Source organism: Lactuca virosa, chromosome 5, assembly GCF_052849685.1.
Source record: "Lactuca virosa cultivar CGN04683 chromosome 5, Lactuca_virosa_CGN04683_v6, whole genome shotgun sequence".
NCBI classification, from domain to species: domain Eukaryota; kingdom Viridiplantae; phylum Streptophyta; class Magnoliopsida; order Asterales; family Asteraceae; genus Lactuca; species Lactuca virosa.
This window is the reverse complement of record NC_136430.1, coordinates 264,925,593-265,069,771: the sequence shown is the minus strand read 5'-3', so window position 1 is coordinate 265,069,771 and position 144,179 is coordinate 264,925,593.

Sequence of the window (144,179 nt, the reverse complement as noted above, 5' to 3'; positions counted from 1 at the left end):
TGTTGTTTCCTGATTTCCGATTCATGATGACTGACTGATTGAACAAATCAAATCAGTCCTGGCTTGGCCAAGCACTCACATGTATCATCTTTAAATCATCGAGGGGCCCACAGATATCGCTTTTATCCCGAAGGTAAAAGGAATGGATAAACTTCGACTCATATGGCTTGTTCTACTACTTGTTGAATCATACACAAAGGCACGCTTTATAACATCGAGTTACCGAATGCGTTTTCCTGCAATCAATGTACAACCAACTCATAGTAACAACTCATATCTCTAGGTTTGAAGAATATAAGATATTATCGTCTCATGATCACTCGTGATAAAATCCATGAAGTGATTCAAATGAGCGCGGGTTGAATCCAATACTCAGAACTTTTGAGCACTCATGAGTGTTGTAGCACCACTTTGTCCACCAACTTGGACCTCTACAAACCAAGCCATGACAGTCTTGATTCATATCTACTTCCAACATATGACCGACTGTGGATGGTTTGAATAACTTAATCATTCAGGAAGAGCGACTTAGTTATTCTGGAAGTCAAAACATGCAAAGTGAAGCACAAGAATAAATGAATCAAATATGGTATCAAACCCTATGAATATAAATAAACACTTTTATTTATCACCATACTGATTACTCATTATTCATTGTTTCGGTTTTATTAACTTTATACTTGAATTAAAAACACTAGTTGTCCCATGCTCCAAGCATGTACACTATATTTTTCTTAAACAATAGCTTTGCCATACACCAAGTATGCACTCTATGTTTGTCTATGATCCTTACTTTGTGAAATAAACCAATTGAACATAATTTCAATGATTCTAATTTCACACTCCCAAATCCTTATAGAAAAATATGAGAATTTCAAATTCCTATCATTTATCGAAATCTGTTTAGATTTTAAACTTATATGCACTGACCCTCCTGTAATGAATATGTACAAATTCACAAAGACTTGTCAACAGTCATTATAAGGTATTCCAATGGAGATCAACTCCATGGAAACTAAGTCTCATATTCAAAGTACATTGCTTTGGACATGCTTCTTGCATTAAGTTTTCTAATCTTACACATATAACTTCCACCTATGGAGACAACTCCATATTCTCATTTTGACTATCACTTCTGAATAAGAGATGCCTCTTTTCAGAATATGTCAATATGGTCCTTCCAAAATTAGCACTATACTTCCAACTGTCCCTGAGCAACCAATCTTTGGTAAACCTCAGATTGTCCTCGACAATTGCTTAATCATTTTAGTCATATCCAATTCTAGACCTTTTCCCTTCTTAATGCCTCTGGGCATTTGGAAAAATTTAGAAATGACAAATATTATATCACATGCAATCGATCCTGTACCCAAAGCAAATGGTACACGATTCATGATGTCTCACATAAAGACATGATTCTAGACCAGTATTTTGCTACAATATTTTTATTTGCCATGTTTTCAAAATTTGACTATGAAGAGGGATGCCGTAATCATAATCGAATTTTGAGAACGCAATATATAGAATTTCCTTAAGTTGAACCAATCCAACATGAAATTCATATATATATTCTTGACTAAAGATGATTAAGGTCTCAATCTAAGCCTTTAGAACTGAAATGAAGTATATCCTCTCCCTTAATTATAGCAAAACAACTTTTTCAATCCCTGCAGCCTCACGAATTGAAACTTTTGTTTTCTATAATTAACATTGCTAACTTGCAACACTAACAATAATTATCATGCTCCCACTAACATGATGATTATTAGCATAACACTTATGCTCCCACTAGCTTTGACATGTACTCAGAAATCAGCTGGACTTCTAGAAATCAATACTTTATTGACTTTCTTACCAAAGTTCAGATTTCTGATACGAGATGCTTTGATAAAACTTTATCAAAATCATACACCTTTCCTTAGATAGCATGCATGTGTGTCTAAACAATTTCAGAACTATGAAAAGGGATGCCGTAATCATAGTCTCAATTGTTTAGACCTTTTGCCATCTGCTTCAAATCTACTTGGTGGAAGTGTTTCCTCACCATCATTTTCATGAATCAGAGAGAAACCTTATGACCCTTAGATTTTATGGTGTATGTGTTCTTATCCACGTGAATCGTCAAAACCATAGTCACAAGACAAGGATAATGACAAATCCAAACTCATATGGACTGAACTTATGCAATCTTAACTTCTTGCCACCTGGCAGTACAGGGCCTGCCATTGCTTCCAAGTTGTTATGCAACCAATTGAGAACTTTCAGAACTCCTATGCAAAGCCAACTTTAACTGGAATGGGCACAAAATATGTCAACACGATAGGTTATAAACCTCAAGTCGTGTGCTAGTGAAGAACCTCAGGTTTTATTCTTGATTAGTTCTTGAAGTTCTTTTTAGGATCTTTAAGACTCCCCTGTCCTCTTGACATATAAGACTGTCTTGCCAAATATTCAAGAGATAGTGCGGATTCTTTATCAAGACAAACACTTCACACAATTGGCCTTAGTTGGTCTTTGTTTAATCCAAAACATCACAACTTACCAACTTCAAATGTACAAGAGTAGGACACTTTTACTCTTACATTTGACAAGTGTTATAAACCTTTCTTTAAGATATGTCACTCAACTTATAGTCTTGGAGTATGACTCTAAGACTTGTTTTGAAACGAAGTATGACTCATCTTCTTGATTTAACCATTTCAACAATTCATGACTCCTCTTCTTTGTCATAAGAATGCACTAAGATGTCCTTAGAAGACCAATTATGATGTAGTTCTTTAATCATTAAGATGATCACAAAACATGATACTAAAGTACTTTCCCATCTTTTCAGATTTGAGAACCTTTTATCTGTCTGCCTAATTTGATTCTTCCCATTCGTTCTGCCATACATTGAGACTTTTCCAATGTTTCAGAATTATACTTAAACTTGTAAGTATAACCATATTTACTAAAATTTAGTAAATCATGACGAATAGTCTTAACGAGCTTTGTGGTGGACTTGACCAGTGCACAAGAATGTGTACTCGATCCCTTTAGTCCTTAACTTGACTCACACATCCATGTGAACAAGTCTTAATTTTCCAATGCTTGAAAGTTCTCTTTCATCATACTATTCAACTTGCATGATTCCAAGTTTCTATCCAACTGAAGCCTTGGGAATGAGAATCTTTCCTTATTTGGTAAATTATGACACTACCACAAACGAAAGAATCAAGTCCATTTTTTTTTCAAATATTGCTATCAATGGAATCATATAAACAACCATTTTTCACAAATGCCACTTGTAAGGATATTTAAAATAAATATAAAATTAAAAACTTTTATTTTATTTCAAAACTTTGCGGAAAAAACTTATCCTTATAGTGCAAATGCATACGGAAAAACTTGTTGTTATCTATTCCTAAGCAATATATCATAACTCCTAAGTAACAGCTTCAAAATTCTGATGCGATCGAAATCCACCTACGCGATCAGAATCAGCATATACTTCCTTTAAGCTTTCTCTCTCTATTCTTTGATTCTTAAAACATCAACATGTGACCCAGTCACATCATGTAATGAGGATCTTAGAATAGAAACTTAACAGAGATAGATAATGGGCTCTACCTGAAGTAGAGTCAGACTTATTGACTTTAACATCCTTAGGTAAACTTGGAAGCTTTGCAATCAACGCCCCTTCCTTTGGCAAAATAAACATATGGACCCTTTGGTAATGGGACTATCTCAGACTTAGCCTTTCTCCTTACCATCTGGTCAACCGGGTTGACTATGGCCAATCCCTTTCCATTGGGAAGAGAATGCTTTTTCTGGATTTCCAGTGTCACCATTGTCACTGTCCATAAAGTTTTTGGGAAGTTGATCTTCTAATCAAATTTGCTTTACTATCGTTCCAAATCATTGCTGATTCAGCAGCACCAAGCAAATAGATATGATCATTAAGGTTCATGTCATAGTCTGTTTCCTAGTAGTCCCAAAGGAACTCACTATGTGACTTAGAAAGTGATTGAACATCCAACTTTCTCAAGACTTTGACACCCAACTCTCCCAGCTTGTCAATATGTGACTTCATCTCTAAGATGTGATCACACATAGACCTTGCTTGCCATAAGGGCTTGAGTGACCTTGAACTTGTGGGTTAGGGAGAATAATTGGAGGAGGTGGAGGAAGTAAAGTTCCAAGAGATTTGGGAAGATCATAGATGTCTGAACTAGACATCTTTTGGGAGATATTCAAGATAGTTGATCTAACGTCCTTAATATAACACCCAATATGAAATATTAAGGCTAGGATCCAACAACCTATTTATAACTGGAAGAGGGATGCCGTAATCCGAGTTATAAAATAGTTGAAGGTAGGTAAATGACGATTTACCAATTTCCACCATGAAAAACGAAATAATGTAATTAGGTTTTTAATTGGATTTGAAACTCCTAGATCTTTTGAGATTCATTGAACTTTTCAGTGGCATGTTTCAATCTCGAGTGTGCCCTTCAGGTTTTGTGACTGGGATGCCGAGGATCACAAAACAAGGTGTGAAGTAACCATGCAAATATACTTGGTACCCTTAATATTTACCCCTCAATCGATGTGCCGGTTAACCACACGAGCTCCACCGATACTATGATAAATATTAAGTTACCCTTTGCCTACTTTGTTAAATCCAGGTTAGTGTGTCGGTTAACCACACACGCTCCACTAACGGTTTAAACAAAGTGCAAAGTGTAATTTCATGGATTAGCACCTTATTCACATTTTCCTAAGTAACTAAGATTGGGAATTTATAAAAAGTTTAGTTACTTAGTATTTATCATTAATACTTTTAATGAAGGGAGAATTATAGTCCTTGTCCTACCCGTTCGGCTAACGACCCTCCACCAGTCAAGGAAGCGGTGGGTGAGAGTGGACACCCATTAAACTGCCATTTTATAGGCAGTAACCTTATACCCCCCTTATAGACCGGCTTCGTGAATGAGGCCTACTAACGGTAAGACTGACTTGCTCTTATACATATATTTATTATTAACTTATAATACTATAAAGTATAAGGGTTGAATTTTAACTTTTAAAATTCTAAGGGCTAACTTGGAATTAAAGTATTCATGGGGAAAACTTTACAAATTCCAAAACTTGAGGGCAAGTTTTGAAAATATTCAAAACTAATTAATTCCATAACTTATGTGTTTAAAGTAGTTTTAATTAAAAAAAAACTCTTCAAGTTCCATAACTTGAGGACAAGTTATGGAAGACTTTAAACTAATAAAAGAATGTAACTTTTCTTTATTTTTGTAACTTATGGAACTAATTAAGGTTACACATTTTATCATTTAATGAAGTGACTCTTGAACCTCCATAACTTGAGGACAAGTTATGGAGTCATAAAACCATTTAATGAGGACAAGACTCTTCATTTTTGTAACCATTGCCAACTTTTTATGAGTTTTATGAAACTTAAATGTGACTTTTCATATAACTTGAGGACAAGTTACAAAAACACATTTTAGAATCAACTCTTAGATTAAAATGGATTGAAAACACATAATCAATTAACTTTTCTATTAATCTAATAAACTCATATGAACAAAGATAATTCACATCAAATTTTTTCAAGTAATTAGCATAACTTTTAAACTAATACAATTCGATTTTTCAGCTAATTTTGCAAGTATAACAAGAAAACAAGCCTTGGCTCTGATACCACTGATGGGTTTTGCGCATTCTAACACTCCTAAGTGTACATGCATCCCTAAATACCTTGGATCTATGTTTTCTCTATTATACATGCAATTATGAACTTTCCAAGGTATTACCCTATCTAGCATACAATACTTGATACTTGGGTAATCAAATGGATAGAATACATACCTTTTTTTGATGTAGCTTGTCTCCATGAAGCTTGAGTGCCTAGTGCCCCAAGTGTGACACCTCAAATGGTTCACACAACACCAAATGCACATGTAATGACTTGAGAGAAATGGAACACTCCTTGAAATCGTCTAGCCCTTATATTCACACATTAGTGCACGATTTCTTGAGCCATGAGATTCTTTTATATGGTGGCTATTAGGGTTACACCATGTAACTCATAACTTTACCCATTCCTTATGCTCCATGGATTTTAACCTCCATGGAGTATCCATGGGTCACCCCATGGACTTAGTCCAACATAAGGAATCTTGGATCACAAGCCCACAGATACAAGAATGAATGATTTACACAATCAACCCATATATTTAATTAGTCTCCTTTTGATCACTTAATTAATTCCAAATTAATTCTTGATCAATACTAATTAAATAACCTTATTAATATATTAGAACTTATAATATATTAACCAACCTTAAGTGTTATTTCTCTCATTATAGTCTATCCAAATGCATGATGCCATGCAACCGAAATGGACCATGCCGGGTCGGGTCAAGTCTTACCAATTATAGATATGGACTTAGACATTAATCCAACAGGGGCGTGCAAGGCAGGTAGTGCCGGTTGCTATAAGTGCGGCCGGACCGGGCATATGAGCAGAGATTGTACAGCTACTACCACCACCACAACAACTGATCTAATTTGCTTCTATTGCAATCAGAGGGGACATAAAAAGTCCCAGTGCCCGAGTTTAGCAGCAGCAGGGAAGGTGGCAGCACCTGCCCCTGCCACTTTGAGGATTACAGACGGCCGTCAGGGCCGGGGTGAGGCGCCTGTGGCAAAGAGTAGAGCTTTTCAGATGACAGCAGAGGAGACGCGAGCGACTCCTGATGTGGCGACGTGTATGTATTTTCCTCTTATCTCTTTATTGATATTGATTGTTTCTCATGGTTATATGTTTTCGTATAGGGTCGTTCATAGTGAACGACATTTCAGCTACAATATTGTTTGACTCGGGGGCTACCCGATCATTTGTTTCACTTGCGCTTAGCAAGAGGTTTAGTAGAGCTCCGGGGGAGCTGGATTGTCCACTCGAGGTTGAGATAGCTGATGACAGGACCGTCAGGGTCGCGAGAGTACATAGGGCGTGTTCGCTGCAGTTATTTGATGAGCAGTTTTCAGTGGACTTGGTACCTATTCCCCTGAGAGGGAATAAGGTTATACTGGGTATGGATTGGCTGAGCCCCAATGGGGCAGTGATTGATTATGAGCTGCAGTTAGTGAGGGTTCGCACTCCCAGTGGGGGAGAGTTAGTGATTCAGGGCGAGAGGCCACAACGCGGACCAGTCCTTTGTTCAACAACGAGAGCGAGACGCTATGTTCAGCAGGGTTGCGCAGGGTATGTCGCCTATGTTATAGATGCCCGGGAGAAGGGTAAGGCGACAGTTGATGATGTACCAGTAGTACGAGAGTACCCAGACGTATTCCCATAGGATTTGCCTGGAATACCTCCGGAGAGACAGGTTGAGTTTCGGATTGACCTGGTCCCGGGTGCGGCTCCGATAGCCAAAGCACCGTATCGGTTGGCTCCTCCAGAGATGCAGGAGTTGTCTACGCAGCTGCAGGAACTGCTAGACAAGGGTTTCATCAGGCCGAGTAGTTTACCATTGGGAGCCCCGATCCTTTTCGTGAGGAAGAAGGATGGGTCGCACCGTATGTGCATAGATTACCGGGAGCTGAACAAGGTAACGGTGAAGAACCGTTACCCACTCCCGAGGATAGACGATTTGTTTGACCAGCTTCAGGGAGCATCTTGGTTCTACAAGATTGATCTACGGTCAGGATATCACCAGATGTGGGTCAGGGATGAGGATGTGCAGAAGACCGCTTTTAGGACCCGCTATGGTCATTATGAGTTTGTGGTGATGCCGTTCGGGCTCACCAACGCTCCAGCCGCGTTCATGGATCTCATGAACTGCGTATGCAGACCGATGCTGGATCGGTCTGTGATAGTGTTCATTGATGACATCTTGGTTTATTCCAAGACTCAGGAGCATCATGAGGAGCACCTGAGAGAGGTGCTAGAGACGCTGAGGAGGGAGAGGCTTTACGCGAAGTTCTCCAAGTGCGAGTTCTGGTTGCGCGAGGTGCAGTTCCTTGGACACCTCGTCAACCAGAAGGGTATACTAGTGGATCCGGCCAAGATAGAGGCCGTGATGCAGTGGGAGGTCCCGAGGTCTCCATCTGAGATTCGGAGCTTCCTAGGACTGGCAGGGTACTACAGGAGATTCATCCAGGATTTCTCCAAGATAGCAGTCCCGCTCACCCGACTGACCAAGAAGTCGGTGGTGTTTCGCCGGGGGCCTGAGCAGCAGGCAGCATTTGAGACCCTCAGACAGAGATTGTGCGAGGCGCCGATTCTTACCCTGCCAGAGGGAGTAGAGGATTTTGTAGTCTACTGTGACGCTTCGATCACAGGTATGGGAGCGGTTTTGATGCAGCGAGGCCATGTGATAGCTTAAGCCTCTAGACAGTTGAAGCCTCACGAGGCTAACTATCCGACACATGACTTAGAGTTGGGGGCAGTAGTGTTTGCCCTCAAGATTTGGCGACATTACCTCTATGGGGTCCGCTGTACCATTTACACGGATCACAAGAGTTTGAGGTACCTCATGGATCAGCCGAATCTGAACATGAGGCAGCGCCGATGGTTAGATGTGGTAAAGGACTACGACTGTGAGATCCTTTATCATCCGGGCAAGGCCAACGTAGTGGCTGACGCCCTGAGCCGCAAGGCGGTAGCAGCCCCGATCAGGAATATATGTTAGAGGATGACGGTGATTAGTCCATTGTTGGAGCAGATTAGGGAGGCACATGTCGAGGGCCTGAAGGAGGAGAGGCAGAAGTGTGAGAGGATTGTGGGCCGAGTAGCTTCTTTCGATTTTGACAGTCGAGGATTGTTGACCCTTCATAGGAGGGTTTGGGTGCCGTACTGGGGAGGAGTACGGCAGGTGTTTATGGATGAGGCCCACAAGTCTCGGTTCTCGATCAATCCAGGGGCGACGAAGATGTATAGAGATCTTCGACCCGATTATTGGTGGCCCTGCATGAAGCGGGATGTAGCTTGGTACGTGGAGAGATGCCTGACCTGCAGGAAGGTCAAGGCGGAGCATCAGAGACCCCACGACAAGATGCAGCCGTTAGACATTCCCGTGTGGAAATGGGAGGATATCACCATGGATTTCATCACTAAGCTTCCCAGGACCGCACATGGAGTTGATTCGATTTGGGTCATAGTGGATCGGCTGACCAAGAGCGCGCATTTCATACCGAGTCAGGAGAGTATATCGGCCGAGAAGCTAGCTGATATTTATGTGCGTGAGGTAGTGGCACGACATGGAGTGCCTGTCTCGGTGGTGTCAGACCGAGATGTCCGGTTTACTTCCAGATTTTGGAAGCGGTTTCATGACGAGATGGGTACTCGTCTCCATTTCAGCACCGCTTTCCACCCTCAGACGGATGGACAGAGCGAGAGGACGATTCAGACTCTCGAGGACATGCTTCGGGCATGTGTACTAGATTTCGGTGGCAGTTGGGATACGTATCTTCCGTTAGAGGAATTTTAGTATAACAACAGCTATCACTCCAGTATAGACCGACCTCCCTTCGAGATGCTCTATGGGAGGAAGTGCAGGACCCCAATCCTTTGGGATGAGGTCGGTCAGCGAGTCATGGGGAGTACAGAGGTGGTACTCAAGACCACATAGTTGATCCAGCAGGTCCGTAGCAGACTGCAGACTGTGCAGAGTCGGCAAAAGAGTTATGCCGACAGGAGGCGTTCGAATTTGGAGTTTCAGGTGGGCGATATGGTCCTCCTGAAGGTATCACCCTGGAAGGGTGTTATCAGGTTCCGGAAGAGGGGCAAGTTGGGCCCCAGGTTCATTGGTCCGTTTAGGGTTTTGGCCCGGGTGGGTCGGGTTGCTTATCGGTTGGATCTTCCAGCAGAGCTTAGCCAGATCCACGACACTTTCCATGTTTCTCAGTTGAGGAAGTGTTTGGCGGACGAGTCACCAGTTGTACCCTTGGAGGATATTCAGGTTGATAGCAGCCTGAATTATATTGAGAGGCCCGTTACGATCTTGGATCGGAAAAAGAAGACCTTGAGGAACAAGGTAGTCTAGCTAGTGAAGGTGCAGTGGCAGCACCGGAAGGGTTCAGAATGGACGTGGGAGGCCGAGGAGGAAATGAGGGAGCATTACCCAGAGATATTTATAGATTCAGCAGCAGACTTCGAGGACGAAGTCTAAGATAAATGGGGGAGAGTTGTAACGCCCCATTTCTGGTATGTGATTTAAATAAAGTAATTTTCATTTCTTAAGGGGTACTCGACGAGTCAGTAGCCCGACTCGTCGAGTAGAGGCGGGTTTTGCGCGCGATTTAAGTTGGCGACTCGACGAGTCCATATTCCCGGACTCGGCGAGTCTGCCAGTCTGGATGAAACCCTAATTTCAAGGGTTTGCACCCTATTTAAACATCTTATGTGCCCCAAGACTAGCCTCCCTCACCCACAAAGAGTCCCATACGAAACCCTAGCCTTTCTTAAGCATTTTTGGAGCATTTTCTCACTTGTGAAGGTTTTAGTGCATCTTAGGGATTTGGGGAAGAAGAGAGAAGAGAAGAATTCAAGGGGAGCAAGTAGATCCGGACTTCTGGTTGCATTTCAGTCCCCTTTGAGGTATCAAGCTCGAATCTTTACTTATTATGAATTAGATCTCTTGAGAAATTTGCTTTTGTTGATTTTGAGCCCTTTCTAGACTTTAAGGTCGAATTAAGAGTTAATATGATGAATGGACTTCAGATCTAAGCTTTCTAGAGCCTCTTAATCTCAAGGTTGCCACCTTTATTGAGCCAAGTTTCCATTCCAAGCTTAGATATCTTCCTTTAGCTTATTTTGGGTATTTGAGCTTCATATTAGCATGCATGCACGTAAAGTTAGAAACTTTACGTGAAAAACCTGCCCTAGGAGCCCAGATCTATGAATGGAATGCACTGGATTCGAGCAGAATCGACTGTTTAGTAATGACATGCATGGGACTCAGCGAGTCGTTCTTCAGACTCGACGAGTCGAGTCGCGAGTCCCCGATTTTCCCCATTTGAGAGTTTAAGGTGGAATCAATGAGTAGGTAATGGACTCGGTGAGTTAAGGCTCAGATCTAGTAGTGGAGGGACTCGACGAGTTGTTCATACAACTTGGCGAGTCAAGGGCTGATCTCATTCATAGGATGAAGGAGGACTCGACGAGTTGTTCATACAACTCGGCGAGTCAGATGAAGATGAACTAGATGTTAGTATCGAAGAAGAACTCGTCGAGCCTTTGCCAAAATCGACGAGTAGAAGCGGGTAGAGGATTAGAAAGGATGATAGGGGCTCGGCGAGTTGGTGGCCCAAATCGGCGAGTCCGGTCAACTGAAAGTTGACTTTGACCAGGAAGTTGACTTTGACCAGGGGTAAAATAGTCATTTTACCCTGAGAGTAGTTATCAGTATCTGATTTAGTGTTTATGGGATTTGTAGCCGGGGAGTTCCGGAGCAGCAGTCAGACAGTTTCAGATTTAGCATCTTAGCAGCCAGCATTACGAGGTGAGTTTCCTTCCAGTAGGAACGGGTCTACGGCCACAATGCCGACCCGTTTAATTAGCAGTAGTTCCGGACTTCGGTTTGATGCAGTAGTTCAGTGTGCTTGATGTCTTTGTGATTCAAGCATGTCTTTGTGTTATGTGTTACGGGCTTCGGTCCGATGCAGTATGCAATATCTGTGTTTATGCTAGTAGTTATGATTATGCTATGCTATGTTCAGTCAGTTCCGGACATCGGTCCGATGCAGAGGGCAAGGCCCTGGTTAGTTCCGGACTTCGGTCCGATGCAGAGGGCAAGGCCCTGGTTAGTTCCGGACTTTGGTACGATGCAGTTTCCGGACTTCGGTCTGATGCAGAGGGCAAGGCCCTGATTAGTTCCGGACTTCGGTCCGATGCAGTTTCCGGACTTCGGTCCGATGCAGTGGGCAAGGCCCAGTAGTTGCTTTATATGTTATTGTATGGTATGTGGTAGTTTGGGGGAGCTCACTAAGCTTTGGGGGAGCTCGCTAGTAAGGGGAAGAGCTCGGGATGATGGCATGGCACACACCACAACTTCAGTTTTATCTTGGGAGTTTTATTCAGATATTTTGATATGATTGATACAGTATTTGTTTTGACACAGTTACTTGACTTTTGAGTTACTCATTCTATGGTTCTTCGTACATATGACATTCGATGATGTGATTTTTAGTAATATTAAAACAAAAATTTTTGGATCGTATTTTAGGATGTTATATTATTCTCGAAAAACTCTAAGTAAAGTTTAAGGATCCAAAGCGAAAATCATTTGGTTATCAGAATTCAAGTATACTAAAGATAATTCACTGGGAGAATTTTGTCTTAGGATTGTTTGTAGGAACTAGGTTTTCCGGGATCATGATTATTTAAGGATCGTAATGTCCTAACAGTTATGCAGAGAAATCAAGAGAGAGATATAAAAGGAAGACACAACAATGTCATTCAAAAAAGGGTTGCATATCAACCCAACCAAAAGGTTAATTGTCTTACATCACTGATAAAAACAAAAACTACTTGAACTAAATTTTTGCAGGCCTAGACCTTAGCCTCTTCATCATCGGCCGCGTCCTTCTTCTCCTCCCCCCGGTCAGCCATAGCACAGGATTCTGACTGGCGGTAGCAGGCTTGCCAGTCAATTTGGCCAGTGCCTCGCGCCAACCGTCCAAGTCCCAGGAACCTGCATTTTCAAGATCCTCCGCAAGATGGATCTTGTTCTCCCAAACAGCCACTGCAGCACTGACCTTCGCATCGGAAATCACCTCCTCCATCTCGTGTACGTGCTCCTCCTCTCTCTTGGCCTTCTCCTTTCTGAGCAGCTCCACCCTCCTCAGAAGATTCTCGTTGGTCGCCTTCTACATCTTCTCCTGTCCTTGAAGGGCTTGTTTAGCCCTCTCCGCTCGAATCCTTAGGTCAACGGGAACATGATTAGAGACCTATGACAAAGATGTAGTGAGCCATTAAAGAACAAAATGAAAAATGAAACGAGAGTGGAGTCAATACTTACAACTTGAGAGAAAGAGACCAACTTCTGGAGTGCTTCCTCAGCTCCAAGGCTCTCCAAAGATAAACCTGTGGACTCAGCAGCTTTTCTTTTCCAGGATCCTGGAGTCTTCACTGCCAAGTCAAAAGTTGATCTTTTAGGAGGAAGAGAGGACAAACTCTTCTCCTTCTTCACCACCAGCTGTTCCTTCGACATGGCCGTATCAAGATCAGCAAGAGTGAAGCGAGCACTGGAGCGAGTGACTTTGGATCCTATATACATCAGAGGATCATTAAGACTTCACCACAAACAGGAAAAAACCAAGGATCCTTACCTGTCAACATAAGGTCGGTGGCGGAGGAGCTTTCCTGCGGGATGGTTTGATCGAATCGGAAGGGTCTTTCGACTTTAGGCAAAGCCAATAACTTCTCAATCTTCTCTTCAGAATCGTCGACAACGGGAACGAGCTCCTCGAATTTGAAAGCTGCAAAGAAGCAAAAAAAAAAAAATAAGAAGATGTGAATTCTAGGATCCTTTTACTTATATCAAATAATCCTACCCTTTTTGACCCAGGTATCCGATAGAAAATCCCCATTGGGAACAGAGTCACGCCTAACAGAAAGGTATCTCTCTTTCCAAGTTCCATCGTTGTTCTTGGTTTTCAAGACCAGAGGAGATCTGTGGGGTTTGACCTCGAGGAGGAAACAGGAATTCCCAAAAGTTGTGAGATCATATACACAGGCCAATTCAGAAAGGCCTATGTCAAGGCCTTTTAACTGATTTACCTGGTCGACCCAATATAGGATCCTCCAAATAATTGGCATGGATTGGATATATGAAATCCTAGTCGTCTTGAAGAATTTAGAAACAATCCCGGGGAAAGGATATTTCAAACCCAAAGAGAAAGGGTACTCAGGAAAGCACACCCAAGTGGGAGAGATGAAGTCGGGCTGAATGAGAGGATCGAAGGGCCTGAAAGTAGCTTCTGAAGGAAAGGCTCCATTGAGTCTTAGAGACTCAATATCATCGTCCCCAAAGGAACATGTCTCCTCATAAGAAAGGATCCCTTGATCAATAAAATCATCGCCATGGAGGGCTAAAATACTTTTACGGAAGACAACCATTTTTCTAACCATCCTGAAAGAAATCGGATCGTAAAAATAATTACCTTCTAATGAATAGTCGATGCTCAAAAAGTATTACAGGTAAAGAAGGGACGAACGAATAAGAGATTGAGGAGCTAATCACTTCTATTTATACTGAACGATTGAAGGTGATTTGACTGTTAACGGATAGTAAACTATCCGTTGGATTTCAAATTACCTAGCCGTGAAGGGTTAAAACTGGAAATTACTCTCCTCTCTCCCTTTATCTATTTAATTTACGTTATTCCTTTAATATTTACGAAATTAAATCTTACATTTTCAGGAATAACTTGGGGGCAATTGTTAGGGCCAGAATCCTCAAATATCCAGGATCCTCAGATATTCAAGCTCCTCAGTTAATTCAGGATCCCGACTATTACCGTTATTATTTTTTTCTAACTTTTATAACGGTCATATTTTGTTCATAGCTAATGTATGTGCATAAATAGTCAAGGGAAGACCAATTCTCAACGAAGAATCATCCCAACTATGTTAGAGACTCGGAATACTTGGTTAAATAACGTTCGTGAAACTGGTCATAGAGGATCCTGGAAATATCAACCATCTTGTTGGCTAGTTTAGACTATAAATTGACACTTGTATCTTCCACACAACACATGGCTTTTACTCTAGGTTTACTCTACGAAATCATTCACTTTTTCTTACTAAAATATTCTCTGTAATCATCATTTTATATTAATAAAATCATCAAGGTAGGTGATCATTGTCACATTCCAAGGTTTTGTGCCGAAGATCCTAGCAAGAATCAAGGGTTTTCCTTGTAAACAAACATGTCATTCACTTTACCTTTCTCTATTGCATAATTCGAATATCACAACCTCTCATTCAATGTGGTTGATTAGTACTTGAGTAATTTTTGACCAAAACAGTTTTTTGCATTGCATTTTCATAAGAAAGAAATTCAAAAATTCAAAAAAATATATTTTTGTTTTTATTTTTCTGCATCATTATAAATAAAAAACCCAAAATTTTTATTTTCTACATTTTGAAAAAAACAAAAAACACATGAGATGAGGACATTCTTGCATTTGATATCTATGTATACGTGGAAAATGACAGTCTGTAACGATCAGATTGATAGTGGTAAGTTCAGTAATAGTTCCCATAAATAGGAGTCGCAAAACACCGTGATCTGAGTCGCCGACTGTAAAAAATAAAATAAATGGCGTATTGAAACACTGTGTTGGCGGTAATAACAGTTCAAAATGATTTGCTTATTATTATTTAAAAAGAACCTTGATCGATAAGTCTGAACCTACAGAACATGGTCCTATTTGTTGACATGCGTTACCCTCACGGTAACTGAGTACCTAATATCAGATCCACACAGTCAAAGGAAGGAATGGTATAACTATCATATCTGATACCCAAGTTAAGTTCAAGCACTTAATCGAAGAAATCTCAAGAAATTCAAAAAGTTGACTGAAGAACTCAAGCTAAAGACAAGATACACATTCAAGTTCAATCAAATTAAGAGTTACAACGAAGACAAATTTGGCTCAAGAAGAATTGTGTGATAAGATATTTGTCATTCTCTAACAAGTGAAAGCATGAGATGGGCTCCTATGGGGGTTGGCTGCTTCGACGAAAGCTGATTCGACTGTGCGGGTTCTTAAGGATGCGTCGATTCTTGTTCTTAGTTATCTAGTCTTAAGGACATGAAATTCTTAAATGTGTTATTTTCGCTTGGAAGACTAATTAAGGTATAAAGCTTAAATAAAAGTTGCAATTGGATTATTGGTTCACACCATCGAGCTTCTTCCTGACTTTGGGAATCTGTGAGAGATGGAAGGTATCGTAATGATCGTCTAGGTAGTGATTCCATTGAGCTTCCCTCGGTGTTAAGTCTGATTATGTTAAAAAAAAGTAAAGTATTTTTAGTTAAAGTTTTTAATTTCTTTTATTTAAAATTCTTTTTTGGTCATCTACATCTTTCCATTTTGGTAATAATGTTTAATCTTTTTATTACATGAGGGCAAGTAAGGTTCAAGCTTGGAGAGATTTGATAGATGCCATTTTATGCATCTTTTAGGTAGTTTTTTTTATCATTTAGCATCATAATTTGTATATTTGCATGTCATTAGTTTAAATAATGTTCATCTCATGTCATTCGTTAGAATTCCCGTACAACTCATGTTTTTATGTCATTTTCAGATAATTCGAGTGGAGCAGTACTTTGGGAGCAACTTTGGATGCGTTTGATGGAGCATTGGAGGTAATTTGAGCTTGGAACTTATGAAGGACGTTGAGGAATGCTTCGAAGATGTTTTGGTCAAGAAATATTAGATCGAATTGATCATACAATGATCGATTGCTACATTCTAAAGCCAAAAGGATGTTGTTGGCAGCTTTGATCCCATGTCAGTATTTTGACCATATCTCATGGCTCGTAACTCCAATTGATGATATTCAAAATGTTCAGAAAAGTAGACAAAATTCCAGACGACTTTCCTGTTTGTGAAAAAATCGGAAAAAAAATTCAATGGAAGTTTGCCAAATTCGATCGAATAAACACTTCGCTGAAAAAAATCCTGAAAAATCAGAAAAATGAAAATTTCGATCATAGCATGAAAAATTCGATCGTGTGCCCTAAAAATTCGATCGAATTTTATGTTTTCTTGCTTCCGAAGACTCTGGCTCATATATATATGATGCCTCTCTGATCAGATGAGGGTTGGACAATCCTTGAAGCTCCAGACTACGAAAAATACAATTTCTAAGGCAATTTCTCTTCGATTTCAGTGATTTTTGAAGATCTAAAAGTTGAAGATCATCACCTACATTTAGTTAGATAGTTTAATCAGTTAGTTTATCTTTTTATTAGTTTTAATTCGTTATTAGCCATGTCTGGCTAAACCCTAGTTTTCAGTTCTGTAAAAGACTAGTACTTTTCATGTGATCATTATCATATTTGGTTTTCATTGTGTGCTTTCTATCTAGTTGTTTCAGTTTTGAGCTTACTGAATGTTTGATTTTTAATTCTTATTAGTCTGATCACCTAGCTAAGGTTTAATCATTCCAGTTAATCAGTTAATAGAATCTGTAATTATTCTTGTCAATTGGTAATAAGTAACATGTATCAGATTGGTTCCATATTAGGGATTTAACTCTAATATTAACTGAAATTTCGTACTTTTACACTTCCGAGCTTGTGAGAAGTATTGGGTATTGCTGACAATTTTACACAAAAATTAATGCAACTTTTCTATTCTTAATCAAGACCTTGTTTAATTAGACAGTAAAAAGTTAGTGTTAACTGAATAGCTTGTTTTGGTTAATTTAACTACGTAAAAGAGATTATACTAGAGTTTGTTAGTTTTTCTCAGTACCAGCTTAGATAGCACGCATTTAGAATAATCAGATCTGAACTGATTGTATGATTAGGAAAGTTGCAGCAAAATTGAATTCTTTTTTATTATTGATTTTTGTTTAATTTAATTTCAATGCAATTTTTAATTTATAGTTTAAATCGAATCCCCTTTTTTATATTTCTGTTTTGAATAGAATGTGCCTTATGCAAAAAGACATTGACTGTTAGGCTGTGTCCTTAAGGATTCGACCATGCTTCCCTGTATTATCCATTAATGCAACCAACCGTGATATTTTATTTGCTTAATACACATGCGACAACGTGTTAGCACTCATCAATATTATGTTGAATTTTTCAAAAATACATGTATTCTCAGGGAGATGAGTGTGGAGGATAGTCATGTCAAGGAGGAGGATATCTTCAAGGAAGCTTGCTGGAGTTAGTTCCGTCTGTTTATCGTTTTTAGTCATGTTTAGGATGCGTTCTTGACTTTTAAAACAATGTAATCCTAGAACAATTTATAATAAATAAAAAAAAACGTTTGTGATATACCTTTGTGTTATGTTATATATATATATATATATATATATATATATATATATATATATATATATATATATATATATTTGCATCTGTCCAATTTCCCCACCTTCGCACCGCTGGCGTTTCCGCCGCCAGCCGGGGGTGTGGTATGCACTCACATACTTGGTGGGCAAGTTATAATCTAATAAGGACTCCTAGACCTCCCCTATAAATAAATGGTATGATTTCCAAAATGCAACACATCAGAACTTTTGATTTCTAGCTTCAAACCCTAGAGAAATCAGGCTCCTCTCTTTTTAGGGTTTGCGTGTGGTGAGTTCCAGAGTTGCCTTGGTTGGTCTACTACTTCTTGGGTAACATCACAGTTGATGAATCTTACAATGCGTTCTCATCCATCATATCAACTAGCAAGAAAGAAGAAATCAAAGACTACGAAAGTTTCTTTTTCATTCTCTTTAATTTTAACTGTTGCATTGATTGGTTTGAACATGGATTCGGCTTTTGCGTTAGGTGTTATAGTTTTGTTGTTTATTGCTTCCTCTATGTATGCGCCTTTGTGGCCAAAGATCATCCTAACCCAACAGGGCATACACAATTCCTATACCCATATTGAAAATTCCCTTACCAATGCTTGTAGTCGTTATGTAGACTTCTCTGGCTTATTATGTTGTTGGATATCACCCTGAACCGGGAAGGTACTTTACAACTTAAACACTATCTCAGATGCAACTTATTATGTAACTTTCATTATTGCGTGTGGTTTTTCACTTTTTGATGGTTCTTACGCCAACTACTCTTAGGGCATCCACAATGGGGGTTCAATCGGAGTTGAATAGATGGTGACTAGGATTGAATAGATGTTGAATGGAGTGTGAATGATGACATGGAGGAGGGTTGAATGGTAGAAGTGTATGATCATTGAGTGGTTGAATGAAATTAATCTTTTCTTTTTTAATTAAATTTCAAACAAAATATATATGTAATCATATTCTCTTATATATTTTATATTTGATTATTATATTTTTTTTAATTAAATCACAAATAAAATTAACCACATTTTTAGGTATTATATTATTTAATAAATCAATTTTTAGGTGTCTTATTTTTTTAAAATAAATAATACAAATGAAGTATTTAAAAATAAAAACTCACTTGAAAAGAAAATGTGGAATTTTATTAAATTTATAATTATGTTATTTGATTTTTATATATTTTATTTTTAAATTTATAATTATGTTTAAAAATATAATGATGAAAATGTGGAATTTCATTAAACTGTGTTGGGTTCAATGGAGCGTGGGTGTTAAAGAGTAATAAAGTTGAATAAAAGGTGAAATGCTGGCAGCGACGTGACAATCCATTCAACTTCTTAGAGTTCAATGGACTGTGGATACCCTTAATATTCTCAATGTAGTGTGGATACCCATTCAACTTCTTAGAGTTCAATGGACTATGGATACCCTTAATATTCTCAATGCAGTAGGTGTGAATATCCATGTTTGGATTCTTTGTATCATTCTTTTAAATTGTCGTTGCTTCTACAACCATAGGTAGTATAACATTATTCTTTATGTTATGATTTTGTGGCTTCATTATACCGCACAGTAAGATCCATGTACCTCATTCTATTTGATATATAGATCTGTTAGTCAAGACCTACTTATCAAACTAAGGAATGGGAATTGAACTTGTTGCAGCTTTAAAGCCAGCTTGGTTAAGGTCCATGTGTAATCTCTATCTTATTTTTGTATCTCTACATTGTAAACTAAAATTGGCTTTCTGGAGCTATTCAAAACATTTGACAAAATTTAGTTCATAGCAACAAATTTAGTTCATAGCAACAAACATTTGACAAAACATTTGGCTTTCTACCTACATGTATAGAAAACAAAATAAATCAACAAATTAAAACCAAGAACGACAAAGTTGAATTAGTCTCACAAATCTGTGTTGCTTCACCTATCTACCAATTGGGTGACACCAAAGTCTCAACATATTTCCCTTTTGGAGGGTTGTCGATTCTGTGAGATATCTTTTGGAAATCCCTGGCCGGATCGAGTTTGTACACATGACATTTAGAGCGACAAAGTGTAGCCCAATTCCCGTCCCTCATCAAGTGTAGTGGCTCGTAGCCATAAAAATTTCTCGGTATGGCATACGTTCCCACCTTCGTCCAGTCTCCATCTCCATCTCCATCTATCCTCCATAACTTGGCACTCAACTCTGCTTCTTTAGAATTTACTTTACAGAAGCTATACATCTCACATAAGTGAATTAGTTGGTCTTTGTGTAGAAGCACGGAATTCAAACAGATTGTCGTGTCATCTTGAGGAGAGGGAGTTGGCAACTCTTTGAACTTTTCGGTCTTTGTGTCGAACCTTATAATGGAATATGAAATTAGTTGATGATATTTGTTCACTCTCTTGGTTAAGAAATAGAGATTTTCATTCTGTAGAGTACTTGCCCCCCAAGTTTCTGAAGTAACGGTGCTTATTGAGTTCAAGACCTTCATCGAATCCAGCATTCTCCATGAGTCGGATTTCAACGAGTATATATAAACATTGAGACTTGTGGTCACACGTAGAAGCCTGTAATCATCGTCAGAAGAGCAGTAATACAACCCGGATGCTTTTACTGTAACCCGGTAGCAGTCTACGTGAGAATTGGGTTTAGACAATATTTTATAGTCATTTGTACAAGGATTCCATAATATCATATTGGAGTATACATTATTGCACCCTGGCTCGGTTATGCCTACGCAAACCAGTCCATTTAAAGAAGTTATAAATATCATCCTCGCAGAACTCACTTCAAATGGTAAAGAGCGGCTCACAGGTAAACCATCTTGATCAGGTGTTTCACAGTCGAGATTGTGGAACACCTTTGGGTTTATGGATGACGAGAAGAAGAGAAATTTGTGGTGGTTTTGATGGTCGTCGTTGGTTACGTGGTTGAGGTGAATTGTGGAAAAATAAGGCGTCCTTAAGAAGGAGTTCCATTGCTTGGAGACACACTTGAAACGTGATACATATTTGGCAGGCAGCCTTGGGAGTATATGAGAGAATAGTATTTCCGAGGGAAGCTCCGTATTCATGGTTTTACTGGTACGATGGGGCCCCTCGATGATGTACATATAATATGTTGCTTAGTTTGTGAACAGGTAAGGTAGGGTAATTGGGATATGTATGCGTATATATATAGCCATATATATAGGTATAGGGAGAAACGGTTTTTAATTAATATATGGAAGGTTAAGTTAAACATGGAATGCGTATCTTATATTTGAAAATTAAAAAATAGTAAATATCGACTATCAAAGTACATTATCGGTTACATGAAAATATTTTGCAAAATCTTCAGCAAGATCATAGCCTAGCAGAACAACGTTGTTTTTTTTTCCATGAATAAAGCCCGGCCCAATTCCATTGCTTAGTTTTCGGTTTGTGGGGTTGGCTAATTCCTTTCTTCCAGGTCATTTGCACGTGTTTGTATCTCAATATCAAATGTTTTAAAAACCGGTATTTTAGTTGAACCGGTATGGTGACCGGTTCACGGTTCAACCGGTTTAACCGGTTCGACCGCCGGGTGAACCGGTTTCTATAGTTTTCATGTTTTTTTCTATTTTCCTACATATACATACATATATAAAGTATGAATTTGATATTTATCAGTTCAAACATTAAAAATACACATAAAAATACGTTGTAGATGAATCCAAATACATTAATATAACACATAACCATAAGTTTTAGTGTTTTACATCAATCCATATACGTCAAAAAGAAAATAAAGTATAATACCGAAACGAAATATAGTTTTAGATGAATATAAACACATCAAAAAACTTTATAACATTTACCATATGTTTTTATTTAGAGAAAAGTAAATAGATTTGAAAAAAAATCACCAAAGTTTATTATGTAAATGATTCTTTTTCATGTGTTTTTATTCGGTTTAACCGGTTCAACCAGTTTATTTTGACCGGTTCAACCGGGTTTTTCTAAAAACCGGCCGCTTCAATCCGGTTCAGAAATCAATGTAAAACCGGTGATAGTTGAACCGCTCATTCTCCCGGTTCCCGGTCCAACCGGTTCGACCGGCCGGTTCAAAACGGTTTTTAAAACATTGCTCAATATCGTCTTTTCCCCAAGATTATGTATCTCTTCGTATTACTCTCTAATCTCGCCTATAGTTTTGCCCCATGTATTTAAATTTCGACTTCTAATGATCATGATGTCGAACTTCGAATGAAATTAACTAAAGTTAAAGTTATGCCTCTCTCTCTCTCTCTATATATATATATATATATATATATATATATATATATATATATATATATATATATATATATATATATATATATATATATATATATATATATATATACATACTAGACGAATGCCCGCGCGTTGCGCAGAAACACCTATATAGTTGAAGTCTTTACAAATATATGTTTTTTTTAAAATATAACAATAATGTTGTTAAATTTGATATAATAATTCGTATACTAAATTGATATAATATATTGATTATTTTGAATTATATGATAATATATACATCTATTATAAATGCATTATTTCAATCGTTTGAATAACTTCTACCCACGAGTTACACATGAATAAAATTAAATATAATATATGGTTTAATGTTATTTATAGTTATTGTTATTGTTAATAAAGTTTTTAAAATTTATTTGCTTAATGTTTTAATTTCTATCATTATAATTATTTAAAACAGCAAACATTGTTTTTTGATTTTAAAGGTAACAATATAATCATTTATATATAATTATTTTTAACTATTGTTATTGTAAGTTATTTTAAGCTACTTATTTGAAAACTTTTAAAGATTATAAAAATATCTTTAGGAATTTAAGTTGACACTGTAATGTTATATTTAAATTAACAATTTAAGTATTTTTTCTAAACTGTTCAAAAGTTGTAGCTTTAAAATGATAATGATTTACATACAACAACATTTTAAATCTAATAAATTAAATATAATATGTTAAAAGTTAACGACATAACTTTATAAGTAGGAGAAAAAATATTATTTTAAAATTGAAATTTAGTTTATTTATGATTATACTTTAGGTTTCACATTTATTTAACCTTATTAGCCAACTTATAATCATTAGTAGAAAGACACTACAATTTATCACTTTTAACTATTTACAAAATATTTTTTGGGTTGTTTAAGGTAAACTAAAATTTATATTTAAGTTGACCCTGTAATGTTATATTTAACTTAATAATTTAACTATTTTATACAAATTGTTCCAAAATTGTATCTTTAAAATGATAATCGTTTACATCCAACAATATATTAAAACTAATAAATTAAATATAATATGTTAAAAGTTAAAAACATAACTTTATAAGAAGAAGTAAATATATTATTTTAATATTGACATTTATTTTAATATTGACATTTAGTTTATATATGATTACACTGTAGGTTTGATATTTATTTAACCTTATTAACAAACTTATAATTATTATTAGAAAGAAATTGAAAAGTCATGAGAGTTTCAAATGAATGTGGTGAAAGGAAAAATGCATGGGAGTTTCAAATGCATGAGGTTCAAGGAAAAATGCTAGCTTTATAAGATATATATATATATATATATATATATATATATATATATATATATATATATATATATATATATATATATATATATATATATATAGGGAAGGGTTATTTGGAAAACAAAAAAACCCTAAAAAAACCCTAAAAATCATAAAAATGCATAAAAAAAATACCAAGACATCACAAAGCTTTTTTTTGAATTTTTTTATCAAAAAATCACAGCATTTTTTACAATTTCGCTGAAAAAAAATAAAAAATCAATTTTTTTTTTTGTAAATTTTTTTTTTCAAAATTTGTTTTCAGCGATTTTGACCTAAAAGTTGCGATTTTTTGATAAAAAAAATTCAAAAAAAAGTTTTGTGATCTTTAAGTATTTTTTTATGCATTTTAATGATTTTTAGGGTTTTTTGTTTTCCATAGAACCTAAACCTATATATATATATATATATATATATATATATATATATATATATATATATAGAGAGAGAGAGAGAGAGAGAGAGAGAGAGAGAGAAAGGGAGATGAAAGATCATTTGAGAACTCAAGGTTTCCCGAGAACCAAACGAGGGTCGTTAAATCAAAATAATAAAAGGTTAGGATGCTTTATGGCACTTTCGTAAATACTTGGAAAAAAAGGACAGGGGGCATCATAATTAAATAAAGCAGGGGCATTTTAGTGAACATGTAATTCATATCCTAATCAGCAGATTGAATCACGTCAATCCCACCTCCCCCCCCTCTCATCCCACCTCCTACCATCGCATCGCCTCCAATGAGGGCCTCCTCGCTCACGTTTTTCCGTGTCGACTGCTTCCCGCCTTCAGATCTAGATCCACAATCGATCCAAATTATTTCCCATCGTGCAATCACCACTAGCCGCCTCAGCTTCACGACGTCAACTTCCACTTCCCCTTCGCCGGAAGATACATAAATTTCAAAGAAGAATTTGAAATTGGATCATGCCTACTCATGTTTGAAACAGGAAAGATCACAAGGTTCGCAATGGTGCTGTTGTATTAGGCATCGACGATACTAAAGTACTCTCCACAATTTGCTCAACTAAATGCGATGGTGTCCGCGATTTTTTGCCTCTCACTATACGTATATCTCCTTCCTTTTCGTTTGTATTCATTTTCCAAATTGTATAACTTTTTGACAGAGGCTTTCATTTTAATTTCTGATTTAGGTTAATTATCAAGAGAAATAGTTTGCTCAAGGAGTGATTCTCGAAACATATATACTAAGAGAAGGTGCTCCAAAAGAGCGAGAACTTCTATGTGGTCGGTTAATTGATCTCCCTATTCGGCCACTCTTTCCATGTGGGTTTTACCATGAGGTCCAACTATGTCACATGTCCGTTTTTCAGTTTTTTCACCATTTGTAGCTGGTTGTCATACTTTCACATCTAGTTTTTGTTTATATGTGATGGATAGTGTGCTTTCTTAAGATGGGAAACAAGCTTCAAATGTCAATGGCTAGTGTGCAATTGACAAATCATGAGGTTAATCCGTCTTTGCGCTTCATATCATGGTGTTCTTGAGTTTTTTTCCTGGTTTTCATGATTTGTATGTTTTCTTTCTAAGTTAACAACCGATTTTCTGATCATACACCAACTGTTTGATTAAAGTCCTCAATGAACTTAACAACCAATTTTTTGTGCTAGATTATTGTTAAAATCATCATTAAAAATCTTTGATGATGTAGTTAAAACAAAAGTATTAAGAACTTGTTATAAGTAATAGTTGAGTGGATTGGATATCTGAATAATCTAATAAATTTGATGAGTTCTACATCATATACAAGAACTAAACAATTGTTATCCGAACTTAGCAAATAATGGTAGTTGTATATCATATCATCCACAAAGTTGTCCAGATATAAAATTTCTTATCTTGGTCAATGGGAATTTGATTAGATTACAATGGCAATTTGATGTTATTTACGTAGCTGATGAAGATACATTGCTTCAATCACATGATGTTTAAAACTTCAACCTCCTTTTCACCCATAAAACTTCCATCTCAAATGTATGATTAAATTTTCTTTTCTTTTCTTTTCTGTAGTTTGCTGTTTTCTAGATAATATTTTACTAACACATAAAGTTTAATCCTTGGGGAAATCCATCTTGATGAATTACATGTTATTCACATGTAATTCACATATGAATCACATGTGATTCACTTATAAATCACAAGTGAATCACGTATGAATAACGACTATATGAACACATGCATTTGTGTGAGTGTTCTTTACTAGTGACTCACATATGAATTACATGTGATTCACATGTAAATAACATATAATTCGCATATAAATTACACGTGATTCACATGTAAATCACATATGAATCACATGTAATTCACATATGAATCACATGTCATTAACATGTAAATCATAAGTGAGTGTTTTTGCATTAATCATTTTTTTTTAATTTTTGTGTAGATTTTGGAAGAGTTTGTGGAAAATATTGAAGAGGTGAAAAGTGATAAGTTGAATAAAATGTGGAAATCTTGACAGAAAGACATGAAAATGCTTTGAAATTTTTTAGCATTTTTTTGTTTTCTATATTTTATTTTGTATCGAATATTATGTTTATAATTTAGTAAATAAAAATAGTTTTTTTTTAGGATTCACATATGAATCACATGTGATTCACATATTAATCAGATTTGATTCACATGTAAATCACATGTGATTCACATATGAATCACATGTGATTCACATGTGATTCACATGTGATTAACATATTAATCATATTTAATTCACATGTCAATCAAATGTGATTCACATATTAATCATATTGATTCATATGAAAATCAAATGTAATTCACATATGATGTCATATGTAAATGTGATTAATATGTGAATCGCATTTGATTCATATGTGAATCACATGTGATTCATATATTAGTCACATGTAAATCACATATGTATGTTTGTGAGTGTTTTTGCATCAATCTTTTTTTTAAAGTTTTTTGTCGATTTGGAAGAAATTATGGTGAATATTGAAGAAGTGAAAAATGATAAATTCAAGAAAATATGGAAATACTTACACGGAGACATGAAAACGCTTTGAAATTTTGTAGCATTTTTTTGTTTTTTATATATTATTTTTTATCGAATAAAATACTTATTCTATTGTGTTTATAGATTAGTAAATAAAATGAGTTTCTTATGATTTCCTTACAAATATTATATAGTATATGAAATATGCATATATGCATTTGTAAAAACATGCATATATGTACCTAAAATGTTGATTTTCTTTTTTGTTAAAAAATTATAGTATTTTTTAAATATTCTACTTTTTTTTAAAATATATTGATTTTTAAATGCTTTTAAAAAAATTGCAGTTTTTTTTTTAAAACAAACATTTTTTCAATTTTTTATTTCCAAAAATTCATGTTTTCTAAAAAAATTAGAAAATCTGCACTTTTAAAAAAAATAAAAAAATACTATTTAAAAAAAATCCAAAAATTTGATTTATTATATAAATTTTTAGACATTTCTATTAATATTTCCAATAACATAAAAAATTAAACATTAAATGAGATTGGTAAGATAACGATAATGCCCTTTATAAATTAATTTTGATCTAACGCTCCACTTTTAGTTCTCGGGTTCTCGGGAAACTATGAGTTCTTAATCGATCTCACCCATATGTATAGTAGAGATCTTCAGATTCGACCTCAGCCACATATTTCAAATCTGTCGCTCTAACCCTCCGACATACCGGCGCGGCAAACATGTTATAATCATAAATGGTTATATAGCGTCACCCGTTGCTTTCTGCTCGGCCACCATCCCCACCACCATAACCGCCATCGCCACCACTACTACTACCACCTCTGATATCAGCCGACCCCACCACTGTCACCTTCGTCACTTATACCACTGCCACCTCTGTCACCGCTACCTCTTTTGTCACCAACTGTCATAATCATATATAATTATTCAATAACAGATATATATGTATAATCATTTATGATTAGACATATATATATATATATATATATATATATATATATATATATATATAAACATTTATAATCATATATGATTATACCTCTTTGCCATATAATCATTTAAGATTAGGCATGCCCCGTTGCTGCCGGTACGGCGGGTACGGTGGAGCGTTAGAGCGGAAAATGAGAAATATGTGTCATATAATCATATTAGTTTGATATTACTTAAATACCAGTAACAATTACGTTTAGTTGACACTTTTGCATTTAAAGGGTGTAAAACTTAAAAAAAAATAAAAAAATAAAAATATATAAAAAAAACTATAGTGTAGCAATGAAACATCTCTCGAGAATTGGCGTTCCTTAAAGCGACCAATGTATAACATTTTGAAAAAAATATTAGGATATCAATTGTTGGTATATTTTCCTTAGGCAAGAGATGTAGGAGTACATTTTAACTAAACATATAATTCGTTTCTACTGATATCTAATTGTGCATCTCCCTTAACTGAAATTTTAAGACTTACAATAAAACTTTAAGCTTATATCATGTAATGAAGGTATTTGTCACGATTAAACAACAAACCAAAAATATTATCATATTGTTGATATTGTTCAAAACTTGTAGCGAGAAAAGTAACTGTTTATTCAACAATATAAAATAAATATTTAACCCTAAAAGATTTTTGTATAGATTGTGGAACACTAAATGAGGTATTGTTTGAAATCTCATTAAAATGTATTTGTCTTCAAATTTCATGTCTTTTCGGAAATATTGGATCAATTTTTATTTCAAAAGCAGTTTTTGAACAGATTATAAAGCATTTAGTAAACCAATTTCTCTATATTCGTTACAAAAACCAGTCCCTTTATTTTTTCGATAACATTATCAATAAGCATATATTTTGATTGCAATTGGTTTCTAACTAAATTAACAATATATCAAGTTTCATACCAAATTAATAGTGCTATTACAAACTCAAAATCACATACTTTGTTTTTTTATCCACATACATTATTAATGTCAAGATCAAACCAATTCAATTCACTTTGTAAAACATGAAGGAGTCATTCGCCGTTTGTATTATTTACATTGAAAAACCCTAAGAATGATACTTCAATGCAAACAATATTTGATGAGACATCTACATATCTTAAAATCAAAATCATTTATTATTGATGACTTATATATTGAGTATAATTATGTATTATGATTTTTTTTGCTTTTTAGTATTTAGTGATGATAGATTTTATTTCATAATAAAACCAAAATATTAATTCATTTTGTATAATATGATAAACATACTGATTATGGATACATTTTTATTCGTAATACATTGAACATGCTTTTTAGCAACCAAGGAAAATTAGTCAGCATTGCGATTAAGCCTAAGAAATTACCATTTTTATTTTAATAAAATTTATAATTGAAATGTTAAGCTATGTTTAGCAAGAAATTTCAATAAAAAGATATTTTGTAACAATACTTTTCTCATATAATCTTTTTGTTTTTTCTATTCTTTTAGCCGCATTATTAGTAGTTTTTTTTAATAATCTTATACGCAAACGATACCAAATATTTATATTTTTAACATGTTACTACTAGTTTCATGTTCTTTAATTCTAGTGTTAAGATGAATCTCATCTCCAAAACGCTCATTTTCTAGTCAACTCTTTTCACACTTTAAATATCTTAGAACAAAAACAAAATATATTGCAAAAACTCTAGCATAATATATTGCAGAAAATATTGTTAAATATTTATCTTTAGGACATTTTTGAAAGGATAAATCTTTTTTAGGACCTTTTATGCTAAAGTATTTATCATGTTAAAGTCAAGGTCTTGTTTCTTGGATCAAATATATAAAATGTATGAAAGTAGTTAACAACGCATTAACATTATCACCATTAAAAGATAACATCGTCAACATTATCATAATCAACATTACCATCATCAACATTACTATTATTAACATTATTGCTCATAATTTGTACATGGATCACTATATATTAACAATTAACTTTCATTTCCAGATAGTTTGATGTTTGTTTTATTATAAATCAGTAGATACTTTTTAGATTTAGTTAATTCTTCAATTCTTAGAATAGTTTTTTTTTTCATATCTGGATTCATGTTTTTATTCCACACGGCATACTAAAGTGTAGAAAAGAGAGAACAAACTTGATTTGTAGATTTTATTTTCACTTATTTGCAGATGTCCTTGTCAATTTTGCAATAGAAAGACACAAAAATAGAAGCAAAACAAAATCAGAAGCATCAATTTGTGAAATAAAATAAAATTTGGAAGAGTTAAATGAAGCAATTACCAGATCTGCAATGTACAAAAAAACAAAAATTAAAGAAATGTAAGTTGCGATTATGCAAAGGCGAGTTTAAATTATGAACGCGAGTCTTAGGTGCTGTTTATTTTGGAAGTGGTGAAATGTCTTTTGTCTTTTTCCATGTTTGCGGAAGAAGACTGCACTTGAGAAACGTCTACCCGCCAGAAGGGAAAAGTGCTCAAAAAGTACTTTTGTAGAAAAACAAACGAGGTCTTATTGTCCACGTCAATCTCTATAGATTTCTCATTTTAAGGATCCAAAACTAAAGCAAGCACTTGCTTTTTTGGTTCCAGAAGTCTGGTTTTTGCGAGTAGATGATTCTGGTTTCTAAACATGAGTCGGATTTTAAAAAAAGATTTTTGATGGTAAGTATCAACTCCTGAGAGTCGAGAGGAGCCAATGACTTACTATATTTTATTGTCCGCGCCTGTCTAGTTGTCTCCAAGGTATCACCAAGCATGTGATCTAGCATTTGGCTCTGCGAGAAGTTGTTAAGTGTATCAGTAACTTGTGGAGTTTTGTAGAAGTTTCTTGAGAACGTCATCCCGTTTGTAATTTGTTCTTTGTTGTGTTGCGTGTGCTCTTACTCTGCCGCATGTAAATCTTTTGTACAATCATTTGAAGGAATAAAAATTAAAGTTATAATTGAGGAACCCATGGGCAATTATGTGCGTAAAAGACAAAAAAATTGTAACCCATTTGTTCTAGGCACACGAGTTTTTCAATTGTTTTGGATTATTATGGGTTGGTTTGGTTTTGTTTTTCGGTACACTCATTAGTTGTGAAATCTGTGTACTATAGAGGTGGATTAAAAAAAGTTAAATATAAATGTGCAAACATTAAAAATGTTTAAAGTGAAATTTCTAAATAAATAGGACATAAATAATAAAAAAACTAAGTAATTCAATCTATACAAATAAAACACTATTGACATATTTAAATTTTTTTTCCTGAATCATAAATTTTAAAGACTTTTTTTTAATATATAAGGAAAGCTAGGCAATTATTGAATTTTTGAAGAAATTAAGTCAATTACTGCAATTCTTGAAGTTGAAAGGCATTTATAACATTTATTATATAAACAATAAACAAATACAATAAGAAAAAAAAACTGATAAATGTCAAAAAAAAAATATAATTGAAAGCATTTAGGAGTATGTTAGATAATCCTATTCTAAATTCTTTGACACAATTCCAAGACCAAAAAGGGAAGATTCAAAAGAATGGAATGTAACTTCATTTTAATTTATACCAACCAAAAGCATAACCGAATATGATTCAATTGGATTTCATAATCCAACTTTTTTAACAGATTTCAAAATTTTCCAAAATTATTTGTGAACCAAACATGCAATTAGAGTATTCTTGGTGAGAATTAGCCATATACAACTACTATAATATCGTATCCAAATATTCATCATCAGGCATCTACTTGTTTAATTATATATGTCTAGGCATGCCATGTGTGTTGCATACCAAATATCTAGTAAGGTTCCTAGAGTGATGAACAGAAAACGAAATTAGCATCAATCAAAGAAATCTAAAAAATGAATGCAAAGTCACGATAACATCAAATAAGAAATTAAATGAAATCAACAAAAACCAAGAACACCAAAGTAGGGCTGTGTAACTGTGTTACTTCATCTTTCGATTGGGCGACACCAAAGTCTCGATGTATATCCCTTTTTTTCGGAAATCAATTTTATAATCCTTTTTTGTTGTTGCATACGAACTCTTTTCAAAATCCCTACCTGGATCGAGTTCGTTCACATGGCATCCAGATCGACAAACTGTGACCCAATTCCCATTCTTCATCAAATGCAGCGGTTTCAAGTAATAAAACTTTCCTGGTATCTGATACCTCACCACCTTCCTCCGAAATACATCTCCATCCATCCTCCATAACTTTCCACCCAACTGATCTGTAGAATTTCGTTTATAGGTCACACACAAGTGAAGTTTTCCTTCTTTTTCTAGAACCATGGAGTTCAAATAGTCAGTCGTTACATCTCCAAAACGAGGAGTTTCCATCACTGTGAACTTTTCCTTCTTTGTGTTGAACTTTATAACCGAAAACGATAATCGACTTCTAATTCTTCTCACGTCCTCATCTATGAAATAGATGTTTCCATTGTGTAGAATACTTGCACCCCAAACAAGTTTGGTTCGTCTACGTGTTAAATCCTCCGTGCAATACAGCTTTCTCCATGAATTAGCTTCCAACGAATATATGTAAGCATCTCCATCCTCAGTTACACGTAAAACCATGTAGTCATCCGTAGATCCTTTGTAGTACAACTCGGACGCACTTCCGGTGACTTTGTAACATTTCGCGTCTGAATAAGCTCCAGACATTCTCTTATATTCACCTGTTAAAGGATTCCATAACATCATAAAAGAGTAATACCCATCTTCTCTCCCCTCCTTGGTTACGCCTACGCAAACCAGTCCATTACAAGATCCTAAAATCGTTATGTTTTTAGAACTACTGGCTACAAATGGCAACGAGCGGCTTTTGGTGAAACCATCCTCAAGAGTGATTCACAGTGGACAGTGCGGAAGTGCGTGCATGGTTTTGTATCGGAGAATAAGAGAAGTTTGTGGTGGTTTTGATGGTGGTCGAGGTGCATGTTGGTAAAAAGACGGGTGTTTAGGAAGGAGTTCCATTGTTTTGAAACACATCTTAAACTTGTTGCATATTTTACCGGCAGCCGTGGTAATATGTTGTAGAAGATTACGTCGTGTGGCAGCTCCGTGATGATGTTATGAGGGGAAGGGTGGTGCTCAGCCATGTTTGTCTATCTTGTACCAAGAACAAGGGTTAGGGAGGATATTATTATTTATAATTTTCTTAAACAAAATTTCCTTTGTTTTAAACAGAATTGGATTTCGCTGCAGTTCTTTGACCTGGAATCAAGGAAACAGTTGAAGATTTTTCATAACTTTCTGTTTTGTGATTAAAACATGAAATAAATGTATCCACGTCTTTAAAAAACACATATTTATCTATTTTATTTTATACAACTTAACAATTATATTACTCGTTTTTGTTTGTTCAAAAGATTAATTAGTCGTATATACAAAAATACTAAAGATCGTTAATAAATAATTGTAAATGAGCATGCACTACAAGGAAAACGATCATTAGTGACAAAAGTCGCTGGTAATAAGTCAAGTTGTCGCTGGTAATAGAAATAGCGGCGACGCGTCGCCGGTAATAAGTCGCCGCTATTACTTCGTCGCTATTGATGAACTTGTCGCCGCTAATGATAGATGTCGCCGCTAATGACCATGTCGCCGGTAATAAGGTGTGTCGCTGCTAATGACTATGTCGCCGGTAATAGTGTCGCCGGTAATTACAATTTTCATTTTTTTTTAATTTTTTTTTGTAATTAGCGATTTTGGTTGCCGGTAATAATGTACTCGGTAATTACATAACAACATTCGATTAAATATAAAAAATAATAGTGTCGACGCTAATTACAAAACAAACATGCGATTATAATTAATTAAAAAAGTCATAATATCCGATTAAATATAAAAAGTAATAATGTCGCCCGGTATTAGTGTCGCCGGTAATTACAAAAAGCAACCAAAGTTTTACAATCTACCAAGTAGCAAAGCGTGACAACGTATGCAAATAAAACTCATCCTGGCCTACATACCATCATCTTCGTTTCCATCGTTTCCTCGATTATTTTGGGATTGAAAAAACGAATACAACTCATCCCTACATGCCAGGTCGTTCAGCATTGCAAAAAAGATTTTCCAACTAGATAATTAATTGTTGGATTAGTGTCTAAGCCCGTAACTATATTTGGTATGTACCTGACCCGGTTGTGCATGGTCCTTTTGGGTTGCATTCACCAAAGCAACTTGACAAGGTAATTTGATATGAGAGAGAGGATATTATGGTTTATTAATATATTATAAGAATAATATATTAAAGGAGAAATCATATTTATTTAATTAGTATTAGTCATAAATTAATTATGAATTAATTTGGTGACTAAAAGAGATTAATTAAATAAAGGGGTATAAACTGTCAAAAGTGTGATTGTTAGATTTTGGGTTAAGGAATCCTAATGGACTTAAGGGGGAACGAAATTATGATGGGGATCCATCATATTTTCGTCCAAGGGCCTTATTCCAGAGGGTTCCTTGGGCTGCTTGGTGGCTAAGCTGTCCATTAGGGTTTAGACTGAAACCCTAGTAGCCTGCAAGTATAAATAGAGACCCCTGCATGTGATTTTCGGCGACCACTTCTTGAAGAGAAACCCTAGAGCCGATTTCTAGCATCCTCCCTCCTCTCTCTTATTGCCTTCTTGCTACTTGGTGTTTGTGATCCATTAGAGGAATTACAATTGTGATTCTAAGCTCAAGCAAAGAAGATTCAAGCAATTTGAAGAGGTAAACATCTAGATCTGATGTTGTTTGTTATTTTGATAATATGTATGCTAGATTAGGGTTTGCAAGACTTAGATTCAAAGCATGTACAATAGAGAAACCTAGATCCAAGCATTAGGGTTTGTATGAGCACATATGATTGTTTCTTATGCATAAAAACCATCAGTGGTATCAGAGCCTTGATTGGTTTCAATTGTATGTGATGCTTAACTGTTTTGCTTGCTGAAAATCGAGTTTTTTGCCTCTGCCCGACTCAACTCGGCGAGTCAGTATCTGGACTCGGCGAGTTGGCCCCTACTCGGCGAGTTCAGAGCTGACTCGGCGAGTTCGAGCGTCAGACAGAGGATATTTCGGGATTTAGTTGCTGTTTTGACTTGGATACAATGCCTAAATCGTTTTTTGAAGTTAAAATCCGAATTTTATCTTAATTAAATGATTATCCTTGCCAAAACAATAGATAATTTCAAATCTTTTGAATATTGGTTGTTTATATGATAAATATGGATTATTTAAAATTATTTGGTAATTATCTAATGACTAAATAAAGTTAGATCAAATACAGATAATTATGAAATTAATTGTTTAATTTAAATTATGTGTTATTTGATCCCTTATACTTTGAAAAGTTCAAAACTTGCCCTCAAGTTTTGAAATTTGAATTTTGTGATTAAAAGTTTAATTTGAATAATTTAAATTTCAAACCCTTAGAATTTTACAAGTTTAAAATTCAACCTTATGCTATTATATTATTACAAGATTAATTAATATATATGTATAAGAATAAGCTAGTCTTATCGCTAGTAGGCCTCATTCACGAAGCCAGTCTATAAGGTGGGTATAAGGTTGCTGCCTATAAAATGACGCTTAATGGGTGTACACTCACACCTACCGCTTGCTTGACTGGTGGAGGGTCGTTAGCCGAACGGATAGGATAGGGCATTTAATTCATCATTATAAGTATAATGGAAATATTAAAGTAACTACATTGTTTTATAAATTCCCAATCTTAGTTACTTTAGGGTAAAATGTGAAAATGATGCTACTCCATGGAATTACACTTTGTACCCCTGTCAAACGTTAGTGGAGCGTGCGTGGTTAACCGACACACTAATTTGGGATTGACATTGGTGACAAAGGGTGGCTCGAGGTTTTATCATAGATCAATGGAGCGTGCGTGGATAACCAGCACATTGATTAGGTGATGAAGACATTGAGTGCACCATGTTGATTCGCATGGTTATTCACAAACTTATTTGCGATCCTCGGCATCCCAGTCGCAAATCTGAAGTGCATATCGAGATTTAAACATGCCATTGAAATGTTCAATGAATCTCAAAAGAAATCTAGGAATTTTCAAATACATTTAAAACTTAATTCTTTTCGTTTTGCATGGTGAAAATTAGTGAATCGTCATTCACTTACCTTCAATATTATTTACTTTTAGATTACGACATCCCTTTTCTAAGTTGTATATAATGTTGTTGGATCCTAGCCCTAATTTCTCATTTGGGTGTTTAATTGGGGATTCATTTCTAATCAAACTTTGTTCCTTTCTATTTCAGATGTCTAACGCAAACGCAAACAACAACACTTCTGGGTCATTCTCGTTGATGAACCTATGTCAAAAGGTGACATTTGATGGCTCGAACTTCAATGAGTGGATGAGATACATTCGCATGATAACTCGCTACGAGGACAAAGAATATGTCCTCGACGAGAAGCTAGAGAAGATTAACCCAGAAGAAGCTACTCCTGAAGAGCTGGCTGCCTTTGAGGCCCACGAGCGTGATGCAACGAAAGTTCATTGCATCATGTTGGCCACCATGAACCTCGAACTCCAAAAGTCCTATGAGGACATGTATCCATATGAAATGCATCAAGATTTGCTGGACAAGTACCACCAGAGCGCGAGGCAAGAGCGCTATGAGATCATCACCAACATGATCACCGCTAGGATGGGAAGTGGAGAATCCCTAACATCTCATTTGCAAAGAATGCAAAGGTATGTTGATCGTGTTCACAAACTTAATGTTAAGTTTGATGAGGATTTGGCTATCGACATCATCCTCCACTCCTTGCCTTCCTGCTACAACCAAGTCAGGATGACCTACCACATGAACAAGGAAGAGGTCACCCTGAGTAAACTCCAAGGGCTCCTGAGGACAGATGAGAGCAACCTCAAGGACAAATCTGTTGCATCATCCTCTATTGTAGCTGCTCCTGTGTTGGCAATTAGCCAAGGAAAGGGTAAGAAGAGGAAGGCTCCTTCCAAGAGCCACCATAAGGGTAAGACCCAAGATGGCTCCTCTTCTAGTAGGACCAAAGCAGGTTCTATTAAACCCTCTTCTGACCCCAAGGAAGCAGAGTGCTTCTACTGCCACCAGAAGGGCCACTGGAAACGAAGTTGCCCCAAGTATCTGCAGGATATCAAGGATGGGAAGATAAAGCCCACCTTCGCAGGTATGTATTTAATTAAATCTAATAACTCATCACTTGCTACTTCATGGGTCCTTGATACAGGATGTGGTTACCACATTTGTTCTGATTTGCAGGGGCTAAGAAAAAGTAGGGAAGTGGAGCATGGAAGGATAAGCTTGATCATGGGAAACAAGAAGTCTTCACCAGTAACCAAGATCAGAGTTTATTCCTTAGTGTTGAGTAATGGGTTAGGACTAGATTTAAATAATTGTTGCTATTCGCCAGATATGGCAAGGAACATCATTTCTTTTCATGGATTGTTTAGACAAGGTTTCAGATATTCGTTTGATAATAGTAATGGTTCTATTAATGCTTATTTGAATGGTGTCTTTTATTTCAATGCATTACCTTGTAATGGGATTTATGAATCTGTGTTAGTTATTGGTAATTTAGGAAATGATGTTTTAAATATTGATTCGTCCACAAGTTTGGACAAAGCATGCTTGTGGCATTGTCGCCTTGGCCATGTTAACAAGAAACGCATAGCCCAACTCCAAAAGGATGGAGTCTTGGAGTCATTCGACCTGAGGGACGATGACGTGTGTGAGTCTTGTTTACTTGGGAAGATGACCAAGTCACCCTTTACTGGCATATGTGAAAGGGGTGAGGGTGTATTGGATCTCATACATACAGATGTATGTGGACCCTTTAGATCCACCACAAGGGACGCTTGTCGCTTCTACGTGACTTTTACAAACGATTATAGCAGATATGGATATATCTACTTGATTAAGCAAAAGTCAGAAACCTTTGAGAAATTCAAAGAGTTTAAGAATGAAGTGGAAAATAAGCTGGGCAGGAAAATCAAGATGCTTCGATCTGATCGAGGGGGAGAGTACCTAAGTCTTGAGTTTCACGACTATCTAAAAGAGTGTGGAATAGTTTCACAATTGACGCCTCCTAGAACGCCACAATTGAATGGTGTGGCTGAGAGACGTAATCGAACCTTGTTGGACATGGTTCGCTCTATGATGAGTCGTGCTTCGTTACCAATCTCATTCTGGGGGTATGCCTTAGAGACTGCCGCCCATATCCTTAACTTAGTTCCCACCAAGAAGGTTACCAAGACACCTCACGAGATGTGGACAGGTAAAGCTCCCTCGTTAGCACATATCAAGGTTTGGGGTTGTGAAGCTTTCGTGAGACGAGAGACTCACGACAAGCTAGAACCTCGTAGTGAGAAGTGTTATTTCATCGGCTACCCACAGAAGTCTTTTGGCTATCTCTTCTATAGACCAAGTGACAATGTTGTCTTTGTTGCTAGGAGAGGGGTTTTCAGAGAGAGAGAACTCATAAGTCAAAGAGACAGTGGGAGTCAGATTGACCTTGAAGAGCTTCAAGAGTCAGGAGATGAAGGAACCTCTGACACTGGCATGCAACCTGAGGAGGAAACTCCGGTTGAACCAATTGACCAGTCCTTACCTCTTAGACGTTCAAGTAGAGTTATTGTTCCACCCCAGTTTTATGGTTTCCATATTACTACTGACGGGGACACATTTATTAGTGATAGTACACTAGTAAATCTGGACGAACCTAACAGCTACAAGGAAGCCATGGCAGGCCCAGAGTCTGATAAATGGAAAGAGGCAATGGACAGCGAGATTCAGTCCATGTATGACAACCAAGTTTGGAATTTGGTTGATAATGTACCAGGTCGTAAGACGGTCGGGTGCAAGTGGATCTTCAAGAAGAAGACAGACATGGATGGGAAAGTGCACACTTACAAAGCGCGATTGGTCGCAAAGGGCTTTACTCAAACTCTTGGAGTTGACTATGATGAGACCTTTTCGCCAGTTGCCAAAATAAAGTCTATTAGGGTGATGCTCGCAATAGCTGTGTTTCATGATTATGAAATCTGGCAGATGGACGTAAAAACCGCTTTCCTAAATGGGAAGTTGGCTGAGGATGTTTACATGAATCAGCCAGAGGGTTTCGTCGATGCGAAGCATCCAAATAGAGTATGCAAGCTTGAGAAATCCATTTATGGATTAAAGCAAGCATCTCGCAGATGGAATCTTTGTTTTGACGAGAAAGTCAAAGAGTTTGGTTTTCTGCGAAACGAGGATGAGTCATGTGTGTATGTCAAGACCAGTGGGAGTATAGTGAGCTTCCTCGTATTATATATCGATGACATACTACTCATACGAAACGACATCCCAACCTTGCAGGAGGTAAAGTCCTGGCTTGGGAAGTGTTTTGCTATGAAGGACCTCGGAGAAGCTGCATATATTCTGGGAATAAGGATAGTGAGAGACAGAAGTAAGAGACTGATAGGACTCAGTCAGGATACATACTTGGAAAAGGTGCTAAAACGTTTTAGTATGGAAAATTCCAAGAGAGGGGAGTTACCAATCCAATGCAATACCAAACTGAGTAAGACTCAGAGCCCAAGTACAGAGGCAGAGATAGCAGATATGAGCCGAGTACCTTACGCTTCCGCAGTTGGCTTGATTATGTACGCTATGACCTGTACTCGCCCTGATGTGGCCTTCGCTTTGAGCATGGTCAGCAGATATCAAGGGAACCCTGGTAGAGCACATTGGATTGCTGTCAAGAATATTCTTAAGTACCTACGAAGGACCAAGGAATGGTCTCTAGTCCTCGGTGGGAGTGATGACTTAAGGGTGCGAGGGTACAGTGACGCTAGTTTCCAGACAGATCGGGATAATTACCGATCACAGTCGGGCTGGGTCTTTACCCTGAATGGAGGAGCAGTGACTTGGAAGAGTTCCAAGCAAGAGACCGTAGCTGATTCAACGTGCGAATCGGAGTACATTGCGGCAAGCGAAGCGTCAAAGGAGGCTATATGGTTGAAGAACTTCATAGGAGACCTTGGAGTTGTGCCAACCATAAAGGAGCCCATGGAAATTTTCTGTGATAATGAAGGAGCGGTTGCCTTGACCAAGGAACCAAGGGATCATGGCAGATCTCGACATATCGACAGGAAATATCATTTTATTAGACATCGGGTAGAAGAGGGACTCCTCGTTGTGAAGAGGGTATCGTCAGAAGATAACTCAGCAGATCCCCTTACGAAGGGACTGAGTAGGGTCAAGCATTTGAAGCACGCTAGGAGCATTGGGCTAAAGGACGATATTAGTTTAGATTAGATAGGTAGGAAACTTGTAATAGATAATTTTATATTCAACATTTGATGATTAAATAAAGGTGTTTTATTTATAAGAAAGTTACTATCCTATGTTGATTATTTATCTATTGTTTCAATTTTGCATGTTTTGACTTCCTGAATAATAAGATTATTCGAACAGTCCACAATCGATCATATGTTGGAAGTAGATATGAAAGAAGATTGTCATAAATTAGTTTGTAGATTGTCTAAAAGGTTTTAGACATAGCAAAGGTTTGCTGCAAAGTTTATGAGTGCTTATGAAATATGTTTTGAGCATTGGAATAAACCCGCACTTGCTAGTATCACTTCTTGAATGTTATCATAAGTGATCGCAAGATGATAATATCATATAATCTTAAAACCTAGAGATATGGTTGTTGTTTGCTAGTTGATTATATATTGATAATACGAAAACGCATCAGTAACTTGATGTTATAAAACGTATTATTGTGTGTAACTTATCTAGTAGATAATAAGAGCATATAAGTCGAAGTTTATCTGTTCCTTTTATTATAAGAGGATAAAAGCGATATCTTGGCCACTCGATGATTTGGTTTGACTTATGTGCCGGGCCCGGTCAGGATAATGTTGATGTGTTCAACTGAATTCTATGTCGGACGAATCAGAGATCGAGAAACAAAATGCTAGACAATAAGTACTGTCTGCATGATATCTAGAACAGAGGATTATACGATCCCTTATCTGAAGGGCAGGATTTTGATCAGAGTGACAGAAGCGTATAAGAGCTACGATTGCTAATCGGATTCTGAAGACGTATGTGAGATATAGTTACTAGACTTATCCAAGTGGGAGACTGTTGGATTAGTGTCTAAGCCCGTAACTATATTTGGTATGTACTTGACCCGGTTGTGCATGGTCCTTTTGGGTTGCCTTCACCAAAGCAACTTGACAAGGTAATTTGATATGAGAGAGAGGATATTATGGTTTATTAATATATTATAAGAATAATATATTAAAGGAGAAATCATATTTATTTAATTAGTATTAGTCATAAATTAATTATGAATTAATTTGGTGACTAAAAGAGATTAATTAAATAAAGGGGTATAAACTGTCAAAAGTGTGATTGTTAGATTTTGGGTTAAGGAATCCTAATGGACTTAAGGGGGAACGAAATTATGATGGGGATCCATCATATTTTCGTCCAAGGGCCTTATTCCAGAAGGTTCCTTGGGCTGCTTGGTGGCTAAGCTGTCCATTAGGGTTTAGACTGAAACCCTAGTAGCCTGCAAGTATAAATAGAGACCCCTCATGTGATTTTCGGCGACCACTTCTTGAAGAGAAACCCTAGAGCCGATTTCTAGCATCCTCCCTCCTCTCTCTTATTGCCTTCTTGCTACTTGGTGTTTGTGATCCATTAGAGGAATTACAATTGTGATTCTAAGCTCAAGCAAAGAAGATTCAAGCTATTTGAAGAGGTAAACATCTAGATCTGATGTTGTTTGTTATTTTGATAATATGTATGCTAGATTAGGGTTTGCAAGACTTGGATTCAAAGCATGTACAATAGAGAAACCTAGATCCAAGCATTAGGGTTTGTATGAGCACATAAGATTGTTTCTTATGCATAAAAACCATCATTAATAACAACATATATAAACTTATAAGTTAAATTATCAAACATAAACAAAAACTATCAAAATACATTGTTATTTTTAAAGTAAGACAAAAAACCAAAGTACGTTGTTATTTTTGCACTTGGGACAAAAACCTAATTACCAAACTTTTTAGCAAATAATCACCACAAAACCAAAATTACCAAATCAACATGCATTTTACGATGCTAAAGTAGATTGCTATTTTTAAACTAAGACAAAAAACCAAAGTACGTTGTTATTTTTTGCACTTGGGAAAAAAACCTAATTACCAAACGTTTTAGCAAATAATCACCACAAAACCAAAATTACCAAATCAACATGCATTTTATGATGCTACAGTAGATTGCTATTTTTAAACTAAGACAAAAAACCAAAGTACGTTGTTATTTTTTGCACTTGGGACAAAAACCTAATTACCAAACTTTTTAGCAAATAATCACCACAAAAGAAAAATTACCAAATCAACATACATTTTATGATGCTAAAGTAGATTGCTATTTTTAAACTAAGACAAAAACCCAAAGTACCTGTGATGGTTGTGATGGTTGTGGTGATGGTTGCGAAGGCTGTGGAATCGGCGGGAGAGCAGAAGGTTTACGGCCAATGCCTCTAATATGGCCACATCGCTTTCCTAATACTTTCTCAAACACAGCTCTTTCTTGAGCGAGTGTTAACTCACTTTCACCTTGAGTTTGTTCTAACAGCTCTTCAACTAACCGATTCTGTAACTCCCAAAAGTAAGTAACAATTAAGTATAAATAAACATTTAATTATATGATAAAATTATAATTAAATACTTACATATTGTTGTTCCGCCTCAGCAGTAACAAATACACCATTCTTATCGGTATGAGCTTTGCGAAACATTTCCACTCTCTTCAGGTTCTGTTTAACTTTAAAAATTAGATTATAGTTAACCATATAAAATATATTTAAATAAATAATTACCGCTAAATGTTGTAATACAGTGTCCTGTATTGCAGGGGAAACTTTTTTCCAAGTCCATTTATCAAAAGGGACCATGTGCCACATTGTTTTTCCAACTTCTCGGGAAAACATGTCTTTCGGCTCTCTTACTGGATCAAATGTGATATCCCTATCATATTCCATGCTAATCGGTTTGCCCTGGTTCCGTAAGATCGCTTTTTCAAGCTTTATATTTTTCGCTTTGCCTCGAACTTTCCTTCGTGCAGGTTGCTCAACTACAAATGTAATTAAAAATTATTAGAAACGATATTTAATTTATAATAACTGAACAAAAATAGTAAATAAAAATTCATAATAGGACTTACCGTCCTGCTCGTGATGACCAGCACCTCTACCACCTGGGAGAGGTGGGTCATCAGCTCCATCACCCCCGTGTCCACGACCCATAACAGCAGCCATGGTATACATAAACAAAAGCCATATTGTCATCATTTCCTGAAAAATTATAAGATATACAAATACAATTTTTATTACAAATACACATTACATAGAAATAAACATTTACATAGGAATAAACATTTTTATTTAAACAAGAAATCCAAATAAAGTTCATATTACAAACACGTATTACATAAGAACTATTCTAATCAGAATCTTCCTCATATCCTTCAGTGTCTTCTTCTGTATCATAATCAGAATCGGTCTCATCGTAATCAGTCTCGCAATCAGAAACATCATTGACTTGGACTTGGACTTCTCGATAAAAGCTTTGAGTCCTGCTTGGAACTCGGGATGGTTTCGATATGGATTAGTAGTCCAGCTTTTATCAATAGACATGATGTTGCTGAAACATAATTTTGGGTTTAGAGTTTAGTATATAGAATTAGCATTGTTTTTTTTCCAATCCACATTTTTTTTACAATTAAAAGAATAAAAAAATAAAAAATAAAAAAATAAAAAAAATTAAAGTTAAGTTGTTGTGTTGTTCATAAAAAAACATTCTTACTATTGTATCTTTTTATATATTTTTTATTTATAACATTTTTTTTCCAATTATAGAATTGTACTTTAAACAATTATATTATGTTGTTGTGTTGTTCATTTTTACCGTCGAGATTAAATTTTTTTTTTTTTATTTATAACATTGTATAAATATGTTGCAAGATTATAAGTTAAGTTGAAGATTATTAGTTAACTATAGAACTTATTGGTTAACTTGGGGTTAGTTTGTGAACAAACTAAAAACTTTGAAGTATTCGTATATAAGTTTTTAAACAATTTTATAATATTTTTTTGTGTTTTTTTTTTCCAATTATAACAATAATTTTTTTTTTCAATTATAGCATCCTACTTATACCAAAACCACATACTTTTTCACATAATACACAAGAGCATGACATTCACATTCTTTCACATACATATACCACATATACACCAAATACAAATACATTCACATACACACAAAATAACATCATACTTAAACGAAATACACATACTTTCACATATATAGATAATAACATCCTATTTATACCAAATACAAAAATTTCACAATCATATACCACATTTACAACAAACATACATACATTCACATACACACAATAACATCCTACTTATAACAAATACATATAATTTCACATATATATAGATAATAACATCATATATATACTTCTACCAAATAATCATATACCACATATACATCAAACACACCTACATTGGCATATATACACCAAATTCACATATATTCATACAAATACTAAATATACAATCTAATTTTCACATATGGCAATTTTCGCATACAAATACCAAATTCACAAAAAAATGAAATAATAGAACCTGTAGTGGCGGAAATCAACGGATATGTAGCCAGAAAAATTGGTCTTCACCCGAAAATACCCTCACCGGTAAACCCAAAGACAACACCACCAAAAACACTGAAATTAAACAATTTATTGCAATTTAATCATCAACTTCAGCTCTTAATAATCACCAAATGTCCCTAAAGGCTAAACTACAAGCGGAAGTAATACAACAATCAAATTCATTTTTTTCTAATCCAAAGACATCACCACCAAAAACAAGAAATTGAACAATTTATTGTCATTTAATCATCAAATGCAGCTACAAATCGAAATTAACATACAAATTAAAAAGGAAACAACAAAATCAACTAACCTTTCTTCAAGAAATGAAGTTAGAAATCGGTCCCAAAAGCCCTAACCACCCCCTTGATCCTTAATCTCACACAATGTGGGGAGATATGTAGTTGGAACAACCTAATTGAAGACAAACTCGGTAGAAGTTGAAAGAGGCGATTGTGGGATGCAACAAACAGAAAGCAAAATGGGAGAAATGAAGAAACTGCGTGCGTTTTTTTTTTATCTGCGAGAGCCTTTAGCGGCAACACTTTTAGCGGCAACAATTAGGGCTTTACCGGCGACAAAGATCAATAGCGGCGACAAACTGGAGGGAAGGGTACCGCATCATTTTTTAGCTAACTATTAGCGGCGACATTTTTACCTTTTAGCGGCGACACATATGTCGCCGGTATTAGGTTAGTGCGGATAAGGGTACCCCAACCGTTGGATTGGATATTTGATCGAACAACTTAGATGTAACGGAGGGGGAAAACGCGGATTCGGGTGATAACCCTTTAGCGGCGACGCTATTACCGGCGACGTGGACTTTTAGCGGCGACTCTAGCATTTGTCGCCGCTAAAAGTCCACGTCGCCGGTAATAGTGTCGCCGCTAAAGGGTGATATTCTTGTAGTGATGTTCAAAATACGACCTTTCTTTAATTAATAATTGTAAATGAGCATGTTCAATACGACCTTTTCCATATATAGAGAGGGGCTTTTGGTCGAGAGTGTTATTTTGATGTCACTACTCGCTAATAGAAAATTGGGTAGGTATCTATAAAAAAAATACATTGGGAATTTTTTTATTAGAAAAATACCTACGGAATAGCGACAAATCACAGACTAAAAATCATTGCACTAATTTAATAATGGATTTCCGACAGTATAGCCAATAAAACTTTTCTGTGGGTATCCCTTAAGTAATTTGCTACCGAAAACACAAGTTTGAAAAACCTCACATATTTAGTGTTCTATAGTTATTTCGTAGGTAATTTGCTATAAAATCCCTAAAGAAACAGGAAAAAAACAAGTTTTTTTTTTTAAATTATTATAGTTATTCTATAGGTAATTTGCTACATAATACGAAAATGAGGAAATATTAGATTTTTTAAAATTTTGTAGGGAATCCTTAGTAAATGTTTTCATTTTCCCCATTTATTTTCTAGATTATTTATAATATTTTTAATTGTATTATTATTATTATTATTATTATTATATTTATAATTATTCGTTTATTTATAATTGTATATTTATTTCTATGCTTTTATATATATATATATATATATATATATATATATATATATATATATATATATATATATATAAAAGATTTTAATTAATTAATTAATTATTATTATATGATATTGGAAATGGCATGAGTGCCCTATAATGTTTCTATAGGGTTGGTCGATTCAAACCTTAAAGTTATTTTGTATCTTTATAGGGACATAAGGTCGGATGCAACCTGTCTTTTTAGTCATCGGAACCTATTTTAACAGGTTTCAGTGCTACATCATGAATATGTAGTGTGCTATGTGTCATTTTGGTTCAAAATCTTTGAGGATTCATTTGTTCTTTTGTTCTAAATGATAATAAGAAGAAGGTTAGACCATCACTACCTTTATCGTTCAAACGTTCACCACTCATCACCTTTCCCATAACATCATCATCGTCCACCACCCATCACCTTCCCCTACCACCATTGTGAACAAACCAAAATGAAAAGCAAAGCTTAGAAGACCAAATCTTTAAAGCTTCAAATAATAACCACAAATCTTTAAAGCTACATAAAACACATAACTATTTGAATCTTAAAAAAAAAAGACCAAAATAACATGATGAACATGAAGAATACAAGAACAAGATAAGATGAAGAACACCAGGTTCTTCAGCAAAAAGATTTAGTCAGATGCATAACAAAAATAAAAAATAAAAATCCAAAATAAAGATCTGGAAAATGATATGAAAGTCAACTTCTACACATATCAGGACTTCGATCGTACTAATCCCCGGAGTTTGATGGGGTCTCGAGCCCGATTGTGGCGATTAGATGGTTGTCTGACGTGGAGGGTTGTTTCTTTACGTGTTCTTGTCCGGATGACCAGAAGGTCAAGTGCGCCCTGAACCTTCTCACGTTGGGGGCAAGTGATTGGTGGAGACTGGTGACTAGTTCTTATACTCCTGAGCAGAGGGCCATGATGACTTGGGAGTAGTTCTCGGAGATGTTCTGTGCAATGTATGTTCCCCTGGTAAAGAGGGAGAGACTGGCCCAAGAGTACCAGGATCTGAGACAGACGACCGAGTCGGTGACGGACATCACCAAGATGTTCACTAAGAGGGCTTTGTTCAGTCCTGAGTTCGCTGCTTCAGATCAGGATTAGATGAATCGGTACTTGAGTATGCTCAAGACAGAAATTCGGTAGTTCGTGTCCACCCAGCGCTATAGTTCTCTCATTGAGCTTCAGGATGTCACGAGGAGGCGAGAGATTGAGATAGAGACCCAGGCGAGGGAGCAATGTCAGGCTCCGGACCAGTCCCAGCATACAGCGAAGCTGTTCAAGTCCGCCAGCCAGAGTTCAGGATCAGTTGGAGGGAGGCGCAGACCTTTTGTGTGCCACAGGTGTGGCGAGGAGGTCCATTTTGGTAGAGATTGCAAGCGGAGTGCGCGAGTTTGTTTCCATTGCGGTCAGGAAGGCCACATCAAAGCTTAGTGTCCTTTTCTCAGAGAGGTGCTGGATCCTACACCCTTAGCTTGGCAGTTACCCTATGGTCGTCAAGGGACAGTCGGGGTCCCGAGGACCGAGATTTGAGTTGGCAGTTCCTCTATTTAGCAATTGTGGTAGTATTGGTATTCGTCTGCAACTTTTATCTATGTTTCTAGTTCAGTTGTGATCTGGACGATCGGTTAAATGGAATTATCTTATTCAGCTTTGTTTAAATTGATTTCTTGTTATGTATGGATTAATTATCTTTTTCCTCGATTATATGTATGAATGTCATGTAGATTCAGATCCTATCGTGTATTAGGATATCAGTGGTTGGAATCGAGTGGAAGAGTTCGAGTTAGTCTGGGTATCAAAGGACTATGAAGTTCTCAGTTTTATCATATTTCAAGTGGGGGAGAGTGGAACATCGTAGCAGGAAGACTTTATGCCAAGATTCGGTTTCAGTCAAATTTCTCTAAGTTCTAGAATTCTGCGCAACTGCTAAATCTTCGGGTTTAGCGGCAAATCATCGTCACCTGTTAGATTTTCCCTTCGATTCGTATTAGTCTTAGTTGTGATAGCATATGCAGGGAGTGCTTGTGTTTAGACCCTAGGGTGTTAGGAGTTAGGTTGAGGGTTTGCTTTTTTTTTTTTATCGTCTGATTGGGGGTGAGTCTGAGTATTGATTGTGGATAACTTAGTTGGGCTATCAGAGCTGAGCAGGGGTGTAGTCTAGTTTAGAATGTGATTGGTTAGTTTTCATTACAGTGTTGTCCTTTTATGTGGGTTTGGCATGCCGACGTTTGGAGGAGAAGCTCTAGAATCGAGTAATTATGCGGATTCTCGCACATCTTGGTTGTTATGAGGGAGTGCATCATGAAGAAGATGCGAGAGCCGATTTCAAGGACGAAATCTAATTCAAGTGGGGGAGAATTGTAACATTTCGTTTAAAATAGATAAAATTAAATGAATAAATAAATAATAAACCCAAAAACCCCGAGATGTACATTTTTGTATATTTTATTTTAGCCTAAAGTCGTAGTAAATTATCAAGGTGTTAGCGCGAGGAGTTGAATTGTAAAGAGTTCTGGAAGCTGGGGGCAGTTTGGTAACTTTTGGACTTGAATTGTAAAGAATTCTGGAAGCTCGGGGCTGTTTGGTAAATAATGGGCCTAGTCTGAAAATGTTTGTGGCTGGAGGGGCTGGAAGTGTCAAAAGTGGGCTTAAGTTTGGAATTGTAGACGGGGGGATTAAACCTGTCACCCCTCCCTTCTCTTCATCTCATTCAAACCCAAAACCCTAACCCTACTTCACTTCCTTAGCCACCACCTTATCACCCCCCCTCACCTACAGCTGCCGCTAACTCCTTTTGCCACCGTTCTAAGCCGCCAAGCCAACGCCGCCGCCGCCGCCGCCGCTGCTGCTACCGGATATTTGTGGAGATCGACGATACCGCCGTTTGGGACGTCATGGAAGTGGACGATCGGAAGAAACTAAGTTGTGGTTGTCATTGATGCTGTTTCTGATAGGGGTCGTGCACCTTTTCTCTTCTCCTTCTCTTTCTGTTACCATGTCATTGTCGCCGCCGCCGCTCCGAGCGGCTGTCGTGTGTTGCTTCCAATTGCTCCGTTTTCTGCATGCCACCGTGAAAGGGGTGGTTGTGTTCCTGTTTTGCAAGATTGGTGTGTGTTTTGCTGCTGTAACGTGATGGACACGTATGTGTAGGTGTTTTGTTGGTCGGATTAGTGAGGAGGACCACCATGGCAGCCAACCATGGTGGTTACCGCCTTGCTGCACTTTTCTGCCACCACCAGCCACCGTGGGAGGTGGTTGTGTGTGTGTGTTATGGTGTGATATTGTATGTACATTCCTTGGCCGGAAATCAAAGAAAACCCACCACCACTGTAATGTGGTGGCTGCCACCCTCTGCCGTCGTCTGCCACCATCTTGATGGCTGTATTGGACATTTTTGGTATTCTTTTGATGCTAGTGTGTGTATGAATGACATAGGAACTTTATGTGTGCTTGGATTGTTGGAATTATCACTTGAAACCACCGTCGTCGCTGTGTGTGGGTGGCTTCCGCCTCGGACCACCGCCGACTACCTTTGCCCAAGGTGGCTTTGGGTGGTGCCTGACTTATTAAACATTAAATTATCTAAACATCTAACGTTAGACCGAGTGGCGCGCGTTTGGATTGGAAACCATAATTTGGGTTTAGAAAACCCTAATGTCAAGAAAACCCTAGTTTTGGAGTTGGTCGGGACCCGCGTTAAAACTGTTAATTAAACTTTAAATAATACTTAATAATGCCCTACAATTAACTTAATGTAATATTGGACTTAATGAATTAAGTCCTTAAGGGGGGGGGGGGGGGTTAGTGTGGAACATTAACCCTAGTTATCATTTTATGTGGAAACCCTAGAATCGAGGAGCTCTATTTGGACAATGACCGGGCGCGTAATTGGGCTGTTGATTGGATTATTATTTCACTCGAGAATGACTAATTCAAACCTTAATCAGTCCTACCCTTAGGTGATTAGGTCCTTAATGGGTTAAGTGGTCTCAGTTAACCCTAATCGTCATTTTATGTGAAACCCTAATCGTCATTTCATGTGATGTGGTCAATGTTGCAAGTGACTATGACCTGTGATCGGTTATTGACTCAAGTATCTTCTTGTAGGTGATTGGAAGTGAGTTGAAGCTGGTAGAGTCCTTCATTGCTACAGTGGTTATCTACATGCATATCGAGGTGAGTTTCGCCTCACTATACCCGTGGGTCGAAGGCACCAATGCCGGCCCACTAGTTTTGGTTATCTGCTAGTAGATGGATGCCTTAGGGACTGTATATAGCCATGTAGGATAGACTGAGGACTTTTGATCTAAGATCTCTTACCTATTCCTTGTTTGGTTGTGGTTCTAGAGTAGGATCACCTGTCCGGGTGACTATCTCACCTCTGAGTATATGCGGCCATGCATTTCTTGGATTATTGATACTTAGTATGCTAGTATGCTATAGTGATCTGGTAGATATGTGTTCTAGTATCGAGTATGCTGCTATGCTGTAGTGATATGTTAGATCTGTGTTCTGGTATCGAGTATGCTGCTTTGCTGTAACAATCTGTAGAACTGTATGTTATTTGTGCTTGCTGGTTATCACCTATGGAGTTCCCTTAGGGACTGTCTGTGGTTATATAGGATAGTCTAAGAACTCTGGATCTAGGCTCTTTCCTGTTCCTCGTTTGGTTGTGGCTCTAGAGTAGGATCACGTGTTCAGGTGGCTATCTCATCTCTGGTTACTTAGGGTTACACATTCTGTGGAGGTTAGTTGGTGGCAGGACTGTATGATATGAAAGGACTAGTAGGCAGTAGTGAGTTTTCTCACTATATCCGTGGGTCGAAGGCACCAATGCCGACCCATTACTTTGTTAAATAGAATGCTAGTTGTCTTTGTGATATTTTCATGAAAGACCCCGGGGGTAGCCTGTGGCACTTGGATGTTAGACCATGGGGGTAGCCCATGGCACTTGGATATTAGACTATGGGGGTAGCTCATGGCATTTCAAAGAAAGACCATGGGGGTAGCCCATGACACTTGGATGTCAGACCATGGGGGTAGCCCATGGCATTTCAGGGTAAATACCATGGGGGTAGCCCATGGCAAATGTATGTATGGTATGTGGTGTTTTAGGGGAAACTCACTAAGCTTTATGCTTACTCAGTTGTTTATTGTTTCAGGTATCATTAGTGATTGCGGGAAGGCAAAGGTGGGACTATACACACTCATATGCAACTTTGAAGATTCTGTGTTTCCTACAATACTCTAATTTTAATAAGTGTAATTTGGAATAAATGACTTTCTTAAATAATGGATTAATAAATTGGGAATTTTACCTTAACAAAAATGAAAAAATAATTGTTGAAAATGGGACGTTACATATAAATTAATAAATAATGATATATTTTGGAAATTGTTAGAACAAAGTTCTAGTAGGATCGATAGATTCTAAGCAGAAAAACAATTAAAGACGTAATGATGAACACAGGAATAGTTTAACTGATGTCGAATGATTAAACTTTAACACCTCAGAAGAGCTCGATTAAGAACTTCGACTGTAGAGGTGTTTAGGGTTACAAAGCAATAATAACTATAATCACGTTAGTTTCTAAGGCATACATGCATGCACTATTTATAGCTAAACCCTATAATAATCACGGATGGACAGGCCCAATCCGGATATACAATACTAAGCCCATGACGCAACATAACATTCCCAGCAATCTCCCCCTTTGAGTCAATGGAGCCGAAAGCTCAGTTCGGTTGAGCTATATAAGACTTCTTGATGGTCTTGAACACCTTCGGTATGATGGCCAAAAGAGTATGACGAAACGTGATATACCACCGAAGCATGTCCGTGAAGTTCTTCTTATCTGCCTCAGAGTTCTGCTTGCACCGATGGATGATACTAATAATGTGCTCTAAGCAGTCTGTTGAGAACAGATGTTTGTCAACAAGAGCGAAAAGAAAACGATTGACTTCGCCTCTTGTGAACATCACCGTAAGATGTGTAGAGTCAATTTGGCCCATCTTCATTTTATTCACATCTCCAGGTTTTGCTGTTGGCTTTACAGTCGGTTTCTTATTCATAACTTTAGCTATCTCCTGATCCATTGCAGCTACTTCATGGATATAGGAGGCCAACATCCTCTTTAGATGATCCAGGATCGGCTCATATTCTTTCGGATTGGTGAGCAGAATGTTAAACAACAAGATCCAATCATGAGGATTCAAATTTGGAAGATCTGCTAGGGATATAACCGAAACCGAGTTTGCTGAACCTCGGGTTATTTTGAAACTAACATTGATAAACTTCCCAGCAGATGAAGGTTTCAGCACCTTGATAGTAATAATCTTCTGTGCACTCCATTTCAGGTACTGAGGCTGACCGTACTTCAAATAAAAATCGATAAGTTCGCGATCAACTTTAGGATGAGGGAAAGGAACCTGAACAGTCGACTAAAAGCAATGAAATGTAAATGCCTTTCGTGTTATAGGCATGTCGAACTGCGAGTCCCTTGAATTTTCACAATCAAAAGAAGCGACAGGTTCCAGCTAGTATACGCTTGGAAACTCTATTGCCTCTTTGATGAGCGTTTCTCTTGTCCAAAGAGGAAACAAGGCCTTTTTGCAGTTTAAGGCATCCTGTTCTTCCTTGTTCTTTCTTTCCCTTTCTTCAGCTTCCTTCGCAACTCGGAGGGTTTCATCCAATTCTTTATCCCTTTTCTTTCTTTTCAGGGCTTCAGCAATTGTCTCTTCTTCTTCATCATTGTCATCATCCAATCCCTTCTTCTTATCTTGGTTACCAGAACCCGAAGCTTCATTACCCTTCGGTTCGGTTTTGACTGTGACCTTCGGTTGAGTAAATTGAGCACCTTCTCCCCCTTATTTTGGAGGTACGAATCTCTCCGAAACACCCTTCATTTCATGTAAGAGAGAAAGGGCAGGAAGAAGTTTGGAAGTCAAATGATTCCTGATGGTCAGAGTAAGTATTGGATCATGAGCACTAAGAAGATTGGTAAGCATATTCTTGACATCCCCAACACAGCTCTGAAAAACAGCTCGCTCTGTCTTTAACAATGAAATCTCCTTTTCAGCTTGAGCTAATTGCACTTTCTGAACTTCAATAGTAGAGGCTTGACGTTCAAGATCTTTCTTTAATGCACTCTCCTTTGCTAAATTAGCTTGGAGTGTTTGAAGATGAGAAGTCACTAAGCTAAGTAGAGAAGTGTTCTCAGCTTGAATGGAAGAACGAACAGAGTCAAATTTAGCTTGCTCCTCTTTTAGTGACTTGGATAAGGAATCAATTGAAGCATTCACTTTGAATGCATTTGAATCAGCATGTCCTTTGAGTGATTCAAGAAAAATCTGAGAGCTGTTAACAAGTTCTGCAACTTCAGCAGTGGCCTTCTGGCAAGAAGAAGTGGAATCCTCAACGACCTTCGTTGATTTGTCAATGGCCCCAGTATACTGCTCAAAAGCGGTGTCCAGAAAAGCTTTAAGCACAACATCATTGTATGACTTGTTAGAGGCAAGCAATTGATCAAGTTTTTCATCAATACTCTGCAACTGTTGTCGTGAGACAGGAGCCTCTTCATCGTCGTCTGTTGAAATCCGATAGGGACTGTAATAAGTCGAGTCAAATTCAACATTATCACCACCGAGAGTGGCACCAGAATCGGTTGAAGATGAGGGTGAAAGAGGTTTGGATGTAATAGGAGGTTCGGTTTCAGTATTCGCCCCCGTATCAGATACGTTGACGTTAACTGTTGGTTCGGTTGTAGTGGTGGTAGTTGCTTGAGAAATGATAGGAGGTGGTAAAGGAGTTGTAGAAATGGGTATGGTACTAACTGGTGGTGGTGGTGGAATAGAAGTTGTTGTTTGAGATGTGGGAGGTGGTGGAATTGGAGCAACCGAAACTGGAACAGTGGTTTTTGGTGGAGATGGAGGAGGTGTTGGAACCGTGTCATTAAGAGGTTCGGTGGGAGTTGGTGAACGAGGAGGTGTATTACCTCTCGGTGATTCATGATGCTGAATTTCCTCTTCCTCATCCTCCTCATCATTGTATGAGCTGGGAGGAGAAGGACTCTTTGATTTCTTCGCCATCTTCTTAATCTTCTTTGGAGCCGAAGAATCACCTTTATCAACTTTTCGCTTCCTAGACTTGGCAGGTTTAGACGAAGGACACTCGGTTGTCACTTTCTTGGTAGTTGTCCTTTTTCCTCGGTTGGCAGGCTTCTCCACAGCATCCAAAGCAGCTTGCTGTTCAGGAGTCAGTACTCTCGGTCCTTTGGGAGGAAGCTTTTGGTATTTATCCATCACCTTACTTTCGGCTGACACACAGATGTACATCGTCTCAGGTATGGAACCATTATGGGAGAACTTTGTGGCATCAGAGAAGATGATCTTCTTCGTATGAAAGATAGCCACAGATGAGACCAGGGCATCCTTCATTACTAGAATCTGCAAAAGAATCAATAGCCCTTCTCGTGATGATGGTCCAGAAGCGACCACAAGAAATTTCAGAGTGTCTTGTTGAAGTGTTGAGACTTTACACCACTTGTGACCAAATAATCGACCCATAGTCGAGATTAATCCCATTGTAGAGACCATAGAGAATGGTCAGAAAACCCTTACTGGTACCATCTGACCCAGCAACCCTCTCCGCTAAACTTTTGTTGAGAAGAGTAAGCAATCCATTCCATTGTGGCGGCAAGCATGATTTCTTAACCTTCGTCACGGTGGTAAGAACATCAGTGTATCCCATCTCGTAGAGCATTGTAAACAGTTGAGTTGTGGTTACGAAATCGGGAGAGATAACAGAGGCATCAACGACAAGCTTTAACAGGGAACAAAATCGCCCTTTTGAAATTGATGCCTTGTGCGAGAAGATTTGAAAGTAGATCCTCTACTTGTTCTTGTCATAGGTTGCAGTAGAATAGACTTGCGATAATAGAGACATCGGTACTGATTCCACCTGTGTGAGTGCGATAACCAGAGGAGAGTATTTGAGGCATTCAACTACGTGGAGTATGTACGAATCATACAGAAACGGGTTCAGTTGAATGATCATGTTCTGATTGGGTTTGATCACGAGCAATGAAGACGATGCAGTTTGATCTTGAACAGATGAGGAATCCGCCATTGTTGAGATAAGGAAGAAGATGAACAGTTGCAGATCGCCTTGTGTATTGAGAGAATTTGAAGAAGGTAAGAAGGTACAATATGTGTGAGAAACCCTCTATATACCGTTGCCAGGAGAGAGAAAGAATCTCCGTGATGATGATACGATCACTGAAACGTCGCCTGAAAAAGCGCGATGTGACAGCTTGGTTTCCCCAGATACACGTCATCAAGCGTGGGTTTAGGAACCGTTCAAATTCACGCGCCCAAAATCTTATCCACATATCGTCTTTTCAAATTCACCTTCGCTTCAGATATGATAACAACCATTTTCACGCCTAAAAGAAACTTCACACAGCCATAAGAAACAACCAGAATTTTGGAAAATCACAAAGTATTTTCGTGCAAGAGTGTGCCAAAAATTAAGAAATAAAGCGAAATGTGTATAGGATGTGAGTGATGTCTATTAGAAGACATAAAGCAGATGATTCCGGGCAAGAATCTCTTCCTTCAAAGTCAAGAGAGACTTGAAGTGCTTGCGTGGTTTCCCGAAACAATACGATCAAGTGCTTGTAAAGAAACACCGAAAGGCTTCTTTTAGATAATAGGCTAAGGGTGGCTTATCTTCAACCGAACGTCGATTCTTAACATAAGACCGAACGTTGGATGAAGTACTTGTGAGACCGATGTGGTCTGTTGAACAAGTCGGTTGGATATAATTTGCTGTGACTGAAGATGTTATATAAATCTCAAAAACAAAACCAAACTGGATCTTTTTGGGAAGAAATGCCTTGGTGTTTAGACAATTTCATAAAAGACCACTAAAAAATAAAATGAGATTTTGTCAGGTAACAAGTAAGATCTTGAATATAAAGATTCACCATCAATTCATTGTTGGTGTTGGATTGTGGGTTTCACTCAGCACGTGGTTTACATATCTAAGATCATAAACACAGATTTTATGCAACCATAAACCTCAGTGGTAAAAGCTGAGAGTCTCAAGGGTTACAGTGGTGAACCGAAAGTTAATGGAGAATGTAAGGAGGGTGGTTAAGGAACCGAAAGTACCTCTGCTATATAAACGTGACAAAGCAGAAAACTCAACTCATTTGAGAAGAGTAAGGTAGCTCTTGACTTGAGTGGATTTTAACAGCCTGATTGGGAAGAAACGATAGGTATAGATCGAATCATTAAGGCCTAGCTCTTAGTCTTAGAGGCTTCGGTCGACATGCAGCAGCATGCTTCTAGGGACACTTAACTAGTTCATATGAAAAGAATCATACCTGCCTTAGCTCCAAATTATGTTGCACTGAAATACTTGGGACCTAATGAAAAAGAACAAGCAAACAAACAAACCACACAAACAAAACAAAAGAAACAAAAAAAAACTTTTAGAAAAATATTTTTGGAGTTTTGAAATTTTCTGAAAAATAATAAAAGAACAAATATTTTTTGATTTTTTTTTTTAAAAAAATAAACAAAATTTACAGCCGAAACCAAACCTTAAAAGAATGAAGCGAAATAAGCCGAGCGTTCGGTTCATTTCGGTTCCTTAAAATTCCGGAGCCGAAATAGACCGAGCGTTCGGTTCATTTCGATTCCTGAAAAATCCGGAACCGAAATAGACCGAGCGTTCGCTCTATTTCGCTTGTCTAATTTTTAGAGAGAGATTTGAGGGTTCGGTACCGACTCTGCTTCCATCATTCCCAAACCTTGTAAAATTTTATTGAAGCTTGCTTCTGGTAAGGCTTTAATGAATATGTCAGCCAGTTGATCTGAGGACCGAACGAAATGTACTTCCACGTTCCCATCTTCTACATGGTCCTTGATGAAATGGTATCTCAGTGCAATATGCTTTGTCTTTGAGTGTTGCACTGGATTGTGGCATATTCTTATCGTACTTTCTGAGTCACAATAGAGAGGTATTTTCTTCATGCTTAGTCCGTAGTCCCTCAGTTGGCTTTGTATCCATATCACTTGAGAGGTACAGAATGCTGTAGCTATGTACTCAGCTTCGGCTGTTGAAAGAGACACACACGTTTGCTTCTTGGACTGCCAGCTAACAAGTTTACCGTCAAGGAATTGGCATCCACCAGTTGTGCTCTTTCGGTCCAGACCACATCCTCCAAGATCGGCGTTAGAAAAGGCTTAAACAAAAAATCCAGATCTAGCAGGGTACCAAAGACCGAGAGAAGAGGTTCGCTTCAGATAACGGAAAATGTTTTTCACTGCCACCATGTGAGGTTCTCTTGGATCAGCTTGAAACCTGACACAATAACAAACAGAAAACATAATGTCTGGTCTACTAGCCGTTAGATACATAAGAGACCCTATCATTTGACGATAGAGTGTTACGTCAACAACAAGTTTTTCCAAAGACGGTGTTAACTTTGTGCCAAACGCCATATGAACCTTCACTTTTGAATCTGCCGTCATACCGAACTTTCCCAACAATTTCTTCGTGTAGGCCTCCTGGTTGATAAAAATACCTTCTAGTCTCGGTCTTATATTCAAACCAAGGAAAAAATTAATCGGACCCATTGCGCTCATTTCAAATTTAGTCTCCATCAACTTCCTGAATTCAACCGTTAAGCTAGGATTCGTGGAGCCGAAGATGATGTCATCGACATAAATCTGAACTATCATTAGATGTTCGCCTTCTTTCTTTCGGAAGAAGGTTGGGTCAACCGAACCTTACTTGAATTTAGACATTTTAAGAAAGCGAGTTAAAGTTTCATACCAGGCCCTCGGTGCTTGCTTCAGACCATATACAACTTTATCTAACACATAGCAGTGATCAGGGTATTTCTCATTCACGAACCGAGGTGGTTGCTCAACATACACCGTTTCTTCTATTTCTCCATTCAAGAAAGCACATTTCACATCCATTTGGAAAACTTCGAAGTTTTTATGAGCATCATATGCCAAAAAGATTCTAACTGATTCCAACCTTGCTACAGGAGCGAAGGTCTCCTCATAATCTATCCCTTCTTCTTGGCAGTATCCCTTCACCACCAACCGAGCCTTATTGCGTATAACGTTCCCCTCTTTGTCCAACTTATTCCTGAAGACCCATTTTAAGCCGACCACTGAAGCATCCTTTGGAGTGGGAATCAACCTCCAAACTAGATTACGTTCAAACTCATGGAGTTCATCTTGCATGGCTTGTACCCAATCAGCGTGATCAAGTGCAACATTTACTGTCTTCGGTTCGACTTTGGATACAAACGAATTAAACATACAGAATTCAACATTAGAGAATAATGCAGTTTGTTTCGCTTTCAATTGAGAATGTGTTAGAACCCGTTCAGATGATTCACCGATTATTTGTGCTTTGGGATGATCCTTAGTCCATTTCATTAGAGGAGGGTAATTTGGGTCATAAGCTGGATCCAACACTGCATTTACTTCTTCTTCAAGTTCTGATTGATCACCTTCGTCATTTGTATTCTCTTTCTCCCCCTCGAATGGCGAAGCGTATCCCTTGTCAGGTTCAGAATTTTCTTCCTCTGTTGTAGTTGGATTCTCCCCCTCGATTGGACTATTATTGGGTGGGGATGGAGTTGGATTCTCCCTCTCGTCTGGACTTTTATGGGTTGGGGATGGAGTTGGATTCTCCCCCTCGAAAGACATATTGGTTGTCTTTGGTGCAGATGAACCCTCCCCCTTGAACGTTGAGCTGTTGTTTGGAGGGTCAGTTGAGGGTTGACCTTCAGTCGGTTTAGGAGGTTCATTTTCCATTTCTTTTGCAGCTTCATCAATGATCTTTTTCAGATTGTCGATTTTGTTGTCTGCTGCTTTCGCCTCTGAGTGTGTAGCCTTTTTTGGTTCATCAAATAGTCGTATGTACTCTTCAAACAGGTTGGAAATTGGAACCGAGACTTGTCCCGACTCAGGAAATATTTCCCCTAAGGCACTTTCGCTTCTTTGAACTTTCTTCATAGTATGTTTCTTCAATACGTTTGGAACGTTTGTTCAAAACTCTGTATGCCTTTGAAGTGAGTGAATAGCCAAGAAAAATTCCCTCATCGGCTTTGACGTCAAACTTTTTTCGGTTCTCTTTGGAATTGAAAATGAAGCACCTTGAACTGAACACGTGGAAAAATTTAACGTTGGGCTTTTGATTGTTCAGAATCTCATACGGAGTGATAGAGAATTGTTTGTTGAGTAAGGAACGGTTCTGAGTATAGCACGCGGTTGCAACTGCATCAGCCCAGAAGTATAGCGGAAGAGAAGCGAAGCTTAGCATGGTTCGGGCTGCCTCACATAAAGAACGGTTTCGTCTTTCAACAATCCCATTCTGTTGTGGTGTATAGGGGGCCGAGAAGTTGTGAGATATCCCCTTTTCAGCCAGAAAGTCCTCAAAATCTTTATTCTTGAATTCAAGCCCATTGTCGCTTCTGATATTCCTCACCAGCTTTCGCAGCTGTACTTCCACTTGCTTGATGAACGTCTTCAACTTGGGAGTTGCGTCTGATTTCTGTTTAAGAAAGAAAACCAAGGTGAAGCGTGAAAAATCATCTACTATGACAAGAATGAACTTACTACCACCGGAGCTTTCGATAGCCGAAGGTCCACATAAGTCAATATGCATAAGTTCAAGAGCTTTAACAATCTTTGTATTGATACGTGTAGGATGGCTCTTTCTGCTTTGTTTTCCCATCTCACACGCTGCACATAGGTGTTCCTTATCAAACTTGAGAAAATGAAGGCCTCGAACATGATCACCAAGCACCAGCTTATTAATGTCTTTGAAGTTCAGGTGTGATAGGCGTCGATGCCACAACCAGATTTCATCAGTATTCGCCTTTGACAGCAGGCATATTGCTGGTTTTCCTCGAATTGGGTTGAGATTTAAAGGATACATCTCTCCATTGCGTTCAGACTTCAACATAATCCTTTTAGATTGCTTCTCAATAATTTATGATCCTTCATCATTGAATGAAACCTTCAAACCAGTACCCACAACCAATTGTGATACACTGATGAGGTTATGCTGCAACCCTTCCACATAAGCTACTTTACGGATCGAGAAGTCTCCGTTGGTTATCATTCCATATCCTTTGATTGTGCCATAAGAGTTATTTCCATACTTCACACATCCACCATCCTTAAGGGACCGAAACTCCCTAAGCTCTTCCCTCCTTCCTGTCATGTGACGCGAGCAGCCACTGTCTATGTACCATTCGTCATCGAACTGCTCGTCACTTATAACCTGCAAATTCAAGCAGATTTAGGAACCCAAAGTTTCTTGGGCCCTTGTGAGTCTTTTACAGAAAAAGGAATAACAGTAGAAATATCAACCAAATAAGTTCTTTTTATTAGAGTTGTTTGGTCTTTTCTTTTGATGGTATACACCTTGATTTTGTTTTTATCTTGTTTAAATTTTGGTGTATTAGATGGTGTGTTGTTAGATGGTTTTGGGATATTCTTTTTAATCCTAAAGTTAGCTGACTTTTTCTTATTATTGATATCAGAATCTGAATCAAGCTTTCCCTTTCCTTTGATGCCCTTCTCTAAATTTGGTTTTCTTTGGGAGTTGGAAGGACCGAAACTTGACTTTCGGTTGTTAGCCTTGACGTTGGGATCGAAACTCGACGTTCGGTTCTGAGCGCTGGTGTTGGAACCGAAACTAGACTTTCGGTTCTGTGCTTTGGAATAGTAGGAGCTTGGACTAAAATTTTCTTTTCCTTTTAGCTTTTCCTTTTCTTTGGCAATTGACTCTTTCTTGGAAGGAACGTAGTTGGGGTTTTCAATTCTGCTGTTTGTTTTGCAGTGACCCCTATAACAACATATACCTGATTTGACACAGTTTGAACCTTTTGATAAACCATTGCTTTCTCTTTGAGTTTCTGTGGCTTGTCCTTTGACAGGCGAGCGTATTCAACCGAGTTTTCAGATATGAGGGGTTTCTCATTCTCGGTTTCGCTTTTCATAAACTCAGAACAATCAACCACGTCTTCTACCGAGATTTCGCTCATCTCACTTTCCTCATCAAATTCAGACGTATTTTCTATATTCATTTTATGTTCTGAATTAATTTGGCGTTAGACGAGTCAAATGATTGAATGGTCTCGGACTTAATTTTTAACCTATCATTTTCATCTAAAAGATTTTTGAGCATACATTTATGTTTCTTAGAGTCAATGAAGGTCTCTATTTTGTCCAGTCCGATTTTATAAGCGATGGATGTCTCTTCTGAGGACATTATGGATTCACATTCAGCGATGACCTCATCCTCCTTAAATTCAAGGAAGGGTAAGATCATCTTATGAATCTTTTTCCCTATTTCACAACTTAAGTGCAACTGAGCAATATTTGTATATAAGCGTTTAGCAATTAAACAAAAAACATTCATTTGCTTCAAAAACTTTAAATTGTCTCTTTGCAAATAAATAATTTCATCCCTAGCCCTATTTAACTCCGTCTCCTTCAGCTCAATCCACATCCTTCTCTCCTCACTCTTTGAAGACACCCTGCTGAGTTGGTCAGTTAGGTTAGAGTTCGCTAAGCGAGTTTGCATGAGACTACCACTTAAGTTAGAAAATTTAAATTTTAATTCATTAAATTCTTCTTCATAATTTGTTACAGGAACTTTAAGTGATTCAAGGATGGATTGTACCTTTTTGATCAGCCGATCACAGTCGTTGATCTTCTCACTCATGGGCTTGGCTGCAAAGCACTTGTCCTCAGTTAGGTTCGGCTCCTTACTCGCACTTTCGGTTGGTCTACCAGCTGTAACCATCAAACATTTTCCAGTCGACCTGTATCCTTCGCCACATAAGCTCTTCCATGTGTGGGCTTTCTCACTTCTTCATCCTCAGAATCGGTTGACCAGACTTCAACGCCACCGAACTCATCTTCATCCGCATTTTCCTGCACAATCAAGGCGTTCATTGAACTGTTAGTTGCCTTCTTTTTCTTGATCTCTTCCAACTTTCTCATGTAATACGCCTCATCATCTTCACCATCTCTTTTCTCAGCCATCTTCCTGTTGGGTTTTGAGCATTCTAACACTCCTATGGTGTACATGCAACCCTATAAACCTTGGATCTATGTTTTCTCTATTATACATGCAAATATTAACTATTCCAAGGTTTCATCCTAACTAGCATATTATGAAGCACCTATACTACAAAGTTCTAGTTAGATGACATACCTTTTGATGTAGCTTGATGTCTTCAAGCTTTAAGAGCTTAACCCCAATAGTGTGGATGCCTCAAATGGAATCACAAATCACTAAACCACCTTGGAAGAACTTGAGAGAATATGTATGCACACTAAAATCGGCCCACTCTTATTTTCACACACTTGTTCCAATTTTGTGAGCCAAGGACCCCTTTATATATTATGGAGGATTAGGGTTACATCCATGTAAACCCTAATACCCATGACCTTTCATTTACATAGGATCCATGGGTTAAAAGCTCCATGGACCATCCATGAAAGCTTAGCCCAACCTAAATGAACTTGGCCCATTCCATATATATAAGAGTCCATATTTAATTAGTTCTTTTTGATCACTTAATTAATTCTAAATTAATTCTTGATCAATACTAATTAAATAATATGATTCCATATTAATATATTAGAACTTATAATATATTAATATAAATCATAAATATACTATTCTCAAAAGACTATCCATATAAATTGTGCCGGTGAAGTGCAACCCAAATGGACCATGCCGGGTCGGGTCAAGTACATACCAAATATAGTTATGGACTTAGACATTAATCCAACAGTCTCCCACTTGGATAAGTCTAAAACTATTATTGAGTATGACTTCAAAACCTAACTGGCAATCGTAGCTCTTAAAGCCGCTGTCGAACTCTGACCTTGTCAATGACTTGTCCATTAGATAAGGGATCATATATTCCTCCATTCTAGATATCATATTGACTGAGACATGGATATAATCATTCTCTCTGTCCATTTGTTGTTTCCTGATTTTCGATTTATGATGACTGACTGATTGAACAAATCAAATCAGTCCTGGCTTGGCCAAGCACTCACATGTGTCATCGCTAAATCATCGAGGGGCCCACAGATATCGCTTTTATCCCGAAGGTAAAAGGAATGGATAAACTTCGACTCATATGGCTTGTTCTACTACTTGTTGAATCATACACAAAGGCACATTTTATAACATCGAGTTACCAATGCGTTTTCGTGCAATCAATGTATAACCAACACATAGTAACAACTCATATCTCTAGGTTTTAAGAATATAAGATATTATCGTCTCATGATCACTCGTGATAAAATCCATGAAGTGATTCAAATGAGCGTGGGTTGAATCCAATACTCAGAACTTATGAGCACTCATGAGTGTTGTAGCACCACTTTGTCCACCAACTTGGACCTCTACAAACCAACCCATGACAGTCTTGATTCATATCTACTTCCAACATATGACCGACTGTGGATGGTTTGAATAACTTAATCATTCAGGAAGAGCGACTTAGTTATTCTGGAAGTCAAAACATGCAAAGTGAAACACAAGAATAAATGAATCAAATATGGTATCAAACCCTATGAATATAAATAAACACTTTTATTTATCACCATACTGATTACTCATTATTCATTGTTTCGGTTTTATCAACTTTATACTTGAATTAAAAACACTAGTTGTCCCATGCTCCAAGCAAGTACACTATGTTTTTCTTAAACAATAGCTTTGCCATACACCAAGTATGCACTCTATGTTTGTCTATGATCCTTACTTTGTGAAATAAACCAATTGAACATAATTTCAATGATTCTAATTTCACACTCCCAAATCCTTATCGAAAAAATGTGAGAATTTCAAATTCCTATCATTTATCGAAATCTGTTTAGATTTTAAACTTATATGCACTGACCCTCCTGTAATGAATATGTACAAAGTCACAAAGACTTGTCAACAGTCATTATAAGGTATTCCAATGGAGATCAACTCCATGGAAACTAAGTCTCATATTCAAAGTACATTGCTTTGGACATGCTTCTTGCATTAAGTTTTTTAATCTTACACAGATAACTTCCACCTATGGAGACAACTCCATATTATCATTTTGACTATCACTTCTGAATAAGAGATGCCACTTTTCAGAATATGTCAATATGGTCCTTCCAAAATTAGCACTATACTTCCAACTGTCCCTGAGCAACCAATCTTTGGTAAACCTCAGATTGTCCTCGACAATTGCTTAATCATTTTAGTCATATCCAATTCTAGACCTTTTCCCTTCTTAATGCCTCTGGGCATTTGGAAAAATTTAGAAATGACAAATATTATAGCACATGCAATCGATCCTGTACCCAAAGCAAATCGTACACGATTCATGATGTCTCACATAAAGACATGATTCTAGACTAGTCTTTTGCTACAATATTTTTATTTGCCATGTTTTCAAAATTTGACTATGAAGAGGGATGTCGTAATCATAATCGAATTTTGAGAACGCAATATATAGAATTTCCTTAAGTTGAACCAATCCAACATGAAATTCATATATATATTCTTGACTAAGGATGATTAAGGTCTCAATCTAAGCCTTTAGAACTAAAATGAAGTATATCCTTTCCCTTAATTATAGCAAAACAACTTTCTTCAATCCCTGCAGCCTCACAAATTGAAACTTTTGTTTTCTATAATTAACATTGCTAACTTGCAACACTAACAATAATTATTATGCTCCCACTAACATGATGATTATTAGCATAACACTTATGCTCCCACTAGCTTTGACATGTACTCAGAAATCAGCTGGACTTCTAGAAATCAATACTTTATTGACTTTCTTACCAAAGTTCAGATTTCTGATACGAGATGCTTTGATAAAACTTTATCAAAATCATACACCTTTCCTTAGATAGCATGCATGTGTGTCTAAACAATTTCAGAACTATGAAAAGGGATGCCGTAATCATAGTCTCAATTGTTTAGACCTTTTGCCATCTGCTTCAAATCTATTTGGTGGAAGTGTTTCCTCACCATCATTTTCATGAATCAGAGAGAAACCTTATGACCCTTAGATTTTATGGTGTATGTGTTCTTATCCTTGTGAATCGTCAAAACCATAGTCACAAGACAAGGATAATGACAAATCCAAACTCATATGGACTGAACTTATGCAATCTTAACTTCTTGCCACCTGGCAGTACAGGGCCTGCCATTGCTTCCAAGTTGTTATGCAACCAATTGAGAACTTTCAGAACTCCTATGCAAAGCCAACTTTAACTGGAATGGGCACAGAATATGTCAACACGATAGGTTATAAACCTCAAGTCGTGTGCTAGTGAAGAACCTCAGGTTTTATTCTTGATTAGTTCTTGAAATTATTTTTAGGATCTTTAAGACTCCCACTATCCTCTTGACATATAAGACTATCTTGCCAAATATTCAAGAGATAGTGCGTATTCTTTATCAAGACAAACACTTCACACAATTGGCCTTAGTTGGTCTTTGTTTTATCCAAAACATCACAACTTACCAATTTCAAATGTACAAGAGTAGGACACTTTTACTCTTACATTTGACAAGTGTTTTAAACCTTTCTTTAAGATATGTCACTCAAGTTACAATCTTGGAGTATGACTCTAAGAATTGTTTTGGAGCGAAGTATGACTCATCTTCCTGATCTAACCATTTCAACAATTCATGACTCCTCTTCTTAGTCATAAGAATGCACTAAGATGACCTTTAGAGGACTAATTGTGATATGATTTCTAAATCATTAAGATGATCACAAACATGATACTAAAGTACTCTCCCATCTTTTCAGATTTGAGAAACTTTTATCTTTCTGCCTAATTTGATTCTTCCCATTCGTTCTGCCATACATTGAGACTTTTCCAATGTTTCAGAATTATACTTAAACTTGTAGTATAACCATATTTACTAAACTTTAGTAAATCAAATAGTCTTAACGAGCTTTGTGGTGGACATGACCAGTGCACAAGAATGTGTACTCGATCCCTTTAGTCATTCACTTGACTCACACATCCATGTGAACAAGTAATTAGTCTTGATTTTCCAATGCTCGAAAGTTCTCATTCATCATACTATTCAACTTGCATGATTCCAAGTTTCGGTCCAATTGAAACTTGGGCAATGAGGAACTTTCCTGATTTGGTAAATTTAGACACTACCACAAATGAAAGAATCAAATCCATTTTCCAATATTGCTGTTAGTGGAATCATATAAGCAACAATTTTCCACAAATGCCATTGTAAGGATACTTCAAATAAATAAAATTAAACAATTTTCTTTTATTTTAAAACTTTGCGGAAAAACTTATCCTTACAATCCACATGGAAAATTGCTGTTATCTATTCCTTAGCAATATATCATAACTTCTTAAGCAACTGCTCAAAATTCTGATGCGATCGAAATCCACCTTCGCGATCAAAATCAGCATATACTTCCTTTAAGATTTCTCTCTATTCTTTGATTGTTAAAACATCAACATGTGACCCAGTCACATCATGTAATGAGGATCTCAGAATAGAACTTAACAGAGTTAGATAATAGGCTCTACCTGATGTAGAGTCAAACTTATTGACTTTAGCATCCTTAGGTAAATTTGGCAGCTTTGCAATCAACGCCCCTTCCTTTGGCAAAATAAACATATGGACCCTTTGGTAATGGGACTATCTCAGACTTAGCCTTTCTCTTTACCATTTGGTCAACCGGGTTGACTATCGCCAATCCCTTTCCATTGGGAAGAGAATGCTTTTTCTGGATTTCCAGTGTCACCATTGTCACTGTCCATAAAGTTTTTGGGAAGTTGATCTTCTAATCAAATTTGCTTTACTATCGTTCCAAATCATTGCTGATTCAGCAGCACCAAGCAAATAGATATGATCATTAAGGTTCATGTCATAGTCTGTTTCATAGTAGTCCCAAAGGAACTCACTGTGTGACTTAGAAAGTGATTGAACATCCAACTTTCTCAAGACTTTGACACCCAACTCTCCCAGCTTGTCAATATGTGACTTCATCTCTAATATGTGATCACACATAGACCTTGCTTGCCATTAGGGCTTGAGTGACCTTGAACTTGTGGGTTAGGGAGAATAATTGGAGGAGGTGGAGGAAGTAAAGTTCCAAGAGATTTGGGAAGATCATAGATGTCTGAACTAGACATCTTTTGGGAGATATTCAAGATAGTTGATCTAAAGTCCTTAATATAACACCCAATATGAAATATTAAGGCTAGGATCCAACAACCTATTTATAACTGGAAGAGGGATGCCGTAATCCGAGTTATAAAATAGTTGAAGGTAGGTAAATGACGATTTACCAATTTCCACCATGAAAAACGAAATAATGTAATTAGGTTTTTAATTGGATTTGAAACTCCTAGATCTTTTGAGATTCATTGAACTTTTCAATGGCATGTTTCAATCTCGAGTGTGCCCTTCAGGTTTTGTGACTGGGATGCCGAGGATCACAAAACAAGGTGTGAAGTAACCATGCAAATATACTTGGTTACTTTATAAGTGTTTAGTTACTTAGTATTTATCATTATACTTATAATGAAGGGAGAATTATAGTCCTTGTCCTACCTGTTCGGCTAACGACCCTCCACCGGTGAAGGAAGCGGTGAGTGAGAGTGGACACCCATTAAACTGCCATTTTATAGGCAGTAACCTTATACCCCCCTTATAGACCGGCTTCGTGAATGAGGCCTACTAATGGTAAGACGACTTGCTCTTATACATATAATATATTAAACTTTTAATATTATAATAGTATAAGGGTGTATTTTAGACATTTAAAATACTTGGTGGTTTAATCTATTAATTAAACTAGACTTTTAATTTAATTAAACTCAAACCATATATTTATGGATTAATAATACTCTTTTAATTAAACGCTTTAATTAACTATTAATAAAGTCTATAAGAGTTAATTTGAACTATTCAACAAAACATCATAATTCCAATTATTAAACTCAAAATTAAAACCATTTAATTAATTGTTTAAGGTATGAACCCAAGAGTTTTAGAATTCAATTATTTTTTTTTTCCAAAAAAAACTTTTCTCAAATTCCAAAACTTGAGGGCAAGTTTTGTAATTCATGAAAACCTTTGGATTCCATAACTTATGGAATTAATGGTGTTTTATGATGAAACTTTCCATGTTCCATAACTTAAGAACAAGTTATGGAATTCTTTAAAACATTAACACCAAATTTTGTCACTCCATAAAAACTTTGAATCAAAATTTTTTTTTTTTAAAAAAAAAACTTTCATATCCATAACTTATGGAAGTTTCAAAAACCCTTAAGATCACAACTTTAAAAAAAACTTTTGAGCTCCAAAATTTTATGACAAAATATGTAACTCCTTAAAATATTTAGATCAAACTTTTAAAACTAATAAAATAATCATATCATTTTATCTTTTACTAAATTTGACCTAATTCAACTCATATAACAAATGATTCAAATTTTACAAATAATTCGTTTTTCACAAAACAAGTAATTATCTTAAAATTTGACAAACGTCATGTTTTTTTTTCCTTTTTTTTCAACTTGAAAATAAAACATTTGCATCAATATAACAGAAAACAACCAGGCTCTGATACCACTGTTGGGTTTTGAGCATTCTAACACTCCTATGGTGTACATGCAACCCTATAAACCTTGGATCTATGTTTTCTCTATTATACATGCAAATATTAACTATTCCAAGGTTTCATCCTAACTAGCATATTATGAAGCACCTATACTACAAAGTTCTAGTTAGATGATATACCTTTTGATGTAGCTTGATGTCTTCAAGCTTTAAGAGCTTAGCCCCAATAGTGTGGAAGCCTCAAATGGAATCACAAATCACTAAAACACCTTGGAAGAGCTTGAGAGAATATGTATGCACACTAAAATCGGCCCACTCTTATTTTCACACACTTGTTCCAATTTTGTGAGCCAAGGACCCCTTTATATATTATGGAGGATTAGGGTTACATCCATGTAAACCCTAATACCCATGACCTTTCATTTACATAGGATCCATGGGTTAAAAGCTCCATGGACCATCCATGAAAGCTTAGCCCAACCTAAATGAACTTGACCCATTCCATATATATAAGAGTCCATATTTAATTAGTTCTTTTTGATCACTTAATTAATTCTAAATTAATTCTTGATCAATACTAATTAAATAATATGATTCCATATTAATATATTAGAACTTATAATATATTAATATAAATCATAAATATACTATTCTCAAAAGACTATCCATATAAATTGTGTCGGTGAAGTGCAACCCAAATGGACCATGCCGGGTCGGGTCAAGTACATACCAAATATAGTTATGGACTTAGACATTAATCCAACACTTCCTCAGCATGCAATCTTTGGCAAAGTGGTTCTTTCCATGACAGTAATTGTAGTCGAATCCAGAGTCTCCTGCAAGCTTGTTCTCCTTCTTGTCGTCATCCTTTTGAGAAGTATTCTTCGCTTCATCTTTCACCTTCTCAGAACTGTAACTTCCCTGCCAGTTTCAGTTCTTATTGACAGGGAACTTCTTTCGTGCAAACCTTTTTGGATTGGTGACCATCATAGAATATTCTTCGCTTGTAAGGTCACACTCAGACATGTCTGACTCCTCCTCTTCTTCTGCAACACTTTTTCCTTTTGAAACAAGGGCCAACGATCCCACACCCGAAACTACCTTCGCCTCCTTGGTTACCACACTCTCATGGGATTTAAGTATGCCCATAAGTTTCGCCAGTGAGTAAGATTTAAATTGCTCGTGAGCTTTCACTGTTGAAATCACTGCCATCCATTCTGGTCTCCAACCATTCATGAAGGTTACCTTTTGCTCGATCAACTTTCTTTCTATACCATGCTTGATCATCTTGCTTAGGAGATGATTGAAGCGATCGAAGGTTTGTATCAGTTTCTCTTCAGGTTTCTGTTCGAAAACTCCAAATTCAAAGAGTAGCAAGGTTTGAATAGAGTGTTCTAGATCTTCATCGGTTGAATAAAGTTCCTTCAACCTATCCCAGATTTCTTTAGCCGTCGTGCATGAACCAACTAACTGAAAAGTGTCAGATTGCAGAGCGAATCTGATCATTCTCATGGCCTTCACATTACATAGCAACATGTCCTTTTCATCCTGTGGCATCTTATCTACGTCCGCCATGAGCTTAATATATTCCTTTTGAGTCTTCAATGTCGTGTTCGTTCCAGAGTGAACAAACGGCCCAAGTGTGATTGCTTCCCAGATGAGATAACCATTATCTTCAGATCCTACCACGTCATCTTCAAAGTGATGCGCCCATACTTTATAGTCTTGAGTGTAAAGAATGGGTACCCTTGTAGTGGATCCAATGCTGTTAGAGATGTTGATGGGATTAGTTTGAGAATCTTCGTGAGACATGGTGAGCCTTTCCTTAGAACCTCTAGAATCTGACCTGTAAACTTGAGTTTAGGGTTTTATCAAACACAAGAGTTACCGTCGACAGGAAGAGGACGACTTCTTTATATTCGATAAAAGCAGAAACCCTAAAGAATTCTTAATACAGAAGGAATGTGTATTGATCACACAGTCTCCTGCTCTGATACCAATTGTTAGAACAAAGTTCTAGTAGGATCGATAGATTCTAAGCAGAAAAACAATTAAAGACGTAATGATGAACACAAGAATGGTTTAACTGCTGTCGAATGATTAAACTTTAACACCTCAGAAGAGCTCGATTAAGAACTTCGACTGTAGAGGTGTTTTGGGTTACAAAGCAATAATAACTATAATCACGTTAGTTTCTAAGGCATACATGCATGCACTATTTATAGCTAAACCCTATAATATTCACGGATGGACAGGCCCAATCCGGATATACAATACTAAGCCCATGACGCAACATAACATTCCCAACAGAAATAAATAAATAATAAATTGTTATTCGGTTCTTATATTATAAACCAAACCAATTCAAAATCCAAAAATAATAATTTAGTTTTTTGAAAACCAATCTAAAAATTCGAATATCCGAAACAGATAGTCCAATTGGACAATTCATTTTTATCAACCGTGTCATTGGGATAACTTAATATATGCCCTTAATATATAATACAATATTATATTTACCCCGTCAAAACTCTAAATATCATATTTATCATTTATAAACTTTCAAAATATCAAAATTTCCCAAATAAATATTAAAATATTTTATAATTAATTTTTTTAAATGTAAAATTATTATAATTAGAAGGGAGTCTAAGTTTACCCTTGCTACTAAATTGTGGTTATTCTATAATGCCCCAAAAATCATGACATAATTTTTTTTCTTTTTGATTAATAAATCGTTAATACATTTATTTCACATGAAACCAAGGTAACCAAGAGTTAGCAAAAACATCCTCAAATCAGAGTAATTCACAGAATGCGGAAAACATGTGGTGTGTGGCCTGCAATTGTCCCGAGCTCTTTCATTTTGAAACTGGAATACCTGAAACATAAACTGAAAACCGTAACCACAAAGCTTAGTGAGTTCCCCAAAATACCATATAACATACAACCACAGAATATCATGCAACATTCATGTAATTGCCATAGGTTCCCCCGCATGGTCTTCATCCGCGATGTCATGGGCTCCCCCATGGTCTTTTCCTAGAATGCCATGGGCACCCCCATTGTCTGATATCCAACTGCCTCGGGCACCCCCCCGGAACTCTTCCATGCAAGTATCACAGAGACAACTAGCATACCACATATCACAGAACAACTATCATACCACATAAAATATAATGGGCCGTCATTGGTGCCTTCGACCCGTGGATATAGTGAGGAGACTCACCTCACACTGTAGAAGCTTACTGAAAGAATCCCTAGTTGCTGCCCTGACGGCTTCCTGAACTTGCAATATCAATAATACACCCAATTAACAATTAGGCTCTGTTGAGTCTAGGAGTTGCGTCATTGGGCCTGTTACCTCGGTCCATTGTTATCACAGTTTGGGCATGTCCAGCCGTGTTTAAGTCATTAGGGTTTAGTATATAAGATGCATGCATGCATCGTTCTCTGTACGCTTGATAATTATTATTTCCTTCATTGTACTGTAATCCTAGCACACCTCTACGGTCGAAGTTCTTTATTGAGCTCTTCTGAGGTGGAGCATATTAATCATTCAACTCTTGTTTGATTCATCGTGTGTTATTTGCTTTTATTGTGTTTGTCTAAATTTGTTACGAATCTAAACATTCTTAGAGAATTTATTTCTCATCAATTGGTATCAGAGCAGGAGGCTGTGTAATTCATACGCATCTCTTCTGTTGGAAGAATCTCTTTAGGGTTTCCGCTTTTGTTGAAATTGTTGGAGCCGCCATCTCATTATTGACATTGTTCCACGTTTTTTATAAAACCCTAATTCAACCTTTACAAGTCTGGTTCTTGACAAACATTCAAAACAGGTCATCATGTCTCACGATGATTCACAAATTAACCCCATCAACATATCCAACAATATCGGATCTACTACGAGAATCCCGATCTTATATACCCAAGATTATGAGGTCTGGACGCATCACTTTGAAGACTATGTTCTTGGTTCAGAGGATAATGGGTATCTAATCTGGGAGGCTATCACCTTGGCTCCGTTCACTCACTCTAAAACAAATAAAATCATCAAAACTCAAAAGGAGTACAATCAGCTGATGATCGACGTAGAGAATGTTACTCAAGACGAGAAGGACAAACTGATGAGCAACATTAAAGCTATGAGGATGATCAGATTTTCCTTGCAATCTGATACTTTTCGTCTGTTCAGTTAATGCACGACGGCAAAACAAATCTGGGATAGGCTTAAGGAGCTATATTCCACAGATGAGGATCTGGAGCATTCAATACAAACTCTTTTGCTCTCTGAGTTCGGTGACTTCAAGCAAAAGCCAGAAGAAAAACTCATTCAGGCGTTCGATCGTTTCAATCATCTTCTAAGTAAGATGATCAAGCACGGAATTGGAAGAGAAGTGATCGAACAGAAGGTCACTTTCATGAATGGCCTAAGACCCGAATGGATGGCTATGGTTTCGACTGTGAAAGATCATGAACAGTTTAAAACCTATTCGTTGGCGAAGCTTGTGGGAATACTCAAGTCACATGAAAGTGTAGTGACTAAGGAAACGAAGGTGGTGTCTAGTATGGGATCTTTGGATCTTCTCTCAAAGGGCAAGAAAATGGCTGAAGAAGAAGAAGAGTTAGATCTCTCTGAATGTGATCTGACAAATGATGAATATGCATTAATGATCTCTAATCCCAAGAAGTTTGCTCGCAAAAATTTTTCCACCTCCAAGAACCGAAACTAGCAAGGGAGCTACAGTTCCGAAAAGGTGAAAGAGGAGGTTAAAAACGTTCCTCAGCAAGAAGAAGCGAAGAAGGAGAACAAGCTTGTAGGTGACTCCGGATATGACTGCAATTTCTGCCACGACAAAAATCACTTTGCCAAAGATTGTATGTTGAGAAAGCTGTCCGAGAAGAAGGATGGAGAAGATGATGAAGCGTATCACCTACGCAAACTGGAAGAGATAAAGAAGAAGAAAACCTCTAACAATTCTATGAATGCTTTAATTGTGCAGGAGAACTTAGTTGATGATGAGTTCGGAGGAGTAGAGGTCTGGTCTACTGACTCTGAAGATGAAGAAGTTTGCAAACCTACGCATGGTAGGGCTTTTGTGGCGAAGGAAGATAATGTTGAGTTTGCTGGAAGGTGCTTAATGGTGACTCCTGGAGAGTCACAAATGAGATGATACACAACGGATGGCGGGTCTGATGAGGCGAAGGAAAGAGAAGACAGATGCTTCACTGCCAAACCGATGGGTGAGCAGATCAACGAATGTGATCAGTTGATCAAGAAGGTACAATCTATCCTCGAATAACTTAAAATACCAGTTAATAACTATGAAAAGGATTTAAACGAATTAAAATTCAAGTTTTCTAGTTTAAGTGGTAGTCTAAAACAAACTCTCCTCACGAATTCTAACCTAACTGATCAACTCAGCAGGGTGTCTTCCAAGAGTGAGGAGCGAAGGATGTGGATAGAGAAGAAGGAATTAGAGTTAGTTAGGGCAAGAGATGAACTGATTTATTTGCAACGTGAAAATTTAAAGTTTTTGAAACAAAGGAATATTTTATGCTTAATTGCTAAACGTCTTTATTCCAATATTACTCAGTTGTATTTAAATTGTGAGATTGGAGATAGAATTCACAAAATGATTTTGCCTTTCCTTGAACTAAAGGAAGACGAAATAGATGCTGATTGCTATAAATGTGAATCTATTGTCTCTTCAGATGAGATTTCTGATGCCTACAGAATCGGTCTGGACTAAATCAAGTCCTTTATCAAGTCCAAAGACCATAAGGACATGCTCAAAAACCTATTGGACGAAAATGATAAATTAAAAATTAAGACCGAAACTGTACAGAAATTTGACTCATTGAGTCCCAAGTTGAGTTCAGAAAACAAGATAAATGTGGAAAACACTTCTAAATTTGACGAGGACAGTGATATGAGTGAAATATATGTAGAGGATGAAGTTGACTGTTGAGAATTTGTCAAAAGCGAATTCGAACCTACCAAAGGTCTTATATCTCAAAATTCAGTTGAGTTCGCTTGCATATCCCAAGATAAATCCAAAGTTCTGAAACAGAAGGCCGTGGTATATCAAAAGGTACAAACAGTACCAAATCAGGTATACACCACAACAGGAGTTACTCAGAAACACACAACCCAACGTACAGCCAAAGTAAACGAAGACAACGCAGGCGGCTGTGATAATTATTTTTGGTCTGATCCAATTGACAATGCAGACGAAACTGTCGGTTTATCGGAAAGAACTTCATGGAGAGTCAAAGGTAGATACGTGGCAGAACCACTCAACAAGCCAACAAGCTTTGATGTACCAAGCACAAGTGGTACTAAAGGAATTCAAAGCGAACCTGAAAAGGAAGCAAGCGAAACCTCTTCATTAAAGAGTGAAACTCATGCAGAAAGACCGAAGCTGAAAGTAAACATTCACAAGTCTCAGAAGCAGCTTGCTGAACAAAAATGCCAGCGAAACAGGAGATATCAAAAGAATCTCAATGAAAGGAAGCATTTTTGGCACTCCCAAAACTCCAATTATGTTCGCACAGAAAATTCGTCCAATCACAAGGCGAAAGAAAGATCAAAGGCTAACTCTGATCCATGCACTCACTGCCAATCCTGCAGTCAGGCGAACCGAAGAAGCAGTTTCGGTCCCAAATCTAGCAGTGGCAAGAACTGAAAGACCAATTTGGGTCTTAAATCCCATCCTCCTCATTCTCAACCAAAGCAAAATCCTAACAAGGATATCAAGGGAAAAGGAAAGCTCGTCTCAGAATATGAAACACAACCAGAAGAAGACGACAACTAACACTAAGAAACAAGAGAACAAGTTTGTTAAGAATCAAAATAAAATTCCACAATCTAATTCAAACAAATCAAAAGCTAACAAATTTAAAGTTTTGACCATCAAAAGGAAAGACGAAACCACTTTAATAAAACGAACATATATGGTTGATTTTTCTATTGCTATTCCCTGTTCTGTAAAAGGCTCACGTGGACCCAAGCAACTTTGGGTTCCTAAATCTGCTTGATTTTTACAGGTTATCAGTGACGAGCAGTTTGACGACGAATGGTATATTGATAGTGGTTGCTCGCGTTACATGACAGGGAGACGGGAAGAGTTGAGGGAGTTTCGGGCTCTAAAAGATGGTGGATGTGTCAAGTATGGAAACAACTCATATGACACAAAAAAGGCTATGGAATGATAACGAATGGAGATTTTTCCATTCGAAAGGTGGCCTACGTGGAAGGATTGCATCACAATCTCATAAGTGTCTCGCAATTGGTTGTAGGGACTGGCCTGAAGGTCTCATTTGATGATGAAGGATCCGAGATCATTGAAAAGAAAACTAAGACAGTTCTGTTAAAGTCCTAGCGCAAAGGCGAAATGTATCCATTAAATCTCAACCCGATACGAGGGAAGCCTGTTGTATGTCTTCTAACGAAAGCTCATTCTGATGAAAGCTGGCTATGGCATCGAAGACTCTCGCACCTTAACTTCAAAGACATCAACAAGCTGGTTCTTGGTGATTATGTGCGAGGACTGCCACTTCTAAAGTTTGATAAGGAACATTTGTGTGTTGCATGCGAAATAGGATAGCAAAGCCGGAAGAGTCATCCCACACGTGTTAACACGAAGATCATCGAACCTCTTGAGCTTCTACACATCGATCTATGTGGTCCATCGGCCATAGAAAGTATTGGTGGTAATAAGTACATTCTTGTCATTGTCGATGATTTTTCACGTTTCACTTGGGTTTTCTTTCTTAAACAGAAATCAAAGGCAACTCCACAACTCAATACCTTCATAAAACAGGTGGAAGTAAAGCTGAGAAAGGTAGTGAGAAATGTCCGAAGTGACAATGGGTTAGAATTCAAAAACCACGACTTTGAAGAATTTCTGGCTGAAAAGGGAGTAACTCACAACTTCTCCGCTCCCTATACTCCACAACAAAATGGTGTAGTTGAAAGGCGAAACCGTTCGTTGTGTGAAGCCGCACGAACTATGCTCAGCTTCGCTTCTCTACCTCTGTACTTCTGGGCTGATGCGATTTCTGCTACTTGCTATACCCAAAACTGAACCTTCCTCAATAAGCGATTTTCTATCACACCGTATGAAATTCTGAATAATCGCAAGCCTAACGTTAAATTCTTCCATGTCTTTGGTTCCAGGTGCTTCATCTTTAACTCTAAAGAGAACCGAAACAAGTTTCATGTGAAGGCAGACGAAGGGATTTTTCTTGGCTACTCTCTTACCTCCAAGGCATATAGGGTTTTGAATAAAAGATCGAAGAAGATTGAAGAAACCTATTATGTCACTTTTGATGACAATTACGTGAAGAAACCTTAATCCAGCAAAAATCCAATGGAGGATATCTTTCCACAAACAGGTCAAGTCACGGCTCCTATATCAAATTTGTTTGAAGAGTACATGTTGCTCTTTGATGAACCGGAGAATGCAATTCTCTCTGAAGCGAAAGCGGCTGATAACAAGGTTGACAACCTGAAGGAGATAATCAACGAAGCTGCAAAAGCCATGGAAAGCGAACCTCAAGATCCAAGGGAACCCAAAGAACCAAGCGAACCCAAAGGTCCAGGCGAACACACAAATGACCGCACCACTTTCCAGGGGGAGGGTTCGTCTACATCAAAGCGACCTGATTTGCCTTTCCAGGAGGAGAACCCATCTCCAACAATGAACCATGAACGTCCTATCGAGGGGGAGAATTCTGAACCTGATGTTGAAATATTTTCATCATTCGAGGGGGAGAGTGGTAACACGAATGATGACGACAATCAGTCAGAATTTGAAGAAGAAGTCAATGCTGAATTGGATCCTCCTTATGATCCTAACTACCCTCCTCTCACAAAATGGACAAAAGATCATCCAAAAACTCAAGTAATTGGTGAATCATCTGAGGGAGTTGTTACACACTCTCAACTGAAAGCGAAGCACACAGCTCTATTCTCTCAAGTGGAATTCTGCATGTTTAATTCATTTGTCTCCAAGATTGAGCCGAAAACAGTTAGCACTGCACTTGATCACTCTGATTGGGTACAGGCTATGCAAGACGAACTCAATGAGTTTGAGCGAAACCGAGTCTGGAGACTGATTCCTATACCAAAGGATGCATCTGTGGTTGGATTAAAATGGGTATTCAGGAACAAGATGGACAAAGAAGGGAACGTGATACGCAACAAGGCAAGGCTAGTGGTTAATGGATATTGTCAGGAAGAAGGTATAGATTATGAAGAAACCTTCGCTCCTGTAGCAAGGTTGGAATCAGTTCGGATCTTTCTGGCATACGCTGCTCACAAGAATTTAGAAGTTTTTCAAATGGATGTCAAGTGTGCATTCTTGAATGAAGAACTAGAAGAGACTATATATGTGGAGCAACCACCGGGGTTTGTGAACGAGAAGTATCCTGATCATTGCTATATTCTGGACAAAGCGGTTTATGGTTTAAAGCAAGCTCCTAGAGCCTGGTATGAAACATTAACTCGCTTTCTTAAAATGTCAAAATTCAAACAAGGTTCGGTTGACCCAACCTTCTTTCGCAAGAAAGAGGGTAACCATTTAATGATCGTCCAAATCTATGTCGATGACATCATCTTCGATTCTACGAATCCTAGCTTAACGGCTGAATTCCGGATGTTGATGGAGACTAAATTTGAGATGAGCTCAATGGGTCCGATTCTTTTTCCTTGGACTGAACATAAGACAGGGACCAGCAGACATTTTCATTAATCAGGAGTCTTACACGAAGACTCTACTGGCGAATTTCGGTATGATGGGAGATTCTAAAGTAAAGGTTCCAATGGCATTCGGAACGAAGCTAACACCATCTCTGGAGAAACCAGCTGCTGATATGACCCTATATCGTCAAATGATAGGGTCTCTAATGTATCTAACAGCTAGTAGACCAGATATTATGTTTTCTGTCTGCTATTGTGCCAGGTTCCAAGCCAATCCACGAGAACCTCATATGGTGGGTGTGAAAAACATCTTTAGATATTTGAGGCGAACCTCTTCTCTCAGTCTTTGGTATCCAGCAAAATCAGGCTTCTTTGTTCAAGCATTCTCCGATTCCGATCTTGGAGGATGCGGTCTAGACCGAAAGAGCACAACTGGCGGGTGTCAATTCCTTGATGGCAAACTCGTTAGCTGGCAATCCAAGAAACAAACGTGCGTGTCTCTTTCAACGGCCGAAGCTGAATATATCGTCGCAGCGTCTTGCACTTCACAGGTCATATGGATACAAAGTCAACTTAGAGACTATGGCCTAAACATGAAGAAAATTCCCCTCTATTGTGACTCAGAAAGCGCTATTCGGATATGTCACAACCCAGTGCTACACTAAAAAACAAAACATATAGCACTGAGATACCACTTCATCAAGGATCTCGTAGAAGATGGTAACGTTGAAATCCACTTTGTTCGATCCGTTGATCAATTAGCTGACATCTTCACGAAGGCCTTACCAGAGCTAGTTTTAATAAAATACTCCAAGGCTTAGGAATGATGGAAGTTGAGTCAGTACCGAAACCACTTTCGCCTCATTAAAGTTGGGCAAGCGAAATAGAGCGAAAGCTCGATCTATTTCAGTTCCAGATTTTTCAGGAACCGAAATGAACCAAACGCTCGGTCCATTTCGCTTCATCACTCCAAAGGTGAAGTTTCGGTTGTATACTCTGTACACTATGTATACCTTTTCTCAATTCATTTTATGTTTTTCATTTCTAATCATAAAATCGAAAAATATTTTCTTTTATGTTTTTATTTCTTTTCAGAAAAATCATAAAATCCAAAAATATTTTCTTCTCTGTTTTTATTGTTATTTTTCAGAAAAATCAAAATGATCAAAAATATTTTATTTTGTGTTTAGTTTTATTTCTTTTCTTTTTCAAAATAAAATGAAAATACCAAAAATATCACACTGAAAGGACTCATGGACGACTTCCAATGATGAAGCTGGGACAAGTATAATTCTCTTTATCTTTGTACTAGCTAAGTGTCCCTAGAAGCATGCTGCTGTATGTTGTCCTAAGCCTCGACGAATCTAAGTGAAGCCTTACTGATTCAATATATACCAATTGTTTCTTCCCAATAAGGCTGCTAAAATCACTCAAGTCATGAGCTACCTTACTCTTCTCATATTGAGTTAAGAGTTTTCTGCTCGGTCCTTACTATATAGCAGAGGTACTTTCGGTTCTTTAACCACCTTCACACTTTTCTCCATCACATTTCGATTCATCATCGTAACTCTTGAGACTCTCAGAATTTTACCACTGAGGTTTATGGTTACAAAATATATGTATTCATGATCTTAGTTTCGTCAACCACGATCTAAGTGAAACCCACAATCCAACACCTACAATGAATTGATGGTGAACAATCACATGTTCTAGAATTCACCCAAGTATTATCGAAACCACTTTAGTGAGAGGTACCAAGAAATCTCTTTTTATTTTTTTGAGAGATCTTTATGAAATTGTCTAACACCAAGACTTTTCTACCCAAACGATCCGGTTTATTTTTGTTTTTGAGATTTCTACAATATCACCAAGTCACTGAAAATTGATCAAACCTACTTGTTTTATAGGCTATACCGGTCTCACAAGTACTTCATCCAACTTTCGGTCTTATATCAAGTTCCGTAGTTTGATTGAAGCGAAAGCCACCCTAATAGCCTTACACTAAAAAGATGCCTTTCAATGCTTCTTAATAAGCATTTGATCGTATTTGAACGGGAAACCACATAGACACTTCTAAGTCTCTCTTGACTTTGAAGAAAGATATTCGTGCCCGGGATCCACAGTTTTGTGTCTTAATTGACATCACGTAAATCCCACAAATACTTTGGTTTATTTCTTTTTCTTTGGCACACTCTTGCACGAATATCTTTATGATTTTCCACAAGTCTTAATCATGATACTAATGGCTATTTCTCAGATCTATAGTTTCGGTTCAATACGTTATGATGTTAGACTATGTTTGGAAGCGAAGGCTAGTCAATACCAATGAAAGAGAAAGGGTGAGTCCATATTTCAAAGGGAATTTGAACCGTTTTAAAATTAAAGAGGCGGTGAATGGATAAGACTTTAAAAGGCGCGTGAATTTGAACCGTTTCCTTTTCTCACGCCGCCTGTCACGATTGACACACTTTTCGGGGTAACAGTTGTCAAATCACGCTTTTCCAGGCGTCGCTTCAGAAAATCGTGCAATCATCACACCGAATTTTTCTCTCTCATGGTAATCGTATAAAGGGTTTTCTCACCTCACTTTTACCTCTTTACTACATACAAAATCCTCTCGAGCATTAAATAACGATTTCTCTCTACTGTTCATCTTCTTCACTTCAAGCTTCAACAATGGCTGACTCTTCCTCTGTTCAAGAACAAAGCGCACAGTCATCACTTCTCACCATCAAGCCGAATCAAAACCTAATCATCGAACTCTCTCCTTTCCAGTACGATCCTTACATGCTTCAGGTGGTTGAATGCCTCAAATATTCACCACTCGTGGTCGCCCTCACCAAGGTTGAATCTGTTCCGATGTCTCTCTTGTCTCAGATTTATTCATCGGCTTCATACGACAAAGCTAAGGAAATGATTTTCTTTGATATCTTTAACCAGAAGACTTTGATTTCAAAGGTTAGGTTTTGCTCATTGCTAAGGCTTATCATCAACGACTCCATGATCAACCCAGACTCGATCAGCACGACACAAATTTTCACCATGTTTTACGATATGGGGTACACCGAAGTTCTTACAACAGTGACAAAATTCAAGAAGTCATGCCTGCCTCCATAATGGAATGGTCTATTTACTCTTCTTTTCAAGGGTTTATCGGAGAGGGTTGCAGGGTCTGACGGGGCAAGCAAAGCATTCATGACTCTTCTGTACGGTCTTTACCATGGGATCAACATGGACTATGGGTCTATTCTCTGGACTCAACTGGTACAAAGCCTAAACTCAACTTCTCGTTATTCGGAAATCTCATGTGGCAGGTTTTGGAGCTTAGTTACTTAATGGGCAATGGAGAATTTCCACATTCCAGTAATGGCAGACTCTTTGATGTCATCTATTGCCACTTTTCACACGACGAAGATTATTGTTGCCGATCCAACCAAATTTCTGTTCATCGGTTCAGTTCCTGAATCTATGTACAAGTGTGTTTCTGGAGAAAGCAAGCTCATTAATTAATACAAGAAGCTTCCTCCTACAGGACCGAGGCAGCTAAACCCTGAAATGCAAAGATCGATGGATGCTGCTGATAAACCAGCAAAACGAGGGAAGACGGCTGATCAGCGGAAAAGCAAGAAGGAAGGACCATCATCTAAAGCTGCTACGCCTAAAAAGCGAAAGTCAGAACAAGTAGCTACTTCCGCTCCTAATAAGTGAAAGATCAAGAAGAAGGCGACCAAGCCAAAGACTCCGTCATCAAGTGATTCAGACTATGTTCCCTCGGACCAACAACCCGAACAAGAGTCATGCGATAGTGAACATTCTCAAGATGAGAGTTCGCTCCGAGGAAATACGCCTCCAACTTCACCGGCTCATCATGGTAACAGAAACTCACCTCCTTCCCCTCATACTCACTCTGTTCCAATCACCATTGCTCCATACCCTCCTCCAATCTCTTCTTCAAGTGCCACTTCTATACCAAATACCAACCCCCTTATTCACCGAAATTACCACCACCACCACTACTACAACCGAACCTCAAGTTTATGTCAACGTATCTGATACGGGGGCACCTACTTCAGGGACCGAAACCCCGATTACCTCTAAACCTCTATCTCCACCTGTCTCAAACGAATTTGACACCGTTGTAGGTGGGGAGGATGCTGACTTTGATTCTTTCTACTATAGCCCCTACAGAGTTCATAGCGATGATGATGATGATGCTCCTGTAATGAAACAGCATCTAAAGGATCTTAACGAGAAACTTGACAAGCTGATTTCCTCTTCATCTTCCACTCCAAGCGAGACTTACTCAGAGGCTGCTATCAAAGCTTTGTTGGCAACTTTTGTCAAGGAGCATGACTCCTCTATTCCCAAAGCTACCAAAGCCATTGAAGCTTCCACCTCCTCTTGCCAGAAAGCAACCATAGCTGTTGAAGACTCAACAAAGGAATGCAAGAAAGCGACCGAAAACGTCGAAAAACTAATTTTTGATGCTAATATCTTTCTAGATTCTCTTCAGGCAGCTGCTCAAACGAACGCCCAAACTGTTAATGCCACTATTGAGAATCTCAGAAAATCGCTTCAAACTGAGAAGAAGCATTTTGAAAGCATTAGAACGGGGATTCAAACTAATAATGCAGAGTTCGTGTCTTCAGTCAAGTCTCGTTTTGATCAACTCCAATCCGAGCTAGCTGTGGAAAACAAAATCATGGATGAACTGGATCGTCGCACTGCTCAGCTAAAAACTCAGACCTTGAAGCTCACTCAGGCGACCAAGGAAATTGATGATCTCAAGTTTGAGAGAGCAGTTATCAAAAGATGTGTTGGTGATGTGCACTCTCTTCTATCCAATCTCCTAGAGGCACATGATTCGGTTCTTACTCTCGCCGTTCGATGGCACTTGGCTGAGAAGCTGATACCTATTCTTGATATGTTGAGCCGAATAGAGGGTGTTCCGGAGACTGGTGTCCCTCCGAAACAAGGTGGAGAAGCAAGTCAGGGTCAACCCCCACAACCTCCAACAAGAAAACCTATTCAAATCTCTTCACAACAGAAAGTCACCACTGAACCGAAGGTTAATGAAGCTTCGGGTTCTAGTGTGAAGGACAAAGACAAAAAGATAATTGGTGATAGTGATGAGGAAGAAACCGAAGAAGATGCTCTCAAAAGAAAGCAACGTGACCGAGAGATTGATGAAAATCTTTGCATCGCAAGAGAAGAAGAACAGAGGGAAAGAAAAAGAAAAGAAGCTCACGACGCATTGGAAAGTAGAAAAACTCTATTTCCTTTGTGGTCATTGTAGAGACTCTTAAAAGAAGCAATCGAGTCTCCTAGCACTCATTGGCTTGGACCGGTCATCTCGTTTGATCGTGAAAATTCGAGAGACTCTCAGTTCGACATGCCTATCACCCGAAAGGCATTTTTGTTTCATTACTTTGAACCAATCGTCGTTGTCCCTTCTCCTAACCTGAAGTTTGATCGAGAATTAATTGATTATGATGGGTTATGAGCACTACAACATTCCTATGGTGTACATGCAAACCCTAAAGCTTTGGATCTAGTTTGTCTAATGAACATGCAATAATAATCCAAAGCCATCAACCCTAGATATATCATGTGATAATCAATATAAACATAAGAATAGGGTTTACATCTTACCTTGATTGTTATGTAGCAATAACAATCTATTCCTTGTAGTAATAGGCTTCTAAAAGCTTAGAGTCACAAATGTCACTCCTCTAATGTCTCACAAACACCAAGAGCAAGAGGATGAAGAAGGAGAAGAGGAGAGGCACTAAAAAACGTCTAGAAACCCTAAGAATAAGATAGCCACGTTTTTGGTGCCCTAGGGGTCCTTAAATAGTGAGGCTATTAGGGTTATCTAACAAGGAAAGCCTAATTTGACTGCTTAGGCCCTAAGCAACCCATGGACTCCTCCTTTGGAAGCCTTGGACGATTTCTAATGGGTTTCCCCATAGAATTCGTCCACTCCTCTAATAAGGAGTCCATTAGCCCAATATTCAACTATCACACAATTGATAGTTCTAGTCCCTTAAGTTTAATTAATCTCTTTTAGCCACAAAATTAATTCTTAATTAATTATTGACCAATATTAATTAAACAATATGATTTCTCCTTTAATATATTATTCTCATAATATACTAATAAATCATAATTAATCCTCTCTCTCCATAATTCATCCTATCAAGTTGCTTTGGTGAAGGCAACCCAAAAGGACCATGCACCATCGGGTCAAGTACATACCAAAATAGTTATGGACTTAGACACTAATCCAATAGTCTCCCACTTGGATAAGTCTAATAACTATTCTGCGTATGACTTTAGATCCTGATCCGCAATCATAGCTTTCAAAAGCCGCTGTCAACTCTGATCTTATCAGATACGCGTCCTTTAGACAAGGGATCATATATTCCTCCATTCTAGATATCGTATAGACGTGAGACATGGATTGAAATCATTCTCTTAGTCTATGTGTTGTTTTCCGATTTCTGATTTATGACGACTGACTAATTGAACAAATCAAATCAGTCCTGGCCTGGCCGAGCACTTTCCTTTGTCATCACTAAATCATCGAGGGGCCCACAGATATCGCTTTTATCCCACTTTGGGTAAAAGGAACGGATAAACTTCGATTCAATGCTCGCTTGTACTCACTCACCGAATCACCCACAACAATACGTTTTATAACACCAAGTTACTGGTGCGTTTACATATTATCAATGTGTAACCGACTCGCAAGATACAACTCACACATCTCGGTTTCAAGAATATAAGATAGTATCGTCTCACCAATCACTCGTGATAAAATCCATGAAGCGATCCAAGTGAGCGTGGGTTTAATCCAATGCTCAAATCATATTCGTAAGCACTCATGAACATTGTAGCAAACTTTTTGCTATGTCTAATACACTTTAGACAATCTACACACCAATTCATGACAATCTTCTTTCATACCTACTTCCAAAGTATGAGCGACTGTGGAACGTTCGAATAATCTTATTATTCAGGAAGTCAAAACATGCAAATTTGAAACACAAGAATAATACTAATCTTATATGGCCCCAAACTTTTGAGTATAAATAAAACACTTTTATTTAATCACCATATTGATGACTCATTATTTGTTGTTTCGGGTAATTAACTTCTTACTTGAATTATAACAACAATTGTTCCATGCTCTTAGCATGCATACTTGGTTTACTTATGGTCCTTACTCTGTGAAATAGTATAATTGAACAACATTTTCAATCACACTCATTTTACAATTCCCAATCCTTACCACAAGTGTAAGAATACCAAATTCTTGCCACTTATAGAATATGTTAGATTCTAACACTTTATGCAACAGTCCTTTCGTAATGTCATGGAACAAAAGTCACCAAGACTCGGCCAATGAAATTACAAAATGCTCTATTGGAGATTATTACAAGACAATTCCATAGACATGAAGTCTCACATTCAAAGTACATTCCTTTGAACATCCTTCTTGCATAAAAGTTTTTCTAATCTACACATAAACTCTTAACGTCCAACTCCTAATAAGGAAACATTTCCATATTTGCCATACGACAACTCATTATTAATAGAATCATATCTAATAATAATAATGTCAATATGGTCCTTCCATTACTATACTTCCAACTGTTCACAAGCGACCAATCCTTAGCGAACTTTAGATTATCCTTGACAGTTGTTTAACTAATTCAGTCAAATCCGATTCTTGTCCTCTTTCCCTCTTAATGCCCTAGGCATTCGGAAGATTTTAGAACGGTCGAATATTACAATGACATGATACTTTACCAGTCTTTTGCTATAATATTTCTACTTGCTATGTTCTCACGATTCTAACTATGAAAAGGGATGCTGTAATCATAATCGAGTGTGAGAACGCAACAAATATTTCCATATATATATATATATATAATTCTCTTACGTTGAATCCTTTCAACATAACATTCATATATCTTTTTGACTAAATTTGATTAAAATTTCTCGATCTAAACCTTTAGATTTGAAACGAAGTATAACATTCTCTCCTTTAATTATAGCAAAACAACTTTTCAACCTATGTAACTTTGCAAAGTGAAACTTTTGTTTTCTATAATTAATATTGCTAACTTGCAATAATAATCATGCTCCCAATAACATGATGATTATATCCATACTAGCATAACATTTATGCTCCCACTAGCTTTGACACGTATTCAGAAACTAGCTAAACTTCTAGAAAACAATACTTATTGACTTCCAAAGTTCATTGTTTCTAATACGATATGCTTTCATAAGCTTTTATCTAAGCTTCTCAAATTCACACACCTTTCCTTAGATAGCTCACATGTGTGTCTAAACTAATTCAGAACTTATATTACTAAGTCCCAAATGTTCAGACTAATTGCCAAATCTCACAATTCGAACTATGAAGAGGGATGCTGTAATCATAATCGAATTTGAGAACGCAATTTACATAATCGCTATCTCCTTAAAATCTCTCTTAGTGAAAGCATTTCCTCACAATCATTTTCATGAAGGAGAGAGACCTTATGACACTTAGATTTTATGGTGCATGTGTTCCTATCCATGCAAATTTGTCATAAGCATAATCGTAAGAAAATGTTTGTGATAAATTCAACCTCTTATGGACAGAACTTGTTCATTCTTAATTTCTTGCCATCAAGGGTCCCACCATTGCTTCCAAGTTATTTAGCAGCTCACCTATGCCAGTCAATGTACTTTCATTGATCAAGGTGTTTGCCCTTATGCATTCAATTGAGAATTCGTAGAACTCATATCCATAATCACTCAACTTGGCACAAAAATAAAATTTTGTCAACACGATAGATTACAATCCTCAAGTCGTGTGCTAGTGTTTAAGAGGTTTACTTCTTGATTTGTTCTTGAAACTTTCCAACATCTTTAGACTCCCACTGACCTCTTGACATATAAGAATCTCTTGTCGAGAAACATTTCTTGACAAAACAAATATTCAAGAGTCAGTGTATGTCTTTATCAAGACAAACCTACACACAATTTGGTATTACCTGGTCTTTGTCTTATCCAAGACATCACAACTTACCAAAATGTGCAAATGTAAGAACATTCCTACTTAAGATTATGTCACTCAATTCACAATCTTGGAGTATGACTCTAAGAATTGATTTTGGTACGAAGTACGATTCATCTTTATTGACTTAACCATTTCAACAATTCTCGACTCCTCTTCTTAGCCATACTAGTGCACTAAGGTGTCCTTAGAGGATGAATTGTAATATGGTTCTTATAATCTTTAAGAGAATCATAAAACATGATACAAAAGTACTTTCCCTTCTTCTTAGATTGGAGAAACTTTTATATTTCTTGCCTAATTTATTCTTCTTATTCGTTCTATATGGTGGACTTGACCAGTGCACAACATTGTGTACCAGATCTCCTAGTCCTTCACTTGACCTACATACTTATGTGAACAAAGAATTAGTTTCAATTTACCAAATATGAAGGTTTTCATTCATCACACAATACTAGTTGCATGATTCCAAGTTTCTGTCCAATTGAAACTTGGGTGATGAGAAACTTTCCTCATTTGGTAAATTTATGATATTTCCACAAATAACATAACTAAGAATCAAATCCATTCACAATATTCAATCCATCGCAAGGAAACATAAATAAGATAAATCAAAATTTATTTTATTGCGGAAAAATATCGTCCTTACAATGCGATTACAAATGAAAAACTATGCAAATATTATTTAGCAATCTATCCTAACTCTAAAGTAGTAGCTAAAATAATCCGATCTTTGAATCATACGATCAAGATCCACTTCTTCATGATCAGATTTAGCTCACTTCTTTCCTTTTAAGCTTCCTTTTTCTTCAAAACATCGAAATGTAATCTTATCACATCATGTATTAAGAATCTCCAAATAGGAACTTAATCGAGTTAGATAGTGGATTTTACCTGAAGCAGAGTCATACATCTTGACTCTCCCATCTCTTAGATCTCTCAGGTATTCAGGGCAGCTTCGTAACCAATGTCCCTTCTTTTGGCAGTAGAAACACATGGATTCTTATGGAATGGTACACGAGACTATCTCAGACACAGATTTTCTCTTGCGTAGAGAAAAACTTTTTTGGACTTCCAATGTTGCCATTGCCCATAGGGTTGGGATATTGATTTACCAGCCAAATTTGCTAACCAGTGCGCCAAATCATTTCTGATTCAGCAACAATAAGCAAATAAGTCAAATCAATAAGTGTCATGTCGTGTTCCATCATATAGTACTCTCTTACGAACTTACTATATGACTCAGGAAGTGGCTTAAGAACCAAGTCAACAGCCAACTTCCTTTAAACATCGACACCTAACAATCCCAATATGTAATCTTTTATGAGCACATATAGACTTTCCATTTTCATGTCTTTTGCCAATAGGGCTTGAGTGACCTTGAACTTTTCAAGTCTTCGAACACGTGGGTCAGGGAGAATTATTGGAGGAGGTGGAGGAAATGAAGCATGATTTCCATTTCCACAATACAATCGTGGAACATCATCTTCACGTGGGAAACTTTTTCCAAACGGATTTAGGAAGACCATAGTTGTCAGACTTTGACATCTATAAAACGGGAGAAAATTCAAGTTTAGTTGATTGAGTCCTTAATAAAACACCCAAATAAGATATTAATGCTAGGACCCAACACAATATCCTACAAATTGGAAGAGGGATGCCGTAATCCAACTCGTAGAACATTTGAAGGTAGGTAAATGACGATTTACCAATTTCCACCATGAAAAACTAAAAGGAGGTTAAGTTTTAAATGAATTGAAACTCCTAGATCTTTTGAGATTCATTGAACTTTTCAATGTCATGTTTAATCTCGATTATGCCCTTCATTTATGACTGGGATGCCGAGGATCACAAATAAGGTGTGAACAACCATGCGAATGTACGTGATGCCTTCAATGTTACAATCACCTAATCGACGTGCCGGTTAACCACACACGCTCCATCGATCTATGACAAACATCGAGTCATCCTTCGCTACCAATTCCAAACCCAACTTAGTGTGCCGGTCAACCACACACGCTCCACTAATTGTCTCGACAAGGGTACAAAGTGTAATTCCATGGAATTGCATCGATTTCACTTTTTCCTAAAGTAACTAAGATTTGGGATTTTCGTAAAACATTTAGTTACTTTATTCATTATACTTTTAATGAGGAGAGGGGTTTGCCCTATCCTACCCGTTCGGCTAACGACCCTCCACTAGTCAAGAGTGCGGTGGGTAAGAGTGGATACCCATTCAATCGCCATTTTATAGGCAATTTCCTTAAACACCCCTTATAGACCAGCTTCGTGAATGAGTCCTACTAACGGTAAGAGTAACAGTTTAAGTAATACATATATAATATTAGACTTTTAATGTTATATATAGTATAGGGTGTATTTTACACTTTTAAAATACTAGGTGGTTTAATTTTATAAATTACACTTTTAATTTAATTAAATATAAACCATATCATTATGGATTTATTAACCCTCTTTTAATTATACTATTAATTAACTTAATAAAACCATAAGGGTGTAATTTGAACTTTTTCAAAACTAGGGTTTTAGAATTTAAAATTTCAAAAATTAAACTTTTAATAAAAAATTTAAATTCCAAAACTTGAGGGCAAGTTTTGAAATCTTTCAAAATATTAAGGTTCAACTATTTAAATTTCAAAACAAAAACTTTTAAAGTCCAAATTTAAACTATAAAACCTAAGGGGTGAAAAATAAAACTTTTCCAAACTTTATCAAGAACATTCTAGATCAACAATTCAAATAAGGCAATTAACAATTAATTTGGTTATCTAATTTTGACCTAGTCCAATTACTTGCAAGATAATTCACCAAATAACTAAAATAATTAAACATTATCTTATAAGGCAACAAATATTTGATTAATTGGTAATTATCTACTATTTTGGCAAGGATATTCACCCAAAATCAATAAAAATCGGATTTTACTAATTAAAAACGTTTATGGCAAGTATCCCAAGCCAAAACAGCACAAAATCGCGAAAAAACGCTGCCAGACCCTTTGACTCGTCGAGTCCAGGCCTGGACTCGTCGAGTACAGCAGACTCGGCGAGTTCACCAAGTGAATCGGCGAGTCAAGCAGTCAGAACCAAAAAAAATTCGATTTTTAAGCAATTTTCGATCAAATAAGCATCAAATTCATAAACAAACAGCCCTAGGCTCTGATACCACTGATGGGTTATGAGCACTATAACATTCCTATGGTGTACATGCAAACCCTAAAGCTTTGGATCTAGTTTGTCTAATGAACATGCAATAATCATCCAAAACCATAAACCCTAGATCTAGCATGTGATAATCAATATAAACATAAGAATAGGGTTTACATCTTACCTTGATTGTTATGTAGCAATAACAATCTATTCCTTGTAGTAATAGGCTTTTAAAAGCTTAGAGTCACAAATGTCACTCCTCTAATGGCTCACAAACACCAAGAGCAAGAGGATGAAGAAGGAGAAGAGGAGAGGCACTCAAAAACGTCTAGAAACCCTAAGGAATAAGATAGCCACGTTTTTGGTGCCCTAGGGTCCTTAAATAGTGAGGCTATTAGGGTTATCTAACAAGGAAACCCTAATTTGACTGCTTAGGCCCTAAGCAACCCATGGACTCCTCCTTTGGAAGCCTTGGATGATTTCTAATGGGTTTCCCCATAGAATTTGTCCACTCCTCTAATAAGGAGTCCATTAGCCCAATATTCAACTATCACACAATTGATAGTTCTAGTCCCTTAAGTTTAATTAATCTCTTTTAGCCACAAAATTAATTCTTAATTAATTATTGACCAATATTAATTAAACAATATGATTTCTCCTTTAATATATTATTCTCATAATATATTAATAAATCATAATTAATCCTCTCTCTCCATAATTCATTGTATCAAGGTTCTTTGGTGAAGGCACCCCAAAAGGACCATGCACCATCAGGTCAAGTACATACCAAAATAGTTATGGACTTAGACACTAATCCAACAGATTACTATCTCGCATTCTCTCAACCACAATACTTGACCTGGAGCGCACAAAAGATCACAACAGTCAAGGTATTGAAACCAACTCCAGCGGGAAATTTTATAAATGTGAAGTTCAAAGTGACCCGAGGCTCTGACAACTCGGTTCATATGATCTCTCTTGCTGATCTGCCGAACTTAAATCCACACGACTGGATCCTCTTGAACAACATTTTGCTAACTGATCAACAGCAGTACGAGCCTATCATCGATCACATCAAGTGAATGTTAGTTTCTTACATTCATGAGGTTGCCAAGATGGATCAAGAGATCGCCTATGCCTTAAGGAAGAAGCCTACAATCAAACCAATTGGGAAGGCAAGCGACGTTAACAAGATGCAGATCGGTAGGATCGACCCAAAGTATCACACAGTCATGTTCACCAGAGCCGAAAGCCAAAAGTGCTTGTTCGCTCTTGATGATAAACACCTGTTCTCCACTTCTTGTCTGGAGCACATTCTTGACATCATTCACAGGTGTAGGCAAAACAGTGAAGCTGATAAGAAAAAAATTTCAGATATGCTTCGGTGGTATATTGACTTCCGTCAAACTCTTCTCGCCATCATACCGAAGCTATTCAAGACTGTGAAGAAATCCACTCTCACTTAACCGAAATGATCTCTCGCCTCAATTGACGCAAAGGGGGAGATTGTTGAGTCTAGGAGTTGAGTCATTGGGCCTGTTACCTCGGTCCATTGTTATCACGGTTTGGGCCTGTCCAGCCGTGTTTAAGTCATTAGGGTTTAGTATATAAGATGCATGCATGCATCGTTCTCTGTAGGCTTGATAATTATTATTTCCTTCATTGTACTGTAACCCTAGCACACCTCTACAGTCGAAGTTCTTTATCGAGCTCTTCTGAGGTGGAGCATATTAATCATTCAGCTCTTGTTTGATTCATCGTATGTTGTTTGCTTTTATTGTGTTTGTCTAAATCTGTTACGAATCTAAACGATCTTAGAGAATTTATTTCTCATCAGGCTCCAATCCATAACCACAACTCCATACCTGGGGTAAAAGGGTCATTTTACCCCAACCTAGCTTGACCAAGCCCATGATCCAAACTACGATCTGAAAGGCCCAAAGGCCCACTAATCAACCATTGACCCAATTTTCGAAATTGGGCCCAAACTCCTTACATGGACCTGCATTAAGGCCCAACCATTCTTTCTAGTCCAAACACTTTGTATCCCGATGGTCCATTAACAACTCAAGCCCAAAACACCATAAACTACTAGGTCCATCAAAGCCCACTAATGGCCCAATTTTCCAAATTGGGCCCAACCTCATACGGGCCTTATACTAAGCCCATAATTCTCTTAATTTATAAGTCAAAAGTCAAATTCAAAGGTCCGAGTTGACCCAACTTTACGTCGATGCATGCAAGAAAGGAACCCTAGAGCCCAAAATGGCTTAATAAAGGACTTAATGCATGGATGGGACTTAGGACTCAGCAAAGCTTGCAACTTTAAGCCAAGAGAGGTCATAAAAGGGTCAGATCTAACATAATAACCCCTGAAACCCTTAACCATTGGACAACCCAACCAAACACCCAAAAATCAAGCTAAAACATCCCACAAAGAGATCTGAAAGATAACAACACAAGGTTTCGACTTTATACCTCAAAAGGACTGCAACAAATGGAGAGTTTCTGGATCCAAAGCCTTCCTTCCAAACTAAGCACCTTCATTCTTCAAACTCCTTCCAAAGAACACCAAAAACCAACTCTCCAAGCTCACCATAAGCTCACACACTCAAACTTGAAGGATAAAACACCAAATTAGGGTTTTCTGGACAAGGAGGCTGGTAAAGAGGCCAATAAAGGGAGTTAAGGTCTTTAAATAGGGTGCAAAACCCTAAACTTAGGGTTTTCTCAAACAGCGTCCAACTCGTCGAGTTTCCCTACACCAGCTCGATGAGTTAGTCCTTAAAACACGCCCCCCAAAAGCTTCCAACACGTCAAGTTTATACCCTAAACTCAACGAGTTGGCCACTAAAAAGGGAATTTATTTCCATAATTGACCTTCTAGATTCCGGATGTTACAACCCTCCCCCACTTAAATTAGATTTCGTCCTCGAAATCGCTCCTTCTTAACACTAAAAACGAAACAACCAACCTGATGATCATAAACGAAAATTCAGCGTATAAAATAATTTTCCCAAGGCAACTGGAATCAACCCTGGCAGAACGAACCTCAAAGTCTTGCAGAAAACCCACCTTTACCTTTCCTGATAGCCGCAGTCTTAAATTGATCTGACTTCCTCATAGCTCACCCCCTCTGAACCACTATCAGACTAATTCCATAACAAAACCATACTAGGCAAAATGCTTCTAGCCCAGATTATCTTGATGTTTTTAAAGGAACAAAATCACCGATCATATACAAGTATAGAACACTTAAACCCGATAGAAGGCTCAGATAATCCTTCGAGTAAAAGATTCATCCCTGCAACGGTTAGACTCAGACGAGAGCTGCGCAACAGGGTCTAATCAGGCACTCTGATATTATTTAATCCAACTGCAAACGACTTAGCATATACCCCGAATAACAAGTGACTCCACACACGAATCCCAAATCACTAAAACCAGTCCGACTCATCCTGCTGCCACTTACTGCTTTCCAAAAGCAGGCAAGACCTCCCTGATCCCAACTCCTCTGTCGACTACTCAAAACACCGGACTCCTACCTAATTGTTGGGCTAAAAGGCGCAAAAACACACAATAGCCCAACACGATTCCCAAAAGAAGATCTCAACTGACGAAAACTGCTCCACAACACCCCACCATCAGATCCACTTCTCCTGATTCCGAACATGCTGTGGTCCCTCCACAGATAGTACCATCCGAAGACACACCATAATGGCTCATCCGTCATCATACTAAACCTATTCCTTACTCTTGAACCCTACGATTGATGCATTTGGCATAATGACACCCTAAATTCTTATTACACTGAAACAAAACCCTGCACAGAATGTACACAATACCGAACTCAAGATTTTACCCAAAACAGATTCGATACCTCACTCATAACCCAACATCTACGAATCTGCACCTACATTGTAACATCCCAAAATCCAAGACCAAAAATTTCATTTTAATTTAATAATTATAAAACCATCTGTCTGAAAACATCCATAGTATCAACTCATAACAAAACCAGTGTATCAAATAGTCAAAACATGTCACGATAAAACAACATTAGAGTATAACTCCCAAGAATCTCATGTGCGGAAATCGTGGTGTGATGCACTACAATCATGCCATACCCTTTCCTTTTGAAGAAGAAGTACCTGAATCCAAAACTGAAAACCGTAAGCACAAAGCTTAGTGAGTTCCCCTATCATACCACATACCATACAATACACATACTGTCTAGCATATCCGGGTGCTGGCCTACCGCTTCGGTATCTTTCAACCGGTAACTGCCTAGCATCTGAGGGTGCTGGCCTACCCTTTCGGTCTCTTTCAACCGGTAACTGCCTAGCATATCAGGGTGCTGGCCTACCCCTTCAGTCTCTTTCAACCGGTAACTGCCTAGCATATCAGGGTGCTGGCTTACCCCTTCGGTCCTTTCGATCGGTAACAGGGATTATTTCACCCCCTTATTTCTACCATATATCATTCTAGTACATAAACACATAAGTCACATACTGCCTAGCATATTAGGATGTTGGCCTACCCCTTCGGTCCTTTCGACCGGTAATGGGGTCTATCCCACCCCTCCTACCACTATCACATAATATCATAGCATACTAGCACATAAAGCATAACAGATATTGGAATATCAGACAATTATCACAAAGACAGTCATCTATACTATAATCTCCTACTAGTGGGTCGGCATTGGTACTTTAGACCCACTTCTACTAGAAGGTAACTCACCACGATAACTGGAAATAGCTGCAAAAAATCCGGCTCTGAAATCACCCAACTTTGGTCAAAGTCCAAGTCAAAGTCAACATTCTGGGTTGACTCAACTCGTCGAGTTAGTCAATCAACTCGTCGAGTTCCATATATCATAAACCCTGAAATCATGATCCAACTCGTCGAGTTCTTTCACGAACTCGTCGAGTTTCTCCTATCAACAGAATCGGGACACCCCGACCCAACTCGTCGAGTTCCTCTATGAACTCATCGATTTCTTCAGACTGTTAAGCTTTCTTAACGGATTAAGCCCCTATCCTTCAGATCTAAGCTCCATACTTCATATACATACTGAAAATGTCCTTTTAAGGGTAAAGTTTCCAACTTTACCCGTTAATACCCTTCCTTAATGGATTTAGCTCAAACCCTAACTCTTTAAGACCTAGATCTTGATCTAAAAGCCATTAATACTTCAAGCTAAGGCATACAAACTGAGATCTAAACCCTAGACACTACATGAACACGTAAAGTCTCTGACTTTCTCTCCATGCATGGCCTTTTGGAGCTTAAAATGCCAAAATGACATCCTAAAGCTTGCACGGGGCTTCAATGGCCATAAAGTTTTCAACTTTATGCCATTAAAAGCCCTTCAAAGTCCTAGATCTGTAAGTATACTCACCTGTGATGTCCATTTCCCTAAGGACCATGCTACTTGGACCAAAACCCCATAAGAATGACAAGAAAGAGATCTAAGCATACCATAGGCAAGATAGGAGCTTTATACCTCAGATGAACCAGAAATAAAGCTCAACTTCTGGATCTACTCTCCTCCTACACGTCCTTGCTCCTTCTTCAAGTATTTCCTGATGGGTTTTGAGCATTCTAACACTCCTATGGTGTACATGCAATCCTAGAAACCTTGGATCTATGTTTTACTAAGATACATGCAAATTTGATTTATCCAAGGTTCTTATCCTAACTAGCATGGCACGGGGAACTTGAAACATAAAATCTAGTAGAATAACATACATTTGTTGTTGCTTGAATTCCTTAAGAACTTTGTGAGCCTAGCACCCCAAATGTGATGCCTCAAATGTTTCACACAACACCACAACTCTTGGAATAACTTGAGAGAAGTACACTATCACTCAAAATCGGCTAGCCCTCCTTGTTCTTATATATATCCCGATTTTGCTAGCCTATGGGGTCTTTATATAGTGTGTCACAAGTAGGGTTACACCATGTAAACCCTAATTGACATGGCTTTTCATTTCCTCCATGATCCATGGGTTTTAACCTCCATGGAGCATCCATGGAGCACCCTATGGGTTTTAGCCCAATCCAATAAACCATGGATCATTAGCCCACTATATAAGAATGGATGATTTACACAATCAATCCCCATATATTTAACTAGTCTCTTTTTGATCACAAAATTAATTCCAAATTAATTCTTGATCAATACTAATTAAATAATATGATTTCATATTAATATATTATAACTTATAATATATTAACAAATCATAAGTGTCCTTCTTCTCATTTTATCTATCCAATTATCATGATGCCATGCAACCCAAATGGACCATGCCAACCAGGTCAAGTACATACCAGAAATAGTTATGGACTTAGACATCTTATCCAACAGTCTCCCACTTAGATAAGTCTAACAACTATAACTGCAAGTATGACTTCAGGAACCGATCAACAATCGTAGCTCTTTCAAAGTCTCGCGGAACTAAGATGACCTGCCATTTAAGATAAGTGATCATATAATCCTCTGCTCTCAAGATATCAGCCGGACAAATACTTGTAACAATGTCGTACTTATTGTCCATCAGTTTGTTTCCTGATTTTCGATTTGTTTGACATAGAACTAAACTGAACACATCAATTTGTTTCTGACCGCGCCCAGTACATAGGTCAAAAAAAATCATCGAGGGGCCCATATATCGCTTCTAATCCTCCAAGGACTAGAAGGAACAAATAAAGTTTGACTCATATACTTGTACTAACTACTTGTTGAATCATACACAAAAGCATGTTTTATAACATCGAGTTACCAATGCGTTTTTGTACAATCAATGTATAACCAACTCATAGTCAAAAACTCATATCTCTAGGTTTGAAGACTTATATGATATTACCGTCTCACGATCACTCGAGATAAATTCCATGAAGTGATACAAGTGAGTGTGAGTTGAATCCAATACTCGAATCACTATTCCAGGAGTACCCATGAACACTGCCGCCCCTTTGTCCCAGACAAACTGCAGACCCATTCATGACAGTCTTGCCTCATTACCTACTTCCAAAGTATGATTGACTGTGGATGGTTTGAATGATATGATATACCATAACATAATTATTCTGGAAGTCAAAACATGCAAAATTGAAATGATAGTAAACAATTGACAGAAGATAGTAACACTTTACTTATAAATAAATAACAACTTTTATTTAATCATCAAATGTCAATTACACTTTACAAATTTGAAAAGCTATCTAATTTCTAAAACTAATATCATCCTTTAGCCCAATGCGCCTTGCATGCTGAAGATGCTTAACCCTACTCAGTCCCTTCGTGAAGGGATCTGCTGGGTTCTCATCCTATGATACCCTCTTTGCCACGAGGAGTCTTTCTTCTATTCGATGTCTAATGAAATGGTATTTTCTGTCGATGTGTCTGGATCTCCCGTGATCCCTTGGTTCCTTGGCTCAGGCAACTACACTTTCATTATCACAGAAAATCTCCATAGGCTCCTTTATAGCTGGTACTACTCCAAGGTCTCCAATGAAGTTCTTTAGCCATATCGCCTCCTTTGTTGCCTCGCTTGCTGCTATGTACTCTGATTCGCAAGTTGAATCAGCCACTGTCTCCTGCTTGGAACTTTTCCAAGCAATTGCTCCTCCATTTAAGGTAAAGACCCAGCCTGACTGTGAGCGGAAATTATCCCTATCAGTCTGGAAGCTAGCATCACTATACCCTACTACTCTCAAGTCATCACTCCCACCGAGGGTAAGGACCCAGTCCTTAGTCCTCCGCAGGTACTTGAGAATGTTATTTACCGCAGTAAAGTGAGCCTTGCCATGGTTCCCCTGATATCTGTTGACCATGCTCAAAGCAAAGGCCACATCGGGACGAGTACAAGTCATAGCATACATGACCGAGCCTACAGCGGAAGCATACGATACTCGACTCATCTCAGCTATCTCAGCCTCTGTACTCGGGCTTTGAGTCTTACTCAATCTGGAAATACTCTGGATCGGTAACTCTCCTTTCTTGGAATCCTGCATGCTGAACCTATTCAGCACCTTATCCAAGTAGGTAGTTTGACTAAGTCCAATTAGTCTCTTACTCCTGTCTTTCAAAATCCTTATCCCTAGGATATAGGCAACTTCTCCAAGGTCCTTCATAGCGAAACACTTCCCACGCCAGGACTTCACCTCCTGCAGAGTTGGGATGTCATTTCCTATGAGTAGTATGTCATCCACATACAATACCAAAAAGCTAACTATACTCCCACTAGCCTTGCCTTATACACAGGACTCATCTTCGCTCCTCGAAAACCTAAACTCTTTGACTTTGCAGCAATGGCTAGCATAACCCTAATAGACTTAATGTTCGCTACTGGTGAAAAGGTCTCATCATAGTCAACTCCCGGAGTTTGAGAAAAGCCCTTTGCAACCAGTCGTGCCTTATAAGTGTGTACATTCCCATCCATGTCGGTCTTCTTTTTGAAGATCCATTTGCACCCGACTGTCTTACGACCTGGTACATTGTCAACCAAGTTCCAAACTTGATTGTCATACATGGACTGTATCTCGCTGTCCATAACCTCTTTCCATTTAACAGACTCGGGGCCTGCCATGGCTTCCGTGTAGCTGTTAGGTTCATCCAAACTTATCAGTGTACTATCATTGATAAGTGTATCACCTTCTGCAGTAATATGGAAACCATAGTAATGCTCAGGTGCATTCCTAACTCTAGTGGAACGCCTCAGAGGTACAGACTCGTCAGTTGGATCAACAGGAGTATCCTCCTCAGGTTGATTGTTGGGGTTTGAGTTTCCTTCACCACTTGACTCTTGAATTTATTCATGGTCAATTTGCCTCCCACTGTTTCCTTGGCTTATGAACTCTCTCTCGCGAAAGACTCCTCTCCTTGCCATAAAGACCACATTATCACTGGGTCTATTGAAGAGGTAACCAAAGGATTTGTGTGGATAGCCGATGAAAATACACCGCTCACTTCGAGGTTCTAGCTTATCGTGAGTCTCGCGCCTCACGAAAGCCTCGCAACCCCAAATCTTGATGTGATCCAAATTGGGAACTTTCCTAGTCCACATCTTGTGAGGTGTTTTGGCAACCTTTTTGGTAGGGACTAGATTAAGGATATGGGCGGCAGTCTCTAAGGCATACCCCCAAAATGAGATTGGTAGCGAAGCTTGACTCATCATGGAACGAACCATGTCCAAGAAGGTTCGATTATGCCTCTCAGCCACACCATTCAGCTGTGGTGTTCTGGGAGGTGTCAATTGTGAGACAATCCCACATTCCTTAAGATAGTCAAGGAACTCTGTACTAAGATACTCACCACCTCGATCGAATCGAAGCATCTTAATGTTCCTGCCCAACTGATTCTCTACTTCCTGTTTAAACTCTTTGAACTTTTCAAAAGTCTCTGACTTATGCTTGATTAAGTAGACATAACCATATCTACTATAATCATCAGTAAAAGTCACATAGAAGCGGTTAGCATCCCTAGTGGCAGTTCTGAAGGGTCCACACACATTTGTGTGTACGAGATCCAACAAACCTTCACCCCTAGCACAGGTACCAGTGAAGGGTGACTTTGTCATTTTTCCAAGTAAACAAGATTCACAACTATCATCTGACTTTAGGTCAAATGACTCCAAGACTCCATCCTTTTGGAGTTGGCCTATGTGTTTCTTTCTAACATGTCCAAGACGAAAATGCCATACTGATGCTTTATCCAAGCTAGTGGAAGAATCAATACACAACACATTATTTCCTAGGTTATCTACAACCGATACAATTTCATATACACCATCACAAGGTAATGCTTCAAAATAAAAAACATTATTATAAAAAGCATTAATACCACCACATTCATTATCAAATGAAAAAGTAAATCCTTGTTTGTACAAACCGTGAAAGGAAATAATATTTCTCGCCATTTCAGACGAGTAACAACATTTATTCAAATCTAATCTTAACCCACTACTTAGCAACAAAGAATAAACTCCAATCTTGGTGACAGGTGAAGCTTTCCTATTCCCCATGATCAAGTTTATCTTCCCATGCTCCACATTCTCACTTCTTCTTAGTCCCTGCAAATCAGAACATATGTGAATACCACAACCTGTATCAAGGACCCAAGAATTAGAATATGGTGAGTTATTAGACAATATATTATAAATACCTGCATGGTTGGGTTTCACTTTCCCATCCTTAACATCTTGCAAGTACTTTGCGCAGTTTCGCTTCTAGTGCTCCTTTTCATGGCAATAGAAGCATTTAGCCTCTTTAGGGTTGGAAGAAGGAGTGACAGAACCACCTTTGGTTCTACTTGAAGAGGAGCCATCAAGAGACTTTCCCTTGGGACCCTTCGAAGGGCTCTTCCTCTTCTTCGCTTTACTTTGCCCGATGGCCACAACAAGGGCGGTGGTAGGAGTAGGAGTGGTAACAACCGTTTTAACTTTAAGACCACTTTCGGCGGTCTTCAAAAGTCCTTGAAGTTTGCTAAGTGTGACCTCCTCTTTGTTCGTATGATAGGTCATTCGGAACTGATCATAACAAGAAGGTAAGGAGTGCAATATGATGTCAATTGCCAACTCCTCGGGGAAGTTCACATTCAACTTCATCAGACGGTCCACAAACCTTTGCATTTTCTGCGTGTGGCCCGTGATGGGTTCAACATCCTTCATTCGGGTTGTTATTATGGAGGAGATTATTTCATATCGCTCTTGACGAGCACTCTGATGGTATCTTTCCATCAGATCCTGGTGCATCTCAAAAGGATAAAAAGTCCTCATAGGAATTTTGGAGCCCGACTGTCATCGTGGCCAACATGATACATGCCACTTTAGTGGCATCTCTCTCATGAGTCCTGAAATCAGCGATCTCCTCTGGAGAAGCAGAAGACTCATCAAGTTCCTTCAGCTCCTTGTCGAGGACATATTCCTTGTCCTCATAGCGAGTGACCATCCTTATGTTCCTAATCCAATCATTGAAATTAGTCCCATCAAAGATGACTCTCCCACAAAGGTTCATGAGAGAGAAGGAGCCGGTAGGGTTTGAGCCAGAAGCAGCATTGTTGGTAGACATCTGAAAAGAAGGAAGGACAAGTTCAGATTAGATATATATAGATAGTCTTTAATAAGATACCCAAATGTAATATTAAGGCTAGGACCCAACACAATATTTTATAACTTAGAAGTGGGATGCCGTAATCCAAACTATAAAATATTTGAAGGTAGGTGAATGACGATTCACCAATTTCCACCATGAAAACGAAATGTATTATTAGGTTTTAATTGGTTTTAAAACTCCTAGATTCCTTTGAGATTAATTGAACTTTTCAATGGCATGTTTCAATCTCGATTGTGCCCTTCAAGTTTTGTAACTGGGATGCCGAGGATCACAAAACAAGGTGTGAATAACCATGCAAATTAACTTGGTACTCTTAATTTTATCACCTAATCAATGTGTCGGTTAACCACACGCGCTCCACCGCTCTATGATAAACCTTAAGCCACCCTTTGCCAACCTTCTTAAATCCAAGTTAGTGTGCCGATTAACCACACACGCTCCACTAACGGCTTAAGCAAGGTGCAAAGTGTAATTTCATGGGTTAGCACCAAATTCACATTTTCCTAAAGTAACTAAGATTGGGAATTTATAAAGCATTTAGTTACTTTATAATAATCATTATACTTTTAATGAGAATTAAAGTCATTGTCCTACCCGTTCGGCTAACGACCCTCCACCGGTCAAGGAAGCGGTGGGTGAGAGTGGACACCCATTAAGCTGCCATTTTATAGGCAACAACCTTATACCCCCTTATAGATCGGCTTCGTGAATGAGGCATACTAACGGTAAAACGACTTGATCTTATACATACATACATATATATATATATATATATATATATATATATATATTATTAACTTATAATACTATAAAGTATAAGGGTTGAATTTTAACTTTTAAAATTCTAGGGGTTGGAACTAAAGTTTTCAAAAGTGAGTTTACATGTTCCAAAACTTGAGGGCAAGTTTTGTAACTATTCAAAACTTTTCAACTTCATAACTTATGAGTTAATGGTTTATTAAAATGAAGACTCTTCATTTTATGTAACCTATGTGTTCGTTAATAGACTTTTAAAAGAAAAGACTTTTGGTAATCCATAACTTGAGGACAAATTATGGACTCCATTAAAACATCTAGATCAATAATTAAACTAAGAAACAATTTGCAAATAATTCCTATGATCTACCAAACTCATAAGTGTATGAACATTCATATCAACAATTTCAAGAATCATATAAACACATATAAAAGTTGAAATTTTGATAATAACCATTGAAAATGGATTAGCATGATCATTACCACACCAAAAACAAGTTTTACAAGTCAAAAACAGTTTAGGGTAATGATTCTAGTCCATTTCCAGCAGCAAAACTCGAAATTCTGCACACAGGGGCTCCTACTCGCCGAGTGCAAGAAGCTACTCGACGATTAGGATGCATTTTCACTTAGACTCGTCGAGTCCCCCCATGGACTCGGTGAGTCCACTGCACAGTGAACAGAAAAATCAATTTTTTTCAAGCATTTGCATCAAGTATCAAGAAAACAAGCCTAGTCTCTGATACCACTGATGGGTTTTGAGCATTCTAACACTCATATGGTGTACATGCAACCCTAGAAACCTTGGATCTATGTTTTACTAAGATACATGCAAATTTGATTTTTCCAAGGTTCTTATCCTAACTAGCATGGCACGGGGAACTTGAAACATAAAAGCTAGTAGAATAACATACCTTTGTTGTTGCTTGAATTCCTTAAGAACTTTGTGAGCCTAGCACCCCAAGTGTGATGCCTCAAATGTTTCACACAACACCACAACTCTTGGAATAACTTGAGAGAAGTACACTATCACTCAAAATCGGCTAGCCCTCCTTGTTCTTATCTATATCCCGATTTTGCTAGCCTATGGGGTCTTTATACAGTGTGTCATAAGTAGGGTTACACCATGTAAACCCTAATTGACATGGCTTTTCATTTCCTCCATGATCCATGGGTTTTAACCTCCATGGAGCATCCATGGAGCACCCTATGGGTTTTAGCCCAATCCAATAAACCATGGATCATTAGCCCACTATATAAGAATGGATGATTTACACAATCAATCCCCATATATTTACTTAGTCTCTTTTTGATCACAAAATTAATTCCAAATTAATTCTTGATCAATACTAATTAAATAATATGATTTCATATCAATATATTATAACTTATAATATATTATTAACAAATCATAAGTGTCCTTCTTCTCATTTTATCTATCCAATTATCATGATGCCATGCAACCCAAATGGACCATGCCAACCGGGTCAAGTACATACCAGAAATAGTTATGGACTTAGACACCTTATCCAACATTTCCTTCTTCAAAATCACAAAGAATGCACAAAAATGGATCAAAAACTCTCAAAAGTGAATTAGGGTTTCGTGGCTAGGGTTTGGGACAAAGGAGGCTGTAAATGAGGCCAATTTATGGGGTTAAGGTGCTTAAATAGGGTGTAAAACCCTTAAAATTAGGGTTTCAGTTTGCCAGTCCTACTCGTCGAGTTGAGGCTCCTCAACTCGTCGAGTAGACTTCATAACCCGCATCCCAAATCCATCTCTACTCGACGAGTTTGGGGCCTCCAACTCATCGAGTTTCTGTACTAAAATGAATAACTTATGAATTAAATACATAACAGGAACCCGGCGTTACAAATCTCCCCCACTTATCTTAGACTTCGTCCTCGAAGTCTGCTGCATCTGGAAATAGTTCTGGGTAGTGCTCCCTCATCTCCTCCTCCGACTCCCATTTCCATTCCGAGCCCTTGCGGTGCTGCCAATGCACCTTCACTAACTCTACCTTCTTATTCCTCAATCCCTTCGTCTTCCTGTCGAGAATGGCTACTGGTCTCTCGATGTATTTCAGGCTGTCATCCACCTGGATATCCTCCAAGTGCACAAGTGCGGAGTCATCCACTAAGCACTTCCGCAGCTGGGAGACATGAAAGGTGTTGTGGATCTGACTAAGCTCGGCTGGAACATCCTGTCGATATGCAACCAGGCCCACCCGGGCCAATACCCTGAACGGACCAATGTATCTGGGGCCCAACTTGCCCCGCTTCCTGAATCGGATGACACCTTTCCAAGGTGACACCTTCCGGAGGGCCATATCTCCCACCTGAAACTCCAGGTCTGATCGACGTTTGTCGGCGTAGCTTTTCTGCCGACTCTGAGTCGTCTGGAGTCTACTCCGTACCTGCTGGATCTTCTCTGTCGTCTTGAGTACCACTTTGGTACTCCCCATGACCCTATGTCCAACCTCACCCCAGCATATAGGTGTTCTGCACTTGCTCCCAAAAATCATCTCGAAGGAAGGACGACCGATGCTGGCATGGTAGCTATTATTGTAGGAAAACTCTACCAAGGGAAGGTAGGTATCCTAGCTACCTCCGAAGTCTAGAACGCACGCCCGCAACATATCCTCCAATGTATGGATGGTCTGCTCACTCTGACCATCCGTCTGTGGGTGAAAAGTAGTGCTAAAGTGCAGACGAGTACCCAACTCATCATGAAATTTCTTCCAGAACCTGGAAGTGAACCGCACATCTTGGTCTGAAATCACGGAAATTGGCACCCCGTGTGGAGCTACTACCTCCCTGATGTAGATATCAACCAGCTTATCTGCCGAAATGCTCTCCTGAATCGGAATGAAATGGGCACTCTTGGTCAACCGATCCACGATGTCCCAAATCGAATTCAATCCCCGTGCGGTCCTGGGGAGCTTCGTGATGAATTCCATGGTAATATCCTCCCATTTCAATACAGGGATATCGAACAGTTGCGTCTTGTCGTGAGGTCTCTGGTGCTCGGCCTTGACCTTCCTGTAGGTCAAGCTCCTCTCAACGTACCAGGCTACATCCCGTTTCATGCAGGGCCACCAGTAATCAGGACGAATATCTCTATACATCTTCGTCGCCTCGGGATGGATAGAAAATTTCGATTTGTGTGCCTCCTCCATCAGAACATGGCACACACCCCCATGACATGTGACCCACACTCTACGGTCGAGTGTCAATAGCCCACGGCTCTTATAGTCGAAGGAGGAAATCTAACCCACGATACGCTCACTCTTCCGGTGTTCCTCCTTCATAGCCTCCTGTTAGGCCTCCCGGATCCGCTTCAACAGCGGAGTCACTACTGTCATCCTCAGGCAGATGTCTCTGATCGGGGCTGTGAATGCCTTTCGGCTAAGTGCATCGTCCACAATGTTGGCCTTCCCCGGGTGGTAGAGGATCTCATAATCATAATCATTCACCACATCCAACCACCGTCGTTGTCTCATGTTCAGGTTTGGCTGATCCATCAGGTACCTCAGGCTCTTTTGATTTGTGTAAATGGTACAACGGACCCCATAGTGGTAGTGTCTCCAAATCTTGAGGGCAAAAAGAACTTCCCCCCAGCTCTAGATCGTGTGTCGGGTAGTTCGCCTCGTGAGGCTTCAATTGCCTCGAGGCGTAGGCGATGACGTGCCCCCTCTGCATCAACACTGTGCCTAAACCCGAGATGGACGCATCACAGTACACTACAAAATCCTCAATGCCCTCTGGTAGGGATAAGATCAGCGCCTCGCATGACATCTACCTCTAAGTCTCGAACGCTGCCTGCTGCTCAGGCCCCCAGCGAAAGACAACAGCCTTCTTCGTCAGCCGGGTCAGGGGTACCGCTATCTTGGAGAAATCCTGAATAAACCGAGGAAGCTCCAAATCTAATATGGAGACTTCGGGACCACCCATCTCATCACGGCCTCCACCTTGGCCGGGTCGACCATAATACCGTTCTGGTTGACAAGGTGCCCAAGAAACTGCACATCGCGCAACCATAACTCGCACTTGGAGAACTTAGCGTACAAGCTCTCCCTCATCAGGGTATCCAACACCTCTCGCAAGTGCTCCTCATGCTGAACCTGCTTCTTGGAGTAAACCAAGATGTCATCAATAAAGACTATCACATACCGATCCAGCATCGGTCTGCATACGCGGTTCATGAGGTCCATGAACACGGCAGGAGCATTCGTGAGCCCAAAGGGCATCACCACAAACTCGTAATGACCATAGCGAGTCCGGAAAGCAGTCTTCTGTACATCCTCATCTCTGACTCTCATCTGGTGGTATCCTGAATGAAAATCGATATTGGAAAACCAAGATGCGCCCTGAAGCTGGTAAAAAAGATCATCGATCCTCGGGAGTGGGTAACGGTTCTTCACCGTTACCTTATTCAACTCCCGGTAGTCTATACACATCCAGTGAGACTTGTCATTCTTCTTTACAAACAGAATCGGGGCTCCCCAAGGCGAAATACTCGGCCTGATAAATCCCTTGTATAACAGTACCTGCAGCTGTGTAGACAACTCCTACATCTCGGGAGGAGCCAACCGATATGGTGCCTTGGCTATCGGTGCTGCACCAGGAACTAGGTCAATTCGGAACTCCACCTGTCTCTCCGGAGGTATCCCAGGAAACTCCACTGGGAACACATCCAGGTACTCCCGCACAACTGGCACATCACTCACGGTCACCTTACCTTCCTCCCGGGTATCCATGACATAGGCGACATAACCTACGTAACCCTGCTGAAGGTAGCGCCTAGCCCTCGCTGGTAAACACAAATTCGGCCCACGCTGCGGTCTCTCGCCCTGAGTCACCAACTCTCCCCCACTTGGGGTCCTGACACGAACCAACTGCTGCTCACCGTCGATCACCTCCCCGTTAGGGATCAACCAATCCTTGCCTATGATGACCTTGTTCCCACACAAAGGAATAGGAACCAAATCCACGAGGTAACGCTCGTTATACATCCTCAGGACAAAATCTCTGCAAACCTCTGACGCCGGATAGATCAGTCGTCCATAATCTCGACCTCTAAAGGACAATCCAACATGCCTAAAGACTCAGCAAACCTCTTGCTGAGTGCAAGAGATATGAATGATCGGGTACCCCGAGTCAAATAACACCAACACTGGGAAACCGTTCACATGGAACGATCCTAAAAAGAATACATGGAACATGAATATCAAAACTGAAATATAATGAAATATAGGGAGAAGAAACATACCAGTCACCACATTCGGTGTTGCACGCGCCTCGTCGGCGGTCAGCTGGAAGGCTCGGCTCCTCACCACTGGAGCATTTGACTTTCCCTGTCGGACATTTGTGATCTGCAGGGTCACTGGAGTTGGCGCCGCCACTGGCGCTCCTGATGTCAATCTCGGGCAGTTGGCCTTTTATGGCCCTTCTGATTGCAATGGAAGCAAATCAGGTCTGATGTCTGAATGGTGGGGGTAGGGTAGTACAATCCCTGCCAAAGTGCCCAAGCTTGTCGCACTTATAGCAGCCCGATGCCCCCAATCTGCAAACTCCCTCATGCGTCTTGCCGCATTTCCCATAGCGGCTCTGGCCCTGCTGGCCCTTCGACCTCGAGACGAATCCCTTGGGTTTCTTCCCAGAAACCCCAGTCGTCTGCCCAGTCTCCGCCTTCCTCTTCCTGATGTGCTCTATATCAATCTCCCTCTCCCGTGCTCTAGCTATCATGTCCTCCAAGGTCGGGCATGCATAGTAACTGACATGTTTCCGAATGTCAGCTCTCAACATGTCATAGTACCGAGTTTTCTTCATCTCCTCATCACCCACGTACTGAGGCACCAGTAAGGCCCTCTACCTAAACTTGGCGGTAATCTCTGCCACTGACTCAGTAGTCTGTCTCATATCCAAGAACTCTATGGCCAGCTGTTGAATCTCCACATCCGACGCAAACTCAGCCCGGAATCTGGTCACAAAGTCTGACCATGTCATAGCCTCCATGGTTGGGGCTCCCAACGTGTCACTGACTGCCTCCCACCAGTCTCTAGCCCTCTCTCTTAAACAACCAGTAGCATACCTGACCTTCGACCCCTTGGGGTCCTTCACCCCGAAGAAGTCTGGCGCACCACATCCCCTAAAATCCTTGGAGAAGAGTGTGCGAGTCCCTGACTGGCCAGATTCCATGTCACTGCTGAATGCCCTAAGGCGATACTTCATCAGCTCAATGATACCTTCCTTGATCGACCCGAAAATCACCGGGGTCGACTCAAGGATGTCTCTCGTAATCTCGGATGCAATGAAATCACACAATCCGTCATCAACTGGCTCGGAACCTATACCCGAACCTGACCCAGACCCTGAACCTCCTTCTATGTGACGTGTCACCACCATTCTGAAACAAAACACATAATCGTTAGGGTCATACATAACCTCGAAAGGTCTCTCACACACCACAAGTTCCCAGGTTCTGTCTCAGCCCTCATTGACTCGAGTACGGATCCTCTGATTTTAGTAGTATGGGCCCATACTTCCTTCTGTTGGGTTTTGAGCACTATAACACTTCCTAAGGTGCACATACAATCCTAAAAGCTTTGGATATATGTTTTCTCTAATTATATATGAAATATTGTTTCCAAAGCTTTAAGCCTAGCTAGCATACAATTGAAGCCATATATAATCAAAACATAGTTAGGATGCTTACCTATTGAGTAGGGTAGAGTTCTTGACCTTTGGAAACTTAAGCACCTCAAGTGTGATGCCTCTAATGGTTCACAAACACCAATATGCAAGAGTAGGTTCTAAGAGAATAAGTTACTTGTCACTATGGTTGGTGAAACCGATTTTGGTACATGAAGGGGGCTATTTATAGTTGTGGCAAGTGTTAGGGTTACACTTTGCAAACCCTAGTGATCCATGACTTTCCACATTCCTATGATCCATGGGTTTAACATCCATGGACTATCCAGAGGTTATATTATTGGTTTAGCCCACTTACATAATCATGGATCTCTTAGCCCATACTATAAATATCATTGATTTACATAATCAATCCCTCCATATTTAATTAGTCGCTTTTGACCACAAAATTAATTCCAAATTAATTCTTGGACAATACTAATTAAATAACCATATTAATATACTATACTTATAATATATTAAGAAATTGTAAATAACCTTATTCTCATAAAACCATCCTATCAAATTGCACTGGTGAAGGAAACCCAAAAGGACCATGCTACTATCAGGTAAAGTACATACCAGTTATAGTTATGGGTTTAGACACCAAATCCAACAGTCTCCCACTTGGATAAGTCTAATAACTATGGCTGCCTATGCACTTCAGGATCCGACTTAGCAATCATAAGCTTCCAAAAGCCGCTGTCAACTCTGACCCAGTCAGTGACGCGTCCTTTAGATAAGGTATCATATAATCCTCTGTTCTCAAGATATTAGACGGACAAATACATGGAACAATGTCATACTTATTGTCCGACAGTTTGTTTCCCGATTTCTGATTTTTCTAACATAGAACACAACTGAACACATCATTTTAGTTCTGACCGGGCCCATACATAGGTCAAAACAAAATCATCGAGGGGCCCAAGATATCGCTTTTAATCCTCTTGGGATAAAAGGAACAGATAAACTTCGACATTATATGCTTGTACTAACTACTCGTTAAATCATGCACAACGATACGTTTTATAACATCAAGTTACTCATGCGTTTTCGTATCATCAATGCATGACCAATTTGTAGTCAACAACTTATATATCTTGGTTTGAAGATTATATGATATTATCATCTCACAATCACTCGTGATAAATTCCATGAAGTGATTCATGTAAGTACGGGTTGATCTAATGCTTAAATCTTATTTCACAAGCACTCATGAATGGTGTAGCAGACTTTTGCTATGTCTAACACCTTAGACATCTACAAGCCAACTCATGACAGTCTTGCTTCATACCTAGTTCCAAAGTACGATCGACTGTGGATAATTTGAACAATATTATTATTCGGGAAGTCAAAACATGAAAAGTGAAACACATGAATAATACTTAATCCTATATGGCCCCAAAACTTTTGAGTGTAAATAAAACACCTTTTATTTAATCCCCATATTGATTACTCATTTTTCATTGTACAATGTTTCGAATTATCAACTTTATACTTGAATTAAAACAATAGTTATCCCATGCTCCAAGCATGCACACTATTTTTATCTATGATCCTTTCTTTGTGAAATAGATCAATTGAAAACATTTCAATGATGCTCATTTCACAATTCCAAATCCCCATAGTAAGCGTAAGAATACCAAATTCTTGCCTTTTACTATAATCTGTTTGATTCTAAAGTTAAATCCAATAACCCTTTCGTAATGTCAATGCACAAAGTCACAAAACTATGCCAGTAACTTTACAAAGTGTTCCCTTTGGACCTTCGAATAAGTGATCCCACTCTAAAACCACAACCAAACAAGGAACATGAGGTAGAGCATAGATCACAAATTCTAAGTCTATAAAATCTCAATTATATAAAACCTTGGGAGTATACACTCCGGAATTATTGACCTACTAGAAGGGTCTTTTAAATTTTCACATAAGTTATTTATAGTGCCTAAAATACTCCTATAGTATTTTAATGTAATGAACTTGGTATGTTTTAAACTTGTTGTTGTCATATAGTATCATAAAATACTCCTATAGTATTTTAACTTTATGTTCTGATCTAGAAATCCCGTGTATATAGAGTTAGGTAAGTTTTAAGACTGTTGCAACACCACATCACTCCCAAACACATGTTGGTCATATCTCAAATAAATATATTTGATCAGGCTATATTGATCCCATATATGATAACATAACTGTCCAGGTTTGACCGCAGTGTCCAACCTTTAAATACTTTTGTTTTGTTCTTCTTGTGATACTTGTTCTAGTATGTATATATGTATTCAGGTATGTATACTTTTATAAAATATTGTTATATCTTAAAATATACTTTTAGTCAGAGCACTTCGGCCCCATTGTATTTATAGTTGTATATCTTTTATAGGTTGATATACTTAGTTCACTATAAACAATGCTCTGATACCAATCTGTCACACCCCCAAACCGGAACGGCGAAAACGTTTGGGGGTGGAGGACGTCATTTTTAGTATCACAACACATGCATCATAGTAATCAAAGTAACAAACAACCATTGTATTAATATTAAGGTGTTTACAAGGTATGTGATTCACAAAATATTGAATTCAAAAGTAAATAAAAAAACAAGACATGAAGCTACTATGCTCCATCTTCTGAATCCCAGCGCGCGTACCTGTCTACTAGTCTCCTGAGAATACAAGTTATTTTGAAAGCGTAGATCAGCATTTAAGCTGGTGAGTTCATAAGTATTTTAGTGATGTAAAGTAAGTTGTAAGTTCTTTTAAAAAAGTTCGCCTGTTCCTCCAGAAAATCCTATATCTTCTGATATGATGAATGAAAGTAAAAATGACTCTACAATTCCTTCTATGAGTACTAAATGGATACAAGTTATATAGAATCCAGATCAAACAGACAATCGATTGTGTGAATCTGCCCTAAGCCCACAACCAAACAAGGAACAGGAAATGAGGCGGAAGTCACACATCCCATTGTTTGTTATATCTTCATTGTATATAACCCTGGCGTATTCATTTGGTACTTACGAAGTTAACTGTAATAGTTCCTTTATTTGATGAAAACATTCTTTAATAAAATCATATATTTCCTTTAGTAAAAATGGTAACCACAATAGTTCCTTCTATAATCACTTAGTTTGTACTAGTTATATATAATCTAATATCGAACGGATAGTTAATTGTGTGAATGTGCCCTAAGCACACAACCAAACAAGGAACAGGAAGTAAGGCGGAAAGCACACATCCAACTACCTATCAGATATTAATTATATATAACCCTGATGTATAAACTAAGGTATTATAGATTTAACCACTGAAGGTCCTTTGAGTTATACTGGTTTAATAAGAAGTATTAAACCCCTTTTTTGTAAATAAGTTTCTGGTTTCACTAGCTTAATCACGCTATTGTTTTCAGTAAGTACAATCAAAATTGTTTACCTTAAAAAGTATGATGTTTACCATAGAAAATCCTATATTTTCTATAAAGACCAACTTGATTTCCATGTTGTTCTAAGTTTGAAAAGCACAAGTATACACCCTATACTTACTACAATGATGTATAGTTTTGTTGATATGTTAAACTGAATAAAGACTTGGTTGTTCTGGATACCTGATACGACGCTACTACCCTCCTATGATTACCTAATACATACGAGTTGCATATAACCGAGATCAAATAGACAGTTGAATAGGTGAATCTTCCCTAAGTCCACAACCAAACAAGGAACAGGAAATGAGGCGGAAAGCACACATTCCACTATCTATCGTACTTCAATTCTATCTAACCCTAAAGTATACATTGGGTAGTCACATAGTTAGTGTCCTTTAAGATTTGTTCATGATAGTTTATTACTTAGTAAATATATCGTTGTTATATATTTGTGATTTTACGACCATACTAATTGGACTGGTTAACCACGACGTATGGTAGACGTCAAAAAGAATATGACATTTGTCACCCGCAGACCTGTCGGTTCGACTGTAGCTAACAGTGAGCTACGGGATTGTCAATCCCGTATAGATCTATACACAAACTCACGCTCTCCCTCCAGGAGACTCTGGTTGTAAAGGTAGACTTTCGCTGGTACTTATATGAGTACTAGAAGACGTGTCTCACAAGCTGGATTAACGACTTTAAAAGTAATGATGTGGAAAAACGCTTTTTATATTTAACAGATAAGGTTATAAAAAGATCATTTTGTTCCTTAAGTTAAACCTATTAAAGTTTATAAGCTCCTTTCTATGTTCTATCCACAACTCCATGTTCTACATACAGTTTATTGGTACAAAGACGTAATAAGCAGTTTATATTTTAAAACACAACATTTCTTGTGTTTTAACTTGTATTCCCCCCCCCCTTAAAAGCATTTAAAAGATTGATTATAGGGGTATGAAGTCATCTTATGTGGGTGATTCAATTGAAGATTCGTGTAAGGATGAGAAGTTCCACGAATGAATTTCCGAGGCATAAACGAGTCCTAAATGACATATAATGGCATATATAGGCATGTAATTAGTGTTTAAAACAACTAACATGCAAGGAAACAACCTTAGGGACTAGGTAACACTTGAAATGAAGTGCTACAATCACATGTGATTGTATGAAAGGGAGGATACGGCTAAAGGAAGATGTGTCCACGGCCACACTTGAGTTTACGGCCAAAGGAGAGTTTATGGCTGTAAACTCTTGAGGATTATGCACTAATTGCTTGTTTCATGGCTAGGAATCAAGTGTTTCTTATGCATAACTAGATAATAGAAGAGATACTCACACTTTGGAAGACTTTAGGGTGTTTACGGCCCAAGAACTAGTGTGTGTTCTTGGTGTTCTTGATGATTTGAAGATGTAAACCCAAAAAGAGATGAATTCACAGATGAAATCATAGGGTTTTACTAGATCAAGAAGGATATCAACTAATAATCAAAGAATTACTTACAACTTTGACGAGAAATGGAAGTGTTCTTGATGATACTTGAGAGAGAAATGAGTGTTCTTGACTTGAAGATGTGAAAAATGAAGAACAAATGAAGAAAATCTATACTTATCATGAGAGTTCATGGCCACCAAGAGTTTACGACCGTAAACTCTAGTTTGCGGCAGTAAACTCCTTGTGATGGAGTTTCCGGCTCGATTGCAACCCAATGAACTTAAGCTGACACACCCAGACACACAATCCTTAAGTGTACTAGGCTTAGAACACTCAAACAGACCCCTAACAATGCTAAAAGATAGCAGAAACAAGTCTGACATTTGATTGGATTGGTTGGCTTTACCAGATAGAATTTTTCGGGTTGTCACATCATCCCCGTTAGATGGAATTTCATCCCGAAATTAGCTTTCTAAGCAGTACTCCTGGGGTCGTGCTCCTCTGAATGACAAAATACCCACTCGTAGACCTGGAAACTTTTCCCTTACGCTCTTGATAAGTATCATACTTTGTCCATCTATCATCACCTCGTGTATACAAGTCGTATATAATTAAGATTAGTGACACGGTCGGATGTGCGACTCTGCCCCAGGTCGACAACCAAACAAGGAACAGGAGATAGGGCGGAAACACACATACTAAATCTACATAATCATAATTATATACTACTCTCGCGTATACACTTAATAGTGATAGGTGGGTTGTATTCGTCCTTTGCCTCTGTGCTCGAACTTGATCTTATGGACGAGTGGTAGTTCGGGAATGTCTGCCGAGTATACGGTGGCAAGGTTTTGGAAGGCAATGTACTCCTCGCATGAATACTTCGGGGGTTAGAAGACAAGAGACAATACCGAGGTCTAGGTCGGGTTGTCGTTACGAATGACGAGGGTTTCATTAATTTGTCGGTTAAGGTGATGAAATTTTGAAACACATGAACTTAGTATGGTGAGGACCACGCCAATCCATGTCTAAAGATGACGAAGGACTCTTTATAGGAACGAATGTTAGGCCGATTTGAAAGAAACTTTTGTTATACAATGGTGTATCCCGAGTGTGCTCGACAATGTATTCTGTGTAGACTTTCTAGTGCTTTCATTTTTCTCCTTGATATTACCACTGCCATGTCGTACCGCGATGAGCGAGTACTAACAGTGAAAGTGCTTTGATAACTAGTGTCGATACTTTATATTATGATCCTCCTCGGTACCTCTATGATCGCTTCGCATATACAAGTTATGTATAATTAAGATGAATAAGACGGTCGACTGAGTGACTCTGCCCCAAATCCACAACCAAACAAGGAACAGGAATTAAGGCGGAATCACTCACTCTAAGTCTGCAAAATCTTAGCTATGCACAACCCTGATGTACATTCTAAGCCATCATATTTCACCTGTACGGATCTTTAGTTCTCTTATGATTGATGTGACTTGTTCAGACGAGTGAGTTATTATAATTATTTTTAAATTTTCCTCAAGTTTTAATCTTATATTAAATATAAATAAAATTTCTAAAGTAATTGCTTTATTTCGAAGACGTACCGCTGCTCGCTGGTGATTCTGGGGTAGATTCTCCTGCGGTGATCATCAGAATTCGTCCATCCGCGCCTGAGTTCTATGTTATCGGGCAGTCTCTCTTGTAGTGCCCAATCTCACCACAGCCATAGCAGGCCTGGTTCATTTCAACTCTGGGGACTTGGGAGATCGGTTGTGCCGACGACCTGCAGAAACGGGCGGTGTGCCCCTTCCTGCGGCAGTTCATGCATTGCATTTTCCGACATACTCTAGTGTGGTGGTAGTTACACTTACCACACTTGGGGAGAGTTCCATCATAACCACTGACAGATGCTGGAGTGGCAGGTGTTGTGGCAGCGCACACAGTAACTACTTGTTGCTCCTGCGGGGGTTCATGTGTCATTTGTTTCTTCCTCTTGTTCCCCGAATTTTGTTTATAGTCCCCTCCCTTTGATGGATCGGGAACGGAGACTACCACGCCATGGCGGACTCCGTGGTCAATGAGTCGATGGCCCAGGCGTTTGGCACTATCGAATGTAGTTGGGTTAGAAGACAGTATGTCCCCTTGAATCGGGGTAGTTAAACCCCAGATGTACATTTCTATCTTCTTACTCTCCGGGGTAACCATCCCGGGGCATAGTGCTGCCAGGTCGCTAAACCTGTCAGTGTAGGTCACTATGTATGAGCCGACCATGGTGTGCTCCCATAGTTCTTGTTCCAGCTTTTGAACTTCACCCCTTGGGCAGTATTCTTCCAACATCATCTCTTTTAGGTTCTCCCAACCTATCGAGTTAGCCACTGATAGAGTCAGTGACTTACCATGGCTATTCCACCATGTTAGGGCTCTGTCGGAGAAAGTGCAGGCAGCAAACTTCAACTTGCTCCCTTCTGGGCACAGACAGATTTCGAAGACCGAATCTGTTTTCTCGAACCATCGCATCAGAGCAATGACTCCCCCATTTCCATTAAAGGATTTGGGTTTGCAGTTCATGAAGTCCTTATACGAACACTTCCTAGGGTGCCCATCTGCTGTAACAGCCGCAACCACTGCAGCTTGGATAGCTACCAGATCGAATTGTGGAGGAGGTAGTGGAGTTTTAGCTGGAGTGATCGGAGTAGTGCGCCTGTTTGATCTACGAGGAGGCATCTTGCAAAAAATAATACGAAGATGAGATGGAAATAAGTCTATAGCAGTGGTTATAAGCCGATAGTTGAATGACTAAGTTATCCTAGTTCTGAGTGTATCCGGTTCTGACTTTCATACGGTTCTGGAAAACAATTCATAATGGGAGTCTATATAAAATAAACCTTATGAATCAGAAGTGGCTATCCTCGAATGAATCTCTGTGAATTGAATAACTGTTACCAGTTACATGAAAAAGAAATAATCCTAACACATAATGTGAGCAGTGTATCCACTAGCTCACTAAGTCAATCAAGGTTATTATTTATTAGTGTGACGCATAGGACATTTTAGTTTCTTCGGCTGATCCCTCCTTGGAAAACACCTCTTGAATCTCTTTTTCCCCCCCTTGACTCATCTGCTAACTGCTATGATGGAGTGGTTACACCTATCTGGGTTTGTCGTGCGAGAATGGAAGTGTCTAAAGAATCTATGAGAATAATTGAAACATTATGGGCCGATCCTTACCGGGTCCTCCTATATTTGCGCAATATATACAAGTTGTATATATAATTCAAGATTAAATAGACCTTTGAATAAGTGATCCCACTCTAAAACCACAACCAAACAAGGAACAGGAGGTAGAGCATAGATCACAAATTCTAAGTCTATAAAATCTCAATTATATAAAACCTTGGGAGTATACACTCCGGAATTATAGACCTACTAGAAGGGTCTTTAAATTTTCACATAAGTTATTTATAGTGCCTAAAATACTCCTATATTATTTTAATATAATGAACTTGGTATGTTTTAAACTTGTTGTTGTCTTATAGTATCATAAAATACTCCTATAGTATTTTAACTTTATGTTCTGATCTAGAAATCCCTTGTATATAGAGTTAGGTAAGTTTTAAGATTGTTGCAACACCACATCACTCCCAAACACATGTTGGTCATATCTCAAATGAATATAGTTGATCAGGCTATATTGATCCCATATATAATTACATAACTGTCAATGTTTGACCGCAGTGTCCAACCTTTAAATACTTATGTTCTGTTCTTCTTGTGATAATTGTTCTAGTATGTATATATGTATTCAGGTATGTATACTTTTATAAAATATTGTTATATCTAAAAATATACTTTTTGTCAGAGCACTTCGGCCCCATTGTATTTATAGTTGTATATCTTTTATAGGTTGATATACTTAGTTCACTATGAATAATCCTCTGATACCAATCTGTCACACCCCCAAACCGGAACGGCGAAAACGTTCGGGGGCGGAGGACGTCATGTTTAGTATCACAACACATGCATCATAGTAATCAAAGTAACAAACAACCATTGTATTAATATTAAGGTGTTTACAAGGTATGTGATTCACAAAAAATTGACTTCAAAAGTAAATAACAAAACAAGACATGAAGCTACTATGCTCCATCTTCTGAATCCCAGCGCGCGTACCTGTCTACTAGTCTCCTGAGAATACAAGTTATTTAGAAAGCGTAGATCAGCATTTAAGCTGGTAAGTTCATAAGTACTTTAGTGATGTAAAGTAAGTTGTAAGTTCTTTTATAGGTTGATATACTTAGTTCACTATAAACAATTCTCTGATACCAATCTGTCACACCCCCAAAACCGGAACAACGAAAACTTTCGGGGGCGGAGGACGTCATGTTTAGTATCACAACACATGCATCATAGTAATCAAAGTAACAAACAACCATTGTATTAATATTAAGGTGTTTACAAGGTATGTGATTCACAAAATATTGACTTCAAAAGTAAATAACAAAACAAGACATGAAGCTACTATGCTCCATCTTCTGAATCCCAGCGCGCGTACATGTCTACTAGTCTCCTGAGAATACAAGTTATTGTGAAAGGGTAGATCAGCATTTAAGCTGGTGATTTCATAAGTATTTTAGTGATGTAAAGTAAGTTGTAAGTTCTTTTAGAAAAGTTCGCCTGTTCCTCCAGAAAATCCTATATCTTCTGATATGATGAATGAAAGTAAAAATGACTCTACAATTCCTTCTATGAGTAATAAATGGATACAAGTTATATAGAATCCAGATCAAACAGACAATCGATTGTGTGAATCTACCCTAAGCCCACAACCAAACAAGGAATATGAAATGAGGCGGAAGTCACACATCCCATTGTTTGTTAGATCTTCATTGTATATAACCATGGCGTATTCATTTGGTACTTACGGAGTTAACTGTAATAGTTCCTTTATTTGATGAAAACATTCTTTAAGAAAATCATATATTTCCTTTATTAAAAATGGTAACCACAATAGTTCCTTCTATAATCACTTAGTTTATACTAGTTATATATAATCTAATATCGAACGGATAGTTAATTGTGTGAATCTTCCCTAAGCCCACAACCAAACAAGGAATAGGAAGTAAGGCGGAAAACACACATCCAACTACCTATCGGATATTAATTATATATAACCCTGATGTATAAACTAAGGTATTATAGATTTAACCACTACAGGTCCTTCGAGTTATACTGGTTTAATAAGAAGTATTAAACCCCTTTTTATAAATAAGTTTCTAGTTTCACTAGCTCAATTATGAACCGTTGTTTTGGGTAAAACACTATTGTTTTCAGTAAGTACAATCAAAACTGTTTACCTTAAAAAGTATGATGTTTACCATAGAAAATCCTATATTTTCTATAAAGACCGACTTGATGTCCTTGTTGTTCTAAGTTTGAAAAGCACAAGTATACTCCCTATACTTACTACAATGATGTATAGTTTTGTTGATATGTTAAATTGAATAAAGACTTGGTTGTTCTGGATACCTGATAAGATGCTACTACCCTCCTATGATTACCTAATACATATGAGTTACATATAACCGAGATCGAATAGACAGTTGAATGGGTGAATCTGCCCTAAGCCCACAACCAAACAAGGAACAGGAAATGAGGCGGAAAGCACACATTCCACTGTCTATCGGACTTCAGTTATATCTAACCCTAAAGTATACATTGGTTAATCACATAGTGCCCTTTAAGATTTGTTCATGAAAGTTTATTACTAAGTAAATACATCGTTGTTAGCTATTTGTGAGTTTTACGACCATACTAATTGGACTGGTTAACCACCACGTATGGTAGACGTCGAAAAGAATATGACATTTGTCACCTGCAGACCTGTCGGTCCGATTGTAGCTAACAGTGAGGTGCGGGATTGTCAATCCCGTATAGATCTATACACAAACTCACGCTCTCCCTGCAGGAGACTCTGGTCGTAAAGGTAGTCTTTCGCTGGTACTTATATGAGTACTAGAAGACGTGTCTCACAAGCTGGATTAACGACTTTAAAAGTAATGATGTGGAAAAACGCTTTTTTATATTTAACAGATAAGTTTATAAAAAGATCATTTTGTTCCTTAAGTTAAACCTATTAAAGTTTATAAGCTCATTTCTATGTTCTATCCACAGTTCCATGTTCTACATACAGTTTATTGGTACAAAGACGTAATAAGCAGTTTATATTTTAAAACACAACATTTATTGTGTTTTAACTTGTATCCCCCCCCCTTTAAAAGCATTTAAAACCATTTAAAAGTTTGATTATAGGGGTATGAACTCACCTTATGTGCGTGATTCAATTGAAGATTCATGTAAGGATGAGAAGTTCCGCGAATGAATTTCCGAGGCACAAACGAGTCCTAAATGACATATAATGGCATATATAGGCATGTAATTAGTGTTTATGTAATCCCCCAATCTGCTTGTGTATCAATCAGATCCGTGTGATGGTGCAGAATCCCGATCAAACAGATGATGCCAAATCAAATATAAGAGAAGGATAAGAAGAATAACTTGAATCTTGAATGTATTGAAGATATGAATGATGCTCCTTACACAAGATTCTCTCACACACACTCTTCTTTTCTCTAACTTTCTCTCTCATGCAATATGCTCTCCCTCTCTATCCTCACATCCTTACACTCCTCTACACACTCCTCACCCTATATATATATATATATATATATATATATATATATATATATATATATATATATATATATATATATATATATATATATATATATGAGATATGGGCCGTACACGGGTGTACGACCGTACACACAAACCGCAAACACATACAACATTACATAAAAATATATTTTCCTAGAAAAGCAAAGTATAAACCAAATTTAGACCCAACAATCTCTCCCTTGGTTTATAGCTTTCTTTTCTAACTGACCCAACAAACTCCCCCTAAAAAGTAGCTGGCTTTTCTTGTTAATGTTCATTGGGAGCTTGGCCTCAGCATTAATCTTCAAATTCTTCACAACTTCAAGATGAACTTGATGAATCTTCAATGAATGAATTCATCTTGAGCAGTTGGGCCTTTCTTCAGAATTTGACTCTGAACTCACGTTGGGTGAGGAGGCTTCTTGTACTGATTCTTGAAAGATAGCGCTTTCAGCTTGAGAATCTTCAGAGAGAACAGAGAGAATGAATCTTCTGGATCACTAGAGCAGGTACAAGATAGCAGCAGACTGATTGAGGAGGCTTCAATGCAATCCGTCACATAATCTTCAAGTACAGCTTCACCTTGCTTCTGGGGTAGAAAAATTGAATGTTGAAAGAATAGTTTTCATTTCTTGCTCCTTCGAATGAGAACTCTTCAATGATCACGGATGAAGCCTTGGCTCAGAAAATTTCGATTTAGTCTCCATGAGTCTCATCTACATCTGAATTCACTTTTCAAGACAAAACAAAACTAAAAGAAAACTTAGGACACAATATTTTTGGAATTTTCATATTTTCTGAAAAAATAAAACATAAACAAAAATATTTTTGGATTTTGGATTTTTTGAAAAAGAAATAAAACAGAAATAACACTATTTTTGGATTTTTTTAATTTTCTGATTTTTCTTTGATTTTTGAAATTTTTAATTCTCCCCCTAAATTTGTGGATAGAGGAAAACTATGAACAAATTTAACAGAAACAAAAATATTTGGGATCAAAGTTGTGAGACAGTCTTAACTTTGTTTATCAGTACCTCTCCCTTCATGAATAGATCTGGTCAATCGCCGGTATTGTGGTCCACTTAAACACGAGAGATTGTGACAAAATTAGGACATACTACAAGTGACAAGACAATGTGATCCTATGTTCCTAGATAATATTCCTAAAGGATCATTTAGCTGACGACGACCAAAGATATTGTTGTCCACCCAAATTGAGCAGCGAGATCTACGGACAACCTAGTGATTGTTCAATTTTAAACGTACTAGAACATGTTTCCCACTTCCTGACATACCCCAATAATCAGGAGCTTCCAAAGTACTCCTTACTTTAGGTGAGTAGACAATTATTATGAGAGAATTCAGATTTAGAATGCATATGTTGTACACCCAGGTCGGATCTTCCAATCACGCAGAGGGTGAAACATATGACTAACCAGATTTCGAGGGATTGAGAAGTAGAATGGTGCATATGTTGTGTACCAGGTCGGATGTATTTCAATCACGCAAAGGAGACATCATATGACTAACAGACAGGAAGAATTGCATAGATAGAAGATGCAAAGAAATAGAATTGCATATGTTGCAGTCCAGGTCAGATGTATTTCAATCACGCAGAGGAGGCAACATATGAATAACAGAAAGAAAGTAAGAAAATAATTTTCTACAGACCTACTTTATCAGAATTCCCCAGTCGCCCCATCAATACCGGAATTAAAGACAGAGTCCGTACATCGAGGAAGAGTTAAACCACAGTTCTAGATACGGATTACATTAATGTGACCGGTGGATTATCATGTATATTTCCCTGCTCAACCTATCTGAGTGTCGTATTGTCAGGCTAAATGGATCTATCTAGGTCAAGATTTTTCAAGTCTCTAGATTCCTTAAGTTCATCTATGCCTAGTCAAGTCCATTTTAAATCTTTCGTGCCTACCAGCGCATCGAACACAGAGCCTAGACAATTCAGATTCAGTCCCTTACACAGATTCATACTGCCTGTTATCACATGATTATATCACTTCCCCACACATCATCTACAAACAAAAACTATCAGCAACATATTTTAGATTTTCTGATTTTCTAATGTTTTTGGATTTTTTAAAAATTTTAAAATTTTTGTTTTGTTTTTATTTCTCCCCCTAAATTTGTGCATAGGAGAGAAAAGAAAGTAAATGCGCAAATTTAAACTATCCTAAAACAAAAATTTGTCTTTGAAGAGAATCAGCTTAAGAAAAACTCAAGAGTATCGAGAAGAAAACTCAAATCGTAAGTCACCGATTGAATTTGCATCCAGAAGGTCTGATAACAGCACGCATAATCTCGGAACAGATCCGAAAATTCTTCATGTCATTAAGCACAACCCCATATGTGATCCCTTCCTTTCTTCCCTTCCCGCAAAGGACACATACTCTCAAACAATGTTCTGAGTGTTGTACAGTTGAGAGATGCATCATATCATGTGCCTGGAACAACCACTACCAACAAACCGAAGTCTGATGATATCCCTCCATAGCTGCTCCGACACAGAGCGGGATTAGTTCGTCTTTGGAACCCAGTCCATTTTGAAACTGGGTTGACCTTTGTCGTCCTTGCACGATACCCTCTCCCATGACATATCCTGCTTATCACAAACAGAAGATGAAGAAATATTAGAGTCATTGGGTGATTTGGGAGATTGAACCTTTGGTACCCATTTGTAGTTGGGTTTAACCCATTTCTTTTTCGATCCGATGGGTGCCTCGGCACTTGATTTTGAACTGGAAGCCGATCGTTGAGATGACTTTGACCTAACCGGTCTTGGATTCACTGGAGCATCTCTTGAACTTGACTTCTGGGCCAACATTCCCTTCTTGACTTTGGGATTTGGATTCTTGGCCTTGGGAGTTGAATTCTTGACCTTCTTGGCATTCAAGTCGCCATTGTCTGAACGTGACCTTGAGGGGTTTCTTTTGGAAAATCACCCTCTTGGCGCGTTCTGCCACCCTTGTGCATAGTAGGGAACGTACGTGCGATTTGGACAATTTCTGGCAATGTGTCCAGGTGTTTCACAATGAAAACATGTCTTTTTCTTCACTGGGAAGTTGTTTCTTCCTGCCCCTGGTGGCGTATCCATGCCTTGTCTCTTGTTGTTCCTACAAGCACAATTACATCAAGCACTCTGTTTCGCTTGTTTTGGTGGCCTGTACTTCTCAACAGCAGGTTGATCAGAAGCAACTGAGTTCGAAGCAACAGATTTAGAGTTCAAGGAGACATTTGTTTGTTCAACAGTTTTCTCCTTGTTATTATCTTCCGTTACTTTACCTGCACAAGAAATAGAAGCATTAGAATCATTCAGCTCAACACTTTCTAGCACATCCATGGCAGAATTATCAAAGATATCATCAAATATATCGAAAAAATTTAAGTCATCAGACTTTGAAACAATCTTATTATCAGACACACTCTCTTTAGCAGCTTGCTTGCAATGACTTAGTGGTTGATCTGCATAAGAAGTAGAAACATTAGTACTCTCAACATTAATAATACCTCCTGACACAAATCCATATTTGAGATGTGGCTCTCTGTCCATTTCCTCTTTTGTCAAAGGGTTATACTTATAGGTGTGATTAAAAGGAGGACGCACTTTATCATACCCTAAACCCTTTGACTGATTATTTTTAAATCTCAAACTATTTTCCATCATTGTCACAACTACTTCACTCAACACATCAAATTTTCTGAAATGAAAATCCGCATTATTAAATTTAGCCTTCAATGCATCAAGTTCGGCAGTTACAGCAGCAAGTTGTTCTGTCACATATCTATACTTGGCACATTTATTGTTGTACTCTTCCTGAAGTTTTCGGATTTCCTTGATTTTGGCTTCTAGTTGTGCTTTTAATGGTTTTTGTTCTTTCCTAATAGTGTACCTCTCATATATTAGGTCCTCATTCTCTTTACGTAATAATTCGTAGTGTTCACGTAAATTTTCCAAGGAAATTTCATTGATATTGATTTTTGAAGAACTCATTGTTTACCAAAAAAAATGTGCCCTTTGACTAAAATCTCAAAAGTCAACCATAAAAAATCAAATTTAAAAAGTCAAACTTGAGAAGTCAAACTTAAGAAAGTCAAACTTAAAAGTCAAACCGAAAAGCTAAATTTGAAAATTTGAAGGTTAAACGAGAAAGTCAAAGTTTAAAGTCAAAGGTCAAACTTGAAAGTCAAAGTGAAAATTTTAAGTAAAAAGTCAAAATTAAAAGTCAAAAATTAAAATCTAAAATTTTTGGTTGAAAAAGTAATTTAAAAATAAAGGAAATTGATTTTTGGGTTAAAAGTGTCAATTTTGCGAAATTTAGAACAGAGAAAGGACTCCTTTTGAATTAAATTTCGAAGGAATGAAGCAAGTGACTTCCTAGTCCAACTGGTAAGGCGTCTTGTTGAGTCCGGAGGAGACCTGGGTTTGATCCCCGGCACCTCCAAATCGCTTCTTTTTTTTTAATGGAAGCTGCTGTGCTGCAAGGACTTCTACTGCTGAGCCGCGAGGCCGAGAATGAAGCGAAGCCGAGCCGTAAACGTCCGAACCGCACACGTCCGAGCCGCAAACTGCCAAGCCGCACACGTCCGAGCCGAACACCGAGCCGCACACTCCGAGCCGTACACCGAGCCGCACACTCCGAGCCGTACACCTTCAACCAGCCGCACACCTTCAACAGATGCGAAGAAAAAACGACGTTTTTCACCCTTTTTGCTCCAAAACTCGATCAAAAACTCGTTTTTATGAAAAATGCAAAGAACAACCCCCCCCTAATTTTCAGAGATCTATCCAAAAACGCAAAAATATTTTAAAAATAAGATCAAATAAGCTCCAGATCTGACAAAATTGATTAATACAATCCAAGCTCTAATACCACTTGTAAGTCCCCAATCTGCTTGTGTATCAATCAGATTCTTTTAATGGTGCGGAATCCCGATCAAACAGATGATGCCAGATCAAATAGAAGAGAAGGAGAAGAAGAATAACTTGAATCTTGAATGTATTGAAGATATGAATGATGCTCCTTACACAAGATTCTCTCACACACACTCTTCTTCTCTATAACTTCCTCTCTCATGCAATATGCTCTCCCTCTCTATCCTCACAGCCTTATACTCCTCTACACACTCCTCACCCTATATATATGAGATACACCCGTGTACGGCCGTACACACAAACCGCATACACATACAACATTACATAAAAATATATTTTCCTAGAAAAGCAAAGTATAAACCAAATTTAGACCCAACAGTTTAAATCAACTAACATGCAAGGAAACAACCTTAGGGACTAGGTAACACCTGAAATGAAGTGTTACAATCACATGTGATTGTATGAAAGGGAGCTTACGACCAAAGGAAGATGTGTTCACCACCACACTTGAGTTTACGGCCAAAGGAGAGTTTACGACCGTAAAATCTTGAGGATTATGCACTAATTGCTTGTTTCATGGCTAGGAATCAAGTGTTTCTTATGGATAACTAGATGATAGAAGAGATACTCACACTTTGGAAGACTTTAAGGTGTTTATGTTGGGTTTTGAGCATTCTAACACTCCTAAGTGTACATGCAACCCTAAATACCTTGGATCTATGTTTTCTCTATTATATATGCAAATATGAATATTCCAAGGTATTACCCTAACTAGCATACAATCTTTGATACTTGGGTAATAAAATAGATAGAATACATCCCTTGTTGATGTAGCTTGACTCCATGAAGCTCGAGAGCCTAGTGCCCCAAGTGTGACACCTCAAATGGTTCACACAACATCATCAACACTTGGAATAACCATGAGAAGAAGACACTCACGCTCAAATCGGCTAGCCCTCATATATGTTTCACTAGTGCCGATTTCTTGAGCTAAAGGGGTCCTTATATAGTGTGCACACTAGGGTTACACTATGTAACCCATGACTTTACCCATTCCTTATGCTCCATGGGTTTTAACCTCCGTGGAGTATCCATGGGTCACCACATGGGTTAAACCCAACATAAGGAATCATGGATCATAAGCCCACATATATAAGAATGAATGATTTACACAATCAATCCCCATATATTTAATTAGTCTCTTTTGATCACTAAATTAAGTCCAAATTAATTCTTGATCAATACTAATTAAATAACATGTGTAACACCATAAATTTCAAAACAATTTTTCACTTTTTAAAATATAATTTCATTCATAAATATTATCGAATCCCAATGTATCACATATCAAATCCATAAAAACACATCGCAAGATCATAATGTATAAAACTCCAATAGTGTGTACTGATCATGCCGGCGCCTTCCCGCGATCCTCACTGGTACCTGAAACACATAACACAAAACACTGTAAGCATAAATGCTTAGTGAGATCCCCAAAATACCACACACAAAACATATTAGCCACTCGAGGCTATAACTCTGTTTGACCCTCTGGTCAATGTGTCTCAGTGGGACCCTCCAGTCCCATAACTATGTGGGCCCTCTGGCCCTAACTCTGTGGACCTTCCGGTCCTAACTCTGTAAACTCCGTAACATACATAGCATAAATCACATAGAAATCACATCATGCAAAAGCATACAAAATACTCTGTCACATAACTCTATTTACCACTCTAGGTAAAGTATAGTGAGAAGACTCACCTCGAGTAACTCGGTAAACCTCGAACTCTGAAATACTGCACTAGCCTTCACCTAATCACATAAATAAATTCTCTAAATAATACAACTTCTAAAGGCTAGGCCAACTCCTCTCTATAAGTTCTCTAAGAAGGGTAAAAGACCATTCTGCCCCTCTAATGGCTCATAAGTCCAAACACTGACTAATCCCTAAAAGTCAACAGAAGTCAACAGTCAACATTGACCAGACTCGCCGAGTGCATTAGAGTGACTCGGCGAGTACATGCATGTCCTCCTCGTCCCTGGTCCTCACTTGACTCACTGAGTCAACCCTATACTCCCTGGGTCGTTACAGATCGCGAGTCACGGGGCAACCCGACTCGACTCGTCGAGTCCCTTATGGACTCGGCGAGTTCCTCCCATGAAAACTCTCAAAAGATCTCTTGAGGTCAGATCTGTTTCACCAAACAGTAGATATATCCTTCTAACATTCAAAAGTCTCATAAAGGTGCAACCTTTACGTGCATGCAACCCATATCAAGCCTCAAATGGAGAAATATCACTAGAAATGGCAATCTAGTCTCCAATTACTTATTTGCTTGCAAAAAGCTAGAAGGTAGTGACTCTATTGACCTCTCAAGGTCCAGATCTGATATCATCAACACAAAGGGGACCTCATACTCACTAGACCTTATAAAAAAAGGGAGGTAAAAACCCTAAAATCATGAAATCTATCATATCAATACGAAATAGAAGGGATTATACCTCCAGAGACAATATCTCAAGATGATTAGCTCCAATCCAAGCTCCCTTCACGTTCTAGATGGATCCTCTCTTCTTTCTCTAGCGAAAATCACCCCAAAATGAAGATTATAAGCCCTTTCTTGCACTCAAGCCTTCCTCACTCTCTCTAGGGTTTCTCTGGAACAAGGTGGCCTCAAATGACGGCCATAAGGGCCTTTAAATAGGGCACAAGCCCCGAAAATTAGGGCTTCATTTAACAGCGCGGACTCGCCGAGTCCACGCATGGACTCGCCGAGTCCCTTCATTAAATCCAGGCTGGCAGAAGCGCGATTCCACTCGGTGAGTCTGAGCGCCTACTTGCCGAGTCCCTTTCTAAAATTCAACAAAATACTTAAAATGAGATACCTGGGTATCCGGATGTTACAATTCTCCCCCACTAGAATCAGACTTCGCCCTCGAAGTCCTGCTCGGCAAACAACTCTGGATGCTGCTCCCACATCTCCGACTCCAGCTCCCAGGTCAGCTCGGACCCCTTCTGATGTTGCCACTGGACCTGCACCAGTGACACCTCTTTGTTCCTCAGAACTTTGATCTTCCGATCCCGAATCGCGATTGGCCTCTCCGCATAATTCAGGCTCGCATCCACCTGAATATCCTCCAGTGGCACCACTGCCGACTCATCGGCTATACACTTCCTCAACTGAGACACGTGGAAGGTATCATGAATCTGGCTCAACTCCGTAGGTAGCTCCAACCGATATGCTACCCTGCCCACCCTCGCGGTCACCCTGAACGGACCGATGTACCGGGGCCCCAGCTTGCCCCTCTTCCTGAATCGGATCACTCCTTTCCAAGGAGATACCTTCAGGAGTACGAAGTCTCCCACCTGGAAGTCAAGATCGGATCGTCGCCTATCCGCGTAACTCTTCTGACGACTCTGGGCCGTCAGTAACCTCTGTCTAACCTGCTGTATCTGCTCTGTCGTCCGAAGCACTATCTCAGTGCTACCCATCACACGCTGCCCTACCTCTCCCCAGCAAATGGGAGTCTGACACCTCCTCCCATACAACAACTCGAAGGGAGGCATACCAATACTCGAATGGTGGCTGTTGTTGTAGGAAAACTCAGCCAACGACATATACGTGTCCCAACTTCCTCCGAAGTCTAACACACATGCTCAGAGCATGTCCTCGAGCGTTTGAATCGTCCGCTCACTCTGTCCGTCCGTCTGGGGGTGGTAGGCGGTACTGAAATGCAATCTCATACCCAACTCCTTGTGGAACTTCTTCCAGAACCTGGAAGTGAAACGTACATCTTGATCTGACACAATCGAGATCGGTACTCCATGACGCGATACCACCTCCCGCACATACGACTCTGCCAACCTCTCAGCAGAAGAGCTCTCACTGATGGCAAGAAAATGCGCGCTCTTCGTCAGCCGATCGACGATCACCCAAATTGCATCGAGACCCCTCGCGGTCCTCGGCAATTTGGTGATGAAATCCATGGAAATATGTTCCCACTTCCACTGGGGAATATCAAGCGGCTGCAACTTGCCATGCGGACGCTGGTGCTCGGCCTTAACCTTGCGACAGGTCAAGCACCTCTCAACAAACCACGCGACATCCCTCTTCATACAGGGCCACCAATAATATTTCTTCAGGTCCAAATACATCTTAGTGGCCCCGGGATGGATCGAAAACCTCGATCTGTGCGCCTCCTCCATCAAAGTGATGCGCGTCCCGCCCGTATACGGCACCCAAACCCGACCCTGAAAGGTCATAAGCCCACGGCTGTCGGTAACGAACTCAGGTGCCTGCCCAATCACCCGCTCCCTCTTGCGGTTCTCCGGTCTCACGGCCTCTGCCTGGGCCTCCCAAATGGTGTCCAACACTGGAGTCATCACAGTCAATCTCAAGCAAACATCTCGTATCGAGGCACTCTCCGCCCTAAGGCTCAGGGCATCAGCTACAACGTTAGCTTTGCCCGGGTGGTACAGGATCTCACAATCGTAATCCTTTACCAGGTCCAACCATCTCCTCTGGCGCATATTCGGGTTGGGCTGATCTATCAAATACTTCAAGCTCTTGTGGTCTGTGTATATGGTACACCGAACCCCATACAAATAGTGACGCCAGATCTTGAGAGCGAACACCACAGCCCCCAACTCCAGGTCATGAGTGGGATACCTCGTCTCATGAGGCTTCAACTGCCTCGATACGTATGCTATCACATGACCCCCTGGATAAGCACTGCACCCAACCCTGATATCGATGCGTCATAATACACCACAAAATCCTCCATTCCCTCTGGAAGGGATAACACCGGGGCTTCGCACAACCTCTGGCGAAGAGTCTCAAACGAGGCCTGCTGCTCAGGACCCCACGAAAAAGTAACGCCCTTCCGGGTCAACCTGGTGAGAGGCACGGCGATCTTGGAGAAATCTTTAATAAATCTCCTATAATAGCCGGCCAACCCCAGAAAACTCCTGATCTCGGTGGGGGATCCTCGGCACCTCCCAGCTCATTACCGCCTCAATCTTGGCCGGATCGACCAATATCCCATTCTGATTAACGAGATGTCCCAGGAACTGGACCTCTCGCAACCAGAAATCACACTTGGAGAATTTGGCGTAAAGCCTCTCCGATCTCAGAACTCTGAGGATCTCCCTCAAATGCTCCTCATGCTGTTCTCTGGATCTCGAATACACCAATATGTCATCGATGAACACGATCACCGATCGATCCAACATCGGTCTACACACCCTGTTCATCAGATCCATGAATGCTGCTGGTGCATTGGTGAGCCCGAAGGGCATCACCACGAACTCGTAATGCCCATAACGAGTCCTGAATGTCGTCTTCTGGATATCCTCATCTCGCACTCTCATATGATGATATCCAGACCTCAGATCAATCTTGGAGAACCAAGATCAATCTTGGAGAACCAAGACGCTCCCTGCAACTGATCGAACAGATCATCGATCCTCGGCAATGGGTAACGGTTCTTGACCGTTAACTTGTTCAACTCCCGGTAGTCAATGCACATCCGGTGTGAACCATCCTTTTTCTTCACAAAAAGGATCGGCGCTCCCCACGGCGAGCTACTCGGCCGTATAAACCCCTTTCCCAGCAGCTCCTGAAGCTGGGAGGATAACTCCTGCATCTCTGGAGGTGCAAGGCGATAGGGCGCCTTGGCGATAGGCGCTGCCCCCGGAACCAAATCGATACGGAACTCCACCTGCCTCTCGGGAGGCACACCCGGCAACTCCTCGAGGAAAACATCTGGGAACTCACGCACTATCGGGACCTCATCGACCGACCTCGGTCTCTCTGTACCTACTCTCGTATCGACCACATAAGCCACAAACCCACTACAGCCTTGCTGTAGACTCTGCCTTGCTCTTGCGGCTGAACAAAATGTCGACCCAGAACGGGTACCCTCGCTATAAACTGTAAGAACTCCCCCACTAGGGTCTCGTATGGTCACCAGCTGTCGCTCACAGTCGATAACCGCTCCAAATCTGCTCAACCAGTCCATGCCCACGACGACACAGACATCTCCCATAGCAATCGGGACCAAATCAATCGATAACTCAACGCCGAAGATCTCGAGTACACATCCTCGAATCACATCAGTGGCATACACTGCTCTCTCGTCAGCTATGGAAACTCGCAAAGGTCGACTCAACGCCTCTCGACGAGTACTGATGTGCTGACCAAAGGCTAACGACACAAAAGACCGACTCGCACCCGAGTCAAATAACACCAAAGCAGGTACAGAACACACAAGAAATGTACCTACGCATAACACAATATAAGCATAACACCAAAATCCAAAATAAGCAGATGAAAGAATACATACCAGTCACGACATCAGGCGCTGCGCGGACCTCCTCCGCTGTCAACTGGAAGGCTCTCCCGCGAGCCTTTGGCACCTCGGCCTTCACTGGCCAACTCTCCGTAACTCGCACGACAGCAGGGACAGATCCCTGAGAAGCTCCCTGAGCTGACCCTCGCAACTGCGGACACTCTGCCTTCTGGTGTACGGTCTGGTTGCAGTGAAAACAAACTGCAAACCCCTTGGGGCAATCCTTGGCCATGTGCCCCTCCTTGCCACACTTGTAGCAAGACCCTGCTCTACAAACTCCCTCGTGACCCTTGCCGCACTTGCCACAAGTGGGGCCCTTCTGGTTCCATGATCTCGAATCGGCGGGCTTGGCCCGCATGGCTGCCGGCTGGGACTGTGTCGGTCGCCGATCTCTCCCCTGAGACTCCGCCTCCTCTCTAGCCTGAGTCTCTAGCTCTATCTCCTTCTTCCGGGCATTTGCCTGAAGCTCAGCAAATGTCCGGTATGACGAGTTCGCCACGAACTCTCGTATGTCCCTCCTCAGAATACTCAGATACCGACTCATACGTGCCTGCTCGGTAGACACGTGCTCAGGGCAAAACATTGCCCTCTCATGGAAGATCCTGGTGATCACAGTAACATACTCAGTACCCTGCTTGAGGGTCAGAAACTCCTGGGCCAAACGTTCCCTCTCCACCGGGGGAACGTACTCATCACGAAACATAGCGGTGAACCTCTCCCAGGTCATTGCGGCAGACTCTGCAGGTGTGTAGTGTGTTGTCACAAACTTCCACCAGTCCTTCGCTCCCAAGCGAAGCTGGTTCAGCGCGAACCGAACTCTCAGATGCTCGGGACAAGAACACGTATAAAAGCATCCCTCAATATCAGAAACCCATCTCATCGCAGCAATCGGATCCTGCGTCCCATCAAACTCTGGTGGCTTCGTGTTGCTGAACTCTCGGTACAGCAACGAGTCACCCCCCTGCGGCCTGGCAGCAGCGACGGCTGCGGTGGCTGCAGCAACAGCAGCCTCAGTGAGAGCATCGTACTGCTCATCAAATGTCTCGATCAACGTGGTCTTGATAGGCCCGAACATCTCTGGTATCCCAGCTCGGATGGCCGCGGCCACCTCCTCGTGAATCAGCCTACGAATCTCCTCATCACTGGTACCACTGCCCCCTGGGTGATGGCGCGTCCCAACCATGATGTCTCTGAAATACAACACAAAAGGAATCAGAGACTCGCTCGAGTATATTCGCACCCGATACTCGACCCTACTTGCTCTCTTAGTACCCAAAGGATTCTTACTTAGAGTGTGCACTGCTCCGGTGTCTTCAGTAGTACAGGCCCTATACTACCGTCCACACCGCATCAGTATTCACCCTAAGTCCTCCTCCTTGGATCCCAGGTCACCAGTACTCCATATCTTACTAAACTCAGGCTACTCTCTAGTAAACCACTCATAAGTTTCTCGCTGCTACCTACTTACTCTCGAAGCATCTCATAGTAGCAGTAACTCCTAGACTAAGGCATCACAGATCAGGCCACTCTAGTCCTAATAGTAATACCTAGCCTACTCTAGCATGCATATCATATCATAACATATCTTATAACACATAATGTAAGGGTATTTTGGGAAATCACCGTTCAGGCGCTAGCTGATCGTATACACTGCTCTGCTCTGCTCTTTTCAAAATATTTTTACTCTTTTAGAAAATTTGTTTATTTTATGAAAACTTTCTCAATTCCTCAGTTTGAGTTCAGATTCATCCAAAGATGCACCCGAATCCCTCAAACCAAGGCTCTGATACCAACTTGTAACACCGTAAATTTCAAATCAATTTTTCACTTTTTAAAATATAATTTCATTCATAAATATTCTCGAATCCCAATGTATCACATATCAAATCCATAAAAACACATCCCAAGATCATAATGTATAAAACTCCAATAGTGTGTACTGATCATGCCGGCGCCTTCCCGCGATCCTCACTGGTACCTGAAACACATAACACAAAACACTGTAAGCATAAATGCTTAGTGAGTTCTCCAAAATACCACACACAAAACATATTAGCCACTCGAGGCTATAACTCTGTTTGACCCTCTGGTCAATGTGTCTCAGTGGGACCCTCCAGCCCCATAACTCTGTGGGCCCTCTGGCCCTAACTCTGTGGACCTTTCGGTCCTAACTCTGTAAACTCCGTAACATACATAGCATAAATCACATAGAAATCACATCATGCAAAAGCATACAAAATACTCTGTCACATAACTCTAATTACCACTCTAGGTAAAGTATAGTGAGAAGACTCACCTCGAGTAACTCGGTAAACCTCGAACTCTGAAATACTGCACTAGCCTTCACCTAATCACATAAATAAATTCTCTAAATAATACAACTTCTAAAGGCTAGGCCAACTCCTCTCTATAAGTTCTCTAAGAAGGGTAAAAGACCATTCTGCCCTTCTAAGGGCTCATAAGTCCAAACACTGACTAATCCCTAAAAGTCAACAGAAGTCAACAGTTAACATTGACCAGACTCACCGAGTGCATTAGAGTGACTCGGCGAGTACATGCCTGTCCTCCTCGTCCCTGGTCCTCACTTGACTCACTGAGTCAACCCTATACTCCCCGGGTCGTTACACATCGCGAGTCACGGGGCAACCCGACTCGACTCGTCGAGTCCCTTATGGACTCGGCGAGTTCCTCCCATGAAAACTCTCAAAAGATCTCTTGAGGTCAGATCTGCTTCACCAAACAGTAGATATATCCTTCTAACATTCAAAAGTCTCGTAAAGGTGCAACCTTTACGTGCATGCAACCCATATCAAGCCTCAAATGGAGAAATATCACTAGAAATGGCAATCTAGTCTCCAATTGCTTATTTGCTTGCAAAAAGCTAGAAGGTAGTGACTCTATGGACCTCTCAAGGTCCAGATCTGATATCATCAACACAAAGGGGACCTCATACTCACTAGACCTTATAAAAAAAGGGAGGTAAAAACCCTAAAATCATGAAATCTATCATATCAATACGAAATAGAAGGGATTATACCTCCAGAGACAATATCTCAAGATGATTAGCTCCAATCCAAGCTCCCTTCACGTTCTAGATGGATCCTCTCTTCTTTCTCTAGCGAAAATCACCCCAAAATGAAGATTATAAGCCCTTTCTTGCACTCAAGCCTTCCTCACTCTCTCTAGGGTTTCTATGGAACAAGGTGGCCTCAAATGACGGCCATAAGGGCCTTTAAATAGGGCACAAGCCCCGAAAATTAGGGCTTCATTTAACAGCGCGGACTCGCCGAGTCCACGCATGGACACGCCGAGTCCCTTCATTAAATCCAGGCTGGCAGAAGCGCGATTCCACTCGGCGAGTCTGAGCGCCTACTCGCCGAGTCCCTTTCTAAAATTCAACAAAATACTTAAAATGAGATACCTGGGTATCCGGATGTTACAACATGATTTCATATTAATATATTAGAACTTATAATATATTAATATGTCACAAATGTCCTCTTCTCACAAACGGTCTATCCAAATGTTCTGATGCCATGCAACCCAAATGGACCATGCCAAGTCAGGTCAAGTACATACCAATTATAGTTATGGACTTAGACACTAATCCAACAGTCTCCCACTTGGATAAGTCTAAAACTATAATTGAGTATGACTTTAACAACCAACTGGCAATCGTAGCTCTCAAAAGCCGATGTCGAACTCTGACCTCGTCGATGAACTCTGACCTTTGTCAATGACTAGTCCATTAGATAAGGGATCATATATTCCTCCATTCTAGATATCATATGGACTGAGACACGGATTATCAATCATTCTCTCTGTCCATTTGTTGTTTCCCGATTTCCGATTCATGATGACTAACTGATTGAACAAATCAAATCAGTCCTGGCTTGGCCAAGCACTCACAAGTGTCATCATTAAATCATCGAGGGGCCCACAGATATCGCTTTTATCCCAAGGTAAAAGGAATGGATAAACTTCGACTCATATGGCTTGTTCTACTACTTGTTGAATCATACACAAAGGCATGTTTTATAACATCGAGTTACCAATGCGTTTTCGTGCAATCAATGTATAACCAACTCATCGTAACAACTCATATCTCTAGGTTTGAAGAATATAAGATATTATCGTCTCATGATCACTCGTGATAAAATCCATGAAGTGATTCAAATGAGCGTGGGTTGAATCCAATACTCAGAACTTATGAGCACTCATGAGTGTTGTAGCACCACTTTGTCCAACATCTTAGACCTCTACAAGCCAACCCATGACAGTCTTGATTCATATCTACTTCCAACATATAACCGATTGTAGATGGTTTGAATAACTTAGTCATTCGGGAAGAATGACCTAGTTTATTCTGGAAGTCAAAACATGCAAAATGAAACACAAGAATAATTGAATCCAATATGGTATCAAAACCTATGAATATAAATAGAACACGTTTTATTTATCACCATACTAATTATTCATTATTCATTGTTTCGGTTTTATCAACTTTATACTTTAATTAAAAACAATAGTTGTCCCATGCTCCAAGCATGTACACTATGTTTTCTAAACACTAGTCATGCCATACACCAAGTATGCATACTAAGTTTGTCTATGATCTTTACTTTGTGAAGTAAACCAATTGAACATAATTTCAATGATTCTAATTTCACACTCCTAAATCCTTATCGTAAATATAAGAATTCCAAATTCTTATCATTCATCGAAATCTGTTTATATTTTAAACTTATATGCACTGACCCTCTTGTAATGAATATGTACAAAGTCACAAAGACTTGTCAATAGTCATTACAGGGTATTCCAATGGAGATCTACTCCATGGAAGCGAAGTCTCATATTCAAAGTACATTGCTTTGAACATGCTTCTTGCATTAAGTTTTTCTAATCTTACACAGATTGCTTCCATCTATGTAGACAACTCCATATTCCCATTTTGACTATCATTTCTGAACAAGAGTTGCCTCTTTTCAGAATATGTCAACACTATACTTCCAACTGTCCCTGAGCAATCAATCTTTGGTAAACCTTAGATTGTCCTCGACAATTTGCTTAATCATTTTAGTCATATCCAATTCTAGACCTTTTCCCTTCTTAATGCCCCAGGCATTTGGAAAATTTAGAAAGGATAAATATTATAGAACATGCAATCGATCCTATACCCAAAGCATATGGGACACGATTCATGATGTCTCACATAAGGACATGATTCTAGACCAGTCTTTTGCTACAATATTTTTAATTTTCCATGTTTTCAAAAATTTGACTATGAAGAGGGATGTCGTAATCATAATCGAATTTTGAGAACACAATAAATAGAATTTTCTTAAGTTGAACCAATCCAACATGAAATTCATATATATATTCTTGACTAAAGATGATTAAAATCTCAATCTAAGCCTTTTAGAATTGAAAAAATGATTAAAATCTAAATCTAAGACTTTTAGAATTGAAATGAAGTATAATTTCCTCTCCCTTAATTATAGCAAAACAACTTTTTCAACCCCTGCAACCTCACGAATTGAAACTTTTGTTTTCTATAATTAACATTGCTAACTTGCAATACTTATCATAATTATCATGCTCCCACTAACATGATGATTATTAACATAACACTTATGCTCCCACTAGCTTTGACATATATCCAAAAAACAGTTGGACTTCTAGAAGTCAATACTTTATTGACTTTCTTACCAAAGTTCAGATTTCTAATACGAGATTATTTGATAAGACTTTATCAAAATCATACACCTTATCTTAGATAGCTCACAGGTGTGTCTAAAAAATTTTCGAACTATGAAAAGGGATGTCGTAATCATAGTCTCAATTGTTTAGACTTTTGCCATTTCTCACAAGTCCATGTTAGTGTGCCGGTTAACCACACATGCTCCACTAACGACTTTGAGAATGCAAATATCACAATTGCTATCTACCTAAAATCTACTTAGTGAAAGCGTTTCCTCACCATCACTTTCATGAATCGGAGAGAAACCTTATGACACTTAGATTTTATGGTGTATATGTTCCTATCCATGTGAATTTGTCAAAACCATAATCACAAGACTAGGTTAGTGACAAATCCAAACTCATATGGACTGAACTTGTGCAATCTTCTTGCCACCAGTCAGTACAAGGGCCTTCCATTGCTTCCAAGTAGTTATGCAAATAATTTAGAACATGTAGAACTCAAATGTATAGCCAACTTTAACTGGAATGGGGAACAGAAATGTCAACATGATAGGTTATAAACCTCTAGTCGTATGCTAGTGATGAAACACAGGTTTTATTCTTGATTAGTTCTTGAAACTATTTCAGGATCTTTTAGACTCCCACTGTCCTCTTGACCTATAAGACTTTCTTGCCAAATATTCAAGAGATAGTGTGGATTCTAATCAAGACAAACACTTCACACAATTGGCCTTAGTTGGTCTTTGTTTTATCCAAAGCAACACAACTTACCAACTTCAAATGTACCAGAATAGAAAACTTTTACTCTTACATTTGACAAGTGTTATAAACCTTCTTTAAGATGTGTCATTCAAGTTACAATCTTGGAGTATGATTCTAAGATTTGTTTTGGAACGAAGTATGAATCATATTCTTGATTTAACCACTTCAACAATTCATAACTCCTCTTCTTAGCTATCAGAATGCACTTAGAGGATGAATTGTGATAAGGTCTCTTAATCATTAAGATGATCATATAACATGATACTAAAGTACTCTCCCATCTTTTCAGATTTGAGAAACTTTTATCCTTCTGCCTAATTTGATTCTTCTTAATCGCTCTGCCATACATTGAAATTTTTTCTATAACACCGTAGTTTTTCAAACAGATTTTTCATTCCAAAATCGCATACTTTTCATAACAAATTGTATAGAAATCTTGTTTATTCAAAATACAAGCACAACTCCATTAATAATCCAGGATCCTCAAAAATACAACTCTTTCTCTGGTGTGTACAATCAAGCTGGTGCCGTCCCGTGATCTTGAGAAAACCTGAAACACATAACACATAACACATAACACTGTAAACACAAAGCTTAGTGAGTTCCCCAAAGTACCACATATAACACATATTATCCACTCGAGGCTGCAACTCTGTGGACCCTCCGGTCCTAACTCTGTGGACCCTCTGGTCCTAACTCTGTGAACCTTCCGGTTCTAACTCTGTAAACTCTGAACATACACGGCATGAATCACATAGAAATAATGCAGTGTATCACAATCACATAAATAGCATACAAGATACTCTGTCACATAACTCTAATTACCACTCTAGGTAAAGTATAGTGAGAAGATTCACCTGACCAGCAGCAACTAAAGACCCCGCTCCCGGATCTCGAACTAGCCTCCACCTAACACAAGGGATGAATATCTCTAAGTGATACTCTAATCATAACTCTAATGACCGAAGGCTATTCTTCCTCTCTTAACTCCTTGAAGTGGATAAAAGACCATTTTACCCCTCCATGGTCTCTACTACTTATGTTGATCAAAGCCCCAAAGTCAACAGAAGTCAAACTCGAGTCAACAGTCCATGTTTGACCCGACTCGCCGAGTGCACCCTTGCGACTCGTCGAGTCCACTTACTTTCATCAGAAATCTCGTGACAGTCCAGCTCAGCTCGTCGAGTTGACCCCCAACTCATCGAGCTATCGCATGCTCAACCTCATTGGGACAAACCCTCACTGACTCGTCGAGTCAACTCATGGACTCGACGAGTCCCCTCGGTCTGATTCCTCATTCAGACATCCAAAGTCAGATCTCTCATTCCAAACCCTAGATCTAGCCCTTTAAGACACCAGAGACACATAAAGTCTCGACCTTTACGTTTATGCATGGCACAAATGCCTCAAAATGCCAAAACAAGCCCTTCTTAAGGTGTTAAGCACAACGACCCTCATTTGGATAAATAAAGTTGGGACCTTTGGACTCTAGGGACCTCACAAGGTCCAGATCTGAGGACTAGGCTTCTAGCTAATCCACTTTACTCAAAGTCCCAAACCAAAGGTGGTAAAAGCCCTAGAACTCCAACACATGAGATCTAACCAAAATAATGAGAAAGGTGCAGACTTTTACCTTCCTCAGAAGCTCTGGACGATTTATCACTGGATCCAACTTTCCTCCTCTTGATCCTTGCTTGATCTCCTTCTCTTTTTCTCAAATGATGCACTAAAAATCCCAAGATAGCTTCTCTCTCACTTTCTAGCTCAAATGACCTTTAGGGTTCGCTTCCAGGGAAAGGGTGGCCGCAAATGAGGCTATAAGTGCCTTTAAATAGGTCCCAAACCCCGGAAATTAGGGTTTCTCTAATCAGCGCCTACTCGGCGAGTCCCTCCTCAGACTCGTCAAGTCCACTCACTAAGTCCATGGGAAAACCCGGCTCGACTCGGCGAGTTGGACCCTCAACTCGTCGAGTCTCTTCTTTAATCACCAGATCAAATTACACGATAATATCCCTGAAAATCCGGATGCTACAATTCTACCCCACTTGAATTAGGTTTCGCCCTCGAAATCACTCCTTAACCACTCACATAATGGAATCATCAACCCAAAAGGCACCACCGAAAGGATCTTAGACTACACCGATATCTTTCTCTATGGACTCCTGAAACCACACAAAACTCCCACGACCAGAATTGAACCAACTCTTCCGTCGCTAATATACTCCTTCCCATTATCCGGAAGCTCTAGTGGCCTGACCCGCCGCCAGACCGCCTACTCAAGCGATCACCATGATATTCGCTCCTCGAATATCAAACCCTGATAACTCACTAATCCTCTGATTCTCACAAGACCAAATCCAACAATCGGCTACCGCTCACTCATATCAACACGCTAGTGATCCAAATCACGCCCCAAGAAACGGAAGGGTCCACACCCCACCAGGGATCATACACCAAACTGCTATCAGAACCCATCCGAACAAAGAATCCTCAACACTCTGCCCTTCCGACACAAGAGAATAACCAGGCTCGCTCAGAAGTGTCCTCGGACATCACAATCACAAGTCCCAGCTTCGTTCTTCATACCCCTTTTGAATACTGAGCACTAGGTCAACTTCTGACTCCACAGTTGAACCTCCAAAGGTCACCCATAACATATCCCGAAATGTCTTACTGGCTTCCTTCTCATAACAACTATCTTTACCCCAACGGATTCCACAATCCTACAAAATTGTTTCACCCTCGACCCCCGTCGAACACTACTCCCTAGATACGAGCGCCTCGCGGTACCTCCCGCACCAACAAACTGACCCACTCCGGTCCAAAACATCTAATGACAAACAATATTCCTCAAAATGGAACCCATCTCAGAATCCGGAGTCTCATTTCGCCTACTCAATGCACCACTAGAGTCAAACTCAATATCGAGAGTCTGGTCCGATCCAGAATTGGAACCACTCGTCCCAATGAAGCACCCAACTCATGACTCATGATTCGCAACCCGTGCATATTCCACTTTTCCAATTCCCTTATGTTGCGACAACCACCTCTCATTTCAGAATATAACGACTCCCGACAATTATGGAGACCCCAGTCTCGCCCCTGGTTCGACTCCAGGCTTCCACATACTCATATATTAGGGCTACCCAAGCCTAAAACTCTTCTGCGTCAAGCTCTGATCAGAGAGCACTTCATCACAACATTCTCTCGCTGACTAGTGGGTACTACGGCTCCCCGCAGTGTCACAACGACCTCTCACTGAATAGTGAGTACTACGGCTCCCCGTAGCATCACCACAACCTCTCACTGAATAGTGAGTACTACGGCTCCCCGTAGCATCACCACACCTCTCACTGAATAGTGAGTACTACGGCTCCCCGTAGCATCACCACAACCTCTCACTGAATAATGAGTACTACGGCTCCCCGTAGCATCACCACAACCTCTCACTCAATAGTGAGTACTACGGCTCCCCGTAGCATCACCACACCTCTCACTGAATAGTGAGTACTACGGCTCCCTGTAGCATCACCACAACCTCTCACTGAATAGTGAGTACTACGGCTCCCTGTAGCATCACCACAACCTCTCTGCACTGACTCATTGAAACTGCAGCTCCACGCAGTCTTACCGCACTTACTCTTACCACTTCACAATATCATCCTCAGGTTGGCACCATACTGCGATCATTAACTCATGCTCTGCGGCCCAGCATAGATAGGTACACACACACCCATCCGGGCTAAGCATCACTACTTCGGACGACCATCGTCGTGACAAATCCTCTCTTTCTCGCTGCAATTCACATTCTCAAATAAATCCATTTGATGTCAATTAGCTGAAGGCCCCCACCGGAACCATAGACACTTGATACACCACTCGTCATCTCAAACTCAAACTCAAAATAATCCGAGATTTTAGGACATTAAACTCGGATACCCCGGAATACCATCACAACGCCTCGCAGTGTCTTGACTCTACCGCTGATCTCATGCTCATGGCATCATACTTAGATACCGCATTGCTTCCTCGGAACCTCGCAACCGGTCTTTCTCTCGTGCCACTTGTAACCCCGGAATACTCCCTCTCCCAATTTAAAACACGGAGAAATTTCCAACAACTCAGAACACGAAGATGACAATCCGAAACTTCCTCCTCTATTGCTCAAAACTCATGCAAGAATACTCTTAACGACCCTGAAGTTGGTTGCCCAAGCAACTTCTTCCCTTCCCATACTGCATATAATTGCCCATACTCTGATCCAGAAATTCTCAACCGCCGAACTACCCTCACAAGCCAACCACCTCGAATTCACCATTTAACCTTGAAGGATTCCTAACCATCATAAGGTCTTCGACCAACGGCCACTTGCCGTAGAGACACTCATCCTTTCTTAAACACGTACCACATGCACTATCTCACTCTGCACCTCTCCTTGACCACCAATAACCCTGGTCTCAGGAATCCGCACCGCAGGCCTCTTTATCCAGTTCTCTAACCGATCTCGAACAAACCTCTGATCTCCTCAAAAGTACCCGGTTCTCCCCCACTTAGGGTTCGAACCATCACCAATTGGTTCGCCAACCATCTAGCCCACATACTGTTTTTACCAATAACATCGCGCCTACTATTGGAAGGTGATACGCAATGCTCGATGATCTCCCCCATGGAGGTCAAGCAATTCCAAATACCCCGAAACTCCGATGAAATCCTCAGAAACCTCTCATCATGACTACCTCTAGTCCTTCAGAATCTCGTACCATCCCACTACCGGACATCTCAATTGTCCAGTCGTAGCCCTGACTCTCTGTCTGAAAATAATGAACTATCATATTCCTCATCCTCGACTCTTCAACCAACGTTCCATCACGTGGATTGTAACAAGAGTGGAGTCCTCATTACCACACTCGATACTCATCATCGACAATAAGAGCCACCGCTCCAATATCCTCTTCTTGATCGTCTGCCGCTGCAGCTAATAGATGCCCTACTATGCTCAAATAGGGTGTATCCTTGTCCTTAATCATCTCAGTCCACGCTGACAACCTGCTCATGCTCTAACATTACCTCTCGGCAGACATACTGTCCCAAATACTCTGATGAAAGATCGTAACCAAAGCTACCCCACAGGGCTCACCCCCAACCTTGGAAACCGAAAATCTCAATACCTCTCCTGTTTCTCACAAGAACAGAAATAACACCGCTCAGGTCATAGAAAATGACATCTCCACCATCGGCTGATTGCTCGACTCATACCGTAATCCTCCATAACCACCATCTCTACTCATTCTTGAGTCTTGCGACTCCAATTGGCATCTCACCAACAATTCCTCAGGGCTAACTCGATTTCCCTTTTAAGGGATGCTTCACTAAAACTCGTTGATCATGGCCCTCTTGCCCCATACTCTTTCACCTCTGATCTCGGTCTAACCCATCACCACGGAATAACTGGTAGAACCAATAACACTAAATGCAACGGGTCATGGTACTCGAACCATGTGGCCACCTCTCGATCTACTATGAATCATGGTACCCGAACCATGTTATCTCTTCTTAATCCGCTACGAATCATGGTACCCGAACCATGTTATCTCTTCTCAATCCGCTACGAATCATGGTACCCGAACCATGTTATCTCTTCTCAATCCGCTACGAATCATGGTACTCGAATCATGACAACACCTCTCGATCTGCTACAAATCATGGTACACGAACCATGAAATCACCTCTCGATCTGCTACTTAGATCCTCCGGAATGTTCCCTGTATCGAGTACGGGTCCTCTGGTTTACGTAGTACGGGCCC